The sequence below is a fragment of the Schistocerca gregaria genome, chromosome X, assembly GCF_023897955.1.
Source record: "Schistocerca gregaria isolate iqSchGreg1 chromosome X, iqSchGreg1.2, whole genome shotgun sequence".
In the NCBI taxonomy this organism is placed as follows: domain Eukaryota; kingdom Metazoa; phylum Arthropoda; class Insecta; order Orthoptera; family Acrididae; genus Schistocerca; species Schistocerca gregaria.
Window position 1 is genome coordinate 573,685,826 of NC_064931.1, and position 144,179 is coordinate 573,830,004.

The 144,179-nt window shown below is 40.6% G+C and overlaps 1 protein-coding gene across 1 annotated transcript; it reads right to left on the minus strand.

Moving 5' to 3' along the window:
* Positions 1-4,782: 4,782 nt before the first annotated feature.
* Positions 4,783-72,828, minus strand: LOC126298951 (uncharacterized). The gene is made up of 4 exons (XM_049990555.1): positions 72,625-72,828; positions 59,009-59,121; positions 26,186-26,327; positions 4,783-5,546 (listed from the first exon to the last, which is right to left on the minus strand). Exons 1-4 carry the CDS (start codon positions 72,753-72,755, stop codon positions 5,090-5,092), a joined length of 843 nt encoding a protein of 280 aa, XP_049846512.1. The 5' UTR covers positions 72,756-72,828; the 3' UTR covers positions 4,783-5,089.
* Positions 72,829-144,179: the final 71,351 nt, after the last annotated feature.

Genomic DNA, 144,179 nt, shown 5'->3' on the forward strand with positions numbered 1-144,179 from the left:
ATGAGAGTTGCTTGGTAACACTGCTGAATCAATAATGTGAAATTTTAGTTTCTCCTGCAGTATAAAATGTTCAAATAATTTACCCAAATGGAGCTGGGTGATGTCTTTGTCAATCACCAATATGTCAACAGGCATACATCTTGTCATTTTCAAGGCACAGATGCAATGAGAGAATTCTGAGCAAGGAAATTTAAAACCTCAGAATGCAGAGTGTTGATTATCACACTCCAAACACATATATTAGTCACACATTGTACATACATAGTATTTATTGTTAAAAGTTTTGTACTGTAATGATGGAGGAAAATAATCTGAAGAAACTTCTCAATCTTCTTCAAGAAACTTATCTGCAACAATAAAAAATCTAAATAGTTAGATCTCTGTTAAGCAGACAAAATGACACAGAATAATTCTCAGCACTTAAGGCTCTATAACAAAGAATGCTGCCTATCACAGTGGCCCATAATGCTACGAAATAGCAAGAGCCATATTCACAGGAGATGTGGCTTCAAAACATGGTGTTATCATAATTATCTTTAGAATGAATACTGCAGACATGTAGACAATACAACATTCAGCAGCTGAAAATTCATGACTACTAGATGTTAGCCATAATGTGGTGTGGCAAATTTGACTATGAGCACAAACTGTATGCATCACATCATGCTTGCAGCTGTTTGCTGAGCACAATGTGGAAATAGATATTACAGATCATTGGCCATGGATTTAGGTGGCTTTTTGAATGAATTAAAGTTTCAATAGTTTGCAGGTTTTAAAACATTTGTTATTCAGCTCTAAATAAATTACTGACACAGAGAGCAGCAAGGGTTTACATATGTTTAGGTATAGCTGTCATCAACCTGATGGTTGGTTTGCCAAGGACAGTGGCATACTGGGCATGTTTCTTTTGAAGGTAGTATGCCCTTACCTTCCCTAGGTCTTTGAACCGATTTACCCATCCGGATATCTGGGAACCTACAGTTTAACATGCACTCTCAATCATGATGCACCTGGCTGATTTCATTTAAAAATCACCCAAAATGAAGAAATCTCATTGCCATCATGTCACAGATATTTGTGAAAATTTGGTGTAAGGAAACTGCATAAATAGAAAGTGATAAAATAATTTTTCAGTTTTTTTAGATCAAAACTGTAATCAGGGGGGCATTTTGAAATGTCTAGCATTTTCACCATCTGGCATCAGTACAAAAGGTAGGTTGAAAGTTTTTAACTACTATAACTCCCTTATTTATAAATAAATTTTATTCAATTTGGTGTCAATAGAAATATAAAAGGACCAACTAAATCACTAAACTATAAAAATGCTGCAACTGTGCACACAAATATGTGCAAATATGTAATTAAAGTCTTTTTCAATTTTTTCTTTTTCTTTTTTTACAAACTTCATGAATTCGTCTCGTCAAAATCACAAGTTTCGCCATTTTAAATTTTGTCTCAAAGAATTCCTACTGTGATACATTTCAACATCAAAAAAACCAGAAGGTTGTTTGTACTATTTAATCATTTAAAACAGAATGAACATAAATAATAACATACACATTTCATCTTGTGACTCTTACCTAGTGCTCACAAATGATGATCAGTTCTCATAAAACACATTCATAAAATTCTGAAAAAGCATTCATTCTTTCAAACAAGTTTTCACTGGACAATATTATGTCTGATTCGAAAGTATATAAATGACCAGTACTTGTGCTTGCAGCAGGAGCAGGCAAAGTCATTAAAATGTTTTCATAAGGTATCCAGCAAACATCAGTGTGAAGTGGCCATGAATAACTCGAGGAAGGGCCACTTGGACTCATGAACTTGACTTTTGCATTTCTGTGTTCTTCACTTATCTCTAGAATTTTTCCAAGCCACCACTGGTTATCGTAGATAGCTGCAACAAATGTTTCTTCTTTAATTGTGTTAGAGGCAGTGTTTTGAATTCCAAGAGGAACTTGAATGACTTTAGTAGATGATGAAACACGCTTTATCAGCAACTTGTTTTCATTCTGTGGTTTGACAAAATGATTCACTCTTGTCCCAGGAATGGTAGAACCAGTCTCATATTGTTTTTGTAACATGTTTGTGAACTTTGTTATCTCCTCTGTTGTAACATAAAAGATTTCTATTCCTGGAACATGAGTTTTGGCAAATGTAAACAGATATTTTTTACTCAAAATGCAACTGTCATATGGACACTGTAAACTTGCTCTTGTTGATATACATTTAATATTACCACCAACTCCATCACCTGCATTTTTGCCATGACTAGTGGCAAAAAAATTCCATTCTGCACATACTCCAACCTCTTGCTTGTGATGGCACAAATTTAAAAAGTTCTTAAAGTTTCTATATTGTGCAGAACTGCCATCACTGAAGTACATAACATGCTGGATGTGTGGTAATTGTTCCAATACATAAGTGAGAGCAGTTTTCTGGAAAACGTAGAATGTGTTTGTATCATGCTACAGACAGTCACTATTACAACACAATGACATTGACTTAATGCAATCATCTGTTTTAAAGTACACCACAAAAAAAGATGAAGGGTGACTTGAATGTTCTGCCACTGAAATCCTTGTGCAGCATCCTGAAGCAAACAGGTATAGTTCTCTGTAAAATCCACTATGATGATTCATGTAGTATCAGGGAGGGTTTCTTTGCTTGATTTGAAGTAGTGACTGCGAGTTTTTGATACATAATGATGTTGTGTTAAGTTTTGAAGTTTTTGCATGAGAGACTCAACAAATTCATCAGTCATCTTCATTAATGTCTCCAGTGTAGGTCGATCAGTTTGCATCCATTGTTATAATACAACATTTTCACAATCTTGTAGGAACTCCAGCTCCATTAAAAAATTGCGTAGTTCATATTCGTCAAGACACAGAGAAGAAAATGGCTCTGAGCACTATGTGACTTAACTTCTGAGGTCATCAGTCGGCTAGAACTTAGAACTACTTAAACCTAACTAACCTAAGGACATCAGACACATCCATGCCCGAGGCAGGATTCGAGCCTGCGACCGTAGCGGTCGCTCGGTTCCAGACTGTAGCGCCTAGAACCGCACGGCCACTCCGGCCGGCTCACAGAGAACAGTGATGCAGCATGCACTCCTCGTTTTCCAGATTGCACACAAGTTTCTGTAGAAGTTCAGTGTACTGTTCCTTCACATGTGCAGCATGCATTAACAGTTTTAAGTTTTGGTGATACGTGCACACACATATGTTATGCATTCCCTGACTGTTAACAGTAACACATTCTTTTGACCCAAGTTCACAAAATTTAGTAAACCCAATTTTATCTGCAGGATATTTTTTCTCTGAAAGCTAAGTATACATTTTTCAGATTATGTAAAATTAGTTTTTTTGTCTTATACACTCTTTTGCCATTTTCTGAAGGGACTGACAGACAGTCTTTTTTATTAGCAGAAATGTGACTTATATCATCTTCACAGTGAAAATTCTGGACACGTTTTTCCACATCCTTACCTATTCTGTTTTCCACTTTATAACACCCATTTGACAAAATACCATCTTCTCTTAGCAATACCCTCGATTTCTTTACCATGTATTTGGTAGTGTTAAAAAACATTTGGATTTTTCCTTTACTCCATGAAGCTGGTGCTAAGGTAAGTATTTGTAGTCTTCCTTTAATAGAACTTCTGTTGAATTTCTCTTTAAGTTTTTGCATTAAAATATTACAGTTTGTACATTCAGCACTGCCAGTTTCTTCAGACACATTTTTCACTGGAACATGTAGCACTTCTCATGGTGTTTGCTGTAATTTTAAAGCTAAGCGATGAGACTGGGATCGAATGTATTCTGGGTGTATGTCTTGTGCTCTCTTGGTAACCTTAAATAGTGAAATTTCAAGTAATTCACAACTTTCATTAAATTTTTGAAGAGCTGTAGATGGATGTGGTGTATATTCTCAATCTTTAACTTCACATTCATCCATCCCTAAAAGGTTATCCCCCATAGGAGATAAAATGTCCTTACAGCATGTTATGCACAGCTTGGTACCTAGGATAAGTCCAAGGGTTTCATATTTCTTTGCAGTCTTTTTACCATGTTTCTTAAAAGGGTCACAGCAAATTCTTTGTCTGTCTTCAAATGTTCCCAAACAGAGCCTTTTGTGAGGAGAACAAACACTCAATATTTTCACAGGTGCTTCTTAACTTCAATAATTCAATACCAGCTTGATTCACGCTTGGTATATCTATTAAATCTATCTCTTCACTGCTACTACTTTTCTTTGGACACACAACTGCTGACACAAAACCTTTAAAAAAACATTTGTTTTCCATTGGTTTGAAGCTTTTTCTTGTTCTCTAATTACCAAACAGAATGGCTGCTTATGTAAGAAGCACAAAATCAAGACAAAAAAGTCATTCAGATATATAAAGTGCACAGACACACAAAAAGCTAACACACACAGCCTGTGTTGCATGTGAGTGTTGCTGCTAGACTGAATTTTTCATTGTTGTTTCATGTATTGTTGATCAGCTATTTGAAGCAATTAATTATTACAGCATTATTGAAAATGTATAATATCTGACAATAGGGGACAAACACCCTTTTGATTTTTTTATGTTGAAAAGTGTGTGCGCCTGCATGTGGAGTAAATTAATTGTATTCAGTGCACAATACATCTTAAAAACAGAATGACTTTTTAGTAGCATTAAAATAAATGCACACTAACACAACTATTAATATCTTCTTTCTGAAACCATAAGGTTCACAAGGATGAAAAGAACAATAACAAGAAACAGAGGTGTTTAATATCTCAAGTAGTTATTTTATTTCAAATCTTCATAAAAAAATCTTTTATATCACAGATATCAGAAACTTTGATTTCATCATTTGTTACACTATGTGATGCACGTGCAGAAAAGAGTAAGAAATTAAATATTTACACTTATTACAAAAATTATTTTACAGTGGCACTTGCCTCTTGATTAAAAACTTTAAAACTGGTGTGAATTTCATTGCTCCATTTTTTTTTTTTTTTTGTTTTTGTTTTTGAGCCCACATTGAGGGTGTACCTCTGCACAGCAGTGGTTGAGTCTTATTTTATCCAATTTTTAAAACTGAAGTGGGAGGGGTTTTACCCGTCTCTGTTTTGGAATCGGCATTGGGAACGTTTGTATCCGAGAATGATGAGGTACCCCCCTATCTCTCCACATCATTGCTATCAAAATGTACAGACCACCAACACACTTACTTAAGAAATCCATAATTCCTAAGAAGTAAGGAGTCAGTACTTGCAAAAGAATTGTCAGCTGATGCAGGAATTTCAAAGAAAAAAATCCCAGTAGCTTCACTAAATGCAGAAGCCCTGCTAGTACAGTAATTAAAAGCACTGTTATAAAACAAACTGTTTTACTAACATTTTCTGTCGTCAACTCTGAAGTTATTCTATTTACTAGATTTTTGGCAGTTCCATAACTGAAAAAGTCAACAAGAATTGACGAGACTGATCTCAATGAGTTGTCCTCTTCCAGTTCATCTTTAGTTTCATTACCACTATGTTTGTCCTTTCTGTAAAAGAAAACAAGTTTCTATTTAAAATATCACACTGAAATTGAAAGATCAGATTATATTGATAGATACACTTTTTCTGGTTCCAAGAAAATACATGATAAATATTAAGAAGTCATCCATGCAAAAGAAGTGAATACATCACAAATCCCCTTTCCTTGCCTATGTATCACATTCTGATATTACAGTGATGGCAATAAATTAACTGATGTTTCACCAAGTTTCACAGGGTTTATATGCAAGTTGTTGTTGCCATTTCTGTATTTGATTTTTGATATAAACTGTTTTGTGCAGCCTGCACTGGGGTGTACCTCTGCACAGCAGTCGTTGAGTCTTATTTTGTCCAACTTTTAACACTGGAGTGAAAGGGGGTTCTGGTTGAATAAGTTCTAATGATTTTTTTTAACAAATGAGAATAACAATCTCCTGCCCTAACCATTCAAAAAAACTTCATGAGAGAACTTGACTCACTTTCCCTTTCTTTATAATCATCTGCAAAATGTGCTAGTCTACACACTTCTTAAGAAACATATCATATAAAAGTGAGACACCAAAGACTCTTCATCCAAAAGAAAATGCAGCTCTTAAGTTGATGGGACAAGCAAAAGTCACAGAAGCATGTATACAGTAATCACCAAAGGCTGATGTGTCATCTCACCAAAGTAAAATTTCACAGTCTGGGGACAGCGTCTTATTTGGCTTGCCACAGGTACCCCACAGCTACACCGCTAGTTTCACATTCTAATGCCTATTGTTCCAGAAACTTCTGAGCAATTTAAAATTGTCACCTGAACAAAGTCTGAAACCCAATACCTTGTCTTTCAGGGGCAATCCTTTTACTGAGTGAGCTATCTGGGCATGACCCACAATCTGCTCTCACAGCTTAATTTCCAACAGTACCTCTCTCCGAGTTTCCAAACTTTATGGAAGTTCTTCTAAATACATTGCTGGACCAGCACTTCTACAAGAAAGCCTGCTGTGAAGAAATGATTTGGGGGAGAGTTGTATCTTTGATCAACCATTGCGTTCCTTGCAGATTTTACAAGATACATGAAACAGAACACAGACAGAATCCCTCATGCCTGGATAGGCCCAACACATTTAGGTGAGCAGTTCACCATGATGCTGACTGATAAAAGTTTTACATATTTTTAACTATTTTTGCCATTTGGAGTTTCAGGCGTTTAAGCTACGATCGCTGTGGTTGCTGAAGTGCATAGAGAATTTATGCTAACAGGAAACTAGAAACACTGACCAGCTCACAACTCAGGAAACCTGGGTTCCATAATTCTGTATACATCCATATATCACTGAGTTGCTTTAGGTAATCTGCAGTGTTGTCACTGTGTGATAAAAGAAGAATTCAATATTCATAAGTCAATGATGTGGGGCGGGCAATTTGTCACATATTCAGCAGTCAATAGGTACTGAGTAACCAGCTGAATGGTGGTCCGAACAAGGTGGTCATTTCTCCTTTCCTTAGTGTTATATGTGCAAGTTTTCCACCATTAAGTGACCTATCTGTTTCCTAGTGCTCTAACAGTAAATGCAGCATGAGATATGCACATTGCTCAGTGAAGTCTAAATGTTCATTCTGCATTCTTTTTGCTGCAACTGATCCAATATTTAGGGTCCCCTCAACCACTACAAATGTTGAAACTTCCTGCCAGATTAAAATGTAGGCTGTATACACGACCAAGGAAAAAAAAATTCCCAGATTTTTCATGGTTAAAGATACACTTCCCCCCGGGTAAAAATACACTTTTTGTGTTATGTGACAATATACTTTCTGTCAGGACTGTAAAACTTATCAATCCTATGAATGGTTATGGTTTTATGCAGCGGTGTAGAATTTCCCAGCACTATAGAAAACGAAACTCATGGTAAAAAACACGATTTGGAAAGATCTTTGATGTGCAGTAACATGTACACTGCATATTTTCGTATTATTTAAATTTGAATCCCACTAAACACCGCACGTTACTTTCCAAAGCATCGACATCCAGATGTGATGCGCCTTTGTAAGCCAGTCATAGATCATCTCACGTGATCTTGCCAGACGATGATAGCGGATACAGTTCCAGACTGAAGCCCCTGGAACCGCTCGGCCACAGTGGCCGGCAAATGAGAGTCAAATGCTCTGTGATTTAAGAAATTTATCATACATTCTTGCAGATAGTTCATCTTGCGTAAAAGGAAATTTACTTTGAAAGTAATGCTTTTCAAACCACCATTCGCAATATCGTCCCCGCAGCCTGACAGAAACAGGTTAGTTGCAGCAGTTGCCAGAGTGCCAGATAGGCGTCACTGGGCTTGCGCAGCTACGATGACGTAGGAAGCCCGTTTTTTTCATTCGTATGTGTAAAACATTAAAAGATCTCAGATTATGTCATAAAAGAAATAAGACATCAGAATTTTGTGAACCAAACTAAAATGCATGATCTGGCTTAAAGTGCACATTCGTATGTCCAGATTCCCAATGAATTAGGCCTCGACAATATAGCAGGCTTTTCAGTGTGCTTTCCGGGATGTAAATTTTCTTGGAGCACTGGTATTGTATTATCTCATGTTTGGTTCTTTATTATGGCATAACATGCACTTGAAATACTGCGAACAGTTGAATCTAGCCAACAGTGTCGAATTAAACACTTCGTTTCAAATAAATTGACTGCCTCAGCAGAAATGATTAATAAAAGCAAAATTTCAGTAGCAAACCGACAAAAAAAAAAAAAAAAAAAAAAAAAAAAAAAAAAAAAAAAAAAGCACTGTCCAGCAAGGTGATTAATGTTAATAACACATATTAGCCTTCAGTAATTATGTGAATGTATTTTAATTCACTTGATAGCTACTGCCCACAGAAATCCGTTCTGTTTTTATTTGGCTTCAGAGCAGTAAACATAGAGGAAACAGCAAAATTACTAAATGCAAACATGGGTCAGGTAAAGACTACCCACCTCCCCACTACAACTCAGATTGCTCTGCGCATCAGCCCCGGATTTAAGATATTTCCGAACCGGAGCAATACTACATAGTGCCCCACCCCCTCCCATGAGCGTTTGAGATAGGACTTTTCAGAAATATGTTCATTTTGCAGCACACATCTTTATGAAGTGTCTGTTACATAAAACATATATGTTCGAGGACATATTACTTTGTCTTAGGTGTGCAAAAGTGCAGCGCCAAGCCCCTTCTATTGCATCTCACTGAATTTCGTTGCGTGGAATTCAAACGTGTATATTTTGTAATGGATGCCATCAGACTATATTCAGGACAAGTTTTACATCCTACCCCTCCTTTTTTTTAAAAAAAAAAAAAACACACCTCACAATTAATACTGGATGAGATGATTTGTAACCAGGAGAACAACAACTCTTCAGAAAATTTGCACTCTTTAATCATCTAGTGGTGCAGTTCTTCTTCTTGTTTCCGTGCTTGCAACGAAAATGTGATGAGAAGTTTCGCCTAATGCAAGACACCTTTTTTCTGTTTTGTTTCATCCATATATGTTTCAGCACATTTGTGATATCGTCAGTGGGTTTAATTTTTATTTTCAACTTACATGATGTTATTGTCCATTTATTTTAGTAACTATTCTGCTACACAATATACAACTTGTCATAGTTTTGAAGTTGTGGTGCGTTCCCCTGTGTTGTTGGCAAAGTAAATAGGCTTCCTTCGTGACATATGGCTGCTTAGCATGGCACTTTTTCGATTTCTCAAAACATAGGCAGAGTTTTCGCTGACATTACGACGTGTGGTCGCTTGGCACTGGACAAATCGAAAAAGTGCAGTGCCAAGCGACCACAGGTCACGAAGTAAGCCTATCTACAGCAATGTATTTAGAAGAACTTCCAAGAAGTTTGGAAACTAGGAGAGAGGTACTGTTGGTAATTAAGCTGTCAGAGCAGATCTTGGGTCATGCCCAGATAGCTCACTTAGTAAAAAGATTGCCCGTAAAAGACAAGGTATTGGGTTTCAGATTTGGTTCAGGTGACAATTTTAAATTGCTCAGACGTTTCTGGAACAATAGGCATTAGAATGTGAAACCAGCGGTGTAGCTGTGGGGTACCTGTAGCAAGCCAAATAAGATGCTGTCCACAGACCGTGAAATTTTACTCTGGTGAGATGACACATAAGCCTTTGGTGATTACTGTATATGTGCTTCTGTGACTTTTTCTTGTCCCATCAACTTTAAGAGCTGCATTTTCTTTTGAATGAAGAGTCTTTGGCATCTTACTTTTATATGATATGTTTCTTAAGAAGTGTGTAGACTAGCACAATTTGGAGATGATTATAAAGAAAAGGAAAGTGAGTCAAGTTCTCTCATGAAGTTTTTTTGAATGGTTAGGGCAGGAAATTGTTATTCTCATTTGTTAAAAAAAAATTCATTAGAACTTATTCAACCAGAAACCCCTCCCACTCCAGTGTAGAGTAACAAAATGCAAAAGCTTCTGCGAGTGTATTTATCAACTGTCATTTTCGTATTGGCAGTCATGTATTGGATTTTGCATACTTTAAACTTATGGTTATTGTTTAAGTATTATGAAGTAGAGTCACAAGTGGCAAAAATGTGTAACATTTACGACACTGTGTGGGCTGTTGTGGCTGATTTCTCCACATGTCTCAGTCAGCAATACTATTTACGTTTGATTATCCTGGTATTGATGGATCATCCAACATAGACTTTCCCTCATGTACATGGTACACAGTATATTCCCGGCATTGCGAGTGGGTTCCTTTTGTCCTTCGCCAGGTCTAAGACACTTTTTGATCTCTTTTGTCAGTTTCTAAATAGTTTTTACAGCATGTCTGCACAACATACAGCTAATTCTGTATGTCACGCTTGGGATGTAAGGCAAAAAGGCCATGCCAGACAATAATTATTCTGATGTCTCACTTTGCTGACATTTCTTATGCAACTGGTACACCATCCACTGCACCTCAGAACATCTTATAGTCGTTGCATATCATGTTTGAGGTGCTGCACCTCACCTCGCCTTGTGAGCAGTACTAGCATTTTAATCATTCCCCTTTCTGGCTTGGGTGATGATTTAAGAGTTTGAGAAGCTATCGGTTTGTGTGTGTAGGATTCTGATACATGCTGTAACTCATTTGATGGTTACAAGAAATGGCGAGAACCTGGAGGGACCTGTAAACCATGTAATTAGCTTAGTGAGATTTTTAATTCTGTAAGTAGTTATGTCTTATAAAATTTGCTCCACCATTGCTCAAAACATTAGTGAACACACACACAGTAGGAGTCAAGAAAGAAAGTGATTCACTTCAACATACGTCATGCGCTTTTCTGAAAATCTCTTTACATAATACTCAAATTAGTGGCAGGACTACTGGTCTTGTGGGTACACAGTTATAGATACCAAATCAACAGCAAAGTGAATGCATTATTGTAGTAAAGATACATACAGAGCCCATACCATCACTAAGCTTAAGTTTGTATGCTTGTGTCCATAGATGGAGATGATATTAAAATACCCTATTATGAGATGAAAGTACTATTTCTGATAGTTAATAGACAGGAGAATTTAATTCTGATGGGGGATTGGAATTCGATGGTAGGAAAAGGAAGAGTACAAAAAATAGTAGGAGAATGTGAACTGGTGGAAAGGGATGAAATGATAAGCAGGTTGGGAGAATTTTGCACAGAAAACAATTTAATCACTGCAAATACTTATTTTAAGAAAGAGAAAAACAACTAGAGGCACTAGAAGTTTTCAGATAGCTTACATAATGATAAGACAGAAAATTTAAAACAGATTTTAAAATGTAAAACATTTCTAAGGCCACATATGGACTCTGACAATAATTTGTTACTTGTGGGCTGCAGATTAAAACTGAAGAAATTGTAGACTAGTCAGAAACTGAGGAGATTGGACCTGAATAAAGTAGAGGAAGCTGAGAGTTTCAAAAAGAACATTACACAACAATTAACTGTAAGAGGAAAAAAGAATACAACATAATATGAATGGGTAGCTTTGAGATGTGAAATAGTGAAGGCAGCGGAGGATAAAATAAGCAAAAACATCAGCCCCCAGGTGAAATTCTTGGAGAACACTTGGTATATTGAATTAGTACAGAAAGTTCTAGCAGAACGTAAATAATTTAGGAGTAGAGGTAACAAATCATCGAATAATAGAGGCACCAAGTTGTTGACAGGCACACAATAAGATGAAAACTTTGCTGGGTTTCAGAATAATTCTTTTTTGAGCGAGAGTGAACACACACACACACACACACACACACACACACACACACACACACACACACACACAAATCTGGACCCACAGCCAAGACATCATATGCTTACTCTTCTGCACAGCCTCAACATCATCTCTTCCATTTGTTTTACATGGTCCTTCCTAGATGTTGACCTTAACATATCTGATGGCTCCATCTACACTTCTGCCTATATCATGCTCTTCACATAAAAAAATTAAAAAAAAAAATCACTCACAAACAGTTGGGTCATATGGTGCTTCTGCAGTGACGAGAACTTCCTAGTCACATGCCAAAGGGCTTCACAGACAGGCACTGGTCCCCAACCATAGTCAACAAACAGATTTCCTGCTTCTTATCTTCACACACTCCTAATCCTCCCACCGCGCCCAAGCACCAGCTGCAAAGGAGCATCCCCTTTATCAGCCAATATTATCCCTGGATTGGAACAACTGGACCATATCTTTCACCAAGCCTTCGATTATCTATCATCATGCCCAGAAATGAGGGGCATCCTACATACCTCTCGTAAAGTGGTATGGTATTTTGCTGCCCACCCAACCTGTACAATGCTCTGGTCCATCCCTATGTCACATCCACTCTCAAACCCATGCCACACAGGTCACATACTTGTGGAAGACCCTGGTGGAAGCCCTATTGAATTCACCCAACCAGCACAGCCTACTCCAGTCCCATCACTGGCTTATCCTAACCCATCAGTGGCAGAGCCACCTGTGAAAGCAGCCAGGTCTCTCCCAACTCTTCTGCACAACATTTTATGTAGGCATGACCACCATCCAACTGTCCACTCAAATGAATGGTCACCATCAAAATATGGCCAACAGCAAAGTTTTCCACCCAGTCCTGGAACATGCTGCTGAGCATAGCATGTTCATTTTCAGTGACTACTTCACAATCTGTGCCACACCATCTGCCCCCCCCCCCCCCCCCCCCTTCAGCGCCAGCACTTCTGAATTATGTGGATCCTTCATTCCCATTATCCTCCTAGCCTCAATCTCTGGTAACCCTCAGTACCCACACTATCTTCCCCACTGCTTCTCCCTCTGTTCTGTTACCCCCTCCCAATGGATGGGGAAAAAAGGAAAGTTATAGAGACCTCTAGTGGAAAGATAAGCAACTGTGTGAATATCAAGAGCATGAAGGCAAGCCAGTACCAAACAAGAAAGAGAAGTTTGAAATGTGGAAGGAATAATAGGAGATCTATACAAGGGAGACAAAAATGAAGACTCCATTACAGAAATAGAAGAGGAAGTAGCTGAAGTTGGCTTTGGAGGTAAAATAATGTCAGAAGAGTTTGACAGAGCACCGAAAAGACCTCAGTTGAAACAAGGCCCCTGGACTACATGATAATACCTTAGAATTATTGAGGTCCTTGGGAGGGCCAGCCATTACAAAACTATTCCATCTGGTAAGCAAGATATACGAGTTACAAAATACCCTCAGACTTCAAGAAGAATGTAATACTTCATATTCCAAAGAAGGCAGGTACGAAGACTTTTTTGTTGTGACTACTTGGAGAATAATATGTCTGTGTTGTGTGGGGTGCAGAGGTGTTGATGCCATTCTACCATTGTTGAGGAATTCTTTCACAGGCAGAAATTAAGTCTGGGCTATGATCTAATGTAGTGGCAGTCTGACATTATGAATCAGTGGGGTATGAATAGTCTCTGCAAATTCTAGAACTGTCTGCCCATCCTTGCCATTGCATTCCAACTCGAGACTTTTCATATGAATATTGTGGTAGCCTAGAGGCATAGTTCATATTACAACGTCATGGGTTAAATTAACAACACACTGTGCAAATGCTGCACAGAATCTCAGTACGGCACTCAGTTTGGTGAACCTGTTGTCATTTTTGGTTCTCCCTGTCTTAAGCATGCTGCACATTAAAAAAAAATCTTTGAGATAGATTAGATTAGATTCAGTTTTTGTTCCACAGACCCAAAAAATGAGATGACTAATTGTGACTGTTGTGACCAAGTGCTGTCAAACCTGAAATCTAATAGACATTTTTACTTAAGCTGGTTTAACAGTCTCTGTTAAGATATTCATCTATAGAGTAGGAGGAGTTGCCCATCAAAAAGTCTTTGAAACACTGTTTAAACCATGCTTTAGCTGAAAACAAGTTTTTAATGGTTGCTGGAAATTTATTAAAAATGCATATTCCTCAATATTGGACCCCTTTTTGGACAAATGTAAATGATTTTAGGTCGTTATGTAGATTGTTCTTATTGCTAGTATTGATACTATATATTGAACTATTGGTTGAAAATAGAGATTTCTTATTTGTAATAAATTTCATTCAGGAATAAATATACTGGGAAGCTGTGGTTAGAATACAAAGTTCCTTGAACAGGTTCCTACATGATGTTTAACTTCAGCATATTTTAGCCAGTCTGGAAATGTTCTGTTGATAAGAGATTGATTACACAAATAACTTAAAACGAGAACTCAACTCGCATGAGCACTCTTTGATTAACTTTGTTGGTATTTTATCATACTCACTAGAATACTTAGACTTGAAGGATTTTATGATGGATGCTACTTCCTTGGGAGACGTGAGTGTCATTTGCATTTTACTGAAGTTAACTGGTCTCGGCTACTCCATTCCACTGTTCACCGGACCTGATAACCCCAAGCTGTCAGTAACATAAATGAAGCACTTGTTTAAGAGGTTTGCAACACTACATGCACTTGTTAAGCTATCAGTTTCTCATCCTTTTTGGCTCCACCTGTCTATTTTCACTATATCCCATACAGTTTTTATTTTGTTGCCCGATGTAATTATCTTTTTCTCATAATAAAGCTGCTTTGATTTCTGGATTACTTGCTTCAATATTTTCCAGTATTCTTTGTAATGCTTTACAATGCTAACATCAGAGCTGTTCCTAGATAGCAGATACAGTCTCATTTTTGTCCCACATGATATCTTTATTCCTTGTGTAATGCATGGTTTATTTTTTTACTTCTGTCTGATTTGAGTTACCTACAGGGTAAAACAATTTTCAAAAGTGGAGGTAACTTTATTAGTGGATGCTTTGTATTTTCCATTTGAGTCAGAAGTATTCTAAAGATCTATCAAGTTCATGTCTGTGCAATTTCCTGAATTTTTAAATTTTTGACTTATTTATTACCCTGCTGTACTCAGATTTAATAGATTTTTTATCCTGACAAGTTTCAAAATATAACATGAGATGCTGCATGTCATGATCACATAGCCCATTTATTATTGGTTTTGTGATATGACCTCTTTCCCTAGATTTGTCTATAGAGATATTATCAATAGCAGTCTCAGAGCGTTTATGTATCCTAGTTGCAAAGTTCACAGCAAATTGAATGATAGTGTTACTGACTGCAATAATTGTGCACTGATAGAGCTTTTCAATAAATCCACATTAAAATCACCAGCAACCACTATTTCCTTGGTTTTTTTTTTTTTTTTTTTTTTTTTTTTTTTTTTTTTTTTTTTACTGAGAGATGGAACAACAGGGCTTCCAGATTTTTTATGAAGAGGTTAAAATTTCCTGAATGTGATCTGTATACACCAACAATTATAAAGGACTTCTTATGAATACTACATCTGTTGCATGAGCTTCTAAGTGCCGCTCTGAGCAAAATTTATTAATATAAATATTCTTGAAATCAAAACAGTTTCTGCCAAATGTGGTAACTCCTCCTTCCTCTGTATTTTCTTTACAGAAGTAAGAAGTTAACTTGAATCCTGCAACATTTAACATATCTATACCAGTGGTCACATGATGTTCAGAGAGTCAAATTAATATCAACTGGTTTGCTCAACTCTAATTCTTCAACACATATAAGCAACTCATTAAGCTTAACCCTTCATCCTTGAATATTCTGATGCAATAAGGATAACTGATTTTGTGCACTGGCTGAATTACAACTCGATGAACATAATTTTCCTATCGTGTTTTGAGTATCTCTTAATTTCCATCAGGGGCTGTCTGCATGAATTGCATACATTAAAATTTGCTTTCTGGCTGCCTGTTTCATCAATGTGAATATCATTTTCAGCCTGTCTCTGACCATCATTTGTTTCTGCCATCCCTACCCTACGAAAACTGCCCTTCTGTCATTTGTAACCACTGGTATTTTACCTCTTGTGACAGTTTTCCCTTCCCTTTCCTCTTAAGGTGAGAGCCATGCATAGTACAGTCCCACATGCTGACAGAGTCAACAGGAACCGCACTGATATGAGACCCCACACCTGATCCATGCAGCTGTTCCACCTCTAAATTAACTCTCCTAACAGGAGAGTTTAATAAGGCTGGTCATGGTGCCTCAGAACAGACATGAGCTCAACACCAGTATGTCTCATTGCTGAAGCTATCTTTACCAGGTCAATCTCAATTGAATAATTAGGTTTCCTATCTACGCTGTTGCCCGCCCCACCCATTATTACCAAGCTGTCTTCCTTTTTAAAGTCTTTGCAAAGTGAACCTACATCTTCCATCATCTGACCCAGACTTGCACTAGGTTTAAAAAAACTTGTGACCTGGTAACCTGACCCTAGATCAGCCTGCAACAGTTGGCCCACACTTCTACCATGTGAACTACCTAACAACAAAACTTACTTTCTTCTTCTTCTTCTTCTTCTTCTTCTTCTTCTCCTCCTCCTCCACAACTTTTTCTGATTTCTCACTTTTCAAACACTTTTTGAAAGTTTGTTGTGTCCTGTCTACCCCTACATCTATTGGTGGCACAACAGTTTCCAACAGTGACAACAGATCAAACCCATTTTCCACATTCACAACAACACTGTCTGAGGAAGTCCTATTCCTTGTTACTTCCTATGTCTCTTTTCCCTTCTCCCCCTTAACCTTTCCAGATTTTGTTTCACTTTATCTAGTTCTGCCTGAAGGGCAGAAATCTTCTCCTCCTGTTCCACTACCTTCCTATCTCTACAGCATATCCTACACAACCAATAAGCATTTTTTATTTCCTCAATTCCCATGCTGCTAAAGTCACCCACATGAAAGAAACTGCAATAACCCTAACACCACACCCTGGAACTAACAATCCTACAGCACATCATACACTTCTCACTCATGGCAAAGAAATTTTAGCTTTAGTCTAAGTTAAAACAAGAATACCTTCCTAGGCTACTCAATAAATATATTAAATTTCTTAGCAAGTTTAGGCTGAAAGTTGGGATACTAATTCAAAATTTCTGGACACGAAAGGAAAGCAGTCATTGAGAAGGGAGTGAGACATGGTTGAAGATTATCCCCCATGTGATTCAATGTTTACTTTAAGCAAGATGTGAAGAAAGCAAAATAACAAATTCGGAGAGGTTAAAGCTGGAGGACAAGAAATAAAAACTCTGAGGTATTCCAATGACACTGTAACTCAGTCAGTAGTTACAAAAGACTTGGAAGAACAACTAAACGTAATGGACAATGCCTCAAAAAGAGGTTGAAAGAAGAACACAAGCAAAAGTATAACAAGGGTAATGGAATGTACTCAAATCAAAGCAGCTTACATTGAGGGAATTAGATTACAAAATGAGATACTAGAAGAAATAGATGTATTTTGCTATCTAGGCAACAAAATAAGTGACAATGGGCAAAGTAGAGAGGATATAAAGTGCAAGCTGGCAATAGCAAACAATCAGTTTCTGTAAAAGAGAAATTTGTTAACATCAAAGTAAAAAAATTGAATGCTAGGAAGTCTTTACTGAAGATATTTTTCTGGATCCCTTGTATGGAAGTGAAACATGGAAAATACACAGTTCAGGCAAGAAAGACTACAAGCTTTGGAAATATGGTGCTACAGAAGAATGCAGAAGATAAGAATAGTGTATTAGATGACTAACAAGGAGGTACTGGATCGAATTTGGGGGAAAAGAAATTTATGGCAAAAATTCCATTTACTTATCTTGGTTCATGAATGACATATTTTACTGCATACATGAAATGTATTTGCAGTTTTGAATATGGACGACAATGAAAATTTGTGTTAGACTGGGACTTTAACGCTTATCGTGAGTGGTCGCCTTACCATTTGGCTATATGAGCATGGCTCATAGCCAGACCCAAATTTCAATGTCATCAACAATGTATTTACAACTTGCATTCCTACATCCATTATGCATATTCCCATACAGGGGAGACATTTTACTTGAAAGTCATTTGCCTGGTGTCAGCACATAAATATGATATTGCATCATAAATTGGAATAACACAGGTACTACAATATCATATTTTACTGTGATCTGGTTTCAATATCACTATGTTCCAGTCTACACACAAGACAAAAATTGGCCACCTGAAGATGGAGTGGCAAGTGATGCAATGACATACAGAGGAAAGATGTAGTAATTCAGAGGGTGGGGGAGGTTTGTAGCACTGTAGTAGTTGATGTATGTGACATGGCTTAGTATGGTCCATAGCTGCTTCAAGTGTTGTTAAGATAACTAAACCAATGCAGAGCTTCACAAACCCTTAAAATCCAGGTCTTTCTGACCCCAACTTCCTCCCCCTCTTCCATCACATAAATGCATGTTAAGTGACAGCAGCAACACATTCATATTTTGAACTGCGAGCCACTCATTTTCCAACAGCACATTGTTTTTCTCCTAAGCAGTTCGACAACAATGTGCACAGTAGAGGAGGGGAATATGATGGAATGGCAACATATCAGGCCATATTATCTCTGTAAGATTTGGAGCCAGCATGCTCATTTAAGTTAGTTTGTGACACATCCCAGCAGAGCATATCAAACAATAATATCATTTTATTCCATCATCTATCTGGCATGCATGCAGGACAGAAGTATGTCTTCTGATATTTTGGTTGTTAATTGTACAGCCATCTTCAAGGTGAGTGCTCAAGCGTGTCTATTTACATGCTGAAATGCTAGAACCTCTCAATACAATGACATACTGTGCAGTAAAATGCACACTGTCAGAGATAAAACTATGCATGGGTCACAGATAAGACCATTGGAACAACACATACAGTTTAGTAAGCACCTAGTCAATAAATCCACAGTGCTTACAAATTATATGATTAATTATAAAAATAGAGTCAGGTGCTGAATGTCACGCAGTGAAGATTCAGAACAATAATTCTTCTGATGTTGTGAACATGGAGTGAGTGATCCTCCTCATGTCAAACTACACTCCTGGAAATGGAAAAAAGATCACATTGACATGGGTGTGTCAGACCCACCATACTTGCTCCGGACACTGCGAGAGGGCTGTACAAGCAATGATCACAGGCACGGCACAGCGGACACACCAGGAACCGCGGTGTTGGCCGTCGAATGGCGCTAGCTGCGCAGCATTTGTGCACCACCGCCGTCAGTGTCAGCCAGTTTGCCGTGGCATACGGAGCTCCATCGCAGTCTTTAACACTGGTAGCATGGCGCAACAGCGTGGACGTGAACCGTATGTGCAGTTGATGGACATTGAGCGAGGGCGTATAGTGGGCATGCGGGAGACCGGGTGGACGTACCGTCGAATTGCTCAACACGTGGGGCGTAAGGTCTCCACAGTACATCAATGTTGTCGCCAGTGGTCGGCGGAAGGTGCACGTGCTCGTCGACCTGGGACCGGACCGCAGCAACGCACGGATGCACGCCAAGACCGTAGGATCCTACGCAGTGCCGTAGGGGACCGCACCGCCACTTCCCAGCAAATTAGGGACACTGTTGCTCCTGGGGTATCGGCGAGGACCATTCGCAACCATCTCCATGAAGCTGGGCTACGGTCCCGCACACCGTTAGGCCGTCTTCCGCTCACGCCCCAACATCGTGCAGCCCGCCTCCAGTGGTGTCGCGACAGGCGTGAATGGAGGGACGAATGGAGACGTGTCGTCTTCAGCGATGAGAGTCGCTTCTGCCTTGGTGCCAATGATGGTCGTATGCGTGTTTGGCGCCGTGCAGGTGAGAGCCACAATCAGGACTGCATACGACCAAGGCACACAGGGCCAACACCCGGCATCATGGTGTGGGGAGCGATCTCCTACACTGGCCCTACACCTCTGGTGATCGTCGAGGGGACACTGAATAGTGCACGGTACATCCAAACAGTCATCGAACCCATCGTTCTACCATTCCTAGACCAGCAAGGGAACTTGCTGTTCCAACAGGACAATGCACGTCCGCATGTATCCCGTGCCACCCAACGTGCTCTAGAAGGTGTAAGTCATCTACCCTGGCCAGCAAGATCTCCGGATCTGTCCCCCATTGAGCATGTTTGGGACTGGATGAAGTGTCGTCTCACGCGGTCTGCACGTCCAGCACAAACACTGGACCAACTGAGGCGCCAGGTGGAAATGGCATGGCAAGCCGTTCCACAGGACTACATCCAGCATCTCTACGATCGTCTCCATGGGAGAACAGCAGCCTGCATTGCTGCGAAAGGTGGATATACACTGTACTAGTGCCAACATTGTGAATGCTCTGTTGCCTGTGTCTATGTGCCTGTGGTTCTGTCAGTGTGATCATGTGATGTATCTGACCCCAGGAATGTGTCAATAAAGTTTCCCCTTTCTGGGACAATGAATTCACGGTGTTCTTATTTCAATTTCCAGGAGTGTAATACATCCAAAAATGGTAGACAGCCATTCCTCTCCCATTCCACAATAAACTTTATTTTTCATCAGCTGAATAAATACACTCAAGAGTCCCCATAAATTTATCCTCGTTTTGAGGTCCAAACTAGGACATGTGTCACCACCATACGTCTGGCACACAGCCCTTTTAAAAACTATAGATAAGTGCTTTTTCTTCAAAATCCTCCATAAATAAATCAACCATCAGGTGTGAGAGAGTATGGTGACAATGATCACATTTACCCATAAAAGGTCTCAACAATAGGGCTAACTATTTAGCCATTCAATAAGCAGGTGCTCTTGTCTTACCCACTATCAGACTGAAAGTCAATACTTTTAGAATCTGCTACAAGTGTGGTTTATGATTTACAGTTTCCTCTGAATCAGTGTTTTGTTTCTGTGTAACTTTGTGGACCTTGGGAAGGTCATATAATCAAAGAAGTACTGAGCTGTGCCCCTTCAGTCTGTTGGTAGCCTCCTTGGGTACAAAGCTGCAGTTCAGGAGCAAAGCAGTTTTTCTTTGAACATGGGCAGTGTTGTCCTTGTTGATATTACGATATGTTGACTCATCGAGTAGGTTGTCCACTTTCTCTTTGTAAACCCCAAAGTCACATCATTACCTTTATCTGCAGGAAGATCCACCATCTGAGAATAATTTCAGAGATTATGGAGTGCAGCTCTCTCAGACAAGGATATGTTGGTTTTTTGCGGCTGGGATCTTATAAGTGCTTGGCATGCATCACGGAGCATTTCCTCAGCAGCATCACCAGCAGTTTTTTGACAGATTGTTTCATTCTCTGATATAATATGTCAATGGCGTGTGTTTCAGTGTAGGAGTAAAATTCAAACACTTCCTAAAACAACTTCCATCACATTGTCTGGATTGTTATTTGTTAAATTAAAAACAGAACATTTAAAAGAAGTTTGTTGCTGTGGCAGAATAATGAAGTGGTATGCCATCAGCCCACCCCCAGAAAATAGGAGAGAGAGTAGTTGCTTATCTTGAGATGTAAGTGATGCAACTCTCCTGTGATCAAATCCAACTTTTAATGAGTATACCCAGTTCCATCTTTAAACAGAGTCTAGCTTGCTTTATGAGTAATCTTATTTGCAGAAGCAGTCTCCATGAAATGTACCATTTTGCCAAATTCAGAATAGTTGTTTCACTGATTGTTCCAAAGTGGCATGAAATTATGGTGACTGAGGTCAGGCAAGACCTGTTGCAATTATTACACCATGAGCCAACTGTACAAACATCTCTGACTGGAAATCAATTTTGACCTCATTTCAGAACATGAACCCAGTTAACAAATTCATTATGTTGCGTAACATTGACCTAGGAAAAACTGAATTAAGTTCACTGCTGACCTGAAACAGCACAAGACATGCTTGGCAACACCCTTGAATACCTATCAACATGATTATCACGCTTCAACTGCAATTGTAAATCATGCATTGTAGAAATACAGTATTCATTATGATTTTGTGTTGTAACGATGAAGGAAAAAGGGTGGAAGAAATTTCTCAAACTGCTTCAAGACCAAAATCATTGAAATTGCCAGATATCTGTAAATTAAACAAAACAAAATAATAATAATAATTTTCAGCACTTAACGCTCTTGAACAGAGAATGCTGTTCACCACAATGGCCCAGAACGTTAGGAAAACAGCATATGGTGTATTCAGATGCTGCGGTTTCAAAACACAGTGCAGTCATAATTATCTTTATAATTAACACCATCAAAAATACATCATTCTGCAGCTGATAATTACGTCCACCTGGCATTGGCCTGTAGGTGCCACAGCTAATTTGACTGTGAACGCAAATGGTAAAAGGCAGTTGCTTTGCATCATGGTTTAAGAAGTTTGCTGAACACAATAAAAACAAACATAGCACACATCAAAACTTCCTGGATTAAACCTGTGTGTGGAACTAGGACATGAAACCTGGGAGCTTTGCCTTTCATAGGCAACTGCTCTACCAACTGAGCTACCCCAGTAGGACTTGTGACTTGTCCTCACAGCTTTACTTTATTTATTTACACGTCAAGTTCTGTAGGACCAAATAAAGGAGCAATTGGAAAGGTCATGGAATGTGTCAGTACATGAAATTCAACAAAAAGTAATAATAGATAAAAATAAAATGTTTATGTACCCAAAAGAGTCAAGCCATATGGTTAAATAAATGCAATCAACAATATAACAAACATCAGCTTAATTTTTCAAGGAGTTACTCAACAGAATAGAAGGAATGGCCCATGAAGAAACTCTTCAGTTTCAATTTGAAAGTGCGTGGATTACTGCTAAGATTTTTGAATTCTTGTGGTAGTTTATTGAAAATGGCTGCAAAAGTTTCCTTTCTGCACAAGAGTTAAGGAAGTCCGATCCAAATGCAGGTTGGATTTCTGGCGAGTATTAACTGAGTGAAAGCTGCTTATTCTTGGGAATAAGCTGATATTATTAACAGAATTGACAGTAAAGAATATATATATATATATATATATATATATATATATATATATATATATATACAAAGATTCCAAGACTTACCAAGCGGGAAAGCGCCGGCAGACAGGCACATGAACAAAACACACAAACACACACACAGAATTACTAGCTTTCGCAATCGATGGTTGCTTCTTCAGGAAGGAGAGGGAAAGACGAAAGGATGTGGGTTTTAAGGGAGAGGGTAAGGAGTCATTCCAATCCCGGGAGCGGAAAGACTTCCCTTAGGGGAAAAAAAGGACAGGTGTACACTCGCACACACACACACACACACACATATCCATCCGCACATACACAGACTTTATATTCTGGAAGTCTTTGGCTGCCAGTGCCGATTATTAATCAAAATTTAAGCATTGGCGGATGGATGTGTGTGTGTGTGTGTGTGTGTGTGTGTGTGTGTGTGTGTGTGTGTGTGTGTGTGTGTGTGAGTGTACACCTGTCCTTTTTTTCCCCTAAGGGAAGTATTTCCGCTCCCGGGATTGGAATGACTCCTTACCCTCTCCCTTAAAACCCACATCCTTTCGTCTTTTCCTCTCCTTCCTGAAGAAGCAACCATCGGTTGCGAAAGCTAGTAATTCTGTGTGTGTGTTTGTGTGTTTTGTTCATGTGCCTGTCTGCCGGCACTTTCCCGCTTGGTAAGTCTTGGAATCTTTGTTTTTAATATATTTTTCCCATGTGGAAGTTTCTTTCTATATATATATATATATATATATATATATATATATATATATATATATATATATATATATATATATAAATTTGCACCCGTTATCTAGGGGAAGCATCTTTGATTCATATTCAAAAATCTTTGGTTCTGGGTTCGAATCCCGCCAATGCTTAAATTTTGATTAATAATCGGCACTGGCAGCCAAAGACTTACAGAATATAAAGTCACACTAATTCTGCCAACAGCCTTGTCAAAGAGGGTGCAAGAGCGGACAGAGGTTCAGGGCACTGTCTTGTCCTAGGCATGGGGAACTGCCCCTAAAGGTGGAAGAATCAGCAATGATCAATGGCATGAGGATGCAGAAGGCAATAGAAACCACTGTATTAAAGACATGTAACGTGTATCCACAGGACATGTGGCCTGTAACTCAAGAAGTATCATCATAATCTCTCCATTGGCAAAAGATTCCGGAATAGTCCCCAATTCGGATCTCTGGAAAGGGACTGCCATAGGGGGAGGTTACCACGAGAAAAAGATTGAATAATCAACGAAAGGATAACATTATATGAGTCGGGGCATGGAATGTCAGAAGCTTAAATGTTGTAGGGAAACTAGAAAATCTGAAAAGGGAAATGCAAAGGCTCAATCTAGATATAGTAGGGGTCAGTGAAGTGGAAAGAAGACAAGGATTTCTTGTCAGATGAGTATAGGGTAATATCAACAGCAGAACAAGGTATAACGGGAGTAGGATTCATTATGAATAGGAAGGTAGAGCAGAGAGTGTGTTACTGTGAACAGTTCAGTGACGGGGTTGTTCTTATCAGAGTCGACAGCAAACCAACACCAACAACGATAATTGAGGTATACATGCCGTGTCGCAAGCTGAAGATGAAGAGATAGAGAAAGTGTACGAGGATATTGAAAGGGTAATACAGTGTGTGAAGGAGAATGAAAATTTAAGTCATGGGGGACTGGAATGCAGCTGTAAGGAGAGGAGTAGAAGAAAAGGTTACAGGAGAATATGGGCTTGGGACAAGGAATGAGAGAGGAGAAAGACTAATTGAGTTCTGTAACAAGTTTCAGCTAGTAACAGCAAATGTTCTGTTCAAGAATCACAAGAGGATGTGGTATACTTGGAAAAGACTGGGTGATAAGGGAAGATTTCAGTTAGATTACATCATGGTCAGACAGAGATTCCAAAATCATATACTGGATTGTAAGGTATACCCAGAAGCAGTTACAGACTCAGATCACAATATAGTAGTGATGAAGAGTAGGCTGAAATTAAGACATTAGTCAGGAAGAATCAATACACAAAGAAATGGGATACGGAAGTACTAAGGAATGACGAGACATAGCTGAAGTTCTCTAAGGCTATAGATACAGCAATAAGGAATAGCTCAGTAGGCAGTAAAGTTGCAGAGGAAGGGACATTTCTAAAAAGAGCCATCACAGAAGCTGGGAAGGAAAACATGGGTACAAAAAAGGTACCTGCAAAGAAACTAAGGGTAACAGAAGAAATACTTCAATAGGCTGATGAAAGGAGGAAGTGCAAATATGTTCTGGGAAACTCAGGAATACAGAAATACTAGTTGCTGAGGAATGAAATAAATAGGAAGTGCAGGGAAATTAAGATGAAATGGCCACAGGAAAAATGTGAAGACATCGAAAAAGAAATGATTGTCGGAAGGACAGACTGAGCATACAGGAAAGTCAAAACAACCTTCGGTGACATTAAAAGAAAGGGCAATAACATTAAGAGTGCAATGAGAATTCCACTGTTAAATGCAGAGGAGAGAGTGGATAGGTGGAAAGAATACATTGAAAGACTCTGTGGGGGAAAATTTATCTGATGTGATCGAAGAGGAAACAGGAGTTGATTTAGAAGAGATACGGGATCCAGTATTAGAATCAGAATTTAAAAGAGCTTTGGAGGACTTAAGATCAAATAAGACAGAAGGTATAGATAACATTCCATCAGAATTTCTAAAATCATTGGGGGAAGTGGCAACAAAACGACTATTCACACTGGTGTGTAGAATGTATGAGTCTGGCAACATACCATCTGACTTTCGGAGAAGCATTATCCACACAATTCTGAAGATGGCAAGAGCTGACAAGTGTGAGAATTATCACACAATCAGCTTCACAGCTCATTCATCCAAGTTGCTTACAAGAACAATATACAAAAGAATGGAAAAGAAAATTGAGGATGCACTAGATGACGATCAGTTTGGCATTAGGAAAGATAAAGGCGCGAGAGAGGCAATTCTGACATTGCGGATAATAATAATGGAAGGAAGACTAAACAAAAATCAAGACATGTTCATAGAATCTGTCGACCTGGAAAATTAAAGGAACAATTTCCCTACCTATCTGGATATTGAAATCAAAAGATGCCCAGCCACAGTTACTAAGTTAGTTGTTATAAGTTAAGCTGACATTGTTAGACATTGCATGAACCTTAAAGATTAAAAAAATGACTTTTTTCATTATCTTACAGGGTCATTCAGAAAGTGGTGGTCAAATACTTTATATTAAACTCTGATAAATTATATTAACATTAAAAATATAAATGTAAAATTCAGTATTTCTTAAATTAATGAGAGAAGTTCAAATAACAATCTTACCTGACACGTTTCAAGCTAACAACAACTTCACAACTCTGGGAGATTTTGATATTCTTTATCTGGAACCAGTACTTTCCAAATGGCATTTCATGTAGTTTCACCCACACAGCATAACCATTTGGTGCACCAATCACATCTGGGCCTTTACACAATGAAAACAGAATCACTAACTAACAATCTTATGATTACAGATGCAAATTATTGAGATATTACATAATACCTACATTCCTACTATGAACACCCCCCCCCCCCCCCCCCCCCCAACTCCTCACTGACCAATCCCTTTAAATTTAAACAGTAAGATTCAAAAGGAGGAAAGAGGATTAAGGTTTATTATTTCACTGATGACAATGTCACTAGATATACAATCTGATGTTTTCCTGATATATTTTTAACTTGTAGAATTCTTGGGTGTCTGCCCAGGTCACAATGTCAGTTCTCCACAATATTTTGGCAAACCACACCACCTCAACACTACTACTAGGTTCAGTAAAGGATAATCTAGGCCTTCACAAACCAGGGCCTATCAAACCCCTACTAATGTGGCAAAGTGTACATTGGGGAAACCGTGCAGACAGTAGAAGAGAGGTGCTGTGAACATAGGCACCATTCTGAATTACAGCAGACCACCATATCAGCCATGGATGACCATCGTATAGAAACTGTCCATACTATAGATTACAACAAAACAAAGATATTTAGGCAATACTCCTCTTACTGGGAGTGCATGATTAGAGAGGCCACTAAAATTAGGGTCTAAGGCGGTCTAATTAACAAAGACAGTGGCCTACAATGAAATCAAGCACAGAACCCTGCACTGAGCCGAGAAAACCAAAAGTGTTCCCATACAGTGACGTTTGCATCAGCTGATGATAGCACAGACACTGGAGACCATAGTTTGCTACCAGGTGTCGCCACTTCCACAAGCACCATCACACCAGATGCAGGAACTGTAATGGGAGCATAGTGATGGAGGAGTAACAGTCAATATATATATAGGACACTGACAAGAGCTGAGAATCTGTCATCAAGAACCACCTGCAGATGACAAGAGACAGACTGCTGAAATATCGTGGAGAACTTATGATATTACCCATACAGACATTTGAGAATTATACAATCTCACTAGCGATGGAGCACAGGTGCGAATAGGACAAAGATGTGGAAAGAAACTGCGTGCGTGTGTGTGTGTGTGTGTGTGTGTGTGTGTGTGTGTGTGTGTGTGTGTGTTTTTTTCACAGGGGGAACCAACCAGGAATTCAGATTAATTTATTTAGAAAAGCCACAGTAATTAAATCTGAATGGCCACATGAAGTTTTGAATGATTCTACACCTACATCAAACCACCTTCACAATTCTCCATTATTCCAATCTCGTATATTGCGCGGAAAGAATGAACACCTATATCTTTCAGTACGAGCTCTGATTTGCCTTATTTTATTGTGGTGATCGTTCTGCCCGATGTAGGTCGGTGTCAACAAAATATTTTCGCATTTGGAGGAGAAAGTTGGTGATTGGAATTTCGTGAGAAGATTCAGTCGCAACGAAAAACGCCTTTCTTTTAATGATTTCCAGCCCAAATCCTGTATCATTTCTGTGACACTCTCTCCCATATTTCACAATAATACAAAACGTGCTGCATTTCTTTGAACATTTTTGATGTACTCCGTCAGTCCTACCTAGTACAAATCCCACACCGTGCAGCAGTATTCTAAAAGAGGATGGATAAGCGTAGTGTAGGCAGTCTCCTTAGTAGGTCTGTTACATTTTCTAAGTGTTCTGCCAATAAAATGCAGCCTTTGGTTAGCCTTCCCCACAGCATTTTCTGTGTGTTCTTTCCAATTTAAGTTGTTCATAACTGTAATACCTAGATATTTTGTTGAATTTACGGCTTTTAGATTAGACTGATTTATCGTGTAACCGAAGTTTAACGCATTCCTTTTAGTACTCATGTGGATGACCTCAAACCTTTTGTTATTTAGGGTCAACTGCCACTTTTTGCACCATTCAGATATTTGTTCTAAATCGTTTTGCAATTTGTTTTGATCTTCTGATGACTTTATTAGTCGATAAACGGCAGCGTCATCTGCAAACAACAGAAGGCGGCTGCTCAGATTGTCTTCCAAATCGATTATATAGATAAGGAAGAGCAAAGGGCCTATTATAATACCTTGGGGAACGCCTGAAATCACTTCTGTTTTACTTGATGACTTTCCGTCACTTACTAGGAACTGTGACCTCTCTGACAGGAAATCGCAAATCCAGTCACATAACTGAGACAATATTCCATAAGCACGCAATTTTACTACAAGCCGCTTGTGTGGTACAGTGTCAAAAGCCTTCCAGAAATCCAGGAATACAGAACTGATCTGAAATCCCATTCAATAGCACTCAGCACTTCATGTGAATAAAGAGCTAGTTGTGTTTCACAGGAATGATGTTTTCTAAACCCATGTTGACTGTGTGTCAATAGACCGTTTCCTTCGAGGTAATTCATAATGTTCGAACACAATATATGTTCTAAAATCCTGCTGCATATCGATGTTAATGATATGGGCCTGTAATTTAGTGGATTACTCCTACTACCTTTCTTGAATATTAGTGTGACCTGTGCAACTTTCCAGTCTTTGGGTACAGATCTTTTGTCGAGTGAAGGGTTGTGTATGATTGTTAAGTATGGAGCTAATTCATCAGCATACTCCGAAAGGAACCTAACTGGTATACAGTATGGACTTTTATTAAGTGACTTACGTTGCTTCACTACTCCGAGGATATTTACTTCTATGTTACTCATGTTGGCAGCTGTTCTCGATTCGAATTCTGGAATATTTACGTCGTCGTCTTTTCTGAAGTCATTTCAGAAGGGTGTGTTTAGTAAATCTGCTTTGGCAGCACTGTCTTCGATAGTATCTCCATTGTTATTGTGCAGAGAAGGCATTGATTGTTTCATGCCGCTGACATACTTCACATACGACCAGAATCTCTTTGGATTTTCTGACAGGTTTTGAGACAAAGTTTCATTGTGGAAACTGTTATAGGCATCTCGCATTGAACTCCGCGCTAAGTTTCGAGCTTCGGTAAAGGATCACCAATCTTGGGGATTTTGCATCTGTTTAAATTTGGCATGTTTGTTTCATTGTTTCTGCAAAAGTGTTCTAACACATTTTGTGTGGAGGATAAGCTCCATCGTTTGTTAGCTTATTTGGTATAAACCTCTCAATTGCTGACTATACTATTTCTTTGAATTTAAGCCACATCTGGTCTACACTTATATTATTAATTTGGAATGAGTGGAGACTGTCTCTCAGGAAGGCATCAAGTGAATTTTTATCTCCTTTTTTGAATAGGTATATTTTTCACTTATTTTTTGAGGATTTGGGGATTACAATATTCAATCTCACTACAACAACCCTGTGTTCACTAATCCTTATATCGGTTTTGATGCTGGTCAGGATTATTTGTTGCTAAGAGGTCAAGTGTGTTTTCACAATCGTTTACTATTCGCGTGCGCTCATGAACTAACTGCTCGAGATAATTTTCAGAGAATGCGTTTAGCACAATTTCGGATGATATTTTATGTGTACCTCCAGAATTAAACATTTATTTTTGCCAACATATCAAGGGTAAATTAAAGTCACCACCAACTATTATCGTGTGAATCGGGTATGTGTTTGAAATCAAACTCAATCTTTCATTGAACCTTTCAGCAACTGTATCATATGAACTGGGAGGTTGGTAAAAGGATCCTATTATTATTTTACTCCAGTTGCCGACAATTACCTCTGCCCATACTAACTCACAGGAAGCATCTACTTCAATTTCCCAACCAGTTAAACTACTTCTAACAGCAACAAACACACCACCGCCAACCGTGTTTAGCCTATATTTCTGGAACACCGGTAGGTTCTTCGCAAAAATTTCGGCTGAGCTTATATCCGGCTTTCAGTGCCTATAAGGATTTGAGAATCAGCACTTTCTATTACCGCTTGGAGCTCTGGTACTTTCCCAACACAGCTATGACAATTTACAACTGATATACCAGTGGTTCCTGTGTTCAGCCTGCACCCTTTGTGACTGAAGCCCATCTTGTGTTTTCCCGAGACCCTCTAACCTAAAAAACTGCCCAGTCCAAGTCACATAGCCCCTGCTACCTGTGTAGCTGCCTCCTGCATATACTGGACACCTGACCTATTCAGCAGAACTTGAAACCCAACTACCCTTTGGCGCAAGTCGAGGAATCTGCAGCCTACACGGTCGCAGAACTGTCTGAGCCTCTGATTCAGACCCTCCACTTGGCTCTGTACCAGAGGCCCGCAATCAATCCTGTTGACTATGCTGCAAATGGTCAGCTCTGCTTTCATCTTTCAAGCAAGACTGGCAGCCTTTACCACTTCTGTTAGCTGCTCGAAACCATAGAGAATCTATTCTGATCCAAAGCGACACACATCATTGGTACCGATGTGGGCAACCACCTGCAGCTGGTTGCACCCTGTGCTCTTCATGGCATCCGGGAGGACCCTTTCCACATCTGGAATGACTCCACCTGGTATGCACACGGAGTGCACATTGGTTTTCTTACCCCCCTTATCAGCCAAGTCCCTAAGGGGCCCCATAACGTGCCTAACGTTGGAGCTCCCAACTACCAATAGCCCGAATCTTGCAGGCTGAGTGTTTTCCTCTGAAACAGGACAGGTGACAGCAACTGGCTCAGCGACTGTGTCAGCCACAGACAGCACCTCAAACCTGTTTGTCAGACAAACCTGGGAGGACTTATGTGCGGCCACCTGGGAAGTCTTTTGCCACCTGCTTTGCCCCGGGGCAACCTCACACTCGACCACAGGTGAGGGGCCAGCCTCAGTGCGAGCAGTAACTGGGTTGGCCACCGGTGAGGACCGATCGGAGGACTCTGATGCGCTGGACATCCGTTGGACCCCCACGGCCGGCCCACAACAGTGGTGCCCATCCACTGAAGCCCCAAGCTGTGTGACCGGAGCCTTCGCAGCCTGAAGGTGAGAGCGAAGTGTCACCAATTTGGCTCACATCCACACACAACAGTCGCAGTCCCTGTCCACACCAAAGACCGTGGAAAACTAAACTATGCAGGTAAACGGACTATCGGCACGTGCTGTGCAACTCTAATGTAGACCCTGACGAAAACACACGAACTGTGTCTAGTAATACGCAGATATTCAAGAACCTGTAATATATCACAAAATCAGTTTACTTTCTGATGCAAACGAGAACGTGAGAACTGTGGCTATTAGATTTTAAATTTACACGTAGAAACTCAAGAAACCAAACTATTAAAGCACACAGATGATATAATAAAATTTGCTCCTGGTTAGAAACTCATAAATGTCACAAAAGCGATTTACTTATCTGTTGCTGCGTCTGTCGCGGTCGGCTACTACTGCCTGACTGACTGAATGCTGAATGCAAGTTAAGCAGCTTAACCACAGTGTGCTCTTGTTATGTCACTATACTCCTTCTGCGCCATCATAAGGGGGGGGGGGGGGGGCGGACACACACACACACACACACACACACACACACACACACACACACACACACACACACACACACACACACACACACACACAATTTTTGTAAGTGAAACATGCATACAAACAAATCTGAGGAATGAGTAGTTAAATACACATTTATCTAGTAGTTAGCTGTAATGGAAAGTGGAAGGATTTCTCAGATTTCAATACAGTGCATTATGTGGATGCAAGTACAGCTGGCACCTTCCTCTGATAAAGACCTGTAAGTAACTCTGTTAAAAGTGAAAACTGTCAAAACATGCTGTTTTAGTGGTTTAAACTGGAGCTACGGTGTTCATCTTGGGCACACTAGTATAAAGGGTGTCACCATGTCCAGTCATGGGAAGCAGACAAAACAGGACTGACATCAGTAAATTGTAAGTAGTTGTGGTAGCAAGAGATAGGAAGGGTCACCCTGTGCATGACTCAAGACCTCATTCAGCACCCTCTACTCTACACCTGCATTCACACCCACAGACCACAAGCTACCATACAGTGCATGCTAGAGGGAACCTTCTACCACTGGTAGTCATTCCCTCCCTCATACCACTTCAAATGGAGTGAGGAAAAAATGACTCTCTATATCAGGGTTGGTCACGGCGTGCAAAACTTCACATGTGCACAATGTGTTGAACATGTGTGGCTCGAGGCCTGGACTGTCTTGGCACATCTCAGCTTTGCTCAGCCCTTCTCAGAACTACTCGGTGCACTGCAAAATTTCATTTTGCAGTGTGATCCGACATTGTTTCTTATTTCATTTACTTTGGTGGTGTCTACACTGTACATCCTTCACTATTTATTGGTGATATATGGGAAGTCCACAGCTTCAGTGCTTGTTTGCACAAAAAAAGAGGCAGTCTAGTAATTTGTTGTCCAACTTTTAAAAAATGAGTGGGAATCACAGAACAGAAGGATGAGAATTACACAGTCACATAATCAAACGATACCTCAAATTTGCTATGGAATGGCATTACAACACCATGCAGAAATAATTTAAGAATCTAGCTGATAACGAAACGGCAAAAATTAGAACAATTGACAGACCATTCGTACAGGATTCATTTTTCTGTACATCAAAAAGCACTTTGTGCTAAATTAGTAGCCATGGAGCACCTAACAAAAATGCTGGTATGAATAGTAAATTTTCTGAAGTCACGTACATTATTACATTGGCAGTTGCAACAGTATTTTATGGAACTGGACGGAGACTATGTAGACAGTATGCACTGGTGCAAAGAATATTGGTTAAGAAAGAGTACATGCTTCGAATGCATTTCTGATTTAAGGCCTACTATTGTTGAGTTTCCAAAGGACAAAAGGAAACCAGGAACAAAAATTGGGACATCCAAAATGGATTGCAGACCTCTCACTGTAAGTAGATTTGACTGCAGTCTACCCACAGTAAGATGTCACAAAGTGAGAAACGACTTATTTCTGATTTGGTGGAGATGCATTTAAAAAGAAAACTGCATTATGAAAGGGGCAAATTCTAACCAAAAAAATCATCCAAATCCTCATGCTCACTGGCTTTAAAGAAAACATGAAGATCAAAGAATTCATCACAGCATTCAGCAGACTTTTCCATCGATCTGCCGAGATCTTGAGGTGGTGTCAGGTAATGTGCCAGATATATCACCATCATTCTTGCATGATATTTAGACAACATGCCTCATTACCCTCACCATGTGCTACCTGAGACTGCTCATTGAATAAAATGTAAAATGTTGCCAGTTTTGTTTTATTACAGTATACAGTTAATGCTTTGTCTTTGCTGAGTCCAAAAAAGGACATTTTGGCCTGAATTTCACAATCTGAAAATATTCTGTCATGGACTGAAAAAGGTTTCAAAACACAGGGATGCCACCCTTCTCACTTGAACGAATTATTTTTTGAGCTTCTAATTTGTGCCTAAAATGTCCGGTAAAGATTTTTTCTACTTGTGGTTTCCAATAAAGCTGTGATTTCAGTCTCTAGATTCCGACCTATAACCTGATGATATTTTTCATCCTTGGCATGCCACATACTCTTTCTTCCTTTTTTTCTTTGACTAAACTTATCAGTTCCTCATGGTTCATGTTTCATGCACAAGAATGTTAGCCGATTGCACTGAACAAGACAAACTGATCTGAATTTCATCGATTGTTCTCAGACATCTGTATGTCTGGGTAACAAGATCAGCTACATTGTCACAATACACCTACTGGCATACTGATTTGAAAACATCAGTTGTCTTCAGCCAATGTCAGTCATCGGCCGAATCCACTGATGTGAAAGCCACTGTGATTGCAGCTGAGAGAGAGAGAGAGAGAGAGAGAGAGAGAGAGAGAGAAACTGTGGAGCTAAATTGATTCAAATGACTTCAGACCTCTGTCAGCCTCTCAGATAACACATGTTGCTATATACCATGTGATGTGATCTTCAAAGATTTAAAATCTAAGTTCGAGTGTACAATTCCAAATGTCTAATCACCAACAAAAATGTGTTAGTACAGAGTAAACACTGATGACCCACGCACAAGGCAGAGGTGAGTTGGCAACAGTTCCTCTCCATACAAGAGCTTGAAAAATCCTGCTAGTGACAGTAGTGGGAAGCATCTGAAATTGAAGCCACAACAGTCAGCGCTAGTACATTGACAAGAAAATGTTGCTGGTGTGATAAATATGCAAGGTGGAGCTGCAGAGCTTGCTGTTATGATGGTGCTGAGGTTAAGACAAGAGTTATCAAATGAGCTGTTGGAGATAGACCTTACTTTTCCATCAAAATTTGATGTCAACACCAGCAGTTCTACAAAGGTTTTCCTTAGCTGTATGGTCGATGTCCGAGCAGTCCCCCAAATTCGGCTAAACTTAGGAGAGATACAGCCCCCTCCTTTCTGCCATCCTCATTTTGCATCACAGTTGCAGAGAAAAAATATAGTTGCAAACAGCTTAACCATACACCTGAAAGTGCAGTTGGAGAAGCCCTGAAGTGGGTTATTCTCCTCCTGCAACAAGTAAATGAGTAAGTATGAGGGACATTCAGTAATTAACCCTTTAACTGCTCTGGACGTGTTAACGCGCGTGCATTTGTATCTGCCCTGTGTGCTCTGAATGTGTTTATGCATGCCACTAGTCCTTCTACCTGATACTCTGGACATGTCCATGCATAGACACGTTCAGAGTACCAGGTAGAAGGACTGGTGGTGTGCATAAACACGCTCAGAGCACACAGGGACAGGTACAAAGGCACGCATGTTAACACATCCAGAGAAGTTAATGGGTTAGAGAGACAAATTTATTTAGGAAAAACTCATGTATTTTTACAAAATGAGTCATTTACACTTCAAACATAATCCCCATCAATATTACTAAGCTTGTCTGAACAATGAACTAATTTTTTTTAACCATGATGCAAGGAAGTCTTTGCTTTGTTGTTTGAGCCACTTTCTCACAAATTCTTTGACCACCGTGTTGTTGCAGAACATTTTTCCACATAATGTCTCCTTGAGTGAAAAAAAAAGAAAAAATTTGAAAATCTGACAGAGACGAATCTGAACTGTATGGAGGACAAGATAATATATCCCAACCTACTTTTTGAATGGTTTCCTGGGTCAGTTAGGTGGTGTGAGGGTGAGCATTGTCACATAACTATATCATGCTATTTCTTTGAGATCCATGACATTTTTCTCTTATTGCTGGCTTTACTTTGTTGATCACCATGTCTGATTAGTTCACACTATTTATTGTACACTAATCTTCCAAATAATCACGAAAGATAACACTTTGGGCTTCCCAAAAGATGGTCAACATGATTTTTCCTGTTGATGCTTCCCTTCTGAATTTCTTTCAGATAGGTGAGCTGGTGTGCTATTTCATGCTTTCTCTTTTGGACTCTGCTTCAAAATGGTGAACCCAAGTTTCATCACAGGTTAAAATTTGTTTAGAAAAGGAGTCATCTTTCCTTTCATAGCTTTCTTTCAAATTAGCACATACTACGAGTCTTGTTTCTTGTGTTGTTGCATTAACTCTTTCACAATCCACCTTGCATTTCTTTTTCCGGAACATTATGACCACCTACCTAGTACCCAGTTTGTCCATCTCTGGCATGGATAACAGTGTTGACGCATCATAGCATGGAAGCAATGAGGCATTGGTAAGTCGCTGGAAGGAGTTGGCACCACATCTGCATGCGCGCCCCCCCCCCCCCCCGCCCACACACACACACATGTCACCTGATTCATGAAAATTACGGTGAGGGCAGTGAAGAGCTCTGACGCCACGTTCGATCACATCTCGGATGTGTTCGATCGGGTTCAGATCTGGTGAGTTGGGGGAGAGCACGTCAACTGGAACTCACCACTGTGTTCCTCAAACCTCTCCCTCACACTCCTGGCCTTGTGACATGGCACATTATCTTGCTGAAAAATGTCACTGCTATTGGAAAACATGATCGTCACAGAGGAGTGTACATGGTCTGCAATCAGTGTACGATACTCCTTGGCATTTGAAATTGTTTCATTTCTATATCAATTTTTCTCTTCAAATACTGAATTTCCCTAATAAATAAAAATAAGACAATGTTGTCTTTTTACATATCACTTCATTTTTTACTGTTCTCCATTTGAAAAGTTCCTGTAATCTGTCTCTTTTATGATACAAAAAATTATAACAAATTCTTCCAGAAACACTCAACAAAATGCACACATCAGTATGTAACAAATCACTGTTGTCCAGTAGTCTGAAGCTGTCCCAGTGGCATATCAAGCATGCTATTTTTGTGTTTTAAGACTTTCATAGTGCAGCTGATAGTAATATTAGAGAGAAAATAAATGTTTTTTTTTTCAGAAAGAGGAAAGAATATTCACAAAATGAAGACACTCTCATTTTCAACAGCATTAAAGTCTTGTAAAAGGAATTTAACGGAGAAAAATAGTTTCATCTTCAGAAAAACCAGGACAAAACACATCCATGCACTGACAGACCTTTAATCTCCCATAACTTTGAAACAACTAAAACCTCATCAATTGTGTGTTGTCTGGGATGCAGTTAGTACAACACAAGCTCCCTACAGTTAAACCAAGTATTGTATGTGGAGGCAGAAGTCAAGCAGATGAACTATGTGGTGCTTTTGGTACAAGCTAGAAAAACTGTACATAATTGAAAAATAGTTACTGAGGACAAACAGCTTGAACATAAACCAAAGTATAATATAAAACCAACCAGTTTACAAAATATCAAAATGCTCACTCCAGGTAAATGTCGGTCTAGTCTGCAGCTTGTAACATTTGCAGACAGATGACCCCAGTACAGTCACAAAATTAATCAACCAAAAAGCTGGGTTAAACAGAAGACTAACCTTCCTGCTACTTACTTGGTATGATATGGTACTGAATCACAAAATATCTTCACTGCACATTACAATGGTTAGTTGCTTCATCCTGCTACTTCCTCTCGTCTGGCAGTAAATGGGAACATAAGATACAGTTCTTTAAATTAGTACTGAAACCCAATCTACATACACAGTTTTGTGCATAACTGTGAGGAGTTCGATTTATAGTGAATTTAACATTTGTTGTTATCACATCATCACCTGCCACAAAGATGATTGATTAATGATAAAAAATAAAGATAGCCCTCGTTATATTTTACATTTTAAACTTTTTATTTTGCTTTGAACACTGACATTTTTAATGTCATCAATAATTTTTATATCCATATATTGCTTCTATGTAAATAATGCACCACAACTATGGCATAATATATGGTTCTCTTTTCTAATTTTTTTTGTATTTTGGCAACCTTTTTAAAAATATGTATTTATTTAAATGGGATAGCTTGTACAATGATTCAGCTGAAAATTATAGATTAATTATTATGTGTATAAGAATGTGAGAGAGAACGAGTGAGAATTGGTCAAACAACTGAAATGTTCAGTACAGATTTTAGCATAACCCAGAAAAACCTTATATCATTTCAGGTACATTCATCTCAAAACATTCTAGTGCAGACACAGGTAATCACACCACTGACTGATACTTCTCTACTACTGATTGCTGTAGGACTATGTTGTGCTACGTAAGTATGTAACACACACACACACACACACACACACACACACACACACACACACACACACACACACACACACACACATTCAGTTAGCAACATGGTCCACAAAGACATTGAAATTTGCTGGGTTGAAAATGAAACTAGGATTTTCTAAATATGTGACCAAGTCTTACTTTGATGGAGAACCATGTATGTACCACCTCAGACATAAAACCTGGCTGCTGGTTTGCTGTCGCAGAGTCTGATTCATTCACTTAAGGTGGCCAATAAAACTTGCCTCCCCTCGGAATTTGAAGCTCAGCCATGAACTATGTGGCAATATCTTAAGGTGAGGAAGTGTTTGGACAAAGTAATTCCTTCTTCTCAAGCTGCTACAGTGCTGTACCAGGTCATTGTCTAAAGGTAAATGTCGCGCAATGTATGCACAATGTTGCGAGTTCAAGTCCTCGATTCCCATATTTTTAAACCAAAATTTGGTTGTGTGCTTAAGTAATTTGTCTGACGGAACTTCAAAGATAATTCACTTCACTTTATAACCCACCAATAATAGTAAAAACTTTCATAAATGAGTCCACGAAAGAGCTCGGGGCTGTGTCGAGATTGGAACGGTTTACACTTGAGAGTTTCCTCGTCCTACTGTGGCCACTGGTTACCAGATACAGAGAAAAGGCCAGCTGATGCCACACATCACATGCTGTGTGACTAAGCAAATGTGATGCATTTATCAACTGTAACTTCCTTGTTTGAAGTTCTGGAATTTATCTTACAGTTCTACATTGGATTTTGCATACTTCAAACTTTTAAACATTGTTTAAGTGTTGTAAAATAGAGACACAAGTGGAAATAGGTATAACATTTGTGTCATGTTGTAAGGTTTGGGTTTAACAGAGGGGTGAAAGCAGTGAAGGCAGTTCAAAACCGCAGTATTGCGGGTAGGATGAGAGATTTTAGGAAAACACGCTGGAAAAGGAGTTTTCTTGTTTCCAGAAAGATAGTTCCAGCATGAATGATTTTCCACATTCAGGAAGGCTCAGTAACTGACATACATGCGATAAACTGTGATCATTGAACCATAATGTGACATTTACATTCAATAGGCAAGGTTCAGAAGTTAGGTGTAGGAGTATCACATGCTCTTATTCAAAGTGAAAGGGGGTGGGGAATGAAGGGATGAGTATTAATGTATTTTTGCCTCATCATCATCAGTTAGGTCACTGAGCATTCCTATGCAATTTTGTTACTGGTGATGAGTTGTAATGCCTTTATGATAACTTCTAAAGAAGAACTTAATGCCTGCCAATTTATATACTGAATCAGATGGCAGTGTCAACATATATTTTCCATCTGGTGCCTCACCTCAAAAAAGGTGCCGTGCACTACGAACATCTCCCTATCATTGTGTTGCATCACAGCTGGTATTTGTTGCTGACAACTGTGACACATTTCGGTTGTAGTGTAAGAAAAATGATCAACGAAACTGCATCACATGTTGCTACTACATGAAAGTGCACTTTGCTGATTTCAAAAATGAAACTATCCAGGAATTAGTTTGGGAAGTCTCACCCCTCATGCACTTATTCCTCTTATGTTATACCCTCAAATATTTACCTTGTTCAAACGACCATCAAAAAAATTCCTTTCAGGACAAAATTGCATTTCATGCTTGTGCTGATGACATCTTTTAACTCAAAACTAGCAGGTTTCTACAGGTGTGGAACTGGCATACTGCCTCCACATTGCCAGACTGTTTTAGAAAATGTGAGACAATATACTGTTGATGATTAATTTCACTCTGATACTCATTGTTGTGTTTAATAAACTAATGGAAGACACTATTAAAATGTGTACCATACTAGTACAAATGAAATACAACTTACCACAATAAACTTACAAGGAAAGGCTATTCTAATTAAACATAACAAGAGTTTGCATATATCAGCATGAATTAGTAACGTATTATTCACTTTGATCTCTGAAACAGTCTGCGTTCACTTATTGTCCTGTGTCACACTCCATGAGTATAGCATCATAACATTTCATAAACAAAGAAGTGGAAAGAGGTATTATCACTTGTGTACCATTGTAATTTTGTACCATTATGCTACGAGCTACTAGAAGTAGCAAGATGACTTTTGATGAAGAAGTATTCTTAAGATTTCCTTACTGATTTTTGATCTGGTTGCTTGTAACTCTGTCACAGAGTGGCTAAAAATCTGGTCTTCAGAAAGATCAGAACCATGAGCCAAAGTAGCCTTCACTTTACAGGTGACCACTCTACCTCACAGATAGCAATATACCATGCCAGTCATATCTCCGTTATTGCCCCAGTGGTGGCTAGGACAGGTAAATCGCAACGTAAAAGATGAGATAAGTTGCAGTTTCCAGGCATAACAACTTTCCTGGACCATAAATTGATAATGTTATATCACACCGTACATGAAAATCACTCAGATTATTCAATGGAAATGACACAAAAAAAATCAAGGGAATTTAACAGGGTGATACTAAATTGTTGCTAACATTCACTTACACTACCAACAGGACGACTACAACTCAATGTGTTCCTTGAGCAGGGTGACTACAGCTTGATTCTCAAAGATGAGACTGCCAAGGGCTGGAATGTTCAAAATATATGTCAATGAATCTTATTTGCATTTAGGTTACTAGCTCTAGAGCCTATTGCGTAATTACTAATAATGTTCACATGCACTGACTGCAAATCAAACATCATAAATCAATAATTGTAATTATTATTTGAGTTTTTCTGTCTTAAGCACAGTGAAAACTAAAAAGCTCATTCAACATACACAATTTACAATTTTGGAGCATCTCCATTATGCTGTAAACATTATGGGTAAGCAACACTTCTTTTGTGTAGTTATAAATTTAGAAAATTTTTTCTTCAATGTAATTGGTATTAGTGCCAAAAGAGATACACACAGTACAGAATTAATATGAGAATGATAATATCCACAGGCAGGCTTCGTAAGCTACAAATAACATTAAGTTCCAAATCGAGAAAGGCTGTTGTGCAGAAAACCTACACAATGACAGAAAATGAAACTAGTAAATGTGTGTATTTCTGGTTAGATTATAGCTTCTGACAACACAAAAGGAGAAGCAGACGTTTCAGCGTATCGAACAAAGAACTCACAACTATGGCAGTAATGTGTAGAATAAACCATCCTTAAGCAAAACTGTTATCCAGTCTATAAATACTGAAAGGATGAGAAGTGAAAAGCATCTAACTGCAAATAACATATTTTCCAAGTCACAGTTTGGATTTCTTAAGGGTTCTGATATAGAGAAAGCTATTTACACTTACAGTGAGACTGTACTTAATTCATTAGCTAATAAATTAGAGGCTATTGACATTTTCTGCGACCTGTCAAAAGCCTTTGACTGTGTGAACCACAGAATTCTTTTAAGTAAATTAGAATATTATGGTGTCACTGGCAATGTTGTGAAATGGTTTGATTCTTTATCTATGTAACAGGAAACAAAGGGTGTCATTGCGAAATACCTGTGCAGTAAGCAGTCAGTCTTCATCTGATTGGGAATTAATTAAATGTGGTGTTCCTTAAGGTTCCATCTTGAGACCATTGCCCCTTCTTGTGTACATTAATTACGTCTCTACTGTTACACTGCCAGATGCTAAGTTTGTTTTGTTTGCAGATGATACAAACATTGCAATAAGTAGCAAGTCAAGTACAGATTTAGAAATAGCTGCTAATCAAATTTTCACTGACATTAATAAATGGTTTAAAGCTAATTCACTGTCATTAAACTTTGAGAAGACTCACTATATGCAGTTCAGAACCTGTAAGAGATTTCCTTCCAGTGAGGGTATAACATATGAAGACATGCATATTGAAGAGGTTGACGGAGTTAAATTTCTGGGATTAAAACCCGATATTAAATTCAGGCATACCACAGAATTGCTGAAGTGCCCAAACAAGTCTGTATTTGCAGTGAGAATGATGTCAGATATAGAAGATATAAATATATCAAAAAAATTGGGTCCTTTGCTTACTTTCATTCTATTATGTCATACGAGACTCAGAGGGCCTTAGACACGGGTTCACAGGTAGATGCCGTGTTTCTTGACTTCCGCAAGGCGTTTGACACAGTTCCCCACAGTCGTTTAATGAACAAAGTAAGAGCATACGGACTATCAGATCAATTGTGTGATTGGATTGAGGAGTTCCTAGATAACAGAACGCAGGATGTCATTCTCAATGGAGAGAAGTCTTCCGAAGTAAGAGTGATTTCAAGTGTGCCGCAGGGGAGTGTCATAGGACCGTTGCTATTCACAATATATATAAATGACCTGGTGGATGACATCGGAAGTTCACTGAGGCTTTTTGCAGATGATGCTGTGGTGTATCGAGAGGTTGCAACAATGGAAAATTGTACTGAAATGCAGGAGGATCTGCAGCGAATTGACGCATGGTGCACGGAATGGCAATTGAATCTCAATGTAGACAAGTGTAATGTGATGCGAATACATAGAAAGATAGGTCCCTTATCATTTAGCTACAAAATAGCAGGTCAGCAACTGGAAGTAGTTAATTCCATAAATTATCTGGGAGTACTCATTAGGAGTGATTTAAAATGGAATGATCATATAAAGTTGATCGTCGGTAAAGCAGATGCCAGACTGAGATTCATTGGAAGAATCTTAAGGAAATGCAATCCGACAACAAAGGAAGTAGGTTACAGTACGCTTGTTCGCCCAATGCTTGAATACTGCTCAGCAGTGTGGGATCCGCACCAGGTAGGGTTGATAGAAGAGATAGAGAAGATCCAACGGAGAGCAGCGCGCTTCGTTACAGGATCATTTAGTAATTGCGAAAGCGTTACGGAGATGATAGATAAACTCCAGTGGAAGACTCTGCAGGAGAGACGCTCAGTAGCTCGGTACGGGCTTTTGTTAAAGTTTCGAGAACATACCTTCACCGAAGAGTCAAGCAGTATATTGCTCCCTCCTACGTATATCTCGCGAAGAGACCATGAGGATAAAATCAGAGAGATTAGAGCCCACACAGAAGCATACCGACAATCCTTCTTTCCACGTACAATACGAGACTGGAATAGAAGGGAGAACCGATAGAGGTACTCAGGGTACCCTCCGCCACACACCGTCAGGTGGCTTGCGGAGTATGGATGTAGATGTAGATATTCTGGGGTAACTCATCAACCCATGGAAAAGTATTTAGCATGCAAATCCAACAACATCATGTAGGAACCTGTTCAAGGAATTTTGTATTCTAACCACAGCTTCTCAGTATATTTATTCCTGAATGAAATTTATTGCAAATAAGAAATCTCTATTTTCAACCAATAGCTCAATATATAGCATCAATACTAGCAATAAGAACAATCTATATAACGACCTAAAATCACTTACATTTGTCCAAAAAGGGGTCCAATAGTGAGGAACATGCATTTTCAATAAATTGCCAGCAACCATTAAAAACTTGTTTTCAGCTAAAGCATGGTTTAAACAGAGTTTGAAAGACTTTTTGATAGGCAAGCCAGCTTAAGTATAAATGTCTATTAGATTTCAGATTTGACAGCACTCGGTCACAACAGTCAGGATTAGGTATTTTGTGTATGATAAAGTTATTAATAGTGCATAACATTGTTTCATTCTGACAGTGTGTTAATTCTATAAGTATTACCTGTTCCAGTTTACCGCATTGTATTCACCTGTTTTGACAATCTCCAGACAAATGATCAGGGTAGTAAGTATTATATTCAAATGTTTTATGTTCTTCTGTTATACTTTCTGACATGTTCCACACCAATGAGAATCATCTCATTTTTTGGGTCTATGGAACAAAAACTGAAAGTAATCTATCTTGAAGACGTCCAGTGTGCTTAAAATAGGGAGAACCAAAAATGACAACAGGTTCACCAAACTGAGTGTCGTGCTGATATTCTATGCAGCATTTGCACAGAGTGTTGTTAATTTAACCCATGATGTTGTAATATGGACGATGCCTCTAGGCTACCACAATATTCATATGAAAAGTCTCGAGTTGGAATGCAATGGCAAGGATTGGCAGACAGTTCTAGAATTTGCAGAGACTATTCATACCCCGCTGATTCATAATGTCAGACTGCCACTACATTAGATCATAGCCCAGACTTAATTTCTGCCTGTGAAAGAATTCCTCAACAATGGTTGAATGGCATCAACACCCCTGCTCCCCACACAGCACAGACCTAATATACTCCAAGTAATCACAGCAAAAAATGCCCTTTGCTTCCATCTTTCTGCCAATGACTTAATTTCTTTCACAGCAGACTTTCATTCCATTGTGGTGGCAATAAACAAAGTGTTACAGTCTAGCATGCCATCATTCAACCCAATCCCTCACCCCATCCCCAAAGCCACTGTCAATGTCTCAAACTATGACAATGACCACAGATTTACATCTGCACTATCCTCTTGGCAGTGGCTTTGCCCGCATACTCATTACACAGATACTGAAAACATTTCCTGCTACTCCTACCCTCTGCCTATGTCCATCTCCTCCTCCCCACTTTCTCTGACCATCACTTCCTCCCTTTCGCTGACCAATTCCCCCTCCTTATCTTGTATCTGCCCACTTCCTCCTCCTGTATCCTCTCTCTGTCCTCCTCCTCTCTGATCTCCTCCTACTCCCCCTCCTCCCCCTTCTCAATCTCTCAGACCACCTCGTCCCCCCCCCCCTTCCCCAATTAATAATTCTTTTCACCTGTGTCATTGCTCCTATGGCAGCTATAAGGTTATAATCTATCACAGTGCTGATTCCAGACAGCAAGTAGTATGTGTACCAAATGTGGCTGAAATCAATCCAGTGGTTCTGGAGGAGATGCTGGACACACATGCACACACAGAGATGTTCAACAAATTTACAGCACACATTTCCTCCTTTGTCCCTCTCTATGTTCACCTCTTCCTCTTCTCTGCTCTTTGTGTAAGAGATGTGGTATGTACATTTATTCAAAACTGTAGTTGTTAATGATTTGTGTATGATGATGATTATACCTGGGCATACAGTATTGTGTACAATACGCACAGCTTTGAGGAATGAAAGACATTTGGATCGGAATGCTATGTTGGAAGAAATAAGCGACAATTATCTATTCATTATTACCTTGGACATTATCCAATTGTTATCACATCACATCAGGTGAGACGAATTTGTGAACATCTTTATAGAAATGCCTAGATGCTATGACACGGATATCATTTTGATTTTGCAGCCAACAGCATTTCCCAGTTGAAAGCTGTATGAAGCGTTTCCAATTATGAGTAGTTCTCCTTACACTATATCAACTATTGGGGTGTGTTTTTGGCACAGTATATGTATCCATGGTACACTTAATATTTGTAGCATGTGTCTATCCATCTCCTCCAGCCCTGTCTGTCTACCCATTTCCCCCTCTATCCTCTCTCTGTCTCTGTCTGCACGCTCCACCACTTATCTTTTCATGTCCTCCAACCCACTCTCTATATCCAACTCCTCCTCCACCCATCTCAAACCACCACCACCACCACCACCACCACCACCACCACCACCTTGTCCTTTCAAACTCATCCTTCCTTTCTCTCTGTCCTTCCTCTCTTCCCCCTTCTGTCAGCCATGCCCAGTCGCTTGCATAGGCCCTGCCATACATGCTGATACTACCCGCACATCATGTCTGTGGGGCATGGCGGCCTAGATGTCAGTGGCCTTTTCACTGGTATCTTCGTTCCTACAGGAGCTACGCGGTCAAGCACCTTCACATCTCAACCACATTAGTCTCGCATGCCCACTCTTCCTCCCCCATCTATCTCTGTGCATTTCCTTCTCCCACTCTTTCTACACTCCTGGAAATGGAAAAAAGAACACATTGACACCGGTGTGTCAGACTCACCATACTTGCTCCGGACACTGCGAGAGGGCTGTACAAGCAATGATCACACGCACGGCACAGCGGACACACCAGGAATCGCGGTATTGGCCGTCGAATGGCGCTAGCTGCGCAGCATTTGTGCACCGCCGCCGTCAGTGTCAGCCAGTTTGCCGTGGCATACGGAGCTCCATCGCAGTCTTTAACACTGGTAGCATGCTGCAACAGCGTGGACGTGAACCGTATGTGCAGTTGACGGACTTTGAGCGAGGGTGTATAGTGGGCATGCGGGAGACCGGGTGGACGTACCGCCGAATTGCTCAACATGTGGGGCGTGAGGTCTCCACAGTACATCAATGTTGTCGCCAGTGGTCGGCGGAAGGTGCACGTGCCCGTCGACCTGGGACCGGACCGCAGCGACGCACGGATGCACGCCAAGACCGTAGGATCCTACACAGTGCCGTAGGGGACCGCATCGCCACTTCCCAGCAAATTAGGGACACTGTTGCTCCTGGGGTATCGGCGAGGACCATTCGCAACCGTCTCCATGAAGCTGGGCTATGGTCCCGCACACCGTTAGGCCATCTTCCGCTCACGCCCCAACATCGTGCAGCCCGCCTCCAGTGGTGTCGCGACAGGCGTGAATGGAGGGACGAATGGAGACGTGTCGTCTTCAGCGATGAGAGTCGCTTCTGCCTTGGTGCCAATGATGGTTGTATGCGTGTTTGGCGCCGTGCAGGTGAGCGCCACAATCAGGACTGCATACGACCGAGGCACACAGGGCCAACACCCGGCATCATGGTGTGGGGAGCGATCTCCTACACTGGCTGTACACCTCTGGTGATCGTTGAGGGGACACTGAATAGTGCACAGTACATCCAAACCGTCATTGAACCCATCGTTCTACCATTCCTAGACCGGCAAGGGAACTTGCTGTTCCAACAGGACAATGCACATCCGCATGTATCCCGTGCCACCCAACGTGCTCTAGAAGGTGTAAGTCAACTACCCTGGACAGCAAGATCTCCGGATCTGTCCCCCATTGAGCATGTTTGGGACTGGATGAAGCGTCGTCTCACGCGGTCTGCACGTCCAGCACGAACGCTGGTCCAACTGAGGCACCAGGTGGAAATGGCATGGCAAGCCGTTCCACAGGACTACATCCAGCATCTCTACGATCGTCTCCATGGGAGAATAGCAGCCTGCATTGCTGCGAAAGGTGGATATACACTGTACTAGTGCCGACATTGTGCATGCTCTGTTGCCTGTGTCTATGTGCCTGTGGTTCTGTCAGTGTGATCACGTGATGTATCTGACCCCAGGAATGTGTCAATAAAGTTTCCCCTTCCTGAGACAATGAATTCACGGTGTTCTTATTTCAATTTCCAGGAGTGTATATGTTCATCTCATTCTCCTCACTCTCTCTGTCCATCTCATCCTCCCTGCTCTCTAGTTGTCCATAGTGTCCTCCTCCCTCTCTCTCTGTCCAGCACCTCCTCCCCCTTTTTCTGTCCACCTCTTCGTCCCATCTCGCTCACTATCCACCTCCTCCCTCCACTCTTTGCCCAGCTACGCCCATCTGCACATATACCCCTGCAAGATATGCTTATACTACCAGCACAATATGCCTGTCAAACGGGGAAGCCTACATGTCAGGGGTCGAAAAATGCTTTATTGCCCGTATCTCTGCTCCTATGGGAGCTAGGAGGCTCTAACTGCACAGGGATGATTCTCATGTAGCAAGCGGCAAGTGTACCAAATTTTTGAGAGTCTACAAATTCTATAGCCGTCTGCCCATCTCTGTCATAGCATTATAATCCAATAATCCTCATATGAACATTGTGGTAACCTAGACGCATTGTTCATATGAAAAATTCAGGACCTAAATTAACAACACACTGCACAGGTGCTGCATAGAATCTCAGCACGACACTCAGCTTGGGGAACCTGTTGTTATTTTGGGTTCTCGTTGTTTTATGTGTACTACACATTGAAAACACCTTCAACATAGGCCCTTTTTGCTTTTACTGACAATGCATCAACAGCAGGTATCTTGCAACCATAGCGAGTACAATATACTTGACATTCTTTCAGTATTAATAGACTGGATGACAGTTTTGCTTAAGCATGACTTATTCTGCACCTTACTGTCATTGTTTTGTGTTCCTTGTTCGAAGTTATGATAACAACTGCTACTGCTTTTGTGTTAACGGAAGCTGGCACTGAATTTTTTCAGTAATTGTTTAGGTTCTCTGCACAGCAACCTTTCTTGATTTGGAACTTAATGTTATTCGTATCTTATGAAGCCTGCCTGTGGATACTCACTTTTACAATCAATACTGTGTTGTTGTTCCATTCATCTGTGTGCATCTCTTTTGACAATAATGCCAATGGCAGTGAAGAAAAATATTTCCTACATCTATAACTATAAAGAAAGATGCATTGTCTACTTCTAACATTCACAGTAAAACTACTGGAAAAGCTCCAAAAATGTAAATTGCCTCTGGTGAGTCAGCTATTTATTTTTCAGCATACTTAAGACAGAATAACACTGATTATTGTGATTTACTGATTTATGATGTTTAGTTTGCAGTTGATGCATAAGATTATTACTAGTAACAATGCTCTAATCCATAAAACTAGTTACAGAAATGTAAAGAAGACTCACTGACATACTTTGGATATTCTGGCCCTTGGCAGTCTCATCTTTGAATTGTAAGCTGTAGTCACTTTCTAGCCCATTGAACGAATACATTGACTGGTATTCTTCCTGGTGGTTGTATAACAAAATCTTGAACTACCCTGTTAAATTTACTTGATTCTTTGTGTAATTTCCACTGTACTATACAAGTGATTTTTACTTAAGGTGTGACCCAAGATTATCAATTTATGGTTCTGAGTTCAAGAAACTTGTTTTTCAAGGAAACTGCACCTAATCTCATGTTTTATGTTGTGATTTATCTATCATAGCCACCACTGTGGCAATGAGGGAGATAATGACTGCCGTAGCTCTTTGCTAGCTCTTCAAAAATTAATAAGGAAATCTTAAGAAAATTTGTACATCAAAAGTCATCTAAGTCCCTTGCATATAGATGCAAAACTTATGACACTGCACAACTGATAATGCCTCTTTCTGCATTTGCCAATATAACTTCATGTATGAAATGCTATTGCACTTTTATACTAATTGAGTGTGACACAGGACAGCAAGTAAATACAGGCTGTTTTCTAAGACTAAAGGAAGTAATACCTCACAAACTCATGCTGATATATGCACACTCATGTTACAGATACATCACATTTTATTACGACAGACTTTCACCAAAAGGCTATCATGGTTTTATTTCATTTGTATTAGAACAGTGCATATTTCAATATGTGTTATCCATTAGTTTATTGAACACAACAGTAAATATCAGAGAAAAAGTGTTCATTAACAGATGTAGAAACCTATTGGATCTGAATTAAAGATGTCATCAAACCAGGTTTGAAATGCAGTTTCATCCGGAAAATAATTTTCTTGATGGTTGTTCAAAAAGGAGTGGGAAAGTTTTGAGGGTATAACATAAGTAAAATAACTGCATAAGTGATAACTTCCCAAGCAAACTCCTCGACAGTTTTGTTTGTGAAATCAGCAGAGTGCATTATCCCATAGTAGTAACATGTGATGCAGTGTCGTCGATCATTTTTCTTGTAGTGCATCCAAGAAGTGCCTCAACTGTCGGCAACAAATACCGCTGCAATGGACACACCCTTGGGTATGAATTCATAGTTCACAGCACTTTTTGAGGCACCAGATGCAAAATAATATGTTCATACTGCCCTTTGCTTGAATATATGTCTTCTGTTAGGGTTCAACCTGTACTTTCTTCTTAAGAGGTTAAAAATAAGACATATTAGCTCATCATCCATATTGGATAGGAATGTTCTAATACCTGACTGATGGCATTCAATAAAAAAATGCAATAGTATTCACCACTTTGATTTTTGTTGCTTTGAATTAGAGCACACAACACTCTTACACCAGATTTCTGAACCTTGAATATTGAATACAAATGTCACAGTTCATCACACAACAGTTATAGAGATTTCCTGAATGTGGAAAATCACTCATGCCAGAATGACCTTCCTCAAAACAAGAAAATCCATTTTCGATGTGCTCTGCCTAAAGGCACTTGCACTTGCCCAACACACAATGGAAAGGTTTCAAGCTGTGGTCTCTTCACCGTGTTCATCATTCTATTAAATTCAAAGTTAACAATATGTCACAAATATTAGTCATCTTTCCCCTTGTGAATATTTTGCAACACTTAAATAATTTTCATAAGTTTCAATTATGAAAAATCCAATATGTTAACTGCAATTACGAAAATGAGAACTGATAAATACACTCATAGCTACCTATGCTTATTGTGTTACTGCCCAGTGCTCAATCAGTTTACTGAACTTAATCCAGACAGAAAGTCAAACTAAAATAATAAACAATTTTATGCTTACCAGTGCGAGAGCAAAGACATGTCCAAAGTGTGCTGCACCATGTTCACCGTGTCGGATGACACCTGATGTCGGGTGGTCAGTGGCAGATGGCAGTTTGCTGCTGTAGAGGGAGAAAATGTTTCTGGAAGGTTTTGCTATTACTGGTTGGTTATAAAGTGAAGTAAATTATCCTTGAGGTTCCATCAGACTGACAACTTCAGCGATGATCAAGACGCAGTTTAAAAATTTGAGGAAGGAGTGGATTCAAACTTGTGACTGTGTCTACAATGTGTGTGACATTTCCTACTAGACCATGAGCTGATACAGCACTGCAACAGATTGAGAAGGAGAAAACACTTCGTTCAGATACTTATGCTTCCTATAGTTTTGTCAGATTGTGCATACAGCCAGACTTCGAATTCTGAGGGGCAGTTGATTTTATTGTTTGTCTTAGGTGAACGATTGAGATTTAGTCTCCGTGCCAGGTGTCTGGGGCCAGGTTTTGTGTCTTAAGACTGTACATAAGATGATGATGATGTCCCTTACTCCGAGGAGCGTAGGGAATGATGCGGAAGATCTGCACTGCCGAAGGATGTGAATTCAGCCTCTATGTCTTTCAGTGAGTTACTGTTACATTATCAAAAGTAGTTTTAGTCAACATTCCCAATAGCCTTCAAACACTCAATTCAATGGGAAAATTTACCATTCCAATATCATCCATGACATCCCCCATCATAGTCATAAATCAATCAATACAACATTTCAAAACATGTGAAGTGCACTGCCTGACAAAATGAATGAAGCATGCAGAAAATAGGGGTGGGGGTGACCAAATGAAACTGTCTGGTTGAAAGGGGTCTGTCATGTTATTTCAGTGATTAAAAATTTGAATCAAATTTTTGAAGAACTCATGAAATGTCACCTCCTATTGCCTGGATATATGTACTATGGCTGGAAAGGGCATCAGAAAACTATTGTATCCTCTCCTGGTGCAAGCTGGTCCGCAACTGTTGTAACTGATCTTTGATATCCTGGATACTGGCAGCAGGACAGAGTTGACATCCACGCTGGTCCTGCACATTTTCTATCAGGGACATATCTGTGAACCTTGCTGACCATGGGACCACCTCAACATCAAACAGACATTTCAGAGAGAGACATGTCATGTGGCTGGGTCTTGTCCTGTTGAAAAATGGCACCACAATGCTGTTTCTAGAGGTAACACATAAGGATGCAGGATGTCCATGATGTACCGTCGAGCCATTAGAGCTCCCTCAATCACTACCAGCCATTGCCCAATGACTCCCAACATCACGATACCAAGAGTAACACTACTATACCCCTCCAAAATACTGAAAGGATGAGATCTCTCCACAAGCTGCAGTCACACTCGCTGACAGTGATCACTCAGGATAGCACAGAACCACAATTCATCACTGAACACAATGTGACACCATTCATCAATAGTCCATGCTTGCCAATCACAGTACCACTCTAGATGCAGTTGTCTGTGTTGTTGTGGTAACAGCAGCCTACACATGGGACAATAAGTCCCTAGTCCACCTGCTGTTAGTTTCTGAATGATGGTGCAGGATGACACAGAATATTGCAGGGAGTCCATTACTTGTTTGCAGGTGGGTCACCAAGATGTGAAGGGGTTATGATATGATTGGTGCACAATATGGCGGTCCTCCCTCATAGTGGTCAGATGTGGTTGACCATTACTTTGACAATGAGCATTCTTGCCCTCACATTCCCACACAGTCCAACAGCAGACCACTATCATGTCTCAATGCTCCACAAAAATAGATACTGCATGATTCGAGCAGATGGCCAGATGGATGCCCACAGTGAGGCCCCTTCAAACTTTCACAGGTGCTGATAATGCTGTCTCATGAGTTAATGGCATCTCCATGTCTTTCATGGTGACCACTCAACAACTGACGCTGTTCATGCCCCTTATACACACAACAAGGCCTGGAAACAACACTAAACATGAACAAAGTTATTGTGCTCTTGTGACCATTGTACCCATCACATGGAATTTCAACTCTATAAACACTTACATGCCCAATGATGGTGTCTACATCTAACTGACCATGTCTTATGTGTGCTTCACTTTCTTTTGTCACACAGTGTAACATGACACTCGGCATAGTATCACTTCTGCCTGTACAATTCACAAAATAATCGAAGGAGGCCTTATCTGAAACCTGACATGATGCCAATCTGCATGAACTGTGTGTTTCATGCATCTGTTGTGAGGTGACACAGTTACAGTGGATAGTGAAGGTAGCCCTTCACAAATGAATGTCCATATGCATTTTTTTGTAAAATAGATGCTGTTAGTACACACCAAGCTCACAGCACTACACTAATACTGTGAGAATGTTCCAGAAGAAGCTGCATATTCATTACTGGCCTGCAACTCAGATGTGTGTCGAATTACTGTGACATCACATTTTCGGGTTGACTACCTGATGGTAATCTGATTTAGATTTCCCAAGTCCCGTGTTACCACACTGCACCACAGTCATGAAAATATGGTCCACACAAGTAAGAATGTATATATCAATAAAAAATCATTTTTCATTGAGGTGGACTGTTTGCTTCATTTACATCGTGGATTTTATTGGGTAAAAGTCTAGAATAGGGCCAGTGGTATTTTGTTCAGGAATGCTGTCAGTACTTGCTGTGAGGCATGATGGGAACAAAGTAAGGTGTGTTATGCAGCCAATGAGAGAGGAGCACGCAGACAATGTGTTTCAAACTTCAAAGTAATATACCAGAATGAGAAACATCCACCAGGCTGTTGCTAAGCCATCTCTCTGCAATATCCTTTCTTTCAGGAGTGCTATTTCTGCAAGGTTTGCAGAAGAGCTTCTGTAAAGTTTGGAAGGTAGGAGACGAGGTACTGGCAGAAGTAAAGGTGTAAGGACCGGGCGTGAGTCGTGCTTGGGTAGCTCAGTTGGTAGAGCACTTGCCCGTGAAAGGCACAAGTCTCGAGTTCGAGTCTCCGTCTGGCACACAGTTTTAATCTGCCAAGAAGTTTCAAAGTAATACATTCGGAAGAAAGTGTGAAACATTGTTGTAAACCAGGATTTTAAATTTAATTGCTCCTTGTTTGAGTTAAGGCTACTTAAACTGTGCTAGTATTTGCAAACCAAGGGCAGTGTCAAAATCCATGACATATTCAAAAAAACAGTGAAATACTGCTTCACTCTGTGTTGTTATGCAATCGATCTATGTGAGTGCACTGAGTAAATGGGTCAATGTTTTTAATTAAGTCATGGGAGAAGGTAGATGTATCAATGTTTTTGAATTGAATCATGGGAAAAGGCAGGTATTTAATGTGCAACTCTATTATTAATAAAAACTCATCCATCTTCCTTTTTCCATGACTGAATTAAAAAACATTGACTCATTTACTTAAACTGGCTGCTCTTGTTGCACTTATGGATGATTCCATGCTCACAAACCTTTGACTCTTAAAGAGTCATTTCACCACCACATTTAATATAGTTTCATGTCTCTACAACTAACCCATAAAACACGTACCAACAGGCAACATCGCCAAGCAGAACTAAATCACTTAAATCAGTCCACTATATAGCACTCACTAGCACAATCACAAAATCTCTCTATCAAAACTCAATAATACATTGAAAAGCAGCAAGACAATGGTTTCAGTTTCAGCACTAGAAACACATTGCCTCTCAGTGGTTATGTTGGCTACACAAAACTGACATATTGCTAACCTATAAGCAGTAGATAAGCACTGCCGAGACTGCTGTTCGCCCTGACCTAGACTTTAGACAGTTTTACTGTAGACTTCTAGTAATGTTGGTAATACATACTGTCTCCATATGTTTGATTTACAGCTTTCCAATAATATACAACCATTTACTAAATAATTAATAACTGTTAAATTGATACAGTAGTCTTGGTGGTCATATTCAGTGCATAGAGCTAATCAAAATTGGTAGTACATTTGACTCCTGAACCGACTTCTTTTTATAAGCTTCATGTAACGACATTGACAGTATTGTAATGTCTAGATATACACATTTTTTCCTGGATTTTTACTCAACTTCTTCTCCCATTCTGCTCATAAATTCCTTTATATTTAATCTCTAGTAATTTCTCTATGGAGTTGTAATTTTATGAAATAGCATTATTTACATATCTTCTCACCACAGTATTGCCTAGTTATTCTGAATAGTATTACACTGTCTTCAAAACCTGCATGCTATGGCTGTTAAGAATTGGTCTGCATTTAGAACATCACAGTAAGAACTTGTTTGCAGTGCTACAGCCATAACTCTTGTTAGATAGGTACTAGCATTCAGCTGATCCGAGGATATTAGCAAGCATATTACATAATGACTAGTATTAATCCTGATGACAATGGCCTGTGTATTTTTTATTTTATTTTATATGTCACGTTCCATAGGATCAAATTGAGGAACAAGTCTCCATGGTAATGGACCGAGTCAGTACATGAAATTACACTGAAGAACCAAGGAAACTGATACACCTGCCTTATATCATGTAGGGTCCACGAGAATGCACAAGATATGGCATGAGCTCTACTAATGTCTGAAGTAGTGCTGGAGGGAACTGACACCATGAATCCTGCAGGACTGTCCATAAATCCGTAAGAGTATGAGATGGTGGAGATCTCTTCTGAGCAGCATGTTGCAAGGCATCCTAGATAAGCTCAATAATATTCGTATCTGGGGAGTTTGGTGGCCAGCGGAAGTGTTTAAACTCAGAAGAGTATTCCTGGAGCCACTCTGCAGCAATTCTGGACAAGTGGAGTGCTTTAATTGCCCAAAGCTGTCAAAATGCACAGGAATGGATGCAGGTGATCAGACAGGATGCTTACGTATGTGTCACCTGTTAGAGTCATATCTAGATGTGTCAAGGGTCCCATATCACTCCAACTGCACATACTCCACACCATTACTGAGCATCCACCAGCTTGAACAGTACCCTGCTGACATGCAGGGTACATGGATTCATGAGGTTGTCTCCATACCAGTACACATTCATCCACTTGATACAATTTGAAATGAGACTGCTCACATGCAGGGTACATGGATTCATGAGGTTGTCTCCATACCCATACACATCCATCCACACGATACAATTTCAAATGAGACTTGTCCAACCAGGGGACATGTTTTAAGTCATCAACAGTCCAGTGTTGGTGCTGACAGCGTGAGATGAGGCATAAAGCTTTGTGCTGTGCAGTCATCAAGGGTTCTGAAAGCCCACATCAATTATGTTTCATTGAATGGTTCGCACATTGACACTTGTTGATGGCCCAGCATTGATATCTGCAGCAATCCGTGGAAGGGTTGCACTTCTGTCATGCTCAACAATTCTCTTCGTTTGTCATTGGTCCCACTCTTGCAGGATTTTTTTCTGGCTGCAGCAATGTTGGAGATTTGATGTTTTAACGGATTTCTGATATTCACAGTACATTCATGAAATTGTCATATGGGAAAATCCGCACTTCGTTGCTACCTTGGGGGTGCTGTGCCCCATCACTCGTGCACTGACTGTAACACCACATTCAAACTCACTTAAATCTTGATAACCTGCCACTGTACCAGCAGTAACCAATCTAACGACTGTGCCAGACACTTGTCTTATATAGTATTGCCGACTGCAGGGCCATATTCTGCCTGAATACACATGCCTATACCAGTTTCTTTGGTGCTTCAATGTATAATAGAAGAGTAATAATAGATAAAATGAAATGTATAGGAATCCTATGTAGATGACAAGACATAATTTTAAATCATCATAATCAATGATGTAACACAGGAATTAGCTTAATTTTTTACTTTTTCCATGAGTTCCTTGACAGAATAAAAAGACTGAACCATGGGGAAACTTCATTTTAGACCTGAAAAAGCATGGGTTACTGCTAAGATGTTAGAAGTCTCGTGGCAGCTCACTGAAAGGGGATGCAGCAGAATAGCACAAAACCTTAAGCACAGGAGTCAAGGAGGTGCATTCTGAATGCAGATTGGATTTCTACTTACCTACTATAAACCGAATGACAGCTTATAACTCTTGGGAATAAGGTGATATTGTTAACAACAAATGACATTAAAGAAAATATGTATTTAGAGACCAATTTCAGAATTCCCAGACCACTGAACAAGGGTCGACAAGAGGTTTGCAAATTTACCCCACATATTGCTTGAACCACCTGTTTCAGGGCCAAAAATACCCCTTTTTGAATCAGAAGAGTCATCCTAAAAATAATACCATATGTCATAAGCAAATGAAAATAAGCAAAGTAGACTACTTTTTGTGTTGTACTATTACTTATTTTAAAGTACTGTTCTAATGGTAAATAAAGCAGTGTTTAGTTTTTGAACGAGATCCTGAACATGGACTTTCCACTAATTATATGCCCATCCTGTGTAATCAGAATGTTAGTTTTTGTTGAATTGCATGTTAGAAACTGTAAAAATTGAGTAGTACTGTGATTTACCATCCGTTTATTTTCTACAAGCCATGAACTTGCAGAGAAAAGAGAATATGACATTTTCAGTTGTTAAACCAAACTCTACATTTGACAGCAAATTATGTGAATTGAAATGGTCAACTACCCTTGTATATACAGCCTTTTTAATGACTTTATCAAACACTGATGGCATAGAAAAAGGTCTAAAATTGTCTATATTATCCTTTCCCTTTTTTTTGTAAAGTTGCCTCACAATTATGTACTTTAATTGGTTAGGAACCTGACCATTCCAAAAGGAAAAGTTATATATATGGCTAAGTACTGGGCAAACATATGTAGAACAGTACTTAAGTACTCTGTTAGATACCCCATCATAACCATGAGAGTCCTTAGTGTTTAGCAATTTAATTATTGACTTAATCTTCCCCTTGTCAGTATCATGTAGGACTATTTCACATAATCCTCAAAAATCTATGATAGTTATAAGATTCCCTGTAGCAACAAAGCTTCTATTTAGTTCATCTGCTATATTCAAAAAGTAATCATTAAATATTGTCACATATCCAACTTATCGATACCTGGAACATTCCTACTATGTACTGACTTTATGTTCTCAACCTGGTGTTGATAACCAACACCTCCTTCACGACATCATATGGTTAGGATTTTATTCTGAGAATTAGCTACTCTATTTGCATGCTACATATGTTTTGCCTTCCTAATAACACTTTTAATCACCTTACAATACTGTTTGTAATGGTCTGCTGCAGCTTTATTGCGACTCCCTCTAGCAGTTAGAAATAGTATTAAGAAATATCACAAAATCATGTTTTATATTTTCAGTCATTATGTCAACATATATCTTTGGTACAGACACTTTCAAATTCTTAATTTGTCCTGATTCCAAACCAGACTAGTGCCCAAAGAACAGAACAAACATGTGGGAGTACATATGCTGTTCCATAGTCACACATACTTATATGACATTTTCTATGTGTTGCAGGGCCTCTATGCCCATATTACTATGCCTTAACTTCTCACATTTAAAATATTACAAGAGCACTGGAATGTATGGTATTGTTTTAATATTGACTATTCCACTGGAAATACAACTGAATAGAAACACTAAATCAAAAATTCAATGGAAATGTAGCCTTTTCATACATCAGTTTTCTGTAGGATAAACCAACATTTGCCTGACAAGATTTGGGTAAATCAAAATCAGGGTGGTTGGTTAGGAATTTGAAGCACGGCTTTCCTGAAAGTGAGTCCAATTCTTTAACCTCTGAACTACTTCACTCGGTCTCTCTAGCTTCTGAGGATTTGTTGCTCTCTGTGATACTAATTTTCAACTATAACAGTTTCACTATGAAGTTGCTTACCTGATTTCAGAGTTCTGCCTGTTCTCTCAGGTATATTCTAGATATACCAAATTTATTCAAACATTCCCCTCTTTCTTGCTATCACCACGAGTGTGTCATAATGACGATTTTGTTGACTGGCTATTTGTTAGTACAGCCCAAATGGCCATCTGAACTGCCACTGGAGATAAGCTGTCTTTGCAAAAGTGTCACCTTAATCTCAGAAACTACCTCTACACATAGAAGCACATAGTGGCAGTAAGAAAACGTAAACACTGGTGGATGAGTGAATGGTAACAGTTGCAAATTGTCCCTTCTCAACAACAAAAAATTACTCATTACAGGGGCAATCGATCCAATTCTATTAATTCATGCAGTTGAGGGTGTACCATTCCACTGATTCAGGTACCTATTACAGGCAAGAACCAAATGCTCTTTCCAAGCCTTGTCCTAACATTGCAATCAATGACAGTCCCTAAATAGAACTCATATTTCACAATATTAATCTAATGGCAATACTGAGCAGTCACACACTCTGGGTCCTCAATTTGAAACTTGTCAGTATGACCATAAAGACTTGCTAGTTTGTACCATCATGGAAGCACAGCAGGGTATATACCAAAGGAATGCTATGAGGAGAAAAAAAATAAAAACTACAATAAATTATAAATTAAGACTGAGAATCATCCTCATAAAAATAATATCAGCAATGGAACATTATGTCTAAACCTGAATAAAAATGAGATGATTCTATAAATTCACTTTGCAGGCTTTTCTGCTCATTCTGCAAATATCCCCATTGATTAATGTGGTGTTTCCTTCCATCCCTTCATGTTACCAGTCAATCTTCAAGTATTGTGTTCTACCATGTACAAATAGATCATGCCACGAAAAGCAGCTTTAACCAGGGTAGGTATGCATATTCAGATTTTCAGTTTCCTTGCTGTTTGTCAGTATTTCACTGCCACTCTGCTGCCCCTCACCCCTCCCAGAGAAAAGGAAGAAAAGTACTGTTTGCATACCTGTTATACCAATCCACGAAATACTGGGGCCACAGTATATTGCCATATGTTGTTTCACAATGTCCAGCTGTGACTTTAAATCACTTTCACCTTCGTCGATAAGAACAACATCTCTGAAGTTACAAAACAAGAAAAAGGAAATTGTTAAATTAACATAGTAAAAATGAAGATTAATTACTTTATAACTAATTAAGGTTAATAAATAGCTAAATAAACCTTCACAAGCCAAATTCATGCTTCCTCGTGAAGCAACTGTGATCACATGAGTCCCATTTCAGTTAAGTGTTCAGTTATTATTGCACACATTTACAAGAACAGAACCAATACATTAGTCTATCTCTCACGTTGACTGGCATTTCAAGAAGACCAATCATCTAAGGCTGACAGTTATTTTAAAATAAAGCAAGTAGTATTTTGATTAGCCCATCCCAAACTAGCTGTCTACTATTTTGGAGTGTGAACATTTTGCAATATCATTCCGATTATAGTAACAGTCAAAATTTTATTTCTTGGTCTACAGTGCAAAGTGTGTCAATTAGCACAAATACTATACAAGTGAAAGTTTGATAATTCCATTTTTTGGTAGTAGCATGTAATGTAGTATTTTTAGGTATGGACTGCAACTTAGTACTTTCCTATCATTGCATAAGCTACACCTACAAAATAATGCTAGAGACATAGCCAAAGTAATATGTGCACATCAAACCATTTATTCCTGTGCATAGAAAAATGAGCAACACATGTTTAGAGTCAGTCGCGTCTGGAACAAATGTACACACAAAGTAGCGAGGTGCAGCTTTGGTCGTTCCTGCAGCCCAAAATACTTCATACCTTTCTGACCTAAATTCAGGTTTCACAGACACAGTATTAACATAGGGATGTGGCTTTTTTTCACTATTCATAATGATTTAGAATACTAATAACTCAGTTGAGAAGTGTACACTATCTTAAGTCTACTATTGTAGAGAGTGGGGTACTGGGAGTTGGTTTCAACACAGCAATTAACACACAGCTTCTCCACCACAGATCAGACAGGAGGATGTCAGAATGTTTTCACTGTCACCTCAAATAAATCAAACTGTGAAACCTTTCTTCTAAGTGTATTATAACATGAGCATTATAGGTTATTCATGACATGCAGAGTTGTTTATTGCTTTTTCACTTTTTCTATAATCAGCATCACTGAGATAACGATTAAGACTTTAATCATTTTTCTCTAGCTTTTTGTCTTCACTACCCAGTTGCTTTGTATTATCACACTATATTAGATACAAGTACATGCTACGAGTGTTGAAAACTGATGTTCCTCTCGTACTTCTTTATTGAATGTGTCACACAGAAGTGGATACCTGGTATACAGTAATACTGTAACATGATTTAAATTGTGTGTATATTTGTGTAAGGATGCAGTCTTCACCTATGTAAAGCAGAAAAGGTATTGCCAACAACTTAGTACAATTTATACTGCATATGCCTGATTATTCTGTGTTCCCATTAATTATCCAAAACCGTGGATTTTATGTAAGGCTCAACAGATTTAAAAAAAAATTACCTGACTTGGAATCCTCAACAGAAAATGCTAAAACTAGTTGAGTGGTACAGTCGGCTATCATAATTCTCATTCTAATTGTATCATCACCAAGGAATGGCAATGCTTTAGTTTCCCCCCTTGATATATTGGTAAATAATTCATTGGTAAATCATTTTGACTTTTACATGGTTTCTTAGATTTCATTCTCTGGTCTTTCTATTGCTCATGTGCCACATTGCAATGTTATATATCAGTAACAGGGGATACCTTTCCCTGATTAGTTGGTTTATGCTGGCTAGAAGATTATACATTCCCTTTGTTTTTAACTAAGACTATTACTTCTGTACAAAGATTTTATTAATGTTATTAGTGATAATATTCCTCATGAACTAATATGTCCAAAGGTTCACAAGATTTCTTAGAAATAAATTAAAATTACATCTCCTCCCACACAAAGTTTTATTCACTGGTCATACAAAATGCAAGAAATAAAAAGAGAGAAAAAGTGCCTTGACACATTCAACATTGTAACAAATTATCATGTATATGATCCATGGAACAAGGAAAAAAGTAACTGACTAGTCAATAAGTAGGTAGTCGTATGGTCGGCTGAGACACTGAAAAATGTAATCTGGGCATCAATTTCCCTTTCTGAATCAATTTTGGTTTTCTGTTATAAATGGTTTTACAACTGACATGTCTTTTAAATAAAATTTCAGCACATATAATTTGCAACATGAATATATCAAGGTTATGCTCCTACAAGTCATAAAAGGACTTTTGTCACATTTTTTTGTGATTTGGGAATGAACTGCTTCAATTCATTTGTTCGGATCATAACAATGAAATCAGAACATATTTATAAAACTTAACAGCCTATTGATGCAAGCTTGTAAAGAGGACTTGATGAATTCTATATCTATATTATCAATTTTGGTGTCTTCTTATTTTTAGTTTTAATAACATGTGATAGTTATTTTTGTTGCTGTTGGAGTAACAATAATAGTTTCCTTTTCACTACTCATCCATGAATTTTGAAAACAACCTAACTGTGCAGATAACAAAGGTGTATTACATGCAGAAAATCTATTGTCTCTTTCATAACTTTTTACAAATAAATAACCAATGTAAACATATTTGATGAAACAGGGAGATATTCTTTCGCCACATTCACATACTGTTAGCACAAAATTATCAAATCAGAATTATGGTGAAATGCAAATCATTTGCAGAAACAAAATCCTGTTCTATAACACAGAATCCACCTAGAAGAATATGTTTCATTCTTTTGAATAGTATTTAAGACTCTGTGGAATTTATTGTTAATCTAACTGTTCTCACTACATCACGCAGAAATTTGACCAAATTTCAGTGTTAGATTCAAGCCAAAAGATAATTTTCATTCAGTAACAATTTGTGAATTTTTATTATTGCTATTTATAGCTCACTTGGCAGGCATAAATATTCCACTTGCTTGAGCATATCCATATGCCTCACTTTATACTATATTATGGAGTATTCAGCAGATCACATAACTGATTTGTACAACAGTACTAACATACCACCACACTCACTGGCTCCAAAAGTAATTCACTAGCCTAAAAGGTGGGTACATATATAGAATGTTGCAGACAGCCTTTAGAAACTACCTCTAGCACTTTTCAGGTATCTGCTTAACATTCTACAACCTTACACTTGCAGTAATTGACACAGTTGTAATAAGGAAATATTAGAACACACAAAACTGTGCAGTTGTGGCAACATCGAGGGCTATTTATTAACCCTCTTGGACATGCAAACAGAAGACATGTATCAGCATGCATAAAATTGCCAACTTGTGACAACGGTGCCTGTAGTGGGGTAGACACCAATATCACAAGCTCGTTACAAGAAATTACATAGTGGGCTAATATAAGGTGACACAGCAGCTGGCTGTATCCTAAGACATCAAATATATATACTGACATTGTATAACTTTTGAAAACTCATCAATTTACTAAAATCATTCCAAAATATTGTGAACATTATAGAGGAGCGAGAATAAAAAGTAAACGACTATACTTACAACATTAAATGTGAATCTATCATCTCTGTTCTTTAGCTGTATGCTCAGGATAATGAAGGGGGGGGGGGGGGGGGGGGAAGAAAAAGTTAAAAAAGAAATTAAGATATTGTTAGAGGGTAAAGATATAAGTTCGAATCTGCAATAACAGAATGAGTAACTTATTAATGACAAATGTCACAACAATAAATTAAAGAAAAGAATAAAAAAGGCACATAGATACAGACACTGTGATCAATGTAGTTAACTTGCTTTACTGCTAGCTGTTCTCCTCCCAAAAATTTTTGATTCTCCCTGACCTAGTTGCTCTTTCTTCATCAGTTATGGTGTCTTCTTTTTGTGTGAATGATTTTGACTTACGCTTTGTGTGTTCTTCAGAATCTTCTTTTCTTTTGTTTTCAATTGGCTGAACTGTTATATTTTACTCTTCTAAATAGAATTGGACCTCTTTCATCCAGTCAGCATGGATTTAATTTTTCCAAAAGTAACTGAATAGTTGTTCCATTAGCTTGGTTTCCAAAAAATCCTAATAAATGGTATACAAAGGCAACTCTCCTTTTTCGCATGTATCTCTCACTGACTCACTTTCATTGGGTTGTGTTGGGGGAGGAGACCAAACAGTGAGGTCATCGGCCTCATCGGATTAGGGAAGGATGTCGGCCGAGCCCTTTTCAAAGGAACCATCACAGTATTTGCCTGAAGAGATTTAGGGAAATCACGAAAAACCTAAATAGGATGGCCGGATGCAGGATTGAACCGTCGTCCTCCCAAATGCAAGTCCAGTTTGCTAACCACTGCGCCATGTCGCTCGATACCTCACTTTCATGATACACCACTTCATTATACAGCAGTTTCCGTTGCCTGTCTATTTGTCATTTTTTTTGTCGATCACTGTTCTGTCTGCCTTCAGTAGTTTTTCTGTAGTTGATTTGGTGTTCAACTTAAATAGTGTTTTACATGCCTGTGTTGGTTCAGATTTAACAATAGAGTGACAATGTTTGAATTTCGTGATCACTGAGAGATTTTCTTCTAGGAGGTTGGCCAGGTGCTTTACTGTGGTTGTTTGAATTTAATTGATCTGCTTTATATTGAGGCTTTCTTATTTGAGTTCCAAGTTATTATTTCACCAAAATATTTGAACTTCTCTGCAATCTTCATTTGTTTGTTATTGTTCAGCTGCACAGCCGATGTTCCAACCTAGAAGGTTAGCATCATTTCTGCTTTTTCAAATGAAATTTGCAATCCAACTTTTATTACCATTTTTGAAGTACTTTAGTTTTAAGTTTAGTCGCTTCCACATTATCTGCAAGTAATACAAGGTCATCTGCAAATGCTACTCAATCAAGTTTCGCATAATTGTCAATCTTGATGTTTGGTTGGCACTTATTATTCCATTCCTGCACAACTTTCTCCAATGCAAAGACAAACAGTAATTGTGACAGTCCATCCCCACATCAAAGATGAGTTCAGATTTTGAATGATTCTGATAATTTACCTCTAAATTAAACTTTTGATCTGGTATTCTTAAGGGTGATTCCGACGATGTTTAGGAGCTTTTGGTGTTGTTCGAATTCCTTAAGGATGTTGAGTAACAACTCAAGGTGGATATTGTCATATGATTTTTTTTTAAGTAAGTGAGGACTAACTCTTGTTTCAAACTCGTATGCTGTTTTATGATCCACATAAGACTGCTAATCTGACTGGGACAACTTCTTCCTGGTCAAAATTCTCCCCGATATTCTCCAAATTCTCAGTCAAGTTGTTCCTGAATTTTGTATACTTAATCCAAGATAAATTCTTATGACATCAAGTAGAGGTGTTCCCTGATAATTACTTGGTTCTGATCACTCACCTTTTTTGCAAAATGAATGGATTATTGCTCTGTACCACTTCAGGCATTTTCTCAATATTCCATGTTTCTATAATTTGTTCATTTAAGTTTCAAAGGTTATTTTTTCCCATATGCGTTCTTCCACATTTCTGCAACCAGTTGATTCTCTTCTACTGCTGTGTAGTTTTTGAGTGAACCAATTTCTCTGATCAATTTGTTGTAATCTGGTAGTACAATCTCCTCTTGCTGAATTTTATTTTTTGGATGAGAATTAAATTCTAGGTATTCTTTTGGTTCCCCAAAGTTGAATAAGTCATTGACAAGTAGACAACCAGAATTGTTTTGATTGCTGTGTGTTATTTTCCCATTTTTATTTTTCATCATATACCTGGGCGATGTTCACTTCGATTAACACTGATTTAATGTTTCATAATTGTCCTCAGTTTTATGTTGATTGAATACTTGATCCATTGTTTCAGTGTTAATTTTGCTGATTTATTTTAGGCTAATTGTTCTAATTTATTTGGCCATTTGTCTTCTAGTATTGGTTAGTCCTACTTGTGACCTTTCCGTTTTCTTTTGTTGGTTGTTTAAAAATGCCTTTTTTTCCTTTTTTTTCTTCCCCCCCTCCCCCTCCTTACACTGAGATCAGTTTCTTCAACTATTGCTTTCAGTTTATTAATCAATATTCTCAGTCTGTCACATAGTGGTATGCTCAGTCTCTCCAAATACACTGTATCTCAGTCTCTCCAAATACGCTGTATTATTTATTAAGTAACTGGGGTGATAATTCTTGCTCCTATTGGATTGGAACAGCCTGTGTTTCATTTTTGGTGTTAATTCAATTTTTATGTTAATGACATAATGATCTGGGTCAAAGTCTACCAAACAGTGGACTCTGACATTTTAAATTTCTCTGTGGTAATTTTTTCCTAAGGGTACATGACCAATCTGGAAACCCTTCAATTTTATATTAGGGCATTTTCTGGTCAGTAGTTTGTGTGGTCATCCCTTAAATCTTGTGTTTTTAGAAACAGTCCATGGTCAACACACAGTTAAATTATTGTCTAATGTAATTCCAAAATTTTATAAAGGTAGCCTCACATAGTGGGTCACCTATAAATACACCTATGTGATAGTTCTTTTCTTACATTACAACACAAACATTATCTCATTTAGATTTATAATTCAGACACACTCTATGAGTCACTGTGCAACCATTCATTGGGGTGAATATGTTCTTTCAGGCATTTCCACATTACCTTCTTCACTGACCAAAGTTATATCATCAACATATAGGATATTTTTTGTTTCTTCTCACTGACTTCAATATTGTTTATAATGAGACAGAACAACAGTGGACAAAGTACCTGATTGTTGAGGTACTCCACATTTAATGTCCCTGCTTTCAGATCTATATCCATCTTTATAGTCTCATGCTGCTTTCTGTTGTAAACATTGCACCTTGAAATCTCCAAATAAGAAAGCGAAATAATTTAAAACAAATTCTGCATTAAACATAATCCAAATTAGCAATAGCAATGTTAATGATGTACTCAAGCTAAAGAGGAATTACATGACACCATATTTTGGGGGGACTTAACTTGAAGCACATAGATGTGGATGACAGACTCTGAAGTTTTATGGCTACTGACTGGAGTGCAGTACATACAGTATTTGTTAGCAACTAATTCTAATGAGAAAAAATTAAGTCAATGAATATTTAAGTGCCATGAGAAAAAAGAACATTCTGGGGGCAAAAAGGGCAGCTTACTTCATCACATTCTATAGTACACATACTGGATGATTTGTACACACAATGGATGATTCAATTTGTAGAGAAGATGAAGCAAATATGAATGCACAGTCTGCTACTGAGATTGTTTGCTAACAAAAGACAGAACTGTGGAAATGGAAGGCCACTGACAAGGACTTGAAAGAATGGTGACTTTCTAGGAACGTAGTATTGGCAATTCTTGCAGAACATATCACTCCCTCAGAAGATTAGAAATTTTTTGCTTTGAAAAATTTGTGGTTAAAAACTTGCAAATAATTATTTGATTTTTATTGGCCCCACTAATCATAGTGTGATTTGTTAGACATAGAGATGGGGCAAGTGAAAGGAGAGCTATACACATTAAAGTTACAAACACAAATTATTTTTTGAATTAGTTAGCAACCTAAGACACACATTGTTAAAAGTACATCATTACTCTTATAGCATAAAAGGGCAAGCTGGAAAGTAATGCCTCTGAATTTTTTATGTGAATAATCTTAGAGGTTTTACATAAAACAGATGTTATTAACATTCTATTTCTTTATTCTTCATGTCCGCATATTTAAAGCCCTCTGCTGATAGAGGGTTCTGAACTGTAGATAGCCGGTGCACGAGAAACAGTGTGCTGCAATTGAGTTTACAATTAATAGAGTACATTCATACATGGGGCACCTTCTACTTCAGTATGCCAACAACGGTCCACACATGAGCGCTGCAACAATCTGACATCTTGGGTTTACTATCACTGATCATCCAGCTTTTATCTGTTTCCAAAACTTAAAAGAACACCTTCGAGGGCTTCACTTTGATATGGATAAAGTGGTGCAAGCCAAGGTGGGGTTGCGGCTCTGTCAAAGTCAAATATTCTACAGTGACAGTATCAACAAACTGGTCTCTTGGGAGAAATGTGTTCATCACCTAGGTGAATACATTGAGATATAAGTTATGTAGAATGTTAATAATGTTTGCTTCATTCAAGAAACTAAGAGTTTTCACATAAATTCAAAGACAATACTCTTCAGAACTCTCTCATACATAAATATCGTGACTAAAGCATGTTGGCAGGATATTGCGTTCCTTAAAGAGGTGTCTGCAAGTAGAACAGAGGGACACTTGTTTCATTGTCTTAAGTATTCAGTTCTGCATAATAAACATATTTTTGTGAGAGATGCCTCAAGACATAATACAATAAGCAACTGTTGAGGTACAAGACTAGAATACCCACAATTTAGTGTTCCTGTATCACAGACTTTATTGAGAATCTAAAAGTATAACACAAACTGCTCTGTCTGTTTATGTACCAATACAACCCACTCCAGAGTATCGTCTATTCATAACCCAAGGTTTTGTGGTTACTGCTTGATGTATGAGCTCATTTTCAAACATGCTATAATCACAATACCTCTTGTGATAGGAGGAAACTTCTGTACACAGTTTTGTCTTTGGGTAGTTCCATTTCAATTCCATGCATCACTCAACATGACCCATTTAGCTTTCTTTCAGATGTGGTGCATCCAACAATCCAGATAAGAGATGGAAAACTGCCAACTTGCAGAGATTATGACAATTGTGAAGAGCGTTACAGATCTGCGAAGTCTGGAAATTCTGTGACATTTACTTGTGCTTGTCTCATCATAAATGACTATAATTCTTATTGTAATCCAGATACAGCAAAGCATCACTGAAAAGCTAATGAGTGGAGCTTTACTTAAATATGTAACATCGAGGGTTGCTAAGAATTTTCACATACAAAATCATTGATCTTTGTGTTTGACCTTGATAAAAAATATGCTGCTATAGACATGATAAATATCAGGACCATACAGCAAAGGCATTATGACCAAAAATTTATTTCACCTACATCACTAGGCTAACAAAAAGCAGTAAGCAGCTATGTATGTGGGTGTTCTCCAGAGCAGTAGAAAATAGCAGTTACTATTATTCTGACAAATTGGTGAAAATTTCTTGCTGTGGACAGCCAGTCAGGAAGCCTTTTATTCCAACCAATCACCATTAGCTTGGTAACTCAAACTACAGTGTATACATGCTGTGAAGTAGTATTCTGCAGTAGTTTGTGAAAAATGGATTTCGATTCAAAATTGTAATCCATCTAAAGGAGGTCATGCAAGAGTATAGTCTGTTGCTAGGTGGAAAAATTTGTGGTAAATGTACAAAGCAAATATCACAAATTCCGTCAATAGCTGCAGGTGTTGCCTCAGCTGTACTAGGTACTTCCAGAGAATAAGTAAGTGAAGAAGAAATAGCATCAGACACGGCAGCCGCTACTTTAAACACCAGCCTTCAGTTTTTAGGTGAATCTCCCATGGAAAAAAGGCTTCAGTGCAAGAAAAAGTATGCAAAGCAAAAAATTTTAAAATGTTGCCTCACTGTTGGAGCATACTTATGTGGCACAACTGGATAAAGAAGAGTGTGAAAAAAAAAGAAAACAAAAAAAAAAACCAGAAACAGAACTCATAGCACAGCTGAAAGATAGATTTCACAACACAGAATGTATGAGTGAGAAAATCCAAATTTTGACAGCACTTCCAAAGAGCTGGAGTATAAGGAAAATCATGAAAGAATTTTCCACTTCAGATTAGACGGTATGAGGAGCAAAACAGTTAGCAGAACATGGTATATTAGTGACACAAAATCCAAAGCCAATTAAGACATGTTGTGAAAACACAGTTCAATGTGTGCATGATTTTTACTGTGATCATAATGTGCTGCCAGGAAGAAATGGCTTTGTGTCTGTGAAATCAAATGGAATTAGCATACATATGCAAAAGTGCCCAGGGTTGCACCATCTTAAGGAATAGTACACCAAATGAAACTAATGGATTCTCAAAATTTTGTGAGTTGCTGCCAAAAGCACTGTGTTCTTGCCTATGCCAATGGGACCCACACTGTTTGTTTGTCTCACACCATAATTGTAACTTAATGATAGGATAGTGTAAACTGAAAGAACTAATAAAGTCTGAAGAACACTCACTACCATCATATAAGAACTGTGTAGCATTGGCTACATGCAGTCCTGCACTCCCAGCATGTTTCTTAGGCGCATGCCCCTACTGTAAAAGTTTGACAAGACTAACTGATTATCTGTTTGAACTGTTCAGTATGAACTGCACTGGCAAGATTACATGCAAGTGATGGTTATTTCATTGAGGTGTCTGCATTGAGTTTATAACAGCTCCCATCACACTCCATACACCATCCAGCAGTAGTCACAGATCTTTAAAAGCACCAAAGAACAACTCAAAGTACATGAATATCTTGTTGTTTGTGATTTTGTAGAGACTTATTCCTTCAACACTCAGGATGAAGTACAGGGATAGCTCTGGAATAATTCACAGGTTACATTTCACAAGTTTGTAGCTTATTACAGAGATGCAAATGCTACTGAAATACACCATGTGTCATTGCAGAAATTTCTGACTGCCTTCAGCATGATGCACTGTGTCTGTATTCTCTCCAGGATAATTTCACCAATTTCCTAAAATGTCACTTTCCAATTACAAAGTACATTTTCCATGTTTTGGATGGATGTGCTGCCCAATACAAAAACAGAATGAATTTCATGAATCTGTCCTACCATCAGGAAGATTTTGAACTGCATTATTTTGCTACAGCACATTGTAAAGGATCTTGCAGTATTGTCGCAGATGCTGTAAAGAAATAGCCTCACTTGTCAACTTCAAGCAACCTCATGAAAACCATATTTTGACCCCAATGTAGGTGTTTCAGTGGTGCAAAGAAAATATTCCTTCATGTATCTTTGACTTTACATAAGGTTCCCATCATGATTAAGATATGGCCGAGCTGAAGCAACATTTCAATAGTACAATTCCAGGCACTCATAAGCTTCACTGTGCAATTCCAGTTAACAAAGATATAGTAAAAACAGAGATGTATTCTGCAACTTTAGTGAGAAGTGAAGAGTCAACAACTGCAACGTGGAAAGAAATGCTGTTAACATACATAGATATGTTGACTGTATGTATAACAGCATTGGTGGGTTGCATATATTGAGTCAACGGAAGCATCCAGTTCCACCCATCTGCTTTGATCTGTGACATAATTGTGGTGTTGTGTGTGACGCTACTATGGCGCGGAGTTTTTGAGTTGGTTGTCCTTGTAGATGTCGTGTTGTTATATTTGCTGGTGCGATCTTGTGGTGGCTGTGCAGAGTTTAACATGCGATATTGGCTTCAGTTGAGTTTTGGTTGTCATCATACTAATGCGGTTTTGAGTTTACGTAGCTGGCGCAGTAACGTGGGTTGTGGAATTGTTTTCAGTGAATTATTAATGTTTCTCATTTTTTATTTATGTGGGTGGTATTTTTGTTAGGCCTGATGAGTTTGGTGTTTTTTGTGTGGAAAGAAGTCTAATTTTTTTTTAAATTACTTATTTGTTAGGTATGGATATGATAGTGAAGTTCACCTGTGTGTGTGTTTTTGTTTGTGGCACCAGCCTAGGTGGTATTGCTGGAGGCTTTTGTTGGTAAGCAATTTTGTTCTGATTTTATTCTTTAGAAACAATTGTGATGTTCTGTGTGTTGTATATTTATGGTAGGTCGTTTGCGTTTTAAATGACATAGTGAATATGGGGTATTTGGGTTTTGAGTTGTTGAGATTTTGACAGTACTCAAGAATGGGTCGCACCAACATTCTATACAATGTCTCCTTTATGGATAAGTACTCTTTTCCAAAATACTCCCAATAAAGTGGAGTCAATGGGTCGTTCCAACATTCTATACACTGTCTCCTTTGTGGATGAGCAACTCTTTTCCAAAATACTCCCAATAAAGTGGAGTCAAGCATTCACCTTCCCTACTACCAATCTGATGTGCTACTTCCATTTCATATCAGTCTGCAACATTATGCCTAGATATTTCATTGATTGACAATGTTAAACTGCACCCTACTAATGCTGTATTTGAATGTTACATGGCAGTTTTTCCTACTCATCCTCATTAGCTTAAATTTTTCTATGTTTATAAAATAGTCTTTGAGCCATTCATATATTTGACAAGCCGTTCTATATGCTCATACCTTCGTTAATGGTCTGCAGTGGGGTATCACGCCAAACGCTTTCCAGAAATCTAGGAATAGGGAACCTGCTTGTAGTCCTTCATTCGTAGCTCACAGTATACTGTGTGACAAAAGGGTATGCTGAGTTTCACACAAGCAATGCTTTCTAAATCCTTGCTAATTTCTGGACAGTGGCTTTTCTGTCAAGGAAAATTATTATATTCAAACTTCAAATACGCTCAAAAATTCAGTAGGAAAATGATGTTAAGGTTTCTAATTTTGCAGGTCCATACTTTTTTCCCCCCTGTTGCTTGACAGTTTGCACTAGTGAGAGTTTTGTGATAAAAGAAAGCTAAGTAAGGGGCCAGTGCCAAAGAGAACTCTCTGTAAAACCGAATTAGGATTCCATCCAGACAGCGTGACTTAGTTGTTTTCAACTCCTTCAGTTGCTTCTCAGAGCCTATTTCTACGTCCTTCACGCAGAGAGTTAAACAATGGTGTATCTGTACGATCATCGAGCATGAATGATTCATTGAAAACATACTTGAACTTTCCTTTCGCTATCTTGTATTGTCACACCAGATTGTTCAGTGAGTGACAACAGGAGCTACGAACCGCCTGGTGATTTTGCGTAGGATCAGCATCTTCTCGTGGAGATCTTTCGCTGAAGCATAACGATGGAAATTGTTGTAGACTTCGCACATTAATCTTTACATAGACCCAAAAATTTCTACTAATTTTTGGCTTACAGCATTTCTGCATTCTTTTTTGAACCGAGAGTGCAACAATTCTGTTTCCTCAGGATTTTGCAAATTTTGGTTTATATTGCGGTGTATCTTTTCTGTCTTTAAGCCATGTAATCGTTAGCTATTTCTGGAGAGCGTCATTAACAATTAGTTTGAAGTATGACATAATTCTTCTACGACCATAAAACGAGACCTAAATGATTTCCATTCACTGTCTACGTAGGATGCTAACAACTGCTTATCTACTCTTTCCAGCGTGAAAACTCTCCTATACTTCTTGACAGCTTTATATATCCTGTGAATATCGTCGCTATAATGACATCATGATCACCATTCTCCGTCAATAAGAGCAGACCTGCTTGTAGCACGTCTAACATATCTCCACTGGCTGTCCATACCACCTACAATGAACATCATAGTCAACAACGATGGAGACTTAACACGCAATCGGTTTCCGGGAAGATAAGAAAATTGTCATATACTTCTGTGTTTGATATCAACACAATTTCAGTACTTCCCATGCGTATTGTCGGTTAAAGACAACTGTCAATTAAAAAAACTGTTTCTGAATCGGAAGTAGGAGCGATGATGGGAAAATGTCATAACACAGAGTCGTCGGCTCGAATACATTCTCACCTGTACGACTTTAATGAATCCACATATCTTCTTTCTTGATAATGTCCCAAAAACACTTTATTGCACAAAAGTTTTTTTGCAAATATGAGAGCCTGCTCAGGTTCTAGAACTGCAGAATCTTTACGAACCATTTTTTTTATCTACTGCACTATCATAATAATTCCAACATATCAAGCCGACAATGACATATCAAATATAAACACAGCAAAGAACTTGTATCTATATATATAGATCATCTGCATCAACCAAGGACGTTAGGATCTCGTTTGAAAGAGGTTCCCTCGCTTCTTCTCATTGAGTTTAAGATTCTGAGGTGAAAACTAGTTTTAATGCAGCCGATTACCCTTGAAGATCAGAAAAATTTAAATTATTAAAAGTGAGGTTATGTATTGCCAAGCAAATTCTTAAATTTCTTACAACCTGAAGATGGCACCGATATACGTTGAGGCTCTCGTTGTCCTTACCTTTTGTGGCACAGCTAAAAGTGGGCGTCACTCCAGCGGAGCCACAAGACTGGCTGTTTCCACAGTCACCTTTCGCGATCCCACACGAGTGGCAACCAGGCCGCCCTTATTTTATTTTTTTTAATTTATTGGCTTCCAGCATACACAGTTTTCAACCATCACAAATTAAGTACATCGCAGTTTTATGCTGCAAACTTGCTTATCCACCAAAATAAGATGGCGATGGTGAAGGTAAAACCATTGCTTATATTTCTGAGAGAAATAGTGTGATATCACGTGGCACCTCAATTGCTGGATGATTCCGAGATTTCACCTTGAGTGTCTTACAGGGCCAGTTATCCAAAATGGAGGAAAAAGGTTCTGGTGGTAAGGCACTCTGCTGTGTAAGCCACCTCCACATCCACTCACGTGTTTTTGACCCACTGAATGTGGGTCATCCAGGATCCCTCTTCCAAAGGATATAGCCATTAAAAAGACCATTATTAATGTCCAAATTCTTAAAGACGATTCACACCATGTGGGTGATACTATTTTTGAATTTTATGGCTTTTATGGTACTGTTTCCCCACTAAATTTTGATACTTACCTAAATTTGAGAAGCAGAATCCCTATATGTCAGTCCACGATTACAGCCGCAAGGAAAGCAAGTCAGATGATGTTTTTAATACACATAAAATTATTGGATCCCTTCATTTTTCTAATTTCGCTAGTGAGGATGAGAAACACATAGATTTGTTGATATTTTATCAGGGTGAGAAACATCACTATATCTGACTGAAGAACATGGCTCACCAAATTTCCCCCCAACTATCAAAACATTGTGGCATACATCATATCTGACCTAGGTGCCTGACACTATTTCCTTTGTGCAAGCGATTAGCAGTGCATTTGTTGGATTGCTCTACACACCAACAGGTACATGTGGAAATACCCACTGAGCAAAATAAACTTTTAAAATTTGAGATTATCTACCACTAGTTGCGAGGGAACAGATATTTTTTTTCTTCTGGGGGTTTCAGTTCTGTTCAAGTACAAGATGCTCATTCATATAAGGACTGCAAAGTATCTGGAGCTGAACTGTCTTAAACTGTTTGAACATTTAGAACTGGAACACAGGTTGTCTCTGCTGAAAATTCTGGTACTATGGTGGGTGTTAGGTTTGGTGGCCCTGGGTTGAGAGGTACAACAGCAATCAGGGAAATATCTTTATTAATCTCATAAAACCTTAACTGGCAAATCTAAATCAAGAGACCTCCCAGTTTACGATACAATACAGTACAGAGCTTATAGGGGCTACAAAATTTGAAAAAATACATAGAAGAGAATTACTTGCACAGAAATCTATCAAATTGAATTCTCACAGTAGCCAGTTGTCGATTCCACATATAAATATCAAAAAAATTTCAAATGTATGGCGCTATTTACCATTAAACAACGCACATTATTATTTCAAATCCATTTAAATGCTTAAAAGATATAGTGATCACCAGAAACTTAAAGAAACACAGTATAATCAAAATATTCCCACCATAAAAACTCAATACTCAGAACATTAGGAATGAAGATGGCTAATAATTATCACAGATGAGGAAAAACCACAACTTTTGCCATTCAAATGGTAACAAAAGTTAATGTGGAACTGTCATAGTGTCAGTGACGAAGAGAAAACGTTTGTAGAAATAAACAACACAATGACCTTTATACCAGTAACATGCAAAGTTTATCATGCGCACATAACAGAGTGCTCCTGACGCCCAAATAGTTTCTAGCAAGCCAAAAATAAAATGCACTTGAGCTCCATTTCATACAAACCAAACTGTGCCAACACCAACCCAAGGTAATATGCCAGTGGTAAATCACATTGGTAACTGGAACTAGATGGCAGGTCAGGGCGCATGAGCTATTCCATTCCAGATAGACTGAAAAATGAGGAAATTGATCTCATATTTTTTAAAATCATTAGTAATAACTTCTACATGCTTCAAGTACTGTAAAAAAGCTTTCATAAAGTTAGCTCTTAGATGTTCACTAGTTTTCAGACGAAAATTGGCAAGGTTTGCATTATTTTCGAATGAAACAATTTTTGTGCCATGTAACACAAAAACCTTACATTAGATTTTAGTGAACTATCATTCATTACCCCCACCCCCTCCAATCTGTCTGTGGGGTGGCTTGTGTGTCTCAGTGATACACATAGCCACACCATAGGTACAACCACAATGGAGGAGTATCTGTGTAGAGGCCAGATAAACACATGGTTCCTGAGGAGGAGCAGCTGCCTTTTCAATAGTTGCAGGGGCAACAGTATGGATGACTGACTTATCTGGCCTTGTAACAGCAACCAAAACTGTCTTGCTGTTCTGGTACTGCAAACGGCTGAATGTAGACAGAAACTACAGCTGTAGTTTTTCCCAAGGACCTGCAGCTCTACTGGATGATGGCGTCCTCTGGGGTAAAATAATCCAGAGATAAAATAGAGAGGCTACTCAGGAAACAAAACTGGCATTCTATGGATTGGAGCATGGAATATTGGATCCCTTCATCAGGCAGGTAGGTTAGAAATTTTAAGAAGGGGGATAGGTAGGTTGAAGTCACATATAGTGGCAGGAGGAATAGGACTTCTGATCAGGTGACTACAGGGTTATAAATGCAAAGTCAAATAGGGGTAATGCTGGAGTGGGCTTAATAATGTATAAAAAAATAGGAATCCAGCTAAGCTATTATGAACATAGTAGTGAACACATTATCATAGCCAAGATAGACATGAGGCCCATGGCTACTACAGCAGTACTAGTTACACAGCAACTGGCTCTGCAGATGATGAAATGATGGAAGAAATGTATGATGGGGGAAATTAAATTGTTCAGGTAGTTAAAGGAGACGGAAATATAATTCTGATTGGGGACTGGATTCGATAGTATGAAAAAGAAGGAAAGGAAAACAATGTGTGAATATGGACTGGGGGAGGGAAATGAAAAAGGAAGCTGTCTGTTAGAGTTTTGCGCAGAGTATAATTTAATCACCGCTGACATTTGGTTAAAGAATCATAAAAGAAGGTTATATACCTGCAAGAGACCTGGAGACCCAGAAAAGTTTCAGATTGATTTTATTATAATGGGTAGACAGTGATTTAGGAACAAGATTTTAAATATTAAGACATTTCCAGGGATAGATGTGGACTCTGACTACAATTTATTGGTCATGAACTGTAGATTAAAACTGAATAAATTGGAAAAAGGTAAGACATCTAGGAGATTGGACCTGGATGAATTGAAAGAACCAGAGGTTGCTGAGAGCTTCAGAGGGAGCATCAGCAAATGGTTGACTATAACAGGGGAAAGGAATACAGTAGAGGACGAATGGGTGTTGAAGTTAACTGATGAAAGGAGAAAACTGGAAATAAAGAAGCAGGTGAAATGGAATACAAATGTCTAAAAATGAGATTGACAAGAAGTGCGAAATGGCTAAACAGGAATGGCTAGAGGACAACTTTAAGGATTTAGAAACATGTTTCACAAAGAGGAAGAAAAGATCCATCTATAGGAAAATTGAAGAGACCTTTGGTGGAAAGAGAAGCAGCTGTATGAATATTAAGTGCTCAGATAGCCTATGCAAAGGAGATGAACTTGAAAGCAATATTATAGAAAAGGGAAGTGGATGTAGATGAAGATGAGATGGGAGATATGATACTGTGAGAAGAAAGAGTAGAAGACATTCCATCACAACTATTGATAGCCTTGGCAGAGCATGCCATGACAGAAATCTACATTCTAGTGTGCAAGATGTATGAGACAGGCGAAATACCCTGAGAGTTGATGAAGAATGTGGTAATTCCAATTTCAAATAAATGGTTTGCTAACAGGTGTGAAAATTATCACTTTAATAAGTCACGGCTGCAAGATACTAACAGGAATTCCTTACAGAAGAATGAAAAAACTAGTAGGAGGATACCTCAAGGAAAGTCATTTTGGATTCTGGCATTTTCAGACTTAGAGAAAGTTTTTGAAATGTTGACTGGAGTACTCTATTTGAAATTATGAAGAGAACAGGAGTAAAATACACAGAGCGACTTGTACAGAAACTACATGGCAGTAATAAGAGTTGAGGGACATAAAAGGGCAGCAGTGGTTCAGAACAGAGTGAGACAGGTTTGTAGCGTATCACCAATATTATTCAGTCTGTACATTGAACAAGCAGTAAAGGAAACCACAGAAAAATTTGGAGTAGGAAATAAAATTCAGGGAGAATGCCGATGACAATGTAGTTCTGCCAGAGACAGCAAACGACTTGGAAGAGCAGCTGAACAGAATGGACGGTGTTTTGAAAGGAGGATATAAGATGAACATCATCAAAACAAAACAATGATAATGGAATGTATTCGAATTAAATCAGGTGATGCTACGGGAATTAGATTAGGACATGAGACATTTAAAGTAGTAGATAAGTTTTGGTATTTAGACAGCAAAATAACTGATGATGGCTGAAGTAGAGAGGATATAAACTGTTGACTGGCAACGGCAAGAAAAGCATCTCTGAAGAACAGAAATCTGTTAACATTGAATGTAGATTTAAATGTTAGGAAGTCTTTTCTGAAAATACTTGTCTGTAGTGTAGCCATGTTTGGAAGTGATATATGGATGACCTATAGTTTAGATAAAAAGAGAATAGAAGCTTTTGAAATGTGGTGCTACAGAAGAATGCAGAGGATTAGATGGTTTGATCATGCAAGTAATGAGAAAGTACAGAATAGAATTGGAGAGCCAAGAAATTTGTGATACAACTTAACCAAAGGAAGGGATCGAAAGATAGGAGACATTATGAGACATGACGGGATCATCAATTTAGTATTTGAGGGAAGTGGTGGGAAGGGGGGGGGGGGGTCAAATTGGTAGACAGAGACCAAGAGATGAATACAGTAAGCAAATTCAGAAAGATGTAGCTTGCAGTACTTATTCCAAGATGAAGAGGATTGCACAGGATAGAGTTGCCTGGAGAGCTGCATCAAACTAGAATTCAGACCAAAGACTGCCACAACAACAACAACAACAGGATTCATTTTAAAGTTGAATGTCTGCTGTTGATGGAAATAGTTATCAATAACATCATTATAATTGATACAGTTTTTCAAAACCTTCATATCATATATTAAGCATAAACACAGTTTTCATAAAGACAATTTTTACAGGCTTGAATCTCTTTTTATTGCACACGACTTCAGTTTTAAGTTTTATGGGGCCTCTTGTATTAAATGTGAAAAAAAATTAAACAGTAAATATTTACACTTGTGCTGTAGTTGGGTTGCAATAGGCTCCCATGTGCCACTTAACAGTGTAAGAGACCTCACAGGTTGTGTTGCATAATGTGACATCATGCAGCCACCAGGTTTTTCAGGTATTTCTATTCATTTTTTCCGTGCGACTGCTACGGTCGCAGGTTCGAATCCTGCCTCGGGCATGGATGTGTGTGATGTCCTTAGGTTAGTTAGGTTTAAGTAGTTCTAAGTTCTAGGGGACTGATACCACAGCAGTTGAGTCCCATAGTGCTCAGAGCCATTTGAACCATATTAATTTTTTATTTTTTCTACAACTTTCCATTGAAGCTGAAATAAAAATGTTCACCAATACTATTTTTAAGTCAAATGCTTATTGATATGGGATATTTTCTATTCAATTAAAATTATTTTCAGAAAATATTTGAACCATAATGAAAATTAGATCAAATTTAAGTTCTAGAAATAGCGTATAAATATCACCTCAAATTATAGAATATTACCTTTTTTTGAATTAAATTTGAGAACTTTTTAGATATAAACTAAGTAAAAAAACTTAATCATTAGTGTCATGCAATATTTTGTGTAATGTAATTTCTTGTACAGACATCTTTTATTAACCTGACACGTTCCACATCATTACGAAATGTCGTATTCATGATCTATGGAACAAGTATTAATCTAATCTAATCTAATCTAATCTATGTTGAATAGTTTCTGAGATATGAGGCTTAGAATCGTGTGAATTTATTAAATTACAGTAACTCTGACCTTTATCAAAACCCAGAGGCAGTTGTTTATCACAGCTGCGATTTTTCAAAAGATATTTACTTAACATCTACTTTAGATGACAGAAAATAGAACCCCCACAAAACTGCAAAGTTTCCTGTTGTCCAAGTTAAAATGGAGCAGTCCACTTGGCGCCCACAACCCACAAGCGGCCGGTGTGATGACGGACGGTATATCCTTGCTGATTGCTCGACAGTGAATAGCATGCTCTGAAAGCCACGCCATCGAAACAGGTCTTGGAGTGCCCCTCTCAGCAGTTCCAGCGAGTGTGTGTACTTCTCATTCGACCCACTGGGGCCGTTCAGCGGCTGTTCTAAGAATCTAGGTGACGTGGCGGTATAGAACTGCCACAATAAAAATTAGTGGAGATGAAAGAACTGTAGTAGAAAAATTCTGAAGCGTATTGATGTCGATATTGATCACGAGTATTTAGCACCTATAAACTGCGTGTTATGCGCCAGTCCACTTGAAATGTTTCCCTTCTCAGCATAGTTGATCTGGAAAGAAAGGACTTTACAAGACATCCATGCATGTGAATAAAGGGGCAAATCATTTGTCAGTGTGAGGATTAGTGTTTCTTAAAAGTGTTTTAGTACTAAATATAAGAAGTATTGTGTGAATCATTGATGACATCTGTATGAAGTATGTTGTTCTGCAGATGAATAAATAAATAAACTATGGTTTAAAATAATCAAGAGTAAAACCAAGGTACCAACAAATAATAATCACCTTCCCTATAATGGCATGTCCCATTTCTTCTGTATCTTGGCGAAGTTGGTTATCACCTCCAGTGGTGTAATAGGTATTGAATGATGAATGGACAAGTGGGCTAATCCATTTATCTTCCCTGAAACGAGAAACATATTTATCAGATAATTCAACTGATGCTGGAGCCTACATTACTTATTTTTAGAACTTGAAAATAATAGTAAGTGATAATATAATATTTTTATGCGAGACAATAAACTTCAAAACGTGTCTGTTCTGTTGAATTTCGCTGGTATCACTTGGTTCACTCTAAAGTGGAGAATGAACTCTCCTATATCTACTACATATACAAACATACTCCGCAAGTTACCGTAAGGTGCGCGGTGGAGGGCACCCTGTACCACTAATGGTCTTTTCCTTTCCTGTCCCTCTTGCAAATGGCGGATGGAAAAACGACTATCTGTATGCCCTAATTTCTCTTATCTTACCTCCGTGTTCCCTCAGTGGCGGCAATAGAATTGTTCTGCAGTCACCTTCAAATGCCTGTCCTCTAAATTTTCTAATCAGCATCCCTCGAAAAGAACGTTGCCTTTCGTCCAGGAATTCCCATTACAGTTTCCAAAGTATCTCCGTATTACTTCTGTGTTGTTCGAACCTACCAGTAAAAAATCTGGCAGCCGCCTCAGAATTGTTGCGACATCCCCCTTCAGTTCGACCAGGTGTGGATTCCAAACACTGGAGCTGTACTCAAGAATAAGTCGTATTGTTGTTCTGTACGTGGTCTCCTTTACAGACCAACCACACTTTCCTAAAATTCTCCCAAAAAACCGAAGTCGTCCATTCGCTCTCCCTACCAAATGCATGTTTCATTTCATATAGAGGCTGACGGGAAAAAATCGCAACATTAAGGAGTTGTGGGACATTAACGAAAGTTGGTAGGTTTGTTTCTACGTCTGAAATATGCTGTATATTCAAATTTCGTGTCAGTCGCATAAGAATGGCGCTATTAACGCCACTATCAGGATCCAAATTAGGTTTGCTTCAAATGCACGCTGTAACGGTTGTAAACGTTAATTACCTTTGAGATTAGACGTGGTGAGTTGATGTTGAACAAGAATGACATTAAGGCGACAAAGACCTCATTATCAATACCTCACTGACTTTGAACGAGATCGTGTAATTGGTTTACGAGAAACTGGATGTTCCTTGTGTGATATTGTTGAAAGACTTCGCAGGAATGTAGCCGCTGTACATGACTACTGTCAGATGGCATGAAACTCTCTCCCACAAACTGACATCCGGCACCTGTACACTACAATGTATGCACGTTTGCATACAACATTCTGGCGGTTACGCCGGTTATTAATGTACAGCATCTAACATTTGCAATGGCTTATCTTGCACTTACATTAACCTATTATCTTGCAATGTTAATCGCTTAAATACGTTATCTAGACAAATGTATTCCCGAAATTTCATTACTCTGCATTAATTATTTGTTGGTGCTGTGATTTTTTCCGTCAGTGTATTTAAACTATGTGACTGCGGCAAGCGTGACACTACTAATGCTGTGTTCCAACATTACAGGTTTGTTCTCCCTACTCATCGGCATTAAGTTTCGTTTTTCTACATTTAGAGCCAGCTGCCATTCATTCACCAACTAGAAATTTTGTGTAAGTTATCTTGTACCTTCCTACATTTACTTAACTTCGACACTTTCCCGTACCCCACAGCATCGTCAGCAAACAACAGCAGAATTCTGCCTACCCTGTCTGCCAGATCATTTATGTATATAGAAAATAATTGCGGTCCCATCACACTTCCCTGGGGCATTCCTGACGATGCCCTTGTCACTGATGAACACTCGTCGTCGAGGACAACGTACTGGGTCCTATTACATAATGAGTTTTCGAGCCACTCGCGTATCCGTGAACCTACTCCATATGCTCTGCAGTGGGGCTCCGTGTCAAACGCTTTTTGGAATATGGAATCTGCTTGTTGCATTTCATTCATAGTTCGCTGTATGTAATGTGAGAGAAGGCAAGCTGAGTCTCACATGAGCGATGCTTTCTAAAACCTTTCTGCTCCATGGACACAAGCGTTTTGGTCTCATGGAAATTTATAAATTCGAACTCGAAGTGTGTTCAAGAATTCTGCCGCAAATAGATGTGAAGGACATTTGTCGGTAATTTTGCAGATTCGTTCTTTTACCCGTCTTATATACAGGAGTCATCTGCACCTTTTTCCCAGTCGCTTGAGACTTTGCGCTGGGCAATACATTCGCGATAAATGCAAACTAAGTAAGCAGCCAATACCGTAGAGTACTGTTCATAAAACCTAACAGAGATTCCATCCGAACCTGGCGACTTATTTGTTTTCAACTCTTTCAGTTGTTTCTCTATGCCAGGTATGCTTATTACTATGTCGTCCATACAGGAGTCTGTCCAATGGTCAAATGACGGTATGTTTGTACGATTCTTCTGTGTGAACGATTTCTTGAAGGCGAAATTTAAAACTTTGGTTTTCGTTTTGCTATCTTAAACTGCCAAACCAGACAGGCCAACAAAGGACTGAAGGAAGCCTTACAAAGGGAAGGCCTCAGACATGGCCAACCGTATCGGCTCAGATTTGGCAGGTCGCTTGTGTACAACCTAAAACGAAGGACGCTAAGAGATATTTTGGCTCAACACACCTCCCCTCCCCCCCCCCCCCCCCCACACCCCGCAACACCTTTTTTTTTTAATGAAAATCATCCCTAAAGGTTATGATGAGCAATAGACTCAGTACTGGCAGGATCGATAGATAATTGTAAATAGAGCATTTTTCATCATCAGGTATGGGGTTCGCAAACGCACACTTTTCCAGAAATCGAGGAAAGAAACTTTTACAACTGCCGTTTATGTACCCACATGGTAAACGCTTTACGGCGAGAGCGCTGATAACGCCGGAACGGTACGCTCAGAGTGTTCGGTCAAAGAGCTGACTGGTCTCTGTAATAAAAAACTGAGCGAAGGGATCAATAACGAACTTCAGCGGATGTCATGTGGCGTCCGCGAACAACAGCAAACAAAATGAAAAAAAAGAGCGCAACGGCCAAAGTAACTGGCTTGTTAGAGGAGAACCCACGTTGGAATCTTGAGGGAACTGTATGGTTTTCATTTTCTTAAATTGTAGTTTTTCGTATCATCATTCGTAGGGACAGGAGGGTCAATAAAGTACGCAACTCGACACGGAATAATAATAGCAATAAGGTAGGAAAACGAATTTCCCAAACGACGTGAATTAGCCTTGTCACACGAAAACAACTCCGAATAAGAGTGCTGCGAATTCCTTACGAGGGACCACAGATAGTCAACCGCGCAACGCTTGTTTATAGCGAGGCACGGGACAGAATGCACGCGGAGATAGTTATGTTGTCCCGGTTGCCTGTTCGTCATATCATAACTGTGAACCTCGAAGAGTGAGCGTGTCCAGCACGAACCTTGTAGAAGTCAATCGGAAAGAGTTGGTTCCCGTCATTAGGCTGCCGCGGAGCTCGAGGATACATGTAATGATTCCTCATCGTAAAACCCCCGAATAAAATGTTTTGTAAAAGAATACAGAGATATTCCGTAAGTAACATATGACTTGTACTGTATGTAGTTTGTAGTAATTAGCTTTTCTGTTTATGGCATAGTAACTAGTTATTGTTTGTTGGGTCATATCTTTCAGTTGACAATCTGAATAATGGAAGATGTGCATCCTTCCACCAGCGCTGAGATATATACACACATCAAAGAAAGGTTTGCATAATCTAGGTTCCGAAAGATCCGGAACATCTACAGAAAATTATGATAGAGATCAACATAAACATCATTTCCGCACTTTTTATTGCTCATGAAAACCACACATTGCACGTTGTACCACCATACTGCGAGACCGTCAGAGTCGGTGGTCCAGATTGCGGTACACACCAGTACCTCTCCACTAGTTCATCAAGGCAGTGTTGGTTCAAATTGTCCCACTCCTCAACGGCGATTCGGAGTTGATCCCTCAGAGTGGTTGGTAAGTCACGTCGTCCGTAAACAGCCCTTTTCAATCTATGGCCACTTTAGTCGAGCGATGTCGTTATCTTGAAGGAAGTCATTCACAAGATGTGCACGATGGGGGAGCGAATTGTCGTCCATGAAGACGAATCCCGAGCAAATATGTTGCCGATATGGTTGCACTATCGGTCGGAAGATGGCATTCACGTATCGTACAGCCGCTACAACGCCTTCCGTGACCACCAGCGGCGTACGTCGGCCCCACATAATGCCACCCCCAAACAGCAGAGAACCTCCACCTTGTTGCACTCGCTAGACAGTGCGTCTAAAGCGTTCAGCCTGATCGGGTTGCCTCCAAACACGTCACCGACGGATGCCTGGTTGAAGGCATATGCGACACTCATCGATGAAAACAGCGACATGCTAATCCTGAGCGGTCCATTCGGCATGTACCGCGCTGCATGATATCGTGGTTGCAAAGATGAACCTCGCCATGGACGTCGGGAGTGAAGTTGCGCATCATGCAGCCTATTGCACACAGTCTGGGTCGTAACACGACGTCCAGTGGATGCACGAAAATAATTATTCAACATGCTGGCGTTGCTGTCAGAGTTCCTCCGAGCCATAATCCCTAGGTAGCGTTCATCCACTGCAGTAGTAGCCCTTTGGCGGCCTGAGCGAGCCATGTCATTGACAATTTGTGTCTCTCTGTATCTCCTCCATGTGCGGACAACATGACTTTGGTTCACTCCGACACGGCTGGACCCTGCCCTCGTTGAGAGCCCTTCCTGGCACAAAGTAACGATGCGGACGCGATCGAACCGCAGTACTGACCATCCAGGCATGGTTGAACTACAGACAACACGAGCCGTGTACCTCCTTCCTGGTGGAATGACTGGAACTGATCGGCTGTCGGACCACCTCCATCTAATAGGCGCTGCTCATGCATGGTTGTTTACATTTTTGAGTGGGTTTAATGACATCTCTGAACAGTCAAAGGGGCTGTGTCTGTGTTACACAATATCCACAGTCAACGTCTATCTTCAGGAATTCTGGGAACCAGCGTGATGCAAATTTTTTTTTTCATGTATGTAGTTGGGAGCCTGTCATAGACGACGGCAAGCGGGAAGTTACCAACGCTGTGTTTTGGTTTGTAAAAGTGTTGCAAGACATGTATTATCAATGCACTACTGGAAGCAGGCAGTTCTGTTTCTCGGGTTCCAGATTGATAGGAGTGGCTGTCGTTGAGCAAGTTTTGGAGCTGACGAACGAAATGACTTTTGTTGATACTGAAGATCTATATCATGAAGGCGAAGCAGAAGGTGATTCAGTGGAAGATATCACAACTAGTGAATCGCAAAATGGTCATAACAGTTTGTAAATGTCCACGCCACAGGCAATCTGTGCTTCATCTGTTCCCGATGAGTATTACGAACTGGTTACTAAACGACTGAACTACGGCGCTATACCCCTTGACGTAAAAGTAAAGGTGGTAGCGCTAGCCAAGAATCATCTAAATTGGAACCTACAGACACTGCAAAAGAATGGGGCAACAACAGTCCTGAAAAGCAAGAAGGACCGAAAATTGTGGGAAAATGGTATCGTTAAAGGAGGGACGAGATACGACAAATACCAGACGATAAATAAGTGGGCATGACCGATTTGTCGAATCTCGTCGTCGTAACGAGAATGTAAGAACGAGAATACTCCAGGAGTTGGCTGCACGTACAGCGCTTCAATATACGAAAAACAAGGATTTTACGTTTGCTGCATCGTTATCTTGGGCAAGAAATTTCAAATCGGAATGTAAAATTCGTGAACGGCACGTCACTAAATACGTCTCCCAAAAGGAAGTAGAAAATATAGAAGATACGCAGAAAGTGGCGGCTGTTTTCAGCACGCAAACGCCGTCACTTATGGCCGGTTTTACTCGTGATTACGTGATCAACACTGATGAAACAGGATGCGAGTATCGGCTGAACATTCGACGCACGTTATCGCGTATTGGTAGAATAAATAAATAAATAACACATTCGTAGACGGCACAATATGCCATCACAGGCTCTGTAAAAGTATTGCCTAAGTTTTTCCTGTGTCCCTGTGTTTACAAGAAACAAATGTTACATATGGTCCTCGGGTTATAGAAGAGGTCAATGGCTTAACCGACTCGTCGAAAAATGTTTGCATTACTTGCTCCAAATCCGGGAAATTCAGAAATGCGATTTCTTGAGAATGTTTTAAAACCATGCGTTGCTGATAAGAAGTTTTTGTCTAATATTGGATTTCTGGGGCGGACAAACTAATAGTCTAATGTGACACCATGTTTACAGATGACGAGGGTCAGCCGACGTCCACTTTATAAGTAATACCGCCAAACTGCACACCCGTGTGCCAGCCGTGTTATGTTTATTTCTATCACAGGTTAAAAACTTTATTTCGAGGCTTCAGAATTGCAGTGTGCCTCTGGAAACCCAGTGAGAATTGCACAACTGCACGGATGCAATAACTATTCACATCATAATTCATAACCAATTTTCAGAGCCGATTTTTCAGGAAATGATATCGTATGCGTGGTACGCATCAAACTTAATGTAAACTAAGTTTGTTTTCCGGCGACTCTTCGGATGGAACAGTGTAGCTGTCGAAAGATTGCATTCGTTAGATGTTCTTGGAGCAGCCGGTATATTTTTACGCATGTTTATATGACAAGTACCATCCATCTAGTTGTTTGAAGAAAAGTGAGGACACGTGACAGTGACTGGAAGAGCCATTGTTAAGTGACCAGCAGTAACATTTTAGTTGTTTACTATCCCAAGAGGTTTGGTAAATTTATTTGCCTATCTTTATATCATTCTTTATTGATTTACTTACCTTATTAACCCTCCTATCCCTATCAATTGAGATATGGAAAAATACAAACGAGAAGAATAACATCCGCTAGGTTTTCTCGAGATACGAAGGGTTCCGCGCTTCCCAGGCACTTATCATGGTAGTTGAGCTATTTTTTTTTAAATCTCATTTTGTTCTTTAGTGTTCGTTCTATTTGTTGGGGGCGGACTTCCCATGATACTTGTTCAAGTTTATCGTAACTGAGTTCTTTTTATTACAGAGGGCAGCTAATCCCCCTGACCGAACACGTTGAGCTACCGTGGCGGCGACACTATCGGTGCTCTCGGCGAAAAGCGTTTACCATATGGGTATACAAGCGGCAGCTGTAAAAGTTCCTTTCCTCGATTTCTGGAAAAGTTTACATTTGTGGACCCCATACCTGATGATGAAAAATGCTCTATTTACAATTATCTATAGATCCCGCCAATTTTGAGTCGATTGCTCGTCTAACCTTTAGCGGTGATTTTCTCAAAAACAGGAGGGTGTTGAGCCAAAATATCTTAAGCCATCGGCACACGGACCGTGCATCCGAACGTTGAGCGTTGAGCGTGCCGAGTTTCTGACGTCATAGCGTGGAATAGCACGTTCGGGAGTCTTTCCGAACGTGCATGTCAGATATTCTGAGCGTGCGTTTGAGCGTTGACCAATGAGATGACACAACGCCACCTACGTCACACGCATGCCGTCTCCCTTCAGTACGGAGTTGTGAGGCTCCATATTGGCGTTCATTTCACACCTATATGTATGTATGCCGTTTCTGAGCACCAGTAAATTGAGAATCACTGGAAAACCCGTTGTTAGTTGTGTGATTCGTTCCAATAAAATAATGACAAACATCATATTTGTAGCAAAAGAATTATTTGAACTTGCGTATTATGAGAGTAGGCTATTTGAAGGCTGCGACACATCGAAGATCCACCCAAAACGCATTGTTCTTGGTACAATTGGTTGTAATTAAATTTCAATTAGTAACATAATTATCTAAGATTGATGTTCTCAGTAACGTGTAATAGAGTTGGATTATTACAGGGAGTTTGTTATTGGTATAGCATAATGAGTAGCGTATCTGTCTAAGAACGAGTTTTTGTTGAGGCGGTGGTTCGCTTCCTAACACTTCCAATTTTTTTTCCTAACATTCACGTTTTTATTAGGTTCTGATACTTAATTGTTAGTTTAATATAAGTATATGCTATAACATTTGTTGTTATGTAACTATAAGTTCACCTTTATTTGAGGGGTGAGTTTGTTCGATTGCCTTAATCTACAGGACAGCTTGCGCTACTTGTATAAAGAGATTTTGCTCCTTCTTCTTTTACGCTTCGTAATTCACATGTTGCAAAGATTCTGCTACTTGTAAGGAACAGTGGTCAAGTAAGACTGATCTTGGGGTTTTACTAAAATGTGAGACTGATGAAATACTGTTTATCTTATGCGAAGAAGTATTCCAAATTTGTACCGCACTGTTTGTAATGGAACTTTTATAAGCCTGTGTCCTTATTGATTGGACATGGTACTTTCCTTTTCGTGAACGATGGAATAAATGTGCGTTTTAATAGAACTAACGTGGGAATTTTACACGCACCCGTTGAGTAAACAGTGTGATTTACGAAATAGAAACATCCCTCAACTGCCGCTGGAGTGCGTTGCGATCGCGTATACCACGTTGGGGCCCACGTACCGTATGCATAAGTAGCATCGTTCCTGAGCGTTTAGCAGCACGTTGAACTTGACACGTTCAATGTTAACGTTCGACAGCACGGTCCGTGTGCCGACGGCTTTTTAGAGTGCTTCGTTTTAGATTGTACACAAGCGACCTGCCAAATCTGAACCGAATCGGTTGGCCGTGTCTGAGGCCTTTCCCTTGTTAGACCCGCTTAGCGATTTTACATAGGATCAGAATTTTCTCGGTTTCTGAGCAAGATCTTTTGCTAAGGTATGACGGTGGTATAATGTGCACAGAATACCGTGGCCAGTAGATGCGCAGACGGCAGGTCCCGCAAAGGGAGAGCGTAGTGGTGGGGATTACGAGCAGGCCCTTCACATCCTCACTTTCATGGTGGCCATTCAAAAAGATCTACTGTCACCTCTGATTTGATTAGTATCTAAAAATAATTTCGCCAAAAATGCAGTGATTTATTTTCGCCTTGCTTGTTAACAAATAAACTTTCAGAGAAGCGTTATGAGTGGTGAATTTTGAGTAAAGCTTACACATTTCCCTGGTTGTCAAGTTAAAATTTGCTTCTTTTGCCAAAACACAGCGGATTTTACACAGTCTCGTCTCACTGACATGTTGTGTAGTTGCAGATGCAGTTGCAAAAGAATTCTTAAAAAGTGGTTTATTAACTTTATTAAGTGAGGAACTGAGGAAAAGTAAGGACAATAGATTGTGAAGAAGCACATTCTCGGTGCAAAATAAACGTGTAATGTCCTCACTTATGTTGTTCTAAAACCCATAGCATTTTTCGTTTCACAAGCTATCGATGGCCCTTAAAAATTGTATTCTATCATCGAAAAAGTCTGTAGTTTGTGGAATAACACGGTAGATACTGAAGTTTTGTGTAATAACCATATGTCAAAATAATCTCCTCTTTGCGTACTATCATTCACCAAAATCTCATTTTGATATGTCAAACCGTTTATGAAATATGAGAGATGTGGATTTTTCACTCTGGCTTTATCGCTGGCGCGTCGCGATCGCAAATGAATGTGTTACGTCAGATCAATTTTCTCGAGATTGGTGACAGATAGAGACCTCCACCCAACTCTAGAGGAAAATTCAATATGTTAGCTAAATTTCATATGCTGCAACATATTATATAATATGCACCAAGCACAAAATCACAGCGAACTCTACTTTTTATTGCAAACTTTTTCGAATTTCGCGCAGTATCTTACTTCCATGTAAATATCACAATAACTATGACCATTAACGAAATGATGAACATGTCATCATGAACCTAACATATAAATCTATAAGTAGAGCAAAAATTTTTTTTATACAAATACACTACTGGCCATTAAAATTGCTACACCAAGAAGAAATGCAGATGATAAACGGGTATTCATTGGACAAATATATTATACTAGAACTGACATGTGATTACTTTTGCACGCAATTTAGGTGCATAGATCCTGAGAAATCAGTACGCAGAACAACCACCTCTGGCCGGAATAACGGCCTTGATGCGCCTGGGCATTGAGTCAAATAGAGCTTGGATGGCGTGTACAGGTACAGCTGCCCATGCATCTTCAACATGATACCACAGTTAATCAAGCGTAGTGACTGGCGTATTGTGACGAGCCAGTTGCTCGGCCACCACTGACCAGACGTTTTCAATTTGTGCGAGATCTGGAGAATGTGCTGGCCAGGGCAGCAGTCGAACATTTTCGGTATCCAGAAAGGCCCGTACAGGACCTGCAACATGCGGTCGTGCATTATCCTGCTGAAATGTAGGGTTTCGCAGGGATCGAATGAAGGGTAGAGCCACGGGTCGTAACACATCTAAAATGTAACGTCCACTGTTCAAAGTGCCGTCAATGCGAACAAGAGGTGACCGAGACGTGCAACCAATGGCGCCCCATACCATCACGCCGGGTGTTACGCCAGTATGGCGATGACGAATACACCCTTCCAATGTGCGTTCACCGCGATGTCGCCAAACACGGATGCGACCATCATGATGCTGCAAACAGAACCTGGATTCATCCGAAAAAATGACGTTTTGCCATTCGTGCACCCAGGTTCGTCGTTGAGTACACCATCGCAGGCGTTCCTGTTTGTGATCCAGCATAAAGGGTAACCGCAGCCATGGTCTCCGAGCTGATAGTCGATGCTACTGCAAACGTCGTCGAATTGTTCGTGCAGATGTTGTCTTGCAAACGTCCCCATCTGTTGACTCAGGGATCGAGACGTGGCTGCACGATCCATTACAGCCATGCGGATAAGATGCCTGTCATCTCGACTGCTAGTGCTACATGACTGTTGGGATCCAGCACGGCGTTCCGTATTACCCCCCTAACCCCCGATTCCATTCTGCTAACAGTCATTGGATCTCGACCAACGCGAGCAGCATTGTCGCGATACGATAAACCGCAATCGCGATAGGCTACAATCCGACCTTTATCAAAGTCGGAAACGTGATGGTACACATTTCTCCTCCTTACACGAGGCATCACATTAACGTTTCACCAGGAAACGCCGGTCAACTGCTGTTTGTGTATGAGAAATCGGCTGGAAACTATCCTCATGTCAGCACGTTGTAGGTGTTGCCACCGGCACCAACATTGTGTGAATGCTCTGAAAAGCTAATCATTTGCATATCACAGCATCTTCTTCCTGATGGTTAAATTTCGCGTCTGTAGCACGTCATCTTCGTGGTGTAGCAATTTTAATGGCCAGTAGTGTAATTTCTGTGAAATCATTGAAGAAAGATTGGAGGGCGTGCTCCTCGATTCTGTCATCGTCAGGTTTCAGACATTGTCGGCCTCCCCTTCCGAACAAACGAATGAACTTTCCCAGCGCTTTGGACGAAAATTGGATACTGCACATCGGCCAACGTATCCTGAAAAGGCTATAGGCGCATGCTTCGTACACATGCCTACTAACGTTCACCTGTCGTTTGTACGCTCTCTTTTGAACCGAAAGTGTGACAGCCTTTGCTTCCTCAGCATTTCCCGAATTTCGTTGTTAAACTATGGTGGTTCTTTTCTGTCCCTAATCCACTTACAAGGCCCATATTTCTCCGCAGCAAACTTTGCTCATAATTCCTCTACGTCCATCATAGTTGAAATAATGATGTCACATCTCTGTAAGTACGTCTTTATACCGCATAGTTAAGGGACATTGGCTGTTCAGTATAAAACGTCAAATCAAAACCTTTTCAGCTGTCTTAATTTTGACAGCTAAGGGTGCTTTGATTTCATATTTTAAATGACGTCAATTCATTGACTAAATTAGATGTTAACAACACTTAACAACATTTTATCTGTTTTTTCTAGCAGAAACACTCTCCTAGCCTTCTTGACTGATTTATTAACTTTCGTAACTATGATGACATCATAACCACTAAATCCCTTCTCTATATTGACACTGTCGATTAGGTCAGGCCTGTTTGTGGCTTCTAAGTTTAAAACACTTCCATTGCGTGTAGGATCCCTAATTAGCTACTCAGGACAGTTTTCGGAAAAAGTGTTCAAAGGTACTTCGCAAGACTGTCTGTACCCCCTGCAATTGATTTATAGACATCCCAGTATATACTCGGTAGGTTAAAGTCGCCTCCTACTAGTATTGCTTGATATGAGTATTAACGAGCCACTAACTCTAAACTTCCTTCGAATAACTCTGAAACTGTCACAGTGGAAGCAGGTGACTGATAAAAACATCCAACAGTTAATCTGATTTCAGCTAGCCCTGTTATAGTCGACCAGATAACTTCACTGTTACAGTCAATTTCAGCCTCAATAGAGACTATATTTTTGTCAAATGTAGTGAACATTCCTCCTCCTATGACGTCCAGTCCGTCTTTCCGATATAAACTCCACGAATCACTAAATATCTCACAACTTTCTCTAGCAGCTCTTGGTCACAAGAATAATTGAAGCGCGAGAACTTTCCTGGAGGACAGTGAATTCGGGAACTTTGTTAAGAATTCTTCGACAGTTTACTGATAAACTTTTGACAACTTAAGTGTCTTTATTCTGAAGACGTCTCATTTCGCTACCTGCGTATCGTCTGCCGAGTATTCATTAGAGTACTTCAAACCGCCGCCTAGCCTAAAAAAAACCTCCATGAGCAAACCACAAGTACTCTGTTACCCGAGTAGCTGCTCCCGTTGTGCAGCGCACCACTTCCCACTGTCCTGCAATTCCCCAACCGACAGCGCAGGCCCCATTCATTTCTGTTTCCTCTTGGGTGGCGTATTCCCCAGTTCCAGTTATTTAGTGGTGGAAAATTTGTCTGTACAGTATGTACTGGTGCTCTCTCTTTTCCACTCCTGTCGTATCCTAATTCGCACAGTAGCTGCTGCAGTCCTTTAACGTCCTGAGAATTTCTGGCAGCGACCCTTATATCTCTTTGAATCTGACGTGGGAACTTCGCAGGCAAAGTTGTATTATTTCCGATGGTTCATACAGCACGTCTATAAATCGATTCCTCTCTATCATGTCTTTGAAAAATTTCAAGAGGTCCTGCCACCTCGTTATCGCATAATTCTATCTCATCGTAATTCCTGGTTTTATTTGTTCTTGTTTTCCGTTACACGAGTATTCTTCCAAAAATGCACGCATAACTTCGTCGTGTGTCCTACACTGCCTAAGATTTCTCACATTTTCTTTGCTGCCGCCTCCCTGAAGTGGGCACATACAAATCTAATTTTCAAACCAGGTGGCTAAAATTTTTGTAACGTCTCACGAAATTCTTCGATCCATAACGTAGCGTGCAGACCCCGGTTGACAATCGTTTTTGCTCAGGAGCCAATACTGACACTGCGGGGCTGCACTTCGGGCTGCATATGTTACGCCGTTACGGTATTATTAGTGACTGATTGGTAACCGACACAAATTAATGTTCTATGAGTCATCAATAAACTTGCATTAAGGGCGCGACAAGTTGGCCACCGGTCCCAGAGTACTGATCGCTATACGTCGGCACGATTGAGAACACTTCGTGTCGACTGTTCTCTGTTTCAGTTTCCTTCCACATTCACAGACTCCAGAGTTGTGACTTGCCTGATGAAGTGTTGCTGTGCTGTCTGTGTGAGCAGACGGTTTATTCGTTAATAACAGTATCATTACTTACATTTAAATGCATTACACAATATGAGACACAATCACAGACGTTTACCAAATCTCTTGAAAGTCATTTTTCTTCTACTTATAACAGTGTATTGCTACTGCCTTAATTTAATTTCTTATACCTTGCTACAAATACGTACCGAATTTGAAGATGACCGTCTTTACAATGCGCATTCTTGAATGCAAGTTACTTTTATACTATAGCTGTTGATCGATAGGAGTTGAGCACATCCACGAGTTGTCAGTACTGGAAGACAAAACAATAAGACACCCCCTGTCATCCTCTAACGCCGCAGTGGCCACGCTACTTGCCCTTCTGCTACTGAGCTGAGGCTCACTTGTTCACGGCCGAATTCACCAACGTCGATTAAGATGAAGCTTGTCTTTAAATATTACTCTCTTTGCAAGTATTTTTGTTTCTTACTGAGCAGGAAAACAACGCTCTTAAGAACGTCTTAACGTCAGTTGACGTTTTGTATTAGGCTGTTAGTTGCTACACGCATATACAGGACTATTCAAAAAGAAGGAACAGATTTCAAACATTTATTGCTTCCAAGCTACAAAAGACAGAAACAGAACTCCAACTTTCCTGGAAAGATAAAAGTTCAAATTTTTACGCATTCAATGTGAGTACCATGTGTTACACGACAAATATCAAAACGATGGCTCGTTTCCTGCCACACACGAAGCAGCTAGTCTGCCGTTATCGAATTCTCAGCTTCAAAAATGCGATATCGTGGACTTTCAAGAGTGTCAGGCAAAGGTCTTTTACGTAAACCCACAGATAAAAGTCACATGATGTGAGGTCCAGAGACCTGGGAAGAGCAGAAGACGAATTTCAGTGGTGCAGACAGTTTGCGGTATCCGCAAACCGCGAAATTTCTTTACTGGCGCGAACTACTTCCTCATCTCCTCTTCCTCCAAGTCGCAAGTTATCGCATAGGCAGTCACTGCGGTAATTATTGGCGGATCAGGGCGTGACAGCTCTCCTCTGGTGCGGCGTAATCTTTCAGTCAAATTGAGACTCTTTGTTCTTCTCTGTTATGTTCTGCTTTGCTCTGAGTTATTACGTTCTGTCTCCCGCTATTGCTTGTTGAAAATCTACTACCCTCTCTCTCTTTGGTGAGTGTGCACATTATCTCCTTATTCCTGCGAGTTATGGTTTCTTGCTCATACATAAACTGAACCAAATCTCTTATCTCAGTCTGTTCACTAACGTTTGTCGGTACCGTTATGTTTTATTACCATTTCATAACAACCCCACGGTTGTGGCCAGTATTTCCACTCTTCCATGGGGCCTGAGCGGGCCCAAGCCCCCTCAAAAATTCGTTTGGGGGAGGGGGGGGGGAGCGGAGCCCTCAATAATTTAAGAAAATTATTAGTTATATTATGCTTTGTACAATCACAAAATTATGTTGGAATTTTTTATTTTCCTTGTTTGACGATATTTACCTTTTAACACATTAACTGCCATGGTATAGTTGGGTTACCGACCCCTTGGGGTCATTTACTTTTTTCAATATCCTGCTTTAGTTTTTGCCAAATAAACTTGTTAAGTGCAAATAAAGTGAAAATATGGCATTTTAGTACCTTTTTTAAAAACTTTTTTGTATGAGTTACATATGATTCACACAGCCCCAGAGTAAAGGTACGAGGTGTGTAATTTGCTATCCCACTAATAATTTTAGGTTTGTACTCCTGTCAGTTTTTCAATCCACAGCATTATTTGTGTAAGTTCCATTATTGCTTTCGTGCATTGTTGCTACAGTCTCTATTCAGTGTTGTTTGCTCCGTAACAAAGTGATATTGTGGCAGAAGAAAATATCTCGTAGAAGTTATGAACATGAACAAAGGCATGTAAAGCAGCTTTTAGATGAAGCTGTGGACATAAGTGATGAGAATTCTGCTTTTTTATTTTGTTATAGCTCAGACGAATTTCTACCAGAGGAGACCAGAAGCGAGACCGGAAGTACTGAAGGTAGGAAGAGGAGTTTTATGTCCACATTCAGTGAAAGAACCAGACTTCACAGCTGTAAAAACCAGACAACAAAGCACCTCTAACCGTGTTAGTGCCATAACTACTGCAGTTGATTCAGGTTCAGTTGAAGTAAGTGTAATATCAGAAAGTTCTGAAGATGAAGATGACACACTTAGAACAAATTCTAATGAGATTACCTGGGGACCAGTTATGGGTAAAAATATGAAAAACTTTACATTTATTCATTACAGTTCTGGTGTATATGCTTCTGTTGCACTAACTCTCAAAGGAAAGACACCATACGATTTCATCAAATATTTTATAACTTATGAAATTTCAGAGTATGTGCCTCAACAAGCTAATTTGTACGCAAAACAAGTCTTAAAAAGTCATTCAGTAAATGTTAATTCACGACTGAAAAAGTGGACTGATGTCAGCAAAACTGAAATTGAACAATTTTTAGGATTTTTGTTATGGATGTCACAAAATATAAAACCGAGGATTGCAAATTATTGGTCAAGAAATATGCTCTGTAACAACAATGTAAAAAATGTTATGTCACGCAATCGTTTTGAACTGCTTTTACGTATGTGGCATTTTTCCGATAACAACCAGTGACTGCCGGGAAACCGCTTATTCAAGATCCAACCTCTTATTGATAAATTACTGCAGAGGTTTCAAAGCGCAGTGGTGCCTGATAAAGAAGTTTGCATTGACGAAACACTTTGCCATTTCGAGGAAGAATAAATTTCATTCAGTATATAAAAGAAAAGGTCCATAAATTCGGAATTAAATTGTTCAAACTTTGTCTAAATGGTAGCTACACCTGGAATATGAAAGTTTACTCTGGGAAGAATGTCACTTCTGTTGTTATGAACCTTACGAGTGGATTACTAAATGAGGGAAGAATCTTATAAAAAATGGCTCTGAGCACGATGGGACTTAACTACTGTGGTCATCAGTCCCCTAGAACTTAGAACTACTTAAACCTAACTAACCTAAGGACATCACACAACACCCAGCCATCACGATGCAGAGAAAATCCCTGACCCCGCCGGGAATCGAACCCGGGAACCCGGGTGTGGGAAGCGAGAACGCTACCGCACAGAATCTTATATACAGACAATTTTTACACAAGTGTTCATCTAGCACACCAGCTTCTTGAACAATCAACACATATAGTTGGTATTCTAAGATCAAACAGAAAACTGAATCCTCAAGATGTTGTACAGGCAAAACTGAAGAAGGAGGAACACAAAGCAAAGGAAAGTACCACGGGTGTAGTAGTACTGAAATGGAAAGGTAAGAGGGATGTTCTGATGCTGAGTGCTGTTCATGGAGAAGAAGAAGCAGAAGTTCAAACCAGGAAGGGCGCAATGAAAAAACGAGCAATGATAATTGACTATAATCAGTCAAAGTCTTTTATAGATCTTTCTGACCAAATGAAGTCATACTCGCATCATCTAAGGCGGGGTGTGAAATGGATTGCAATTGAATTGTTGGCAGGGTCAGCATTGGTAGATGCTCATGTGATTTACTGATACATTAACGACAAGAAGATCTCAATCACAGAATTCAAAGAGGAAGGGACTTTGAGACTACTCCATACAGAAGATGCCCATGAGCCTGAGACATCTCTCACAAAAGCCACCGCGTTAACTGCAGATTGTGCACTTGTGAACATGAGAGCAGCCAGACGTAGGTGTACAGCGTGCTACGAAAAAATGAAGAATGAATTTCGACGAGAGCAAGCTGTCAAGTAATGCAAACAAACTGTACGGAAATGTAAGACTTGTGTTTCTGCGCAGAGTGTTTTTTCATAAACACAGTGCATTCATGTGTTAGAGGAACAAAGTGAAATGACCCAAATTTTTCAGTTTCATTGTTGTTGCAATTGGAGTTGAAAAATGTAAATAAAACTGTATGTAATTTGCAATCTACTGTGTAAGTAATATGTCAAACTAAATAATCAATAAATAATGAAAAGAAGAAAAGTCCAATACGACTGAGCCACGTGAGTTATACCTTTTGGAATGCAGTGTGTCATATTTAAGGATTATATTGAACGCTTAATAATAATATCCATGCAATAAATGTGACAATAATGAATAATTCATCAGATAGAGCACAATTTTCGGTGCATGTAACACAAATTTGATGGGTACACAGTCAATACTTGTGTAAATGTGACAAATGTTATATGTATATATTTTCAGTCTGAAAGTGCTGTTCCTCATAATTATTTATTTAAGTCCAAGTTGAATTTTCTAATGGGAAAGCAAATTATGAGAAATTATTGCCAAACAATGGCAGTGTAACTACCAGCAGCAACATTTTTGACAGGTATGGACACGCTGTGTGTATAAATTTTTGGAAAGTTTAAAACACGTTACCCTATGGAAGAAACTCACTTTCTACAAAATCGAACTCACTAAAAGCTGCCAAATTCCGTTAATGAATCTTAGAAATTTTGCCAACTGAACTGCAACCCGTTTCTTTGGGCGCTACTGGGATCTTGACATGACGAAGTGCGGGGCTTGAGAGGTGACGCTGACTCAGTTCAGATCAGATGTCCACTGAAACATTTAGCCGAATAACCTATACAAAATAATAACGTCTACAACTTTCATGTCTATCAGAGAATCTTAGTATTAAAAGATAGACTTTTTAATTTAAATGTTTGTTGTGCGAGCCTCTAACTGCAGCCTAAGTAGGCGTGCGTGAATGCGGTCCTAATGGAATTAACAAGGTTGTTCATCCGGCGCAGTGGTCGAGGCTGGGATCGGTAAACCACTGCCGTCCAACACCAGGGCGATGAAAAAGTTCACTGTTTTTATATCATCGGCAACAACTCTTATACGTAGCTGATACTCAAAACCTGTTACGCCCTCACTGAAATTCATTGGCATGAATTGTCAGTTCCGGCCTGGCAAGCATATAATATTTACTGAATCGGTAGTATGCTCGAATCGACAGACTATTCTTTCCGTTAGTTAAATACAGTTGTCAGGAATTCAACGATTTTATGCATTGAATGTAATTTCTGCATCTTACATTGCAGATAAATGGCTTCATTGCAATTTATGTCCCTTGAAAATATAGCATTAGTAAGTCACAAGTTTAGAGATGATACTTTTCATTTTAAACTATTGTCGTATTATTGTCCTTTCTCTACATAAATACAACTTTTGTCTCACTTGACTACTTTATCCAAATGGCAGTATGCGTTTTGATGTGTAGTATAGTTCTGAATACCGTCTATTTCTGTGTGAGAGTCACACTTTCCTAATATCTTCACATAAAAAACTAAAAATAAATAACATATTAATGTTAGCTCACTCCTTAAAAAACACCCTGGTTGCCTGGAGAACCATGTACGTTGTATAGCTGATGATAGGTGGTCACGTGACACTAAACTGTTGAAATGAGTCACGGCAGTGAAGTGCCATTCGGCCCCTTGGAACCGGCGTTGTAAGATGGGTCGACGTGGATAAGTGACGGAATGGCAGAAAGGGGCTACCGTATTTGGGAGTGCCCATGATTACACACTTAATGATGATGTTCGCTATATCAACGCGGACAAGTCAACGTGTCTACAAGGAATGGTGTACCACTCACAGCCACGTAACGCAGCGTAAGAACAGTGGCTCTGAAAACATCCTTACTGAACGGGAACGGAGAAGGTTGTCATGTCTTGACAAAGACATCCGATTTCAAACCTGACAGGAATTGCTGACGTTACTGAATGCACGTCAGTCTCAACAAGTTTATGAGTGAACATTGCGAACAGAACTCAATGCGGTCCCACAAGTCGCGAATTTTCTCTTTTCAAATAAAGCGAGGCGATAAATGCACCGTCGGCCCACTGAGTCGTTTAATCCGCAGTACGTAGAGAGTGCTGTTTAATCCACAGGTGGTTCTGTTATGTTTTGGAGGCGTTTTTCGTACCAAGACTTGGGCACACTCATTTAGTGTACCTTGAACACGACACAAGGATGTTTATTTCAACATTCTCTGTGGTCAGGTTACCCATTCCTCTACGTTTTCATGTGGAATACGTTGACTCAAACCACAGTTACGAGATTACAATATTCTGAGGAGTAAGTATGCAGTTTCTAATCCTGGTAACAATTTTATGGATTTTATTGGTGTTTTTCAATTGTAAACATTCGTTTATTGATATAATTAGCTCTCGTTATTTACCTTGTACTCCGCGAAGTCTGTATCCCAAATACTTTGCCCCCCTTTGAGGGTCTATTTTTCCAGCTTGGCTTTTTGTGTGAAATAGCTGGCAGGGGATGCTTGTCACAAAAATATCACATGTGACAACTTATCCCGTTAGGCTAATTAATAGTTTTTCACTTGTTTTAGATACATATTTTGAGAAATCATAAAAAAAGACAAACGAGTAGAAGTTTCTCGAGACATAACGCTTGCAGCAATGTGGAAAGTAAGAAAGGATGGATTATCGATTCGTACAGCTGTACCTGATTATTAAATCGGTTATAGATCTTTAACAAGATATGGTAAGAAAATTCCCCACAGCGAAATTTTTCACTTTCCACCATCATTGGTTTTTCAAATAGAGAGAATTTTTTTCTGATGACGACGAGAAGGAATTAAAGCAATATGTTCTTCAAGACCCGATATTTACTGCGGTTAAGGCCAAAAGAAATAAAAAATTCTGGGCTATAGTATTTTCGAGGCAGATTCTATTAAATGTTGTTGGCAGGATAATGGTGTCCTGAAAATGAGTGGTTCACTGATTTTTATGAAGAGACACAAAAATCTTTCATTAAGAAAACCCGTGACGACGAGGTCTGCACGAGCTCCTAACTTCAACCGAACAAACATGATTTTTTTTTCTATAATTGGAAAATAGCTCTGACGATGTGTTTTCCAATCTCGCAACTCTGGGACATGACTAAAACGGGAATTAGCACTGTGTAGAATTGTTGCTTACAGTAAAACTGAAGAAAAATGGATCCAGCGTACAGAATTAAGAAGTGGCTTTCGAATAATGCAGCCCTGGGGAAAATGCGAATGATATACATGTGAAAATTGTGAAACTCCACTCGAATGTGCCTATTCTAATATGGGATAGTTTCATACATACTTAATTACTGTTTGAAGACTATTTGGTACTAAATAATATCTACGATACCCAACCCGAAGTCGGGGCAGGAGGTCACAAAAATTCCCTCTGAAAGAGCTTTTTTCCTGAAAAGTCAAATGCTGCTATGGCCTCAAATTTGACGGAAAATTTTGCCAAGAAATTTAGTAAAACAATCAGTCTTAATCGCAAAATAGTTTATCCACAGTATCGGAGGTTGAAGATCATCTTCAGACCGCACGAAAGCGCCTTCTGGGATATGTTTTTTGTTCCCCTCTTCGACTCCGCAGATCACTAAAGGAGACACTTAATGGTCTGACGATGATCTTGAAAGAGTGAAACCAGTTACCATGAACAAACTATTTGGCGATCAAGACTTATTACTTTATTAAAACTGAATTTAGATAGCTGATTTCCAACCACGTTCTCGAAATTCATAACCAAGAACACATATTACGCAACATGCTAATTGTAGAAAGGGAAATTGTAATCACTGTCTCTTAAAAAATGAAAAATCTCGAATTACAGCCTACCCCAGTCTCTCCTAAATTTCTTTGGCGTAACTTTCAAGATATTGCAATTCAGGAAAAAAATGTAGCCTTTGAAACGAATACGCTGAAAAATTTGAGAATTAAGTTTTATACGCATGTAATTTAAGATGTATAATAGCATCAACGTGTTATCACTTCGACAACGTCATAATTTATTGAATATACAACTTAAGTGTGCACTTCCAATTACCAGTTTTGCCAAAACATTACGATTATGAACACTGTTTTTTAAACTATGGCTGTACGAGCGTGTAAATGAAGGGCACGCAGTTTCATTCAGTCGCTTCCGGCTACCTCTGTGAAGTCAGCTTTTTCCGAGGTTTTTCACCTTTCGGTCTTGCATTACCGTACTCCATTTCCTGCGGTTTTCCGTTTCTATCTGTGCACTCATTTTTTCGAGACTTGGTTTTCATGCTAAGTCTTTCTCTGAAAGTTAAATGTGAAATTTGAAATTTTATTTACAAGACACTTAGGAAAATAACTAGAATTTCGTGTGTTTTCTTAGTTTGTTTCGTGCGATTTTCTCGTTATTGTGTTGATAAACATAGAGGGTATTTAGTCGGTTGTCAGCTGTCGAAAAGGTTTCGTCTGTTTTGGCAGTAGCACCGATTCTTTATTTTGTATAAAAATTAATAAGAGAATTTGTATTAAAATTTACTATAAGAACAGATTAAAGTGTAGCAAAGTTTAGAAACGTAAGTAAAACAAGAGCTTACGAGTGGTATAAGCGTTTCGAAGAAGACCCTAGCAATGTTAAAGACGACGAGCGCCCTGTGTTCTCCAGTACATCATCAGCCGATGAAATATTGAAACAAGTGTTAGAAACGAATACGAGCGATCGCGGAATCGCAGTCAGAGACGTCGTTGAAGATGTTGGCATTATCAGTTCGCTCGTCCCGGGACATACACTCCTGGCAATGGAAATAAGAACACCGTGAATTCATTGTCCCAGGAAGGGGAAACTTTATTGACACATTCCTGGGGTCAGATACATCACATCATAACACTGACAGAGCCACAGGCACATAGACACAGGCAACAGAGCATGCACAATGTCGGCACTAGTACAGTGTATATCCACCTTTCGCAGCAATGCAGGCTGCTATTCTCCCATGGAGACGATCGTACAGATGCTGGATATAGTCCTGTGGAACGGCTTGCCATGCCATTTCCACCTGGCGCCTCAGTTGGACCAGCGTTCGTGCTGGACGTGCAGAGCGCGTGAGACGACGTTTCATCCAGTCCCAAACATGCTCATTGGGGACAGATCCGGAGATCTTGCTGGCCAGGGTAGTTGACTTACACCTTCTAGAGCACGTTGGGTGGCACGGGATACATGCGGACGTGCATTGTCCTGTTGGAACAACAAGTTCCCTTGCCGGTCTAGGAATGGTAGAACGATGGGTTCGATGACGGTTTGGATGTACCGTGCAATATTCAGTGTCCACTCGACGATCACCAGAGGTGTACGGCCAGTGTAGGAGATCGCTCCCCACACCATGATGCCGGGTGTTGGCCCTGTGTGCCTTGATCGTATGCAGTCCTGATTGTGGCGCTCACCTGCACGGCGCCAAACACGCATACGACCATCATTGGCACCAAGGCAGAAGCGACTCTCATCGCTGAAGACGACACGTCTCCATTCGTCCCTCCATTCACGCCTGACGCGACACCACTGGAGGCGGGCTGCACGATGTTGGGGCGTGAGCGGAAGACGGCCTAACGGTGTGCGGGACCGTAGCCCAGCTTCATGGAGACGGTTGCGAATGGTCCTCGCCGATACCCCAGGAGCAACAGTGTCCCTAATTTGCTGGGAAGTGGCGGTGCGGTCCCCTACGGCACTGCGTAGGATCCTACGGTCTTGGCGTGCATCCGTGCGTCCCAGGTCGACGGGCACGTGCACCTTCCGCCGACCACTGGCGACAACATCGATGTACTGTGGAGACCTCACGCCCCACGTGTTGAGCAATTCGGCGGTACGTCCACCCGGCCTCCCGCATGCCCACTATACGCCCTCGCTCAAAGTCCGTCAACTGCACATACGCTTCACGTCCACGCTGTCGCGGCATGCTACCAGTGTTAAAGACTGCGATGGAGCTCCGTATGCCACGGCAAACTGGCTGACACTGACGGCGGCGGTGCACAAATGCTGCGCAGCTAGCGCCATTCGACGGCCAACACCGCGGTTCCTGGTGTGTCCGCTGTGCCGTGCGTGTGATCATTGCTTGTTCAGCCCTCTCGCAGTGTCCGGAGCAAGTATGGTGGGTCTGACACACCGGTGTCAATGTGTTCTTTTTTCCATTTCCAGGAGTGTATTTTCGAATTTTCTGGATATGAAACGTTTGATAGCTAAATTTGTTCCAAAATTGTTCAATTACGAAGAAAACAGCGTTGAATTCAAGTACCTCTGAAGTCGCTAGATGAAGTCAACAACGATGCACAGCTACTAGAACGTCTCGAAATCAAGGCTCGATAGCACCAATAGAAAGTCGGTCGGAGTGGCCGGCGCTGCAGACTGGAACCTCGTGACCGCTACGGTCGCAGGTTCGAATCCTGCCTCGGGCATGGATGTGTGTGTGTGATGTCCTTAGGTTAGTTAGGTTTAAGTAGTTCTAAGCTCTAGGCGACTGGTGACCTCAGAAGTTAAGTCCCATAGTACTCAGAGCCATTTTGCACCAATAGAAGGGTTAGGGATAGCCAGACTGGAAAAAGAGCGACAAACACGATCAAACATGCAGGTTAAGCTGAGTGCATTCTTCCCGACAGCTCGTGGTTCTGTGGTTTGCGTCGCTGATTCTCGATTACCGGGCCCCAGGATCTGTTCCCGGCCGGGTCGGGGACTTCCTCCGCTCGGGACTGGATGAATGTGTTGTACTCGTCATCATTTTATCATCGTCGACGAGCAAGTCGCCGACACAGTGTCAAATTAAAAGACTTGCAGCAGGCGGCCGAACTACCCAAAAGGGGGCTGCGGCCAAAAAATGCCGTACGCACATATTTCACTGTGTTCTTCGGTGTTAACGGCGTATTTCACCATGAGTTCTTACCATAATGTCGAATTATCAATAATGAGTATTACTATCTGTGTGAAGCAGTTCGAAAGAAATACCCCATATTGTGGTGGAACAAACTGCTTGTTAGTTAATTTTTTGACGTAAACAGTGTAATAATATGCCAGCATCCAAATTCGTCCCCCCCCCCCCCCCCCCATGAACCATTGACCTTGCCGTTGGTGGGGGGGGGGGGGGGGGGGTTGCGTGCCTCAGCGATACAGACAGCCGTACCGTAGGTGCAACCACAACGGAGGGGTATCTGTTGAGAGGCCAGACAAACATGTGGTTCCTGAAGAGGGGCAGCAGCCTTTTCAGTAGTTGCAAGGGCAACAGCCTGGATGATTGACTGATCTGGCCTTGTAACGCTAACCAAAACGGCCTTGCTGTGCTGGTACTGCGAACGGCTGAAAGCAAGGGGAAACTACGGCCGTAATTTTTCCCGAGGGCATGCAGCTTTACTGTATGGTTAAATGACGATGGCGTCCTCTTGGGTAAAATATTCCGGAGGTAAAATAGTCCCCCATTCGGATCTCCGGGCGGGGACTACTCAGGAGGACGTCGTTATCAGGAGAAAGAAAACTGGCGTTCTACGGATCGGAGCGTGGAATGTCAGATCACTTAATCGGGCAGGTAGGTTAGAAAATTTAAAAAGGGAAATGGATAGGTTAAATTTAGATATAGTGGGAATTAGTGAAGTTCGGTGGAAGGACGAAGAAGACTTCTGGTCAGGTGACTACAGTGTTATAAACACAAAATCAAATAGGGGTAATGCAGGAATAGGTTTAATAATGAATAGGAAAATAGGAGTGCGGGTAAGCTACTACAAACAGCATAGTGAACCCATTATTGTGGCCAAGATAGATACGAAGCCCACGCCTACTACAGTAGTGCAAGTTTATATGCCAACTAGCTCTGCAGATGATGAAGAAATTGAAGAAATGTATGGTGAAATCAAAGAAATTATTCAGATTGTGAAGGGAGGCGAAAATTTAATAGTCATGGGTGACTGGAATTCGGTAGTAGGAAAAGGAAGAGAAGGAAACGTAGTAGGTGATATGGATTGGGGGGAAGAAGTGAAAGAGGAAGCCGCCTGGTAGAATTTTGCACAGAGCATAACTTAATCACAGCTAACACTTGGTTCAAGAATCATGAAAGAAGGTTGTATACATGGAAGAAGCCTGGAGATACTGAAAGGTTTCAGATAGATTATATAATGGTAGGACAGAGATTTAGGAACCACGTTTTAAATTGTAAGACATTTCCAGGGTCAGATATAGATTCTGACCACAATCTATTGATTATGACCTGTAGATTAAAATTGAAGAAACTGCAAAAAGGTGGGAATTTAAGGAGATGGGACCTGGATAAACTGATGAAACCAGAGGTTTTTCAGAGTTTCAGGGAGAGTGTAAGGGAACAAATGGCAGGAATGGGGGAAAGAAATACAGTAGAAAACGAGTGGGTAACTCTGAGGGATGAAGTAGTGAAGGCAGCAGAGGATCAAGTAGGTAAAAAGACGAGGGCTAGTAGAAGTCCTTGGGTAACAGAAGAAATAATAAATTTAATTGATGAAAGGAGAAAATATAAAAATGCAGTAAATGAAGTAGGCAAAACAGAACACAAACGTCTCAAAAATGAGTTCGACAGGAAGTGCAAAGCAGGCATGGCTAGAGGACAAATGTAAGGAAGTAGAGGCTTATCTCACTAGTGGTAAGATAGATACAGCCCACAGGAAAATTAAAGAGACCTTTGGAGAAAAGAGAGCCACTTGTATGAACAGAAGCTCAGATGGAAACCCAGTTCTAAGCAAAGAAGGGAAAGCAGAAAGGTGGAAGGAGTATATAGAGGGTCTACACAAGGGCGATGTACTTAAGGACAATATTATGGAAATGGAAGAGGATGTAGATGAAGATGAAATGGGAGATATAATACCGCGTGAAGAGTTTGACAGAGCACTGAGAGACCTGAGTCGAAACAAGGCCCCAGGAGTAGACAACATTCCATTAGAACTACTGGCAGCCTTGGGAGAGCCAGTCCTGACGAAACTCTACCATCTGGTGAGCAAGATGTTTGAAACAGGTGAAATACCCTCAGACTTCAAGAAGAATATAATAATTCCAATCCCAAAGAAAGCAGGTGTTGAGAAATGTGAAAATTACCGAACTATCAGTTTAATAAGTCACGGCTGCAAAATACTAACGCGGATTCTTTACAGACGAATGGAAAAATTAGTATAAGCCGACCTCGGGGAAGATCAGTTTGGATTCCGTAGAAATGTTGGAACACGTGAGGCAATACTGACCATACGACGTATCTTAGAGGCTAGATTAAGAAAAGGCAAACCTACGTTTCTAGCATTTGTAGACTTAGAGAAAGCTTTTGACAATGTTGACTGGAATACTCTCTTTCAAATTCTGAAGGTTGCAGGGGTAAAATATAGAGAGAGAAAGGCTATTTACAATTTGTACAGAAACCAGATGGCAGTTATAAGAGTCGAGGGACAGGAAAGGGAAGGGAGTGAGAGAGGGTTGTAGCCTATCCCCGATGTTATTCAATCTGTATGTTGAGCAAGCAGTGAAGGAAACAAAAGAAAAATTTGGAGTAGGTATTAAAATTCATGGAGAAGAAATAAAAACTTTGAGGTTCGCCGATGACATTGTAATTCTGTCGGAGACAGCAAAGGACTTGGAAGAGCAGTTGAACGGAATGGACATTGTCTTGAAAGGAAGATACAAGATTAACATCAACAAAAGCAAAACGAGGATAATGGAATGTAGTCCAATTAAGTCTGGTGATGCTGAGGGAATTGGGTTAGGAAATGAGACACTTAAAGTAGGAAAGGAGTTTTGCTATTTGGGGAGCAAAATAACTGATGATGGTCGAAGTAGAGAGGATATAAAATGTAGACTGGCAATGGCAAGGAAAGGATTTCTGAAGAAGAGAAATTTGTTAACATCGAGCATAGATTTAAGTGTCAGGAAGTCATTTCTGAAAGTATTTGTATGGAGTGTAACCATGTATGGAAGTGAAACATGGACGATAACTAGTTTGGACAAGAAGAGAATAGAAGCTTTCTAAATATGGTGCAACAGAAGAATGCTGAAGATTAGATGGCTAGATCACATAACTAATGAGGAAGTATTGAATAGGATTGGGGAGAAGAGAAGTCTGTGGCACAACTTGACTAGAAGGAGGCATCGATTGGTAGGACATGTGTTGAGGCATCAAGGGATCACCAATTTAGTATTGGAGGGCAGTGTGAAGGGTAAAAATCGTAGAGGGAGACCAAGAGATGAATACAGTAAGCAAATTCAGAAGGATGTAGGTTGCAGTAGGTACTGGGAGATGAAGAAGCTTGTACAGGATAGAGTAGCATGGAGAGCTGCATCAAACCAGTCTCAGGACTGAAGACCACAACAACAACAACCAAATTCGCCAGAAATGGTCCCGTGTGACTTTTTCTGTTCCCAAAAATAAAGAAAACGTTAAATGGCATTCGTTTTGCAAACATAGATTAGATTAAAAACACATCGCAGAGACAGCTGAACGCTGTCTCAGTGATCGAGCTCCCGAAGTGCCTTGGGGATTGGAAAAAGCGCTGGGATAAGTGTGTAACCTCTAATGGGGCCTACTTTGAAGGGGATCACATTTATCTGGAAGAATAAATAGAATTCTTTGCAAAGAAACAAAAAACTTGCCTTTAATTTTTACGCATGTCGTAAGTAAAAATATAATTTCTTCAAGGAAAAAAATCATCAATGAGTGGCTTCAGCTGCAAGTAGCACACATCAAGAAACTTATAGATTCTCTTCCTGCGGCTGGTCCCGGCGGAGGTTAGAGTCCTCCCTCGGGCATGGGTATGTGTGTTTGTCCTTAAGTTAATTTAGGTTACTTAGTGTGTAAGCTTAGCGACTGATGACCTTAGCAGTTAAGTCCCATAAGATTTCACACACATTTGAACATTTTTTTGACTCTCTCCCTCGCCGAATTGAGGATATTTTCAAGGACAGAAGTGGAATTATACGCTACTGCAGTGATGTCCCCTGGGGGTGATTAATTTTTTGTTGGGTACGTTTATGTGAAGTATTTCTATAACACGTTATTTCAAATCGCCAGAAAAAGTTATTTTTCTTTTTATCATGTTCTATCAAGGATCAATAAAGAATTCAATCGATGTTAAAGGCCGATTAGAATCACATGTTTACGAAATTCGGTTAACTATAATTGCCAGCGATAAACTCAGTTACACAGCGGGAAGGCGAGTCAATGCATCCGGCAGCTCGTCCTCACCTGGTATTGACTTTTCTGCGTGGACCCGGGCGAAGCCAATTCCTAGATGTGAACCCCGGGAGGCGGACGAGTCTATCGTGCACGTTGATGGGGGGAGGTGGCCCGTATAGTTACCTTGCGCGCCCCAACTCTAGGAGAGAAAAAGCATGGGCAACTGCCTGCCTGCCAGTCCTTCTACATCTACATCTACATTTATACTCCGCAAGCCACCCAACGGTGTGTGGCGGAGGGCACTTTATGTGCCACTGTCATTACCTCTTTTTCTTGTTCCAGTCGCGTATGGTTCGCGGGAAGAACGACTGTCTGAAAGCCTCTGTGCGCGCTCTAATCTCTCTAATTTTACATTCGTGATCTCCTCGGAAGGTATAAGTAGAGGGAAGCAATATATTAGATACCTCATCCAGAAACGCACCCTCTCGAAACCTGGCGAGCAAGCTACATAGCGATGCAGAGCGATTCTCTTGCAGAATCTGCCACTTGAGTTTCCTAAACATCTCCGTAACGCCATCACGGTTACCAAATAACCCTGTGACGAAACGCGCCGCCCTTCTTTGGATCTTCTCTATCTCCTCCGTCAACCCGATCTGGTACGGATCCCACACTGACGTGCAATACTCAAGTATAGGTCGAACGAGTGTTTTGTAAGCTACCTCCTTTGTTGATGGACTACATTTTCTAAGGACTCTCCGAATGAATCTCAACCTGGTACCCGCCTTACCAACAATTAATTTTATATGATCATTCCACTTCAAATCGTTCCGCACGCATACTCCCAAATATTTTACAGAAGTAACTGCTACCAGTGTTTGTTCCGCTATCATATAATCATACAATAAAGGATCCTTCTTTCTATGTATTCGGAATACATTACATTTGTCTATGTTAAGGGTCAGTTGCCACTCGCTGCACCAAGTGCCTATCCGCTGAATATTTTCCTGCATTTCGTTACAATTTTCTAATGCTGCAACTTCTCTGTATACTACAGCATCACCCGCGAAAAGCCGCATGGAACTTCCGACACTATCTACTAGGTCATTTATATACACTCCTGGAAATGGAAAAAAGAACGCATTGACAACGGTGTGTCAGATCCACCATACTTGCTCCGGACACTGCGAGAGGGCTGAACAAGCAATGATCACACGCACGGCACAGCGGACACACCAAGAACCGCGGTGTTGGCCGTCGAATGGCGCTAGCTGCGCAGCATTTGTGCACCGCCGCCGTCAGTGTCAGCCAGTTTGCCGTGGCATACGGAGCTCCATCGCAGTCTTTAACACTGGTAGCATGCCGCGACAGCGTGGACGTGAACCGTATGTGCAGTTGACGGACTTTGAGCGAGGGCGTATAGTGGGCATGCGGGAGGCCGGGTGGACGTACCGCCGAATTGCTCAACACCTGGGGCGTGAGGTCTCCACAGTACATCGATGTTGTCGCCAGTGGTCGGCGGAAGGTGCACGTGCCCGTCGACCTGGGACCGTACCGCAGCGACGCACGGATGCACGCCAAGACCGTAGGATCCTACGCAGTGCCGTAGGGGACCGCACCGCCACTTCCCAGCAAATTAGGGACACTGTTGCTCCTGGGGTATCGGCGAGGACCATTCGCAACCGTCTCCATGAAGCTGGGATACGGTGCCGCACACCGTTAGGCCGTCTTCCGTTCACGCCCCAACATCGTGCAGCCCGCCTCCAGTGGTGTCGCGACAGGCGTGAATGGAGGGACGAATGGAGACGTGTCGTCTTCAGCGATGAGAGTCGCTTCTGTCCTGGTGCCAATGATGGTCGTATGCGTGTTTGGCACCGTGCAGGTGAGCGCCACAATCAGGACTGCATACGACCGAGGCACACAGGGCCAACACCCGGCATCATGGTGTGGGGAGCGAGCTCCTACACTGGCCGTACACCTCTGGTGATTGTCGAGGGGACACTGAATATTGCACGGTACATCCAAACCGTCATCGAACCCATCGTTGTACCATTCCTAGACCGGCAAGGGAAATTGCTGTTCCAACAGGACAATGCACGTCCATATGTATCCCGTGCCACCCAACGTGCTCTAGAAGGTGTAAGTCAACTACCCTGGCCAGCAAGATCTCCGGATCTGTCCCCCATTGGGCATGTTTGGGACTGGATGAAGCGTCGTCTCACGCGGTCTGCACGTCCAGCACGAACGCTGGTCCAACTGAGGCGCCAGGTGGAAATGGCATGGCAAGCCGTTCCACAGGACTACATCCAGCGTCTCTACGAACGTCTCCATGGGAGAATAGCAGCCTGCATTGCTGCGAAAGGTGGATATACACTGTACTAGTGCCGACATTGTGCATGCTCTGTTGCCTGTGTCTATGTGCCTGTGGTTCTGTCAGTGTGATCATGTGATGTATCTGACCCCAGGAATGTGTCAATAAAGTTTCCCCTTCCTGGGACAAGGAATTCACGGTGTTCTTATTTCAATTTCCAGGAGTGTATATTGTGAAAGGCAATAGTCCCATAACACTCCCCAGTGGCACGCCAGAGGTTACTTTAACGTCTGTAGACGTCTCTCCATTGAGAACAACATGCTGTGTTCTGTTTGCTAAAAACTCTTCAATCAAGCCCCACACCTAGTCTGATATTCCGTAGGCTCTTACTTTGTTTATCAGGCGACAGTGCGGAACTGTATAGAACACCTTCCGGAAGTCAAGGAAAATAGAATCTACCCCCGAGCCTGTATCTAATATTTTATGAGTTTCATGAGCAAATAAAACGAGTTGGGCCCCCACGATCGCTGTTTCCGGAATCCATGTTGATTCCTACAGAGTAGATTCTGGGTTTCCAAAAACGACACGATACGCGAGCAAAAAACATGTTCTAAAATTCTACAACAGATCGACGTCAGAGATATATGTCTATAGTTTTGCGCATCTGCTCGACGACCCTTCTTGAAGACTGGGACTACCTGTGCTCTTTTCCAATCATTTGGAACCTTCCGTTCCTCTAGAGACTTGTGGTACACGGCTGATAGAAGGGGGGGGAAAGTTCTTTCGCGTACTCTGTGTAAATATCAACTGTGTAAATGTCAACGGTTCAATCTCGCTAAACAATATAGTAACGAAACTTAAGTTACATTTGTTAATGATAAACATAGCTGTTTGGTAATAAGGTTTTTCGCTGTTAAAAGTTTCACGCAAGTTCAACACTGTCAATACCTGACAAAGTGAGGATTTTTTTTTTTTTTACTTTTCCTGTTACTTTATTATTATTCAGTGCATAAATCTTTTCAGGGATAAGGAGAAAACATTAGTTCGATCCAGTGAGTGACAAATAAAGGGAGGAAATCACTAGATCGACAGTGCATAAAATTTACTGTCCCAAGGAAAATATATTTTTATTGAAAGGTTCAAACTTCGCGGTTTGAAATTTTTACTCAGCAGATGTCATTTTAGGCAATGTTACTCTTACTTATCCGATTACAAACATGAGCAGTGAGGTTTGGCCACAGATCACGTACCTGACTCATGACCCAGTAGTTAAGTCCCTTTAAACACATAATCGTCATCACCAAAACCAACTTGAAACAAATAGTCTTCAACGTGACCAATCTACTAATTACTGTACATCTTTGCAGTACACTATTTAATCCAATCGGCTACTTCACGTGGTGCTATTTACAAGTTAATTAAATTTTTTCTAATAATTGATCTAAATGTTACAAATCCTTGAACTAAATTTTTTTTGTGCTGTATAAATATTGCATGCAGTATTTTTGGCTGCATATTTTTAATACTGGTCTGTTGCCAACTTGCAACAAGTATAGTAGCAACATTCTGTTTTACGTCAGCTGCAGCACATCCTTTCTAAATGTTTCCCACTGATTTTATTCGTGTAGTCCTGGGTTGTTATCTGTCGAAAAGACGGAAAACATCCGTTCAGTTCAATGGATGCATTCGTAAATTCTTAGGCGGCTTGGTCGAAGTACCAACACGCCACACACAGTACAAACTATCTTCGCCAGCTAAGCAGGACATTTTAATTTCATCCAAACTTTGTAGCTGTGAACGAGACTGCATTTAATACACAGTAAGTTTGAATAAAAACGCCTTCAGTCACATTTTCTTTAATGTTTTATTATATTACACGGTGCATTTCGGACCCTCGTTCCATCTTCAAGTGCAAATCTTCTAATAAATAATTTACATTTGTTCTTGAGTGAAGTGAAATGCGTTTTCCTTTTATGAAAACCTAACATCTAACTTTCTCTTAACAGGAAAACGCATTTCACCTCACTCAATTTACGAATTAGACGATTTCCACGTGAAGATGGACCTACAGCATCCGAAATGCACGGTGGAATTTAATAAAACACAAAAAATTGTGACTGGAGGCGTTTTTACTCAAACTTCCTGTAAACAGGGCATATTTCTCTCTGTTACTCGAGGCCCTGTGATCCGGACAACGGGATAGACAAATGTGGCACGTTTTTTCATTATTACGAATCGTTTGATATCTCGCCCGTGAAATTTTCTGGCTAAACAGCACACTAACTGACATATTTATGTGCTGATACTGATTTTACCAGCGGAAAATTTGTCACGTTATCCAATAAATCGTATAGTAGATAAGTCCCTACTGTTACATGCGCACAGCGTTAGAAGGTGAATGTGTGAATCGTTCGTCGCATGGGTGTAAGTAGAGTGGTTGGTGCCCCGGTTGACTACATCAACTGAGAAGCCCTCCACTTGTGCGTGCATACCAACCACCTCATCCAACTGACCGAAACGTGTCCCACACATTTCTCACAGTTAGCCGCCCCTCACTACCCATATGGACACACACTGCGTTAAAACATGTCCCAGACGCTCTCCTCCTAATTGCGTCAAAAAGTAAAATACGATAAACATAAAGAAGCAGACCATTTTTATTTAGTGTACAGAAATACAATTTTAACAGTTTTTCCTCGATTTGTCCGTACATGAAACAACTAGTCTTTCTTTTAACATTGCAGATAGCGAATACTGCACACTACCCAAGGTACATTTTAGTACGCATACAAAATCAACCTGTTCCTTGTGAGAATCGTTTTTTAACTTGCTAGACAATCTTATTACAATCAGTAACAAAAACATAATTAATTATAAAAACTGAATAATGCCACAAAAATTGAAATAATATCTCATACTTAATTTCAAGACAAAACGCGTACCTAAAATAATTTGAAAGAAATGCGTTTCTGGTTTTCTGTGAGGGGTCCATGCAACATCTCATCTTCACTCACTATTCATATCATTTACTTGCAACGGTAATATTTTCTTAACACATGACTCATATTCTATAACCAGTGTATAATATGACAGTTGCCAAGAAGAAAGAAAGAGAACATGCGCGTCAGTGACCGGACGGAAAGATCCACATGGCAAAATCTCCCAATTGTGTGGGTTGTAGTACAGTAGACTCTGACGAGCACCGCCTCAGCTGTGGAGAGGGGGAGCCGGTTTGGCACCAAGTGCGGCAGATGGCTTATCTCTTGCGAGTTACGCCGGAGCATATATTTGCACGCACGTTATTGTTTCCAGGTGAGGCAGTTTACCCCAAGACTCACACCAAATCCGTCACCTGGATACGTGGACATGCGGTCCATTACCTCTATCGTGACAGACACAAGAATTTACTTTACTTCTGCCTCTATTTGCAAGAAAAACATCATGCTATTGCCCGGCATGCCAGATATCGACGATGCTTCGCAAACTACCTATGGGGTGCCTTTCACAGTCCGCCATATACACTCCTGGAAATGGAAAAAAGAACACATTGACAACGGTGTGTCAGACCCGCCATACTTGCTCCGGACACTGCGAGAGGGCTGTACAAGCAATGATCACACGCACGGCACAGCGGACACACCAAGAACCGCGGTGTTGGCCGTCGAATGGCGCTAGCTGCGCAGCATTTGTGCACCGCCGCCGTCAGTGTCAGCCAGTTTGCCGTGGCATACGGAGCTCCATCGCAGTCTTTAACACTGGTAGCATGCCGCGACAGTGTGGACGTGAACCGTATGTGCAGTTGACGGACTTTGAGCGAGGGCGTATAGTGGGCATGCGGGAGGCCGGGTGGACGTACCGCCGAATTGCTCAACACGTAGGGCGTGAGGTCTCCACAGTACATCGATGTTGTCGCCAGTGGTCGGCGGAAGGTGCACGTGCCCGTCGACCTGGGACCGGACCGCAGCGACGCACGGATGCACGCCAAGACCGTAGGATCCTACGCAGTGCCGTAGGGGACCGCACCGCCACTTCCCAGCAAATTAGGGACACTGTTGCTCCTGGGGTATCGGCGAGGACCATTCGCAACCGTCTCCATGAAGCTGGGCTACGGTCCCGCACACCGTTAGGCCGTCTTCCGCTCACGCCCCAACATCGTGCAGCCCGCCTCCAGTGGTGTCGCGACAGGCGTGAATGGAGGGACGAATGGAGACGTGTCGTCTTCATCGATGAGAGTCGCTTCTGCCTTGGTGCCAATGATGGTCGTATGCGTGTTTGGCGCCGTGCAGGTGAGCGCCACAATCAGGACTGCATACGACCGAGGCACACAGGGCCAACACCCGGCATCATGGTGTGGGGAGCGATCTCCTACACTGGCCGTACACCTCTGGTGATCGTCGAGGGGACACTGAATAGTGCACGGTACATCCAAACCGTCATCGAACCCATCTTTCTACCATTCCTAGACCGGCAAGGGAACTTGCTGTTCCAACAGGACAATGCACGTCCGCATGTATCCCGTGCCACCCAACGTGCTCTAGAAGGTGTAAGTCAACTACCCTGGCCAGCAAGATCTCCGGATCTGTCCCCCATTGAGCATGTTTGGGACTGGATGAAGCGTCGTCTCACGCGGTCTGCACGTCCAGCACGAACGCTGGTCCAACTGAGGCGCCAGGTGGAAATGGCATGGCAAGCCGTTCCACAGGACTACATCCAGCGTCTCTACGATCGTCTCCATGGGAGAATAGCAGCCTGCATTGCTGCGAAAGGTGGATATACACTGTACTAGTGCCGACATTGTGCATGCTCTGTTGCCTGTGTCTATGTGCCTGTGGTTCTGTCAGTGTGATCATGTGATGTATCTGACCCCAGGAATGTGTCAATAAAGGTTCCCCTTCCTGGGACAATGAATTCACGGTGTTCTTATTTCAATTTCCAGGAGTGTAGTTGGAATGTTCCAGGCAGTGGTAGATGAGGTCTGAACGAAGTGGAAACGATCATACATTGAACTATGTTTATCAGTGCGCGCAGTTGCTGGGAAGTCTGACTATGAAGTGGTAGCTTTATTTCCATGTTGTTTATGTTTACTATCTTCGATGGTGTCTTCATTCTGTTTTAGTTTTCCAGGCTTGATTATCCATAACTGTTCGCACATTGATAACTATATGTCCATACTGTACATAACGAAAACAAAAAAAAACTTCCGCGCCCTACTAGAAATAACCTTTCCCCACCTTCTTTTATTGTATTTTTGTGGGTTGGCGCCCACACGCGTTAGTCCCATCTAGTATAGTTTCTTCACACTTTAGATGTGGGGGTGGTTACGTATAGTTACGATGACAACGCCTGAAGAGGTAAGAGTTCATTTTTGTTTGGCAGGAACACAAGTGGTGGTGCCCCGTAGGGATTTTGTTTTATTTATTTTTGTTGCAGGCCGTGGTTGACGATTCACATGTGGCTGAACATTTCCTGTTTCCTTAAATAACGTAACTATCTGGTGAACGGTCCGGACACTTGCATGATGTCGTCCAGGACACCGAGCAGCATACATAGCACACGCCCTTTGGGCATTTTGATCACAGTAGCCATACATCAACACGATATCGACCTTTTCCGCAATTGGTAAACGGTCCATTTTAACACGGGTATCACGAAGCAAATACCGTCAGCACTGCGGAATGTTACGTGATCCACGTACTTATACGTTTGTGACTATTACAGCGCCATCTATCACAAAGCGAAAAAAGTGGTCCAACTAAAACATTCATATTTCTTTACGTACTACACGAATATGTAATAAAAAAGGGGGGTACCTATTTTTAAAAAAACACAATTGGTATCCGTTTGACCTATGGCAGCGCCATCTGGCGGGCCAACCATAGCACCATCTGGTTTTCCCCTTCAAGCTAGACAAGTTTCGTTCTTTGTAGTCTTTTCGTTTGACGCTTATTTCGTGAGATATTTGACCCGATCACGATCAATGGACTACCCTGTATATAACTCATGAATTCAAATGTCAATAACTACTCATGATGTCTTGAAAACCGTAGGCCACGAGTACGATTTGTTACTGGGGCCATAACCTACTATAACACTGAGTCACAGCACGCTCCTGTGAGTTACAACTGCATCACGGAGCTTTAAATCGAAAAATGTCCTTGAGTTGTATTTACTTCACGTGGCCCCAAGAGAACAATTCCTGTGAGTTATATTTAACTCACGTGGCAGTCAATGTGTTGAAATACATTCAGTAATGAGTTAAAACAAATAATTATTACAGTAGTAAGCAGGTTAACTGAAAACGAGTGGTGTGAATCATGATAGCGTTACAGTGCTGCGGGCACACTTAGAATTTGTCCCGGTGCGCGAACCTTCGGATAAAGTCTGGCACCGGCGGGCCAGCGGTGCGGCCGCGGCGACATCAAAAGGACTGGAGCAGAAGCGCCTGGAACCCTCCGCCACACATCGCCTTGACGCTTCGAGACATCACGACGCGGCGGCTATATATAGCCCACCCTGCTGTCGCAGTCATTCAGAGTGGATAGTTTCGTTCAGTGCATGCTGCAGACGTGTTTAGTGTTCCGACTTTAGTGTCTAGTGGACTATTTTATATGACTATATTTTATTCGTTTCCTATAGGCTCTTAGTGTATTGTGAATTAAGTTTGCAATGGATAAAGCTGTTACCAAAAAGGTATACTTGGAAGTTGATCATACTGCAAGTCAGCCTCCAACAAAACCTGCAAAGAGGCACATGCTAAAAATCTATTACAGTTTTCTTCAAAAAAAGAAGATGCATTTACTTCCGTGGGGTTTTCTAACTGGAAAAAGGCTTTGGAAAAATTCTGTCTCCATGAAAATATGCTTACGCATGAAGTAGGTCTTCTGAAACTAAATTCTATCGTAAACCGAAGTGTGGCCTCCCAATTGAATAAACAGTTAGATAGTGATATGAAGAAAGGCCGTTTACCTTACTACCGTGCAATTTCTATGCCGACAAGGACTAGCAATTAGAGGACATGAAGATGTAAACTCAAATTTTTTTTCAATTATTGGAACCCCGAAAGAATGACATACCTGAGTTTGAAGATTGGTTAGGGCGTTTGGGGTATAAGTGAACGTGCCACAATATTCAAAACGAGATTATTAATCTACTAGGGAAGTGTGTGTTCAGAAAGGTATTGGCTTCAAACAATAAGACTGCACGTTTTTGTATTATTGTTGATGAAACAAGTGATTCTTCGATTCACGAACAAGTGTCATTTTGTATTCATACTGTCGATGATTCCTTAATCATCAACGAAGACTTTATTGGCGTATGCGAGACCCCAACATTGAATCACAAACTCTGTTTATTGTTTTAAAAGACATTTTTGCTCGCCTTGATTTGTCAATGGATAACTTAAGAGGACAGTGCTATGGTGGTGCCTCGAATATGAGAGGTAACTTCAAAGGACTAAAAAAATTAGTTTTGGATGTACAATGAAAAGCACGTTATGTGCTCTGCACTGCTCACAGTTTAGACTTGGCAGTTGTGGACAGTCTCCGCCATCTTACATTTGTGAGGGATATTATGACTTTAGCCAAGGACTTAATAAACACCGTAAGGGAATCCAAAAAAAGGACGGGGGTTTTCAGAAGCATACGCTGTGAGAGCGCCAACAACCAATCTGGTCTACGACCCCTTTACCCAACTCGATGGACTATGCGAGTTTCTAGTATCTTGAGAATACTGAAAAACTTTGAAGAACTTCTAGAACTTTTTGAAACATTTTATGCAGAGGACAAAACAGAGGTAGGTTACAAATGTTAGACTACCTTGCGTCAATGTTACAGTTCAAGACTTATTTCTTTTTACGTGTTTATTGTCATGCAATGAACCCAGTAGAGGACCTCAATGAAAAAATTCAGTGTCCTCATGTAACTGTTGCTGATCTGGAAATACATATATGAGGGCTTGTTTTGTATATTGAATGGAAGGCGTGATAGTTATGAACACTTTTGGGAATTGTGTTTAAAAGAAAAACCTTCACAAGTTGACGATCCTTCACTTCCTTGGAATCGAAGTATACCAAAGGAATATGAAAAGAACGAAGCCAGCTCATCGCACATATTCAAAACGCCAAAGGAATACTACAAAGCTATTTACATTGAAGTTTGTGAAACGGTGCAATCTTGCATTAGCGAGCAGTTTGCTCCAACTGTGCTCACACAGGTCATTGCACTTGAACACGAGTGCTTGCTTTCAGTAAACAGAGGTGAAACAAATTTGGAAAAATCAACTGAGTTTTTCAAAAATGACCTACACATTGAGAGACTGTGTTTACACTTGAATATGTTAGCCGATATCGCTAGTAAAAAAATAACTGGTCTTATAAAACATGCGTGATATAAGAAAGACGTCTGAAATCATATCTCCGATCATCAATGGGACAGAAGCGATTGAACAACTTGACCGTTCTTCATGCTCACCGAGATGTTTAGGATGATTTGGATATCCAACCAGTCAACATATTCAGTAATTCAGTCAGACGGTCGACATTTACACCTTTCTAAAGACACTCTAGCCCTAATAGTGGCATTTAGAGCAATATTACAAATCTTTATAAAATAGAGAATTAAATACATACATAATATTAAATTTTCAATTTCGAAATATTAGTACTAGTTTAGTAGTGTACTGTAGTACTGTATTAGTTATTTTCAAATACTTAAATATTTTTAAGGTGTAAGACCCAATTGAAACCCGCTATTTACATACTTTTTGACTGAAAGTATAAGGCATACTTGTAAGTAGGCTGTTAAGGTTTTTTTAGTGGCAACGCCACATAGCGCTCTGTATCAAAAATCACTGGCTATGCTGTGTGCAGTCAGTGGCTGGTTGGCATTGTTGTAATACTCGCCATTGTAGCGTTGGGCAGCTGGATGTTAACAGCGTGTAGCGTTGCGCAGTTGGAGGTGAGCCGCCAGCAGTGGTGGACGTGGGGAGAGAGATGGCGGAGTTTTGAAATTTGTAAGACTGGATGTCGTGAACTGCTATATATATTTTGACTATTAAGGTAAATATATTGTTCGTTCTGTATTAAAATCTTTCATTTGCTAACTATGACTATTAGTAGTTAGTGCCTTCAGTAGTTTAAATCTTTTATTTAGCTGGCAGTAGTTGCGCTCACTGTATTGCAGTAGCTTGAGTAACGAAGATTTTTGTGAGGTAAGTGATTTGTGAAACGTATAGGTTAATGTTAGTCAGGACCATTCTTTCGTAGGGATTTTTGGAAGTCAGATTGCGTTGCGCTAAAAATATTGTGTGTGAGCTTAAGTACAGTGATGCACAATTTTTCTAAGGGGACGTTTCATATGGCGACCCTTCCAGGATGCCTCACTGGAATCTCCTGATTTTTTCTTGTAGTTTGTGTAGTTAGTGTAGCCTTTGTTTATTGCTAGCGCGTAATTGTAGAGAGAATTTCCTCTGTAGTTGTACTCTTTCATTGTTGTACAGTAAAACAGTTGTGGCATGCATGTAGTTTTGCACAAAGTATTTCGCAGCTGTGCTTGCAATTAACTAGATATTATTTTCAGTGCTATGTTAATGTGTTCTCTTACTTTTGCTCTTCAAATTGTGGTTTTCAGTGTTATTGTGTGAAATATTGTGACAATAATGGCGTGTGAAAAACGTAACACTAAGCTCCAAAGTAAACTGAGAAATAATAGTGACGACGAGTGTAGCTTACCAGCACCACTGTGTAATGAATTAACAGACAGTCTAAGTAGTAATTTGGTAACTATGCATAGGGAAATGGAGCGGGCGTCAAATAATGGTGTAGACAGTGAAACAGGTAGTGAACAGGGAAGCATTATCGATCGATCGGTCGGCAACAGCTCGCCTCAGGAATCGGGAATGAAAGGACACAATCTTGCAAATACTGCAGATTCAGGTTTTGGGTCCTCACCGTTTTCTAAAATAAGTAAAGACACATTTTCTTCTTGTCAAAATGTGAATGTTGCCGATGCAACTTCACTGCCGAAAAGCACTGAGGAACATGTTTCAAACACCAGTGCACTGTTATTACAGATAATGCAACAAATGGGACAAAGGCTACAAAAGTTAGACACAACGCTTGAACAAAATCATAAACAAATGGGACAAAATCTTCAAAAGTTAGACACAATGGAACAAAATCTTCAAACGTTAGACACAATGGAACAAAATCAGAGACGAACACAGCAAAAGTGAGATGCAATGGAACAAAAGCTTCAAAAGTTAGACTCAGTGGAACATACGCTTGAACAAACACGTGAAGATTTAACTACTGAATTACATAAAATCGAATCGAAATGTCAAAAAGTCTGTAATGACGTAAAAACACAAATTTGTGAGCATTTCCAACCTATTTTTTCGGGGCATGAAAATGCATTACAGAAACACGAAGCAGCCATAAAAGAACTGCAAACTATTGTTCATGAAAATCATGAGACCTTGCAAGCTAAAATTGACTCAGTTACATCTACCGATTCGGTTACGCAACTTGCAAAAACTCAAGAAAACTTAAAGGACACAGTAGATACTCTGAAAATTGGTTCAGAAAGACACATGGAGGAAATTAGTTCATTATCAGAGAAAGTAGTTGAACTTTCATATCAGCTAAATAATTTATCTACGAAGGTAGATGATAATCTGAATGACACAAAACCGGTAGTCTTTAATGACACAAAAGAGTTAGAACAAATCAGGAAATTCAAAGAAAATCAGGCTCAAATTAATACGAAACACCAAAGAGAAATCTGGGAAGTACAAGATCAGCTGACACAGGTAATACAAGAAATTACGTATTTCAGAGGACACTCGCACTCCAATACGGGAAGAGGGACATAGAAATACGGAACTGCCACAAAATAATAACACAGGGCACTTCAGAGATTATGAAATAAATTGGCAAAGTACACCGAATTTTGAGATGGAACCGCCGAAACGACGTAACAAGGACCGACATGCGACTCGCCGACATGATGATTTTGACTATAAGCTGTTCATTACTACACGTAAATTCAAAACATATAAAAATTCTGGCAACGACATTCATCCACAAGCGTGGCTTCATCAATTCTCTCATTGTCCCCCCCACCCCCCAACTGGTCATTAGAACACAGATTAGAATTTATGTGTGGCTACTTGGAGAATGAACCAGCTGTAAGAATGCGATCGGTCATTCACGATTGCCGCAGTGAAGGAGAATGTTATCATGCCTTCCTCTCAGCATATTGGTCTCAAGCTACACAAGACCGAGTAAAACATAGCATCATTATGATGAAACATTTCGAACAATCTGAATTTTCCAGTCTTGTCAAATATTTCGAAGACATGTTGCATAAGAATCAATATCTTTCAAACCCATACAGCCCTTCAGAACTCATCCGCATTTGCTTAATGAAATTGCCGGAACATTTAAGGAATATTATTTTGGCAGGGCGTTGCAAAGACGACATTGAAGCTTTTCAGGAACTCTTACAAGAATTAGAAATTGACACAGACAGTCGCGGGATGCGAAAACAGGAAAACAATCACTACAGGTCACACCCGTCGCAATTCCGCAATGAAAGAAACAATAACTGGACACGACAAGGCCATTCCCACAACACAAATCGTGACCAAAACAGACACCACCCATATGACAACCACTGGCAGAGTAATAGTTACAGAGAAAGATCGCATTTCCGTAGTAAAGAATATCACAGAGACAATCAGAGAAACAGACAATATGGGAACCAAAATAATTATTATCACGGGAGACAGATTAATTTAAGACGCAACGGTCCAGTGCGCGGTTACGATTCAGGGAGAAATTCTCCACCACGTGACCGACAAGAAAGAAACTACAGGAACTACCGACAAGACGAGAGACGATATAATCGTAACGACAGACTTGAATTGCATCAGAACTGGCGAGATTCAAACACAGCAGGGCACTCTCGACAAGGTGAATTTGTAGAAGTTAGGTCTCCAAATCCCAGTAACGACGCGCGCCAACAGAGGTAACAGACAATGACTCGCACCGCAGGCAGCCACGTGCGCCGGCTGGCTCCGAGAAAAATAACATAAGACGCTAACCTTGAGAAAAATTTTAGCATTCCTTACCGACGTACACAACATTATAATTGCTTCGAAGTTAAAACTCTGCGAACCAGAAAGGTTTACACCACATTTCACATGTAAAACCGTTTATTGAAAGATAATCTGCTTTTTAACTTTTGTTTTTGCCATAAAATTTTTCACTTTACATTACTAGTATGCTTTGTCAGACTTATAATCTGTTAATATGCAACAATATTTGAAGTTAAATATCCAGTCAAGAACCAAGTGAACTTATTTAAACAGAAATTATGAATGCATTGTTATAGTGAACAGACGACACAGTGTTGTTATTTGTACATTCTTGTTAGTTGCACGATTACTTAACGACTATAAGGCTTACATACTTAGAACATTTACCAATACTGTTAATGAGATTTTAATGCAACATTTTGGTTTAGTTGAAAAGACATTCTTTATTTGAAGTACTTTCTGTGAGATTAAAGATGACTTAGCATTTGGTTTCTTTGATAGCTACACGATTATATCACAACGCTACTAATGTGTGACACAATTTACATTGTGCTTTTGCAGTCTATCTGTTTTATATCTGCACAGTTTTTTTGAATTCTTCTGGAAAGGAAAACATGTTTTAGTATTAACTTTGTGGTATAGCTACAATGAGACAGCCTTTTCTGTAGCACAACAGTACGTTACAGTACAGTTCTTACTTCATCACGGCAATAAGCGTAGTAACTACGATATCTATACGCAAAGCATTTCACTTTTGTTTTGCTACGGTCGCAGGTTCGAATCCTGCCTCGGGCATGGATGTGTGTGATGTCCTTAGGTTAGTTAGGTTTAAGTAGTTCTAAGTTCTAGGGGACTGATGACCACAGCAGTTGAGTCCCATAGTGCTCAGAGCCATTTGAACCATTTTCACTTTTGTTTATCATGAGGTAAGTACATTGACTTCTGCAGAACTTAGCTTTCGGAGGACGATAACTACGACACTTCCACAGAGATTATCTTACAACAAGACGCACAGTTTAGCGCTACAGTACACGTATTTGAGTGATTAATTTTTGTACTTAAAACATTTATTTTTAAAGATATTTGAAGTACAAGGATACAAAGGTTTTCTGTGGTACATTTCATTCCATTGCTGGAATCTGTAACACCTGAGGATATAATTACATTAATCCTCAGCGGGGTACACGCTTACTTTGTGTATCATGTGTTTGGCAAGCACAAGGAGCCCTAGCTAATATGGTATTTGCTTACACAATTTTACACATCGGTACCATATTTCTCTAACACATAAATTACACAGCTATCTGATCATTTAACTGAGAGAGACAAACATTTATTTTACTACATCATTGACAGATGTTTACATAATTACACCGTTGGATAACTTCAAACTAATGAAATTGTATTTTGTCTGTACTTTGTGAAATGTTCATATTTTTCAGAACCATTGTGATACTATGAGAGCTTTGAATGATGTGTTTGGTATGGGATTATGATTGTTAAAGTACTTTTGAGGCAGATGACACTTTTGACATGAGCAGATAATTTTTTTTAGGTTTTGAAATTATTGCAGGAAGCTACGACAATTTTGAGAGTTGACTGAGGTGTTATGATGTTATTATTACGATGGCTATGTGTATTATGCTGTTGAGGTATGTTTATCATCAATAAGCTGATGGTATATGAGTAATTTGATTATGCTACATATTTATACTGATGAAATATTGAAGAAGTGTCGACGAATATGTATATGTGTAATAAGTTAAGGAATAATGAGTAGTGGTTAGGGACTCTGGTTTGTGAAAAAGGATGTTGGAAACCGAGAATCGTACTTTAAGATTTATGAAATGTATGTAAATGCGTGAATGTATTACAATTCCGACGAAAATTTTTTGGACACTATTATATTTATAGGATTTTATTTTCTACACATTTGTAACGCAAATTCTTGACCTGTGAAATTTTTTATATGAGACTGCCACTGTAGCGAAAACTGGTGTCGTAAATATTTCGGTAAGAAAGTTCGGTGACCACCTGCACGTAATACGTCGTGGGCACCCAGCTGCGCGACAGCCACCTGGAAACAAGCCATTAGTGTGTGCCTTTCAGAGGCACAGGTGAAAAAAAAAGAGGCCATTATCCTCGCTATTGACATTCCTTTGTAGAAAGCATCGCAAATACGACACGCTCAAACTTGAAAACATATGATTATACTGTGGAGCTCGTAATTGATGATATTTATTAAAATGCTTAATGAAACGACGAGAAACATTTCACGTCTATTGTCTTGCTAGTTGAAAGATTGTTTACTGCATTATGAAACGCCATTTGGATAGTGAATGACGTTTCACACCTTGCTTTGCCTATTTTGTTTAATACCTAGTTTCTAGCTGCACTGCATCATTGGTTACTATAAAATTTAATGGATGTACTAATATAAATATTTTATGCCTACAGATCCAGTAAATAATAACTTTATGATGTACTTACAAAAAAAAACCGAAGGAGCTCAAAAAGACATTTCCCATCACAGGAATTGCATACAGAATTTTCTTTTCAAGTACACGGTAATATTTTTTTTTTACAAAAAGTTTTTGTGGTGCACCACTTTAATTATATAGACATTAAGATGTGAATATACATTTCCCTTATCTGCATTGTTGTCTTCAGTGTAATATTTTTTCTGCTTGAGCTTTGTCATGTTTAGATATAAGTTATTGTATTTGCTGCTGCTGTTTGCCAGGCATAGTGCTACTAAATTTCACTTTCTATTACTCTGTTAAGCCAGTTTTACTACTGATTTATTTTTCTTGTTGCTGCACATTGGTTCATAACAGTTGTAATGTTGCATTGCTTGGTGATTTAGATTTACTGTAGCTTGCTTTGCCAATTGCCATTTTTTTGTCATAGCTGTTTGTGTTAATTGTTTTGTGCTGCTGCATTTCGTCGTCCCTTAGTTTAGCATCTGAGCTCAATAGGTTTAAGTTAGCTTAAGAGGGGGTAGACTATATAAGAAACTAACTATGAGGAATTGGAAGAAATGCATTGAGAAGTTATAAGAAAATGATTTGGCCAAAAAAAGAGGTGTACAGTGGAGAAAAACTATTTTTGAAAGAGGATGTGAACAAAATACAGAAAGCATGCTTGGATAGGATATTTTTGGTGGAAACAAATGTTGAGGTACGACGAAAGATCTACAGAATGAAGTTTTGGGTTGGACTGCAGTACCAAATGTTACCCTGAAAACAAACCCTGTCCTTTCCTTTTGTGTTATCCCACTATGTGTTTGTGTACCCTTGTGTATTTATTTTCTTCCTATCTCTGTGTACTGTTTCATAGAATTTTTTCTCTTCTAATACTAAGCTACATTCACTATGATGAGGAATACTGTTATCCTCAAATATAATTTGCATTAGTAACATGTTATTTACTTCGTAAAGATGTTTACACTTTATTTATTTTGTTTTGTTCTAATGCTCATGTGTGAAGTTGATGTTTCAAAAGTAATTCTAATCTTTTATATATGTACTTATGTCATAATTTCTGTAACACCGATGTATTAGTTATTTCGATTATTTTGTAAAGCCTGTATTACTGCAAATGTTATCTGTACTATTATGTTCTTTAATGATATATTTTGTACCTTTGTTATTGTATTCTCATGTTATAAAATTGTAATTGACACCAGTTCATCAAATTAAGTAACTTGTAAATTATATTTCACTGCACACGTTTCTGTTGGTCATAGTATATGGACAATATGTGAGAAGTAGGACCTGATAGTGTTTGCACTTGTGTTAATAATTCAGCAAGGGACTGGCTAACAGCATCGCTGGTTCTAAGGACATTTCAAACAAATTTTTTGTGAGTGCACAAGTGGTGATTTATGATCTTGCTATATTCTCCGCAAGGCTCTTCGATGGTGACTGTGCGCCTGCACAGTCGCAACAGATGGCTGCTGGCCGTCTCTACAAGGACTGAAGTGGGTCTGTACCTTTGATGATCCACCAATACCATTATTTCTACAAGGACTTCACTGGGTCTGCACCTCTGGTGGCCCACCAATACCGTAATCTCTACCAGGACTACAGTTGGTCTGCTCTGATGACCTACCTACCAGTATTCTTCAAAACTTCGACTGACTCTGCTGTGGGTTTGCTTGTTGTGGCCCATTACCTGTCTGTATGTCAAGAGTCAGCACTGTCTTTCCGTGCTGGCCGCGGTGGTCTCGCAGTCCGGAACCGTGTGACTGCTACGGTCGCAGGTTCGAATCCTGCCTCGGGCATGGATGTGTGTGATGTCCTTAGGTTAGTTAGGTTTAAGTAGTTCTAAGTTCTAGGGGACTAATGACCACAGCAGTTGAGTCCCATAGTGCTCAGAGTCATTTTTTTTTTTGTCTTTCCGTTGGAAGGACAACACTACTTCTTCAAGACTGCATGGAAATCCACTACTTCCGTGTGCATTTTCTTTTATTGCTCAGTCTTTGAGAAAAATACTGCTATTTTACTGTGATGAATGATCAGGACTGTCTATATGGACTGTGAGAAAATTTTAGCTTTTGACCAACATTGTATCAATAAGTGTGTGCATTTGATTTCTTTGTTATTGTAATCATAATTACATACTTTTTGACTGAAAGTATAAGGCATACTTGTAAGTAGGCTGTTAAGGTTTTTTTATTGGTAATGCCACATAGCGCTCTGTATCAAAAATCACTGGCTGTACTGTGTGCAGTCAGTGGCTGGTTGGCATTGTTGTAATACTCGCCATTGTAGCGTTGGGCAGCTGGATGTTAACAGCGCATAGTGTTGCGCAGTTGGAGGTGAGCTGCCAGCAGTGGTTGAAGGGGGGGAGGGGAGATGGCGGAGTTTTGAAATTTGTAAGACTGGATGTTGTGAACTGCTATATATATTTTGACTATTAAGGTAAATATATTGTTCGTTCTGTATTAAAATCTTTCATTTGCTAACTATGCCTATCAGTAGTTAGTGCCTTCAGTAGTTTTAATCTTTTATTTAGCTGGCAGTAGTGGCGCTCACTGTATTGCAGTAGCTTGAGTAACGAAGATTTTTGTGAGGTAAGTGATTTGTGAAACGTATAGGTTAATGTTAGTCAGGGCCATTCTTTCGTAGGGATTTTTGGAAGTCAGATTGCGTTGCACTAAAAATATTGTGTGTGAGCTTAAGTACAATTTTTCTAAGGGGACGTTTCATACTGTATTAACTTTATTAACTGTATTAAAGCATTAACTTTAATATATTGTTTTTATTTAATGAACACTGAGCCTTATTCAAAGTAAGCTTAAATTAGCTATTTCACTTATTAAACAAAATGCTATTACTGTGTGACAGCAATACTTTATGTTTTATTCTTTTAATGATAGTTTAGGATTCATTTAAATATAATTTCAGTCTCTTCAGAGCTATATATTCACTGGTCTGTAATAGTCTAGAAGAATGATTATTACTGTAAATTATATTAGCTTTTTACGAAAATACTGTGTGCTTTTATGTTTTGTTTCTTTTTTCTAAGTCAAAAAATGAGTAAGACTTGTCGAGTTTCCCGGAGTGTCGAGTTATCGAGAATCCAGTTATCTGGCATCTAATGTTGATTATATGACTCTAAATGCTTAAAAAAACTTTAAAACTCACTATTGGTCATCTAAAATTTAGAAAATTTCCCGGGGCAAAACCCCCAGTATGCCCCCCCTCCCGGCAATATTTTTTGTAAGTCGGCGCCCTGACTATATCCTTTTGTTTTCCCTCCCTGATTTCACTTCTTCGGGATCCTTGGTATTGGCATTTACATCTTTTCTTAATTCGTCGGTCGTGCTTTAAGTTTCCTGCGTTAGTGTTTGCAGTCTTTGATTTACATCATGTGTCTTGTCGTTTATCTCCTTATTTAAAATTTTTCCTTGTTCATTGCATTTCTTGATGTGATCATCTGCTTTCTGGTCTACGGCTGCTACCAGTTCATCTAGCTTTCTATTTAAGTCTTTGAACTGTTGCTTATTTACTTCAAATTGTGCATTCCCGGTTTCATCGCTCTTCTTCAATAGATTCTCACTCTTCTCAAGTCGTTCCCCTAGTTGTCTGAATCGTTCGTCATTCTTTTCTTCGTTTTTCTCAAGTAATTCCATCTTAATTTTAAACTGTTCCTGAATTTCCTTAAGTAACTCTTCTCTTTTCACATATCTCGCGTCTTTCTTTTTTCGCTCTGTTCAAACTGTACCGAGTAGGAAGATCTGCAAGTGAAATACTGTAGTATGTGAGGTTGTGCTCAGCATTAGTCTGTGCTGCATTGCCATGGCCTGTAAATTGAAAATTTTCTGTTGTCTGTGAAGTTTCACGCTCCTCCGCTCTTCTAATTTCTATCACCGATACTTTGTCACTTACTTGTTCCTGCCTTTCTTCATTAATCATGTTTGTATCGTCCAGAGATGCTACTTCATATGGTTTGCTATTCTTATGTTTTCCTGTGGCACCTCCGTATCTAAATTGTCGTTAAACGTTTGTGAGTTATTTGGAATTTCCCCCTATATCTCACCCTTTCACGCTAAACATCTCGCCCTCACTCTCGTACACCTTGGCATTCTCTAATACAAAAATTAAATTAAAAACATATATCGCATTGGAAAGAACTCTAATGAATCTAAAATAAATTCCTCAATCTTTGTACCCATTCTAAAATTCTTTCCCCTCCTAATATGCGACACACATACACACAAAATAAATAACATCCCCTCCAAAATTTCAATTCTTCAGCTCGACGATATTGACCAACCTCACTGAAAAAATGGCTATGAGCCAGTACTTAAAAATATTTTATGTTTTGTGAAACGAATTATTTTAAGATAGCAATGTGTATCCACCTATTAATTTTAAGTTCTGCAAATCTAACTATGACATCAGCAGATCGCAGGTTCTAGGCCGGCGTCGCCAGATATGCAGTGTGACCTGCGTTTAAATGATTCGTAAGCCACTGGTGGAAGTAAAGCTATAGAACGTGTCATGAGACGGGTTTGGTTAGCTGAGTATACAGTCGGCTCACAGCCGTGTGCGAAACGGACGTGCGTCGTGCTCTGTGCAGCGCTCCGCGAACGGGCCGTTGTTTGATCGCTCGGGTAGTGGTACTGTGATGTCAACCTGTGACGACGATGGCGCTTTCGTATAGAAAGGCCACGATTAAATTAACGTTCCATGTCCAGTACGCACGACCTAAGGTATACGAAGCAGAGCGTTTCCTGCGTGAAGTAATGCACGTTGATCCACAGGAACTTCTCGGTATACATCTTTCGATCGTATCCAGCACAATTTACCTGATTTATGTCGATGAAGTTGCCCTGCGAACGGCTTATTCGCCGTTCAACAGATCAATATCTTCTCCACCACTCGGACGGCAACGTGGGTGTAGTGACTGTCGACCGTGCACGACTTTGCGTTCGGACAATACGAATCTTGGAGTTGCCGTTTGAGGTTCCGGTCACTCTTGTTGTGAACGCTCTGCGGCCTAACGGGGAAGCACTGTCACGTGGAAGAAAAGTGACATGCGTTGGAGTCGTATCCTATTCTGAACAGAGTGCGTCAGGTGCGAACCGAACTGCGCAAATACATCCCGCTGTACGTGACTGTTGGTGGCTGTCGAGCGATCGTCATTTATGACGGTCAACTGCGGACTTGTTCGGGTTTGCAGAAAGGGCATGTTCGCTCCGAATGCCTGCAGAGACGCCTCGTCCAGGTACCGCGATTAAATTAACGTTCCATGTCCAGTACCCACGACCTAAGGCATACGAAGTAGAGTGTTTTCTGCGTGAAGTAATGCACGTCAATCCACAGGAACTTCTCGGTATACATCTTTCGATCGTATCCAGCACAGTTTACCTGATTTATGTCGATGAAGTTGCCTGCGAACGGCTTATTCGCCGTTCAACAGATCGATATCTTTTCCACCACTCGGACGGCAACGTGGGTGTAATGACTATCGACCGTGCAGGACTTTGCGTTCGGACCATACGAATCTTCGTGTCTTGCAGACACGACGCCTACATTGTAACCGACGACAGTGCCTATTACATACGCTGAGGCGGCGAGGAACGTGACGGACGCCGACGTTGTTCCGTTCCAGTTACCGACCCCCACCGGCGCGTTTTCCGAACCCACGGCGATGTTACCTGCTTCGGAACCGTCGATGTGCTACACAGCAGCGACCACGTCTGCACTCTGGGCGTCTGAGGAAGGAGAGCACCAGAAGATCGATTCGAGCTCGGACGCGGAGATTCTGGAGATGCTAACTGTTTGTCATGATCCACAGGACGCAGACACGCGTTCCCGCAAGCAGAAGTCGCCCAAACGACGAAAGAAGAGGCTGTCCGCAGGAAATGCTTCCTGAGATGGTGACTCATAGCAAGGGGATGAGGAAAATCCCTCTGTGGCCCAGGCCGTGGACCTCACTCCAAAGGTTCCTGGTTCGCTGCTGCGCTGAAGGACAGAGCGAAGTTGACGATGCTGTAGCCACCGACGAGCCCCCAGGCGATTTTTCGACTAAACTACCAAATAAACGTCATCTGTCTCCTAACGTAGCACACCACCAGCGTGGTGATTGGGCGTCCAAGATTAAGATGGAAAAAATGATGTCAGACTCGAGCGACAAACTCATGCCCGCAGCCAGCGGATCGTCGGACGGACATCTTGTCTCTGCTGATCAATAATATATGGTGCGAGTGACAGGAACGGTCAAACGGCCTGATCTGCACCTGCATGTTTATGGATACACGTCTTACGTCAACCCAATTACCGACGATAGTGGTGGTATGACCATATTACGACGCGATAGCATAGAACTAATGGATATTCAATAATTCCCATCAGCACGAGGCGTTGCGCTTACCATCAGCGCAGTCCACCTCGTGAATCTGTATGCCCTGTCTGGTACTGCATACCGTCGAGAGCGAACGCTCTATTACTCTGTTGAGGTAACACCATTGTCCAAGGCGCTACAGAGCACTTAGTGGTGGGTGGGGCTGTAACAGCGTCTTATGCCGTGAGGATCAGATCCCTCACCATATCTCGTGTCTAGCCCTTCATGCTATGGTCAGAGACCTCGCTTTGCGTGATACTTGAACACTAATCCACGGTGACCGACGCTGATATACACACTTCACCAGCTACTCGGCCAGCAGGTTGGACATGATTTACGATTCCTGGGGACTTCAGGCAGCAACTGACAGTGCCGAGATGTGGCCACTGCATTCACCGACCATTAGGCTTTCGACTGCCTCGTGACACTGCCACAACAGATGAGCCGTAGTAGAGGACCTCGGACTCTCAACGTCAACATTCTTCAGGATGAGGCTTGCCTTGCAGCCATCACTGATACATGGCGCAAATGTGAGTGACGACGTCATACCTATGATTCTACGAGACAATGGTGGACGCACTGCACCAAACCAGCTATTTACCACACGCTCATGGCGTATGGACGAGACAGGCTGCTTTGCGTCCGATCGACCTCTGAGTTTCACTACACAGTCCAGCGAGAACCTGCGAGAATCCTGCAACAACCTTCGCCAGAGCGCCAAACGGCCATCCACCGGACCCTGGCATGACTTCTGCAGATCACGGCTGACAGACTGGATGGCACGCGGGTTCGAGCGAGACCGCAAGATTTCGTCTCAGAGGAACGTGCTACTCATTATCGCATCATCAGAGAACGAAGAGACGACTCACCACGGAAGCTATTTCGCCAAACGGGCAACGTGCAGACACACACACAGTGCTATCTCCCGCGTCCTCACAGATTATTAACGCACTCTGTATCTAGCAGGTCAATGGCCTGACAATGACGTTCGGGACGTCCTGCAGGACCTGCCACCATCGGGTAGAGCGCAAGGTGACGCCACATTCTTGGAGGCCCTCACATGGGAAAAAATGCGCATGACCCTGTCACGGGGCGCGTGAAACTAATCACCTGAATCTAATGGTCTTCCGCGTAAATTTTATAGCACCTTTTCTGACCTGATGGGTGAAGTTTGGCGGCAGATGTGCTGCGAACTCCTGAACCCAGAATATCGCGCCCCCTCCGCCCGAATTTTTGGAGGGAATGATTATTCCAGTGCCAAAACCAAATGCGGGATGCAGACCGCAAGACTTCCGGTCATTGACATTAATGAATTCGGATTATAAGCTGTTCGCCAGCATACTTCGTGTTCACCTCCTCGCTACTGTCAAAGATACCATCCATGCCGATGAAATATGTCTGGGAGGTAGCAGTAATATACACATGGCGTTAGCCTCTCACAGAGATGTGGTGGCGCTCATGTTGACATGCAGCTTAGAAGGCGACCTTGTGGCAGTTGTTCTAGACTATGCATTTGACCGAGTTGAGCACCGTTTATTCAGGCTGTCTTATAGAAAATAGGCCTGTCCCCAATATCTGCAGGTGTGATTCTCTCTCTCATCCACGGAGCCCCTTCCCCAGTCCTGGTCAATGGCCACCGCTCGCCACCGTTCATTATTGAGCGCTCAGTGCGACAAGGATGCCCTATGTCAGCCTTTCTCTTCGCCATCGCTCTCGAGCCTGCACTTCATGGTCTACAGCAGCGTTTGGGGGGCATTCGCATCAGCAATGTGTATTTTATATGTTGTGCCTACGAAGATGATGTAGTTTTCTTCGTGAGGTCGGCAGAAAATATATGTACTGCGATCGCACAGCATCAGCGCTATGCCGAGATGGCCGGGAGCCATAGCAACTTGTGGAAGTCGCAGTACGTGGATGTGGGCAGAGGAGTGAATATGAGGGCGCCAGTGCCCATTACCAGCGTCCCAACAATTAAATGTTTGGTTGTGGCCTTCCGTGGGAACATGCAACACACAGCAGCAGCTATGTATCGCAGACTCCTTAATGTGATCCGCACGCAAGTTTGTCTCCATACCTTTCGAACACTTGGCTTGATCATGAGGGAACACGTTCTCCCAATGGCCGCTACGGTAGCTGCCTAGTTCCAGGCAACCTCAGCTCATTTTTTCAGTTGTGGTATGCTGTTCAAGATCCGTTACGAGACACTAACGTTGCCCACACATTCAAGCGTCTTTGGAACGATAAATGTGCACAATAGGGTGCGCGCTCTCTTTCTGCAGACGATGCGTCGCCTGCGTACTTCGGACAGTGACACCCTCACTGCTACGCTCATTGAGGAGGTGGCGTCTCAATCCCTCTTGCCGCCGATTCCTGCTGGACATATCGCGACATCAATGTGTCACATTCGAACCTATCTGGTCGACATGAGTTATTTTCTGGATGTCCTACCGATCACGCGGGCTCCTAGAACCAAGGACTTCTACCGCTACTTCAAACGGACACTACTTGCTAATGTGATTGAACGCCAACATCTGGCGGTTGGCTGGAAACGGGAATGGAGTAACATACACTCGCCTTTCCTACCCACACGATGAGGGCGCTGTGGTACGTGATAATTACTGAAAAATTGAAACTTCCTGGCAGATTAAAACTGTATGCCGGACCGAGGCTCGAACTCGGGACCTTTGCACCTGAACTACCCAAGCACGACACACGCTCCGTCCTCACAGCTTCAATTCCGCCAGTACCTCGCCTCCTAGGCGCTAGGCGCTAGTCTGGAACCGCGCGACCGCTACGGTCGCACGTTCGAATCCTGCCTCGGTCATGGATGTGTGCGATGTCCTTAGGTTAGTTAGGTTTAAGTAGTTTTAAGTTCTAGGGGACTGATGACCTCAGAAGTTAAGTCCCATAGTGCTCAGAGCCATTTTAACCATTTTGAACTTCGCCTCCTACTTTCCAAACTCCACAGAAGCTCTCCTGCGAACCTTGCAGAACTAGCACTCCTGGAAGAAAGGATATCAGCGCACACTCCGCTGTAGAGTGAAAATTTCGTTCTAGAAACAACCCTCAGTCTGGGGCTAAGCCATGTCTCCGCAATATCCTTTTGTCCAGGAGTACTGGTTCTGCAAGGTTTGCAGGAGAGCTTCTGCTAAGTTTGGAAGGTAGGATGCGAGGTACTGGCGGAATTAAAGCTGTGAGGATGGGGCGTGACTCGTGCTTGGGTAGCTCAGTTGGTAGAACACTTGCCCGCGAAAGGCAAAGTTCCCGAGTTCAAGTCTCGGTCCGGCACACAGTTTTAATCTGCGATGAAGTTTCATATCAGCGCACACTCCGCTGTAGAGTGAAAATTTCATTCTAGACTGAAAAATTCCCCAGTCGACAACGTTTATGCACTATACATCTTGCCGAGGACACTTTCTGCACTAGATGCGTCGCTGTCAATACCGCCATGCACCATTCCGTTTGTGATATGGCTACCAACTGCTGGCTCCTCACACAGCACATGTTTGCATTGATGCTGAGACGGACGCCTCAGCCTGCAGAGCCCACCGAACTGATCCATCGCGATCCCGCACCTCGTGGTCGTGCGGTAGCGTTCTCGCTTCCACGCTCGGGTTCCCGGGTTCGATTCCCGGCGGCGTCAGAGATTTTTCTCAGGCTCGTGATGGCTGGGTGTTGTGTGATGTCCTTATGTTAGTTAGGTTTAAGTAGTTCTAAGTTCTAGGGGACTAATGACCTAAGATATTAAGTCCCATAGTGCTCAGAGCCATTTGAACCATTTTTTTTTTATCCATCGCGACGTCAATTATTACCTTGCTACTCGTGATAACGCCACGGTGTGGGTTGATGGTATGGCATTGTCATACATTTTTAGTGAGGGCGTTGCCGTGCTGTTAGATTTTTGGCACTAGTTAACGAGCAACTACACGGTTTTACCGTGCAAGTCGTCGTATTTTTTGCTCTTTGCGAATTACTTGGGGTCGTTGTTTACGCGACCTTCAGACCATTGGGGTGTAACGGGTGTGAGAAGAGATTAACAATAAAGCATACGATGGACTGATGAGAGACATCGACGATAATTATAGGGTGTTCCAAACTCGCTGAACGAGAAGACGACCTGGACATCCCACTGTCTGGCTGCTGTGGACAACCCCGAAAGAAGATTTAAAAAAATAACAACAAATACTGAAACAAATAAAATATAATAACAGTATTGTACTCTTTATTTTATTCTTTTCTTTTTTAACAGAACGATCAGAGGCGCAATTAATTTCCTTACGTGGACGGAGCCTGAAGTGTGACAAACAACCATTCAAGTCAGTTTTTAGGGTGAAAGTGATAGTGGCACTAGCTTTGTTTTTGTTTTTGGGTTAGACATGTTTTTGGGAGTGGTATGGGTGACAGGGGTCAACGCCTGAAGTGGAAGAGGTCTAGGGTAAATAAAAGGGGTATCATTCCTGCTAAAAAACAAGGGGGTAGCATCACTTATTTAAAAAATGTAAAGACAAAAACAAATAAAATTAAAATCCTTAAAAAGATAAAAAATGAAAAAGTAAGTAGAGCACTTGTTCGGGAAAGTCAGAGGTGCCGAGCTCTGATCTCGCTACGGCACACAGTTTTAATCTACCAGAAGGTTTCAGACTGTTCGTTCATCCGAAATACAAGTCATGATCAGAATGTTGTAAAACGACTTTATCACTACACCTCATCCCCTTGGCTGATTCCATCTCACAATAGTGTTGCTGGTGGAAGCTGAAGCGGCTGCTGATGAAGGAAGTTGATGATGAAGCAGAAAATTAAGCCCAAGATGAAGACGATTTCGTTTCGAATGTTTACTACAAGTGTACCTCACATCGCCGTATTCTGAATGTTTTATTAAAATCAAATTGGCTTGTCTCCAGATATTCTGAGTATTAATCAATAAAAATGCTCTTTAGATGCGCTAGTCCCCTTCCCTGGGCTCTCGTATATTTGGTTAACCAATAACGTTCATCCTACTATCTTACACAGATAAATGTCGCTCCAATCTCTCTCTCTCTCACTCTCTCTCTGTGACCAGCCCTCATCGTCACTGCCAAACTTCTCTGTCTAACCTATAGTTCATTTTCATTTTTTGCGAAGTCATCATGACCAGCAGTGTTTCACTTCTTCGGAGGTCCAAAACTGCAGGTTTCCATTCCATTTGCGAGAGGTTCATATGTGGCGTCTGGTACCATCTGGAGAAAAACTCTTCTTTCAGCTTTTGTGCACAGTAGTGCTTTCTGTTAAAACGTTTCTCTCTTTCTGGGTTGTAAAATGCTGATACTGGGAACTTGCAATGCAGGAGATCCTAGCTGGGTGTCCACGAAGCATTAGGTGCTGCAGGGCGGCGTCATAAAGAACTGCCTGACAGTGTTCCATTAACCCTCATCTTGCCTTCAGGATGCTTTCTGTGAAATGGCTCTAAGGGTGGTGGTCAACTGTTACCAACCGTGCATCGTCCAGTACACTTACAAAGTTCTCTCACTTCTACAAGGCATGTAAATTTGAATCAAGAGTAAATGAATAGTAAGGTTATACCAGTTAGTTACCGACTATCACTAGTTCTACTGTTTTCCATACACTGAAGCGCCAAAGAAGCTGGTACAGGCTTGCATATTTAAATAGAGAGATACACTGAAGAGCCAAAGAAACAGGTACACCTACCTAATATCGTGTAGCGCCCCCGCTAACACGCAGAAAAATGCTGCAACAAGATGTGGCATGGACTCAACTAATGTCTGATGTAGTTCTGCAGGGAATTGACGCCATGAATCCTTCAGGGTTGTCCATAAATCCATAAGAGTACGAGTGGGTGGAGATATCTTCTGAACAGCATTTTGCAAGGCACCCCACATATTCTCAATAATGTTCATTGTCCAGCAGAAGTGTTTAAACTCAGAAGAGTGTTGCTAGAGCCACCCTGTAGCAATTTTGGACTTGTGGGGTGTCACATTGTCCTGCTGAAATTCCCCAAGTCCGTCGCAATGCACAATGGACATGAATGGATGAAGGTGATCAGAAAGGATTATCACGTACGTGTCACCTGTCAGAGTCGTATACAGACGTATCAGTGGTCTCATATCACTCCGACTGCACACACCCTACATCATTACAAAGCCTCCCCCAGCTTGAACAGTCCCCTGCTGACATGCATTACCCACGAATTAATGAGGTTGTCTCCATAACCATTCACATCCATCCGCTTGATACAAATTGAAACGAGAATCGTCCGACCTGGCAGTATTGGGACAACAGGGACACCACTCCAAAGTACTGTTATCCAAGATGGCGGCGATGACGTGCGGCTGTTTCGTCATTCAAGATGGCGGATTTTGGCGGGAAGTTTGAATTTTGGTGGGAGAGTGCCATGCCCCCTCACCCCTGAAAAATGGCGCGAAGCTCAAATGACAGCAAGATAATGGTTCATACCAACTTATCTCTACTAAGCAAAGAAAATGGCGGCAAAACTGACTTGTTTCTATTATTTAACAAATTTCAAGCAGAATTGTTCGCCACTGGGACTGAACTCCAATTGGCTTAGTTCATATCGGTTCCACCAGAGGGCACTCTCCTGATGTCAGATCATGACACAAGTACCGTTATTCAAGATGGCGGAACCCAGTGTGTTCACCACGAGCTCCAGAGCCCAACTGACTTAGTTCACATCGTGGCCACCAGAGGGCGCTACCATGACATCAGGTGATGACACAAAACTATCTGCTCTCTCTCTCTCTCTCTCTCGACCATTACAACAGACATGCGCAGCGTCAGCGGCCCGCGAGCACGCGACTCTTGACCTCACAGCCTCCAGTCTGCACATTCATACCCACACCACAAAAATGAGGGACAAGAAAGGAGCCTCCACGAAGAGTATGTGAATGCAATACACATACTCGGGCGTCCCCTGGGCGGTTGTATACTGGTTGATCCTTTCACTCCAGAAGCAACATTACAATCCTACAGAAAAGACCTTATCAGGCCCAGCACTGACGATTATCTCTGTAAATATTGAAGGCCTGTCTGCATGCAAAGAACGTCTACTACAGGACCTCTGTCAGAAAGAGAAATGTAACGTCCTGTGTCTACAAGAAACTCACAGAGATAGCACACTCAAAAGACCCAAGATAAACGGCATGCGACTAGTAGCTGAAAGGCCACACCGACAGTATGGCAGCGCAATCTTTACCAGACCAAACATACAGTTCCTTTCAAGCAGTATAAACGACATCAATGATACTGAAGTGCTAACCATTGAACTTAGTGACTGCACTGTTACATCAGTGTACAAACCACCAACTGTGGACTTTTCCAGCTCCAACGTAAACAATTTTAACAAAGACAGAATTAATTTCGTAATCGGTGATTTCAACAGCCACAGCACGCAGTGGGGCTACCAAGAAGACGACGACAATGGCACGGCTGTGATCTGCTGGGCCGAGCTAAACAACCTAAAACTGATACATGACAATAAACTGCCTGCTTCCTACAACAGTGGCAGATGGGGGAGAGATTATAACCCGGACCTCATCTTCGTTAGCCATCAAGTAACGTCCCAATGCTCAAAAGGAGTTTGCTCACCAATACCAAACACCCAGCACCGTCCAATAATGTGCCAGATCACATCTGTTGTTAAACCCAATAGCGTACCTTTTCGCCGTAGGTACAATTTTAAGAAAGCAGAATGGTCAACCTTTCAAAACCTCATGGAAGATTCTGTAAACAACGTACCACCTGAACCAAGATTCTATGACAATTTCGTGAAGGCTGTGCAGTGGTGTTCCAAGCAATCGATCCCTAGAGGATGCAGAAGCAATTATGTTGAAGGCCTTACCCCAGAATTAGAGGACCAATTGCAGCAATACCTGATACTGTTTGACGCAAACCCTCTATCCGCGGAAACTATCACTGCGGGTGAGCAGCTAACCGAGTCACTAGCTAAGACCAGGAGAGAGAAATGGCTGAGGACAATAGAGGAATTGGACATGAAAAGGAGCTGTCAGAAAGCCTGGACACTCCTTAAACGTCTCAGCAATGACCCGACTTTCTCTCCAGGACATGCTCCCGTCACAGCCGACCAAATAGCCCACCAGCTTCTCAAGAATGGGAAACCTGACAACAAAATCAGGAAGTCGGAGACCAAAATAGACAGGATTGAACACCAAGAAAATTCAACACTGACCACCTCTCTCACAATGGCAGATCTGGACAAAGCCATAGCGAAATGCAAGCTAAGGAAGGCCCCGGGCCTGGACGGGAGTTTTGTTGGACTGTTTAAACACTTCGGTCCCAACGTTAAACAATGGCTACTGAAACTGTTTAACAATTGCATGGAAACATGTCAGATTCCCACAATCTGGAGGAAGGCTAAAGTTATTGCCATTTTAAAACCAGGCAAAAATGCTGATGACCCCAGAAATTTTCGACCCGTATCACTTCTCTGCCATATCTTTAAAATCTTTGAAAGAATACTCCAGGATCGCCTCTTAAGTGCCATAGAACCCTACCTAATCCCCCAACAAGCAGGTTTACGCCCAGGGAAAAGCACTTCATCTCAGGTAATTAACCTCACGCAGCTGATTGAAGACGGCTATGAGAACCGGAAAATAACTGGTGTCGCCTTTATAGACTTGACAGCCGCATATGACACCGTCAACTTACGTCTGCTAATAAAGAAGCTGTATGCCATTACCAGGGACTTTAAATTCACATCCACAGTTAGAAGTCTGTTTGAGAACCGTAGGTTCTCGGTGGAATTCCAAGGGATGCATAGCAGGTGGCGGGCCCAGAAAAATGGTCTCCCTCAGGGCAGCGTACTGGCACCCTTACTTTTTAACATATACACCAATCATCAACCACTGCCAGCTGGTACGGAAAACTATATCTACGCCGACGACCGTGCTATGGCCGTACGGGGTGACTCCTTTGAGGATGTTGAGACAAAGCTCACGGATGCGCTAGACATGCTCTGTCAGTACTACGTCGACAATCAACTCAAGCCGAACCCTAGCAAAACACAAGTTTGCGCCTTCCATCTCCGTAACAAGCAGGCATCCCGTAAGCTGCGTGTCTTCTGGAAGGACACACTCCTCGAACACTGCGTTAACCCCAAATACCTAGGAGTAACCCTAGACAGGGCTCTGACGTATAAACAGCACTGTATTAACACAAAAATGAAGATGAGCGGCAGAAATAATATTCTTCGGAAAATTACGAACTCCTCCTGGGGCGCAAAGCTAGAGGTAGGGAGGACCACAGCACTAGCAGTTTGCTTCCCAGCAGGCGAATATGCAAGCAGTGTCTGGTACAACTCTACCCACGCTAAACAGGTCGACATTGCTCTGAACGAGACCTGCAGGCTCGTCACTGGATGTCTGAAACCGACGCCAACAGACAAGCTCTACCATCTTGCTGAGATTGCACTTCCTGCAGTGCGAAGAGAAGCTGCAGCCTATAGTGAAAGAGCGAGGGCTGAGATGGCAGAGAGCCACCTCCTCCACAAAACTCAGCCAGCCACCAAACACTTGAAATCTAGACGCAGTTTTCTCAGAGCAACCGCAGATTTTAGCGACCAACCTGGATCTAGGGTGGAGAGATGGAAGCGGTGGGGAGGAGGCCACGGGATGAAACCAAAGGAAGAATTGGCACCAGGTTACGATGAGGACTGGGTGGTCTGGAGATCACTAAACAGGCTACGCACCAACACTGCACGGTCAAGAGATAACCTTCTGAAGTGGGAATATTCTACTACAGCTAATCTCTGCGACTGTGGAGAGGTGCAGACGACCCAGCACATGTATAACTGCCCTGAATGTCCTTCACACTGCACTTTAGAGGATCTGATGTTGGCAACCCCAAATGCTGTCGACGTAGCCCACTTATGGGTCAAATGCCTATAACATTTTGTTTCTGTGCACACATATTTGTATATATATTTATATATATTTTCATATGCCTGTAATTAATTTTTTTTCTGTGTGCTATTCATTTTTTTATATTCCTGTATCCATGGTGCTTCTGATACGAATAAAAAACACAAAGATCCTTCTGGAAATATCCTAACGAATGTAAGTGAACACATACGACACCCACATCCTGCATCTAACCCATCAATGACCTAAGTACTTAATTCAAATTCAATTTTAATCATATTCCATAAATCAATGTACAATTTGCATATTCAATTATGAAATAACAATTTTCACACTTTCCCACTAGGAGCGTGATATTCACTCATTCATGACGTACCTCCCCCTGCCCCTAGAATGTTGCACTTCTATTGGCTACTGCATTACTCATGTGATTCTACGTCATAGAACCCTAGATGGTGGTCTGTAGGGGGGAAATGGCGGGAAAATGACTCAGGCTGCACTGGGCTGCTGGGGATAATAAGGGAGGAGTGCACTCTATTTATTTTGGAACATTTTATTTATCACACTCATACGAAAGACATACTCTGGGCCATATCACACAGCTCACAGATCTGTAAACCACTTCTAAATAACGCTCTCCAGACACACAAACAACTGCTAATTTGCCAAAATAATTTCATTACACACTTGCAGACTCTTCCTAAATAATGCATCACAGTGATGTGTAGACACTTAGTACTCGTAAACCATCCAAATAACGCACAGCACACAGCCTACAGACCTGCTTACGAAATAATTCAATCGACGTGCGCAAGCACCCTCTGCCAACTCCTGTCCAGTAGAGCGCACAAGCTAACCCCAATGACTTGGCGCAGCTGTCAGCTTTCAAACCACACACAGGCCCCCTCCCAGGTCCCGCAATCCTGAGGTGGCGACATCTCATTCATACTTCATTTCTGAGAAATTCCTAACTAAATACGTGTTCGCCTAGACACACATGCTGACTTTGTTGTGCGGGAGCGCAGCCGCGAGCTACCGAGCTACCGCCGATCACAGGCGAACGTTGTATATAGACGCCACTGATGACGCAATCGGACAGGTGCAAAGGCTTATTTACAGAGTGCGCACTGCAAGCAGGGCCGCACGCATGTGGGGTTCCTCGCTACCCTCACTCTAACTGCAGTCTGGCGAAGACGCTGCAGAAATCCTTTCCAGAACAGCAGAACTTGCTTCCTCCTTAGTGATTCTAACGGACCATACGTCACATTTGACTGACACTTCGCCATGCGTAGCTACTTACCATCACAAGAGCATCTAGCAACATTCTCAATCTTATACTCAAGCCACATTGCTATCTAAAATAATAACCAACTCGAACTCCAGTAAATTCCATAGTCCCCCACAAATACTTAACATGCACTTTTGTAGTAGTTTTCGTCTTCTCTCAGCTTGTATGCACGGAAATTCTTACCCTAACAGAACCTTTTTCCGAAAATATCGCACAATAACGTCTAATGCAGTCTTACTCGGGGACCTAACGTGACACCCACTCCATCGTGTGATACCCACCCTGCTCTCAACATACGCAAATGTTCGCATAGCTATGTAGAGGCTTCCATATCCCAGCACAAAGCATCAGAATGAATCCAACATTATCATTTGCTCTTATCGAATTCACCTGCCAAATTACTGATGCCGCTGGTATCCAAGCAGCACCATCCACCTCTTCTTTCTGGGACTTTCAGTTGTAAAATTATTTAGCACACAACGCTAAAGTGCATTGACAATTAAACCCATAAACTTGTCTTTAGATCATCAAATACATACCATACTCACAACGATACTGGACGCAAGGAACATATCTACCAATGTAACTACAATCACATATTACCATTGCTGCTACAGTCTTTCACCCATCTTTGTATAGTTAATGCCTCCCCTTGAAGGCTGTGCTTCTGGAACCATTTTTACTGTCCAGAGCGCACATAATTCTCAACATAAGAAATTTCTCTCCATTATCCATGTGCTGAATCTATACATCCCTCACGATAGGACACACAGTCATCCTCTATAGTCATGCCACAACATAAACAACACAAACTTTACAAGGCAATATATACAAATTTTACACAACATTGTAAGGTGTCAGGCAAATCCAACACCTTCCATGAAAACCCTGACATGATAAGTAAATCCAGTAGTATGTCACATAGCTCCGAATAAATCGTGACATTAAATTAACCAAAGTAATACGAGTAACGAGTGAGCAAATGGAATACCACAGACTACCACTAGAATGCCTAAATGCATGTCTTACCTTCCCACCGTGAGACCGATGCAGTTCCGAGGGGAGAAACGAGAACAGAAGCCGAGAGCAAAACCGTGTTAAGCTATAAGGCCCTACGATAAGGGACGGACTGGACACCCACGTCGCCAGCTAACCACTAGGGCACACCACCTGCAGTTTTAGCGTGAGACTTTTTCGCGTCTCTGTTACGTGAAGGACCATCCCCCAGTCCATGTTAAAAGGTAGAGCCCTCCAGAAAAACAGTA

Bases quoted from the DNA above. Each gene is read 5' to 3' on its own strand.
- LOC126298951 (XM_049990555.1), bottom strand. From the start codon at position 72,755: ATGGTTCGTAAAGATTCTGCAGTTCTAGAACCTGAGCAGGCTCTCATA. The intron at 59,122-72,624 runs GTGAGAATGTAT...TTGTAACTTCAG, and splicing joins GATTCATTAAAGTCGTACAG to AGATGTTGTTCTTATCGACG. The intron at 26,328-59,008 runs GTATGCAAACAG...CATTGTGTAAAG, and splicing joins TTCGTGGATTGGTATAACAG to GCCCAGATGTGATTGGTGCA.